At 41.2% G+C, this 121,896-nt stretch overlaps 6 protein-coding genes across 6 annotated transcripts; 4 read left to right on the forward strand and 2 right to left on the reverse strand.

Moving 5' to 3' along the window:
* Positions 1–2,640: 2,640 nt before the first annotated feature.
* On the reverse strand, positions 2,641–12,142 carry LOC146389492 (uncharacterized). The gene is made up of 11 exons (XM_084914644.1): positions 11,988–12,142; positions 10,754–10,997; positions 8,838–8,944; positions 7,971–8,029; positions 6,039–6,383; positions 5,851–5,958; positions 5,034–5,147; positions 3,800–3,871; positions 3,664–3,705; positions 3,539–3,580; positions 2,641–3,151 (listed from the first exon to the last, which is right to left on the reverse strand). Exons 1-11 carry the CDS (start codon positions 12,140–12,142, stop codon positions 2,928–2,930), a joined length of 1,512 nt encoding a protein of 503 aa, XP_084770770.1. The 3' UTR covers positions 2,641–2,927.
* Positions 12,143–19,007: 6,865 nt separating this feature from the next.
* Positions 19,008–42,461, forward strand: LOC146389493 (protein NLRC3-like). Its single transcript, XM_084912098.1, has 11 exons — positions 19,008–19,079; positions 25,494–25,625; positions 25,707–25,808; positions 28,203–28,319; positions 30,781–30,859; positions 31,687–31,912; positions 32,049–33,846; positions 34,228–34,401; positions 36,124–36,297; positions 40,774–40,820; positions 40,995–42,461. Exons 2-11 carry the CDS (start codon positions 25,537–25,539, stop codon positions 41,522–41,524), a joined length of 3,336 nt encoding a protein of 1,111 aa, XP_084768224.1. The 5' UTR covers positions 19,008–19,079; positions 25,494–25,536; the 3' UTR covers positions 41,525–42,461.
* A 9,195-nt stretch (positions 42,462–51,656) lies between these two features.
* On the reverse strand, positions 51,657–57,656 carry LOC146389494 (uncharacterized). The gene is made up of 4 exons (XM_084914658.1): positions 57,638–57,656; positions 57,163–57,330; positions 56,111–57,036; positions 51,657–51,683 (listed from the first exon to the last, which is right to left on the reverse strand). The coding sequence occupies exons 1-4, from the start codon at positions 57,654–57,656 to the stop codon at positions 51,657–51,659; spliced, it is 1,140 nt and encodes a 379-aa protein (XP_084770784.1).
* A 1,115-nt stretch (positions 57,657–58,771) lies between these two features.
* On the forward strand, positions 58,772–79,066 carry LOC146389495 (ribonuclease inhibitor-like). Its single transcript, XM_084911854.1, has 5 exons — positions 58,772–58,878; positions 60,221–60,361; positions 63,995–64,168; positions 76,830–77,003; positions 78,204–79,066. Exons 2-5 carry the CDS (start codon positions 60,243–60,245, stop codon positions 78,211–78,213), a joined length of 477 nt encoding a protein of 158 aa, XP_084767980.1. The 5' UTR covers positions 58,772–58,878; positions 60,221–60,242; the 3' UTR covers positions 78,214–79,066.
* An 8,159-nt stretch (positions 79,067–87,225) lies between these two features.
* On the forward strand, positions 87,226–88,105 carry LOC146389496 (uncharacterized). Its single transcript, XM_084911780.1, has one exon. It carries the CDS (start codon positions 87,497–87,499, stop codon positions 88,103–88,105), a length of 609 nt encoding a protein of 202 aa, XP_084767906.1. The 5' UTR covers positions 87,226–87,496.
* A 3,059-nt stretch (positions 88,106–91,164) lies between these two features.
* On the forward strand, positions 91,165–117,444 carry LOC146389497 (uncharacterized). Its single transcript, XM_084912083.1, has 12 exons — positions 91,165–91,565; positions 91,650–91,781; positions 92,286–92,393; positions 92,766–92,818; positions 98,233–98,517; positions 99,124–100,915; positions 108,103–108,276; positions 108,428–108,601; positions 108,814–108,987; positions 111,923–112,096; positions 116,190–116,236; positions 116,411–117,444. The coding sequence occupies exons 1-12, from the start codon at positions 91,510–91,512 to the stop codon at positions 116,938–116,940; spliced, it is 3,699 nt and encodes a 1,232-aa protein (XP_084768209.1). The 5' UTR covers positions 91,165–91,509; the 3' UTR covers positions 116,941–117,444.
* Positions 117,445–121,896: the final 4,452 nt, after the last annotated feature.

Below are 121,896 nucleotides of genomic sequence, written 5' to 3' on the forward strand. Positions count from 1 at the left end.
CCTCTCTGGGGACATCTCAGGCCCTCTAAGGTATGGAGGCCTATCTCCCCCCACCACCACTTCCCCTGCCAGTGGCAGACGCCCTCAGACATCAGTGCGTTGGTGGTTCTTTGTGTCTGGGGATGGGCGCCCAGGTACACACCGGCTCACTCCTTGGTGGCTGCTTGTCGGGGCCTGGAGCCCCGGGCCACTTTGGGGGTGGGGTGCCCTCGGCCTCTCGGCCTGGGGCTCGGTCACTCTGGCGCAGCTGGCTGCTGGCGGAGCTCACGGGCACGTCACTGCAACCCCACCTGGCTTCTGCTCCGCGGCTGCTGAGTGACCCCTCATCTGGGACTCTCCTCAGCTCTTTCTGGGACAGTGGCGCGGCTGCCCCTCTGTTGGTCTTCCTTGGTCTCTTGTGTTCTGGGGGCCTCTGGATGTCTGGAGTTTTGATCTCCTCCATACCTGCTTCATGCCCTGGTGGGCGGGGCTGTGGCTCCCCCACACCCTCTAGCACAGCGGTCCCCAACCCCCGGGCCTCGGACCGGTACCGGTCCGTGAGTCGCTTGGTACCGGGCCGTGAGAGTTGAGGCTCAGGTGTGAAATGTATGGTTTTCAGGGTTTTTATCGGTTTTCAGCGTTATTTTGTTATCGTTTTTATCGTTAACTCGGTTTTCCTGGGTCTTTTCACGTGTGTTATGAATAAATCTTCTTTTTTTTGGTACCGGTACTAGTTTTATTTTGTTGTATTTATCCGCGACACCTTAAAGGCCGGTCCGTGAAAATATTGTCGGGCATAAACCGGTCCGTGGCGCAAAAAAGGTTGGGGACCGCTGTTCTAGCAGATCATTACATGAAGGAACCTTTTAAAAAACAAGCGCGTCCATGCTCACAGGTGTACACACGAGTGATCACACACACAAACGACACCCTTTTTGGCTCCTACCTCAAAGCACACTGTGCGCTGTCGATCTTACGTGCTGCACAATAATGTTTAATATTTAGTATTTACTGTTATATTCCCATATATCATCGTGATGTTGTTTATTGTATTGCTCTTGTTTTCTTCTGCTTGTTTTCTTTTTTCTTTCTCAACAGGTGATCCAGGTGATTGATATATGTATTTTTGTCTGCTTATTTAGTTGGTTTTTGTTTTTTTGCCCTTTATCCCCGTCCCTCTTCTCCGCTGTTTTTTCCCCCTCTTCCTTTCTCCCTTTTCTTTTCCTCATTCAAGTCTGTCCCGTATCTAGCAAGTGAAAATAAAAAAATAAATAAATAAAATAAATAATAAAAGGTGAATCAAATAGACCATTACGGCAAGGCTGGGATGGTCAATTTGGTAAAGTAAATCCGTTGGGCATACTTGTCACATGACGTAGGACTCCAGTAGAGAACGTAATTTAATACTTTCTGCACCGCTGGGTGAATGAGACGTCGACAGATCGGTTTTTTCCTTTCTATCGGGTTTGTTTTTCTTTACTCGGAGAGATCAAATTATTGGTGGGGACAATTCAATAATCGCTGGATATTGGTGGGGACATGTCCCTTCCGTCCATGCCAAATCTACGCCCTTGCATTCACACAACAACATCTTCAGTCTGAATGAAGCTCAGCTGTTGATGCTGCTCACTGATTGGACTGTTGGTTTCAGCTCTGGTCTCTGTCTTTACTGCACAGGTGAAGGTAGGAAATGTGACTGGATCTATAGACTGAAAACAGGGAAACTCACTGTAACTATTTGCAGTGTAAAAAGTTTTCTTCCAAACACAGTGTGATGATATTAGATGTATCAGATGTCTGTTTACACTGGCAGAAACAGCAAGGCTTCATGCTACCATGGTCAACTTTACTCTGAACCAGCCTGAAGTCAAACACACCGATGAAGGTCAAAAGCTGCAGTCAGATCAACATCTAAGATCTCTTTCTACACATAAAAGTCTGTACATGTTCAGGATCCATTATCATATCTTATCCATTCATCTTTTAGTAATTGAATTTTAAAAAGTTAAGAGACATCAATGTCATTACTTCAATGTCATCAAGACACTGAAGTACTGACTATATGGAATATGAGCCTTTCTTCTTTAGAGGTACATAGATCTGACAGTGATCAGCATAAAAGTGAAATGCAATGCCGTGTTTTCTCAGTATAGAACCAGGAAGGAGCAGATACAAAGAAAAGAGGATGTGGTGAATTTTTGGATGATATGTATACCTATATACACACACTATATATCTCTTTTTGGTCAGATCTGCTGTGGATTATCATCATTCATTTTCCTATAATACACGTAGAGCTGCAGACACATCACAGCATTCAGTTCCAATAGAGGCAGTTTATGACTAAAGTAACAGACATATTCAAGCACAACATGAAGGTTGTTGTGATTTGGTGCTGTATAAATAAAATGAAATAAAAATAAATAAAAAATGACAATGACCCGAGCATGCTCTTGGAAATAATATAGTGTAGGTATAGTGTATAGAAGCACAACTGCAGCAGTGACTTCACAAATGTCGTGTTGACAGGACAGACACACACACACACACACACACACACACACTGAGGACTGGAATGTTGTAAGTTTTGTATGTAAAACTTTATTTTCAGCCATTATTAAAATTAATCACAAATGAACATTTACTGTGAAAAATACAGGCTTCTGCAATCAGATAATTCTTTCTGATATATTCCTCAGAGACCCTCAGAGGTCTGCCTGATATCAAATTAATACTAAAAATTCTGCTTCTTACAAGTACAGAGGACTGCTGTGAGTGCTGCTCCAGCATGTGCATCTGTGGCACAGTGGGAGGAAGAGTCAGTTCACAGATATGAACTCAGATCAGAAGCCGTGGGAAATATTTCTGGATGTTATCTGAAAGTTTTGGAGCAGACTGAGAAGTGAAAAATCATCTTCTGCAGCTGCAACACAAACACCCTTTGCAGCTCAGAAGGCATGTTCGGTGGTAACATAAGCAGTGATGTCATCGTAGTCTTCATCTAGTCCTTGACCTCTGTGATGCTGGGTCATCTCCATGGAGACGGCTGGCTTGTTCAGTGTCTTGCTGTAGATGGACAGCAGCAGACCAGTGGAGATGCAGTATGGACAGAAGACCACTAGATAGCAGAGGAGTCTGAGCACAGACTCAGAAAGAAGAAGAGGAGGAGCATCTGAAGAAGGAGGAAGCAGAGTAGGTGTGTTGGTCAGTTAAACACAGCACAGAGGTGCACTAATCAGCTCTCTCTCCTCACAGCAGGAAGGCTGGAAGTGCTGATCCTGGATCAGCCCTGGAGGTGAGGCAGGTATGAGTGTGAGCTGTAGTTTAAACACTCTGAGCAGTCAGTGAGACCAGAAAAGCTCTGAGAACTTTACACTGCATGAACCCCAACAGGCTGCTCAGGACCAAACATGAGGAGGATATAAAAGGTGACCCTGACTGACAACATCTGCCCAGCTGCATCATGTCAGAGCTCCTCTAAGCAGTGCAAAAGAAATGAAGGAGGACTCTGTCTGTGGCTCTTCCATTTATTAGTGTTTGTTCCTCATCATCAACTTACCCGCAGGAACAGCCAGCCCAGACAGCAGCAGCACACACACACCTGTAACAGGACAGAGGTCACTAAAGTTCACCAAAGGTCAGAGGTCATGATGAGGACAGACAGGTGTAGGAACATCAGCTCACCTGCAGCAGTCAGCAGAAACAGGCCTGAAACTGAAGAACACACTGATCAGAGATCAAATGGTCACATGACCGAAGAGAAACATCAACAGCGCCCTCCAGTGTTGGACAGACAGATAATAAATGTGGAGAAACTCACAGAAGGAGACTCGTCCGCTCCATCTCAGATAGCCATCACCTCCACACTTCCACAGGTCTGATCCCCAACCCCCTACATTACACAGAGCACACATCAGCACAGGAGGAGCTCCAACGACAGTCACCTCAATGTGCTTCATATTGTAAGACCCCACAATAACACAAAGAAACAATCAGATGACCCTCTTTCAGCAATCACTTTTGCCACAGTGGGAAGGAAAAACTCACTTTAACAGGAAGAAACTTAACTTATTAATGCAAAAACATAAATAATCTCGGGCGCAATCATGTACATTTCTACTGATTTGTGAAAACATACGTTCATTTTTATACTTTTAAATGTTAACACAGTTTAATTAACACAGTAGTAACACAGCCCCCGTTTAGACTCCCCCCTGCTTGCTGTTGGTGTTGCTTCCATGTAAAATAGGACGGCTGCTGTTAGCCTTCATTAAGCTGTATGACTTAAACAGAGTGAGTTCAGCTTTCTCTGTGTAAACAGACGTTGGTGGAGCAGCTGCAGAGTTTGTTGATCAGCTGCTTTGATGAATCCTGCAGCTTTGTCCCAGTAAAGCTTTTACAGGTGATCGCAGGAACATCGCTGTGTTCTTTCACTCCACCTGAGCTCAGCGCCACGGTAACGTTAACCTCAACGTTAAACTGTGACATCATTATCAATGCTGCTGTTGTGTTATCAGCAGTGTTGGTCAAGTTACTTGAAAAAAGTAGTCAGTAACCAATTACTGATTACTTAAGTAACTAATTACTGATTACTTCCCACAAAAAATAATCCTGTTACTTTACTGATTACTTATTTTCAAAATAAATTAATTACTTAGTTACTTTTTAAAAACACGACTTACAACCTGAATAGGTGATAAAGCGATAGATCTTTCAGCCCAATTCTTTTTCTGCATAATCCATCATACAAAATGTAATCAAATGGAAAAGTCTCTTTGTAAAACTTGTTTTACTAGTTTTAATATTTTAACTTTATGCATCAAGCAAAAATTAAATTATATGCAACATTCTCTGACTGGAAGAAATTTGATTAACATTTAAACCTATTTTCTGCACACTCCAGCTCATAAAATAAAATATTTTTTTGTGTTTACACTCAGTCTTTCAAATAGATGCAAGTAAAACACAGCAGAAAATAAATAAAAATCAAAGACTAGCGGTCCTGTTGCTCTATTTTCACCTGTAAAGCAGGAATGGGGTAGGCGGAGGTTTACCCTGGTGCAGGTGAGCCGCAGCGGTCAGTGGAAGAATCCGCGAGTTTCTCTGTGAGTTTCCCATTACGTGGTAGCGTACTGGGTGCTTGTTCGGAAGGTTAAGGGTTTTTTTCGCTGTAAAAAGAAAGTTTCTTCAGACCCAGTGAACAGCAGACGCTAATGTTTTCGTCACTTTATACAGAATCAAACTCAAAATAAGGTCAGTACTTCCACGCTTTAAACGCTGCACGCTCACACTCTCTCCGCACTCGATATATTATCCATTGTTGATCTGCACACAGCTGTTGCCATGAACGTCGCACTGGCTTACGTTATTGTCATGAGACACTCTCGCAAAAAAATCACGGTTTTAGTAATGCAGTAACGCAGCGTGCTTACGGGAAAGTAACAGTAATCCAATTACCTTTTTTGCAATAGTAATCCCTTACTTTACTCGTTACTTGAAAAAAGTAACCATCTCTGGTTATCAGTGTTTGTTTTTCAAACCCGGAGCTGTGTGGGCTTACTGCTGTCACACTCTTATTCATATGTTTGCACTGCAGGTCTGTTTTTAGTCACTAATGTGGCCTGTGTTTCCATGGTGACAGTGGAGCGCTACAGTGGAGCGCTACAGAGTCACGTGTCAAACGAATTATTGCATTTTTGCAATCCTAATCCAGATGTTGCAGACCTGTTGGAAACATCAACAGCTAGTTTCAGTGATATGTGAGGATTTGCTGGAGGATGGATTAATGCGTGGAGGTCAAAGGTCACAGACATCAGTCAGCATAACGGTAGAGCTCGCTCTGTTACTAAGTCACACACACACACTCTTCACCTTCTCTGTTCCTGATCCTTATGTAGCACACGTAGGCAGCAGCCAGAATGATCAGAGTACCCAGCAGCACAGCTGAGAGAACTGTGGGCCAGACTGCAGGAGGAGCTTCTGTAACACAAACACTCGAGACATAAACATCATCAACATGTTTGTATGAATTCACATCAATCTGACCTCTGTCAACTGACCCGTGACCTTCAACTGTACTTCAGTCCAGCTCAGCTCTTCTTCGCTCCTGAGGGTGATGCAGGTGTAGGTTCCACTGTCAAAGACTGTAGGGTTTCTCAGAGTGAGGCTGAGGTCTCCAGTCTGCAGAGCGTCGGCTCTCATTGATGTTCGACCGACGTAACGAACGTTTTGATCATGAAGATTGTCACCACTAAGCAAGCGCACGTGGACTCGCGGGTTCTTGAACTCATCACAGCGCCACAGAACTGCTGTGGAGCTCCTGGAATCATCAGCTTGTATCCGACAGGGAAGCAGGACAGACTCCACCCCCTCATAAACCTCCACCCCTGAGGCATGCTGGGAAACTGAAGACAGAAACATGAAACAGATAGACGCTGTGACTCACAGTCACCTGACCTTTCACTCACACACACACACACACACACACACACACACACACTCACACACACACAGTGATATTCTCAGAGTGTCACAGAGACTAAGAGTTTGACAAACTACTTCCACAGTTATTTAATTTTAAACCTTTTTGTTGTATGGACCCGCCCACCTGGCCGCATGAGCCAATCAGAGCTGTTCCCTGCACCACAAAGTCTCATGGACTGGTTTGCAGCACAGCGTAAAGGTGGAACCAACTCTACTGACTTTATTCTGTAAAGTTTTAGATGAACCTCTCATTTGTATTTTACTTTTTTTCTCAGAGCTGCTCTGAATTTAGGAGGAAGATGAGGACCAGTTTCATTTTGAAGCAAAGACGTGAACATTAGCAAGAAGAAAGCACAACATGGATGTGACAGCAGAGCTCAGTTCACCTGATGGAGCAATAGAAACATTTTTGTCATATTTGTCAATCATAAAGATGTTTTTATTTTCCCACTTTTTCTCTGTTCATGTTCAACTCAACAAATACAAGCTGAGTATCTTTATTAGAATTTAAATTCAAACTAAAATAAAATAAAGTTTGTTAGTTATTAAATCAATATTAAACAAATTTCATTTCACTTTGAACAAAAACAGCTGGTAGAAATGTCCTTCAGGAGCTACTTTTACTTTCTTACTCTGAGGCTACGTCCACACGTACCCGGATATTTTTGAAAACGCAGATTTTTCTATGCGTTTGCACCTTTCGTCCTCACGTAAACGGCGTTTTCGGTCACTGAAAACGGAGATTTTTAAAAACTCCGGCCAGGGTGGATATTTTTGAAAACTCTGTTTTTGCATTTATGTGTGGACGAGAAAAACGGAGAAAACGCAGCGTCAAAGGTGTGCGCCTTTTTTGACGTCACACTGTGCGCCACGTTATTGTTTCAGTGAAATGAATTTCTACAATACTGTTACTGTTAATTGTACTCTCTGCAGTGTTTAAATGCTTACATATACACACACAGTTACTGTCCCTCCACACATACGACTCGGTTCTGCTTCTATGCCCCATCCTTGTTTACATATTTCCCACCGAGGCTTCTAGACTTCTGATTGGCCAACATTTCTATGCGGTTAGGAATATATCGCCACCTGTTGCTTTGGCATGTTCCTAGCAGCGTTTTCCTTCATTTCTGCATTTACGTGTGGACGGGATTATTTTTAAAAACGAAAACGGAAAATCTCAGTTTTCAAAAATACCCGTGTACGTGTGGACGTACCCTGAGTAAGAAAGTAAAAGTGTGTATATATATATATATATGTGTGTGTGTGTATATACATATATATATATATATATATATATATACACACACACACATATATATATACACATACATATATGCGTGTCTTTGTGTGTGTATATATGTGTGTGTGTGTATATATATATATGTATATATATTTATTCAGTAATGCACATACACTCTTATATTGTACATATATTTAGTGTTATAATTCTCAGATTTACCCATCCTTTTGTTTTGCTTGTTCTTATGTTATTGTATTTTGCACACCTCTGTTGCTTGTGAAGCTTACACCCAGAATTTCACTTGCATGTGCTGAACCAGTGTACCTGCACATGTGATGTGACAATAAAAGTGATTTGATTTACTGTATGTACTGATACTGCATGTAGTGCAGATATTGATATGTAGTACTGATACGGATTGTTGTACTGATACTGCATGTGGGTACTGATGCTTATATGTAGTACTGATATCTTAGGGTGTGGGTGAATGTTCCACTGTGGTCAAGCTGAAGTTACAGCACTGAACGACCACGCTCCCCACACGGCTTCTTTTTTCTCTCTCTGGCTCCTCCCCCTGCTGGGGTGTGAGGTTAAATCTAAAAAAGGCTCAGTGGGCACTTCCTGTAGTACAGACTCCTCCCTGCAGTCTAAGGTTAAACACGTCAGATCATCATATAGACCATGTAGAGACATGAACACAGCTCAGTGTTCAGCGGGTGGAGCAGGTCCGTCTTGCATGGAGGCCATGGGAATGAGCTTCATCACCTGAACGAGCTTCATCACATAAAAGAACTTAATCAGTTAATAAATAATGTCAATGTGGAGGTTTTACTGAAGTGTTACGCACTCACTGTGAACACCCAGCTTCACATTTGGTCACATGACCACAGGGTAGTTCAGTGTGATCAAATAAAAACACACTTGACTGTAGAAATTCAGTTTGCACGAAGCACATTTACCTTAATGAATAAATAAACCTTTGTTTTAATGTAGTTCAGCTGCATTGAACTATTACTCCATGTTTCCTGATGGCTTAAGAATCATTTGTGTGTGTGTGTGTGTGTGTGTGCGTGCGTCCATGTGTGTGTTTGTTTGTGTGTGTGTGTTCAAAGGATCAGAGCAGCTTTCTTACCGAGTAAGAGGAGCAGGATCATCATCTTCATCCTCAGTAACTATCCCGTTACAGCTGATCCTCTCAGGCTCACCGACGGCTGTCAGAGCAGAGCTGTTACTCTGCAGCTGATGGCACAGAAAAAAGTTCTCTTTCACAGGAAGTCTCCTCCTCTGAGAACCTTCACAATAAAAGCTGTTTACAGTGTTGAACACAGAGCCAACTGGAGGATCAGAGGTTAGAGGGAAAGATAGAAAGAATAATGTGCAGGTCAGAAGCTGTAACACTGTGTGAAAGTCAAATGTGCACCAACAGCTTCATCACAGCTTTGAAATTATGTGGACTGCAGACAGGATCCTTCCACGATAAATTTCAATAACTCTGAAGACAGAAGGGCCAGAGAGCGTGAAACTGTAGCAATGCATGTAAAGCAGACACTCGTGCGTCGCAGCTTTGGGGCCACAACCTTGAAAGCACAGGCACTGACTTAGACAGGCAGTCAAAATCATCAGTGATCCCTTTGACATTATTCACCCGCATTTCAATGGCTCCCCTCTGGGCGACGCCTCCACTACATTTCCTGCAAGACTGAGAGAAGGAGAGCCACCTTTGTCCCCAAAGCCACCCTGCTTTTTAACTCCAGCCGATAAGAACATTTCCCAAACCAGAAACATAAACTACTCTGCACTACTTTTATAATGCCGACACTTTATTCACTTTTAGTCACTTACACTTATTTATTCACCTATTCAGTCACTTTAATTTTAAAACTGTGTAATTTTAAAAATGTGTATATACTGTATATTCTGTGTATTTATTATCTCACTCTTATTGCCTGTTTATGCCCTGTCCTTATCTTCAACATCATGTTGCTCTGTTGGATTTTAATTGCCCCTTGGGGATAAATCAAGTCTTTCTGATTCTGATTCTGTCACCTTTGGTCTTTAAGCTGGACTAATGTACAGACAACAAGCTTTGATCACAGAGGTCTCTGTATGACTAAAGTAGTTCACTGATATAGGGAAGTATCTGAGGGCTCTGAAATTGATCACCAAAAATGGTTCTCACATGGGACCTGTTAGAGAGCCTGGTGAGAACCCTCGCAGCAGCATTCTGAACCATCTGTAAGCGATGCAGGGATAATCTGCTCAAACAGGGGAATAATGAATTATAATAATTAAGGCGGGATAAATGAAAGCATGTGTAATCATTTCCATTTTACTTTGGGAGACAACATGACAGATTGTGGCAGCAAACACAGGCACAATCTTGCCTGGCCAAGTGAGCTCCAGTTAGCACAATAAAAATAGGGTCTTAGAGCAGGCCTGCTCTGATTGATAGAAAGCCTCAGCAGAAGACACAGAGGGAAACTCAGAAATTACAGACACAGAGAGCTCTGAATTTACTTTCACTCAGGTAGTGAAAACAGGTCCTCTGTCTACACAGAGTTAGCAAAAAGTTCCTTTTTACTGTTCTTATGGATATAACTAATATAACTAACAGGAATTGAATCATTATGATCTGTGACAGGGACTGAAAACAAGGTCTTGGGGGAGGCAAGCACAGAATTACTAGAACCAGAGTGAGCACGGGAGATAAACCCCTTTCAGACTGAGCTAATTGAGTTATATTGCCGATTGTTTCAGACTGAGCTGCTTCAGAAACTCTTCCTGACTGAGAAGCATGAAAATTAGTCTTTGACAGAGCACAAAAAGCCATCTTAGGAAACTCCGGCCATTAACCAGTCTTAGGAAGTTCTGGCTCATCGCCACAAACAGATGCAGGTTCATATACGAAATCCACACGCACAGTTTTATTTTCAGCCAGTTCAGGAGAACAAAAGGATATGTTATTTAGTTTTACTGACTCAGCAATGAGTTACGGGTTCAACACATTCAGACAGAGAAAAAGTCCAGAAGAAAAAAAAACCAAATTACTGTCATTGAGGTGTCAGATAGTCCAGAGTCACAATGTTCAAGGGGAGCTGCACAGTCAAGCTGTGGCTGTGCAGAGATCACAGCTTCAGCAGGCTGAGGCTGGGACAGGAGGCTGAACAAGGAGCGAGGAGGCTGGCTACAGGCACCCCTCAGCTGAGCCGGGTTGGATACCGGTGGGAGAGTAAAAGGAGGAGCAGGATGTCTGCAGAGAGCCCAGAGAGCCAAGCAAGTTCGGAACGCAAGACTGGGAAAAATAGAACAGGAAACACTGAGATGCAGATGATCGTATTTGTGAGACTGTCCATTCAGTTTGGTACTTATATTATTTTTCAGTCACTTTCCATAAAATAGGACATTAGCAGACTGCCCAAAAATATGTTCAGATTATGTGAATTTTATAAGTTTAAGGTTTGTTCATCTTCAGAGTTTTGAATGCAGAGCTAAAACTTTGGCTCCGTCCTAAAACTCTCCACTAAGTCCTCACACAAATTCCTGGTCCTCAGTAATGCTTCATTAGATTTCACTGAAAACAAAGCAGAACTGAACTGTCTTCAGTTCTGCCTTCAACTGTCTAACTGACCTGTTCTCACAGCATTTTAAAATAGAACCGAAAGTCCGGTTAAAATCAGCTCAGATCTGTGCAGTCATGAGCAGAGCTGCTGCTATTTTCAGAGGTTTGTCACAGTTGCACAATAACTGCTTCTGTAGATGAAAGAAGTTCTCTCTTGATAAAGTTTGACTGGGGACGTATTGGCTGACTCACATTTAAGATCAAGATTTAATCTTGCATATTCCAAACGGGAGCTGATATCCTTCTACATCCAGCCAAGCTTTTTAGCCGCTCACAGTTACTTCACATCTGCACCTCTGCAGCTCCTCCTCATGCTGTTTCTGACTGCAGATGAAAGAGTACTGACTATATCAAGCTCAAGTTTTATTTTCATATACAGGTAATGTGGCACATTACTACCGGCAATTAAATTCTTAAGCTCAGAGCCCCACAATTTTTCACCAAGAAAAATTACACACAAGTAGCAAATAGATAAGAGATTGAACTGTACAAATAAATTAAAATTAATATTAATTGAAAGAAATTAGAATAAATAAATGCAGATTATTAAAACTACTGTATATACATATACAATGTGATTGTGCAAAATAAACTGTCCTATATTTCAGTATGGAGTAGAAACTGTCCCTGAATCTGCTGGTTTGGGTATAGATCTTGCTGTACCATGGGAAGGGTGTATGGGTGGGGTGGCTGGGATCAGTGAGGGTCTTCTGAGCCTTCCTCTTACAGGGCTGTGAGTAGAGGTCCTGGATGGCTGGCAGTTCAGAGCTGCTGATACTCTGTGCTGATCTGACCACCCTCCATAGAACAGCTGCCATATCAGCTCATGATACAGCCAGACAGAATACTGTCGATGCTGCATTGATAGAAATTGGTGAGTATTTTGGGGTGAATGGCAAACCTGATGTTAATCCACAGGAACCTGAAGCATCTGACATCTCTGTCCCCTTGATATAAATGGGGGTTTGCCTCTGCCGTGCAGTCTGTTGTTATCCCGATACCATGATGTCAGGATTCTTACCTCTGCTCTGTAAGCAGACTCACTGATGGTGGCTGATTTAATGATTTATAGTGTTGAAAGCAGACTACAGATAAAAACAGTGAGAAGCTGAAAATGTCTGTGAAAACAGCTGCCAGTTAGTGAGCACATGCTTTGACAGTATGACCTGGGATGTTATCTGGTCCAGAAACCTTATATTCAATTCAATTTTAATTATAAAAACCACAACATCAATCAACTCAAGGCACTTTATAAGGTATATCCTACAATAATACATACAGAGAAAACGAACGATCATATTACCCTCTATGAGGAACTGCTTTGGCAACAGTGGAACCCACCCATGTTTTCATTCATGTTGTGGTTGAACTTGGAAGCTTTGTATTTACTGGTCCAAGTTAACGCTGAAAGTACAAACATCACTAATGTCACACAACTTTGCCGACATGTGGCCAACAGTAATGTTTTAATGTTCTTCGTTATTAAACATTCGCACATAAATAAGTGACATAATATTCAGTACTTACTTTTGACAGCTCACTCTTCGGCCGCTCCCTTCTGCCGTCTGCTGTATTTTGCGGCAAAATTATGATGATGTTGTGGTTGAACTTGGAAGCTTTGTATTTACTGGTCTCTGGAATATGTGTCACTCTGTATATTATCCTCCACTTTGCTCGATGCAGTGAGAAACTGTTACTGCTCGGTGCAAGCGATAGAAAAGAATAAGTTTCAGAGTGCAGCACACACAACATCATTAGTGAACTTATTTCTGTTTAAAATGAGCTCATTAGTCAAGAGATAACACGGATCCACCACTCTGTGTGCCCACTACCCAAGGAGACACTCCTGACCCTGAGTGCTGCAGGAATGTGGAATATCACTCCTCTGGTGGTGAAGGGACTGGAGGTAAAGAAGGAAATGAACCAGTACATCACTGAAGCTATTTGGGAGCTTTCACCAGAGTCACAGGGACCACATTTGAAACTCTTAGAAATATGGTATCTAACCAGATACTTACTCTGGATGGCAGGGTCTTGGCCTCCAGTAACACTTGGAGAGTTCTTCAATGTGGATATTAAATAAATATGTAGGACTGATTTCTTCCTTTGGTGCACTAGTCTGCTGATTATCTCTCGATAATGTCACCCTTTCAAATCCAAATCAGTCCCAATAGTCAATCCTATATTTATTAGCATAGAAAAGAGAAATTACAGAGTAATATTACAATCAAGAAACATGGAACCGATGTTTGATTATGTGCCTGCATAGGTTCCTTACCACGGTCCAGACATTTGCATGTTACCAATTCTAAATTGTCCATAGTCCTGAATGGTTGTATGTCTTTCTGGCAACCTGTCTATGGGGCTAGAACGATGTCGTCTTAAAATGAAACTGGAAAAAAAAAATTACAGGTTCAAACAGCGATGTCTTTTTCTCAAGTGAAACTGAATTTGTCCTGTCTGGGGAAAACACATGTTACCCGTGGAATGTCCTTTTATCAAAAAACATTTGTTGACTTTTCACCACTATTTGTCCCGCTAGAAGCTAAACATGTACAGACATGTTTGGACATGAGCGCATTCATGCTCCCCTCCAGACCCGTCACGTTTGCTAGTTCCTTGTTAATGAAACTGAATATTTTGTGGTGCTTAAGGTTTGAGACAATAGTGATATATTGAGTTTGATGTAATCTTTAAAACATAGTTGTTTAATTAACAGACAATTTATTATTTAATTCTGTTTTATCATGTGTGACAATTATTTTGGTCTTCAGTGTGAGTTTATACAAAGTGGAAATATTTTGTTAAAGATGATCTGGATGGATGATATTTAATGTTGCTTTATCCTGGCACTATAGAAAATAAAGCCTTATGGGAGTATAACTATTTAAATTAGAAAATGTTGCTGTTGTGGAGAGGAAGACCTATACAGTGGAGTTTTTCTGTCTGTATGGAAAAAAGGTGACAAGGACACTTGGAATGTATCCTTTACCAAAATAAAAATCTTATGGCCACCATTTCTTCTGTGAAAAGCTTGACATGCACGGACATTAATATGTGTACACTCCCCTCAGAACTGGCATGTTTGCTCGTTCGTGTCCTTAATAACTAAACTCAGAATTTTTTGAATCTAAATGTTTAGAGACACTAGTGAGGTACTGACCTATGTGTTTCTTTAAAATGTAGACGTTTAATTCTAGGCTACATCTTTTGTCATATGAATAAGAATCAGAATACTTTATTGATCCCTCGGGGAAATTATTTTGGTTACGGTGCTCCAGTATAAACAGTAACAAAGAAAGTAAGAAAAAGTAAGTAGGGCTGGGCAATATGGCCTAAAATCCATATTGCCGTATAATTTGAAGCATGTGCGGCAACGATATATATCGCAATATATTATTTTCTTCTGTATACCGTATTTTCTGCACTATAAAGCGCAATTAAAATCCTTTAATTTTCTCAAAAATCGCCTTATAATCCGGCGCACCTTATGTATGAATTCTGGTTGTGCTTACTGACCTCAAACAGATTTTATGTGGTACACGGCGCTCAAAAATCTGTCAAAAATGTTTTAGTATGACTTTGGTAAGCTACCAAGCCGCACTACTTGATGGACTGTCAGAGCGTTATAACTATCATAGTCAGGAGCCTCGCAGAGTAACCTGGGTACAAAACTCCGTCCCTTCAGGTCCCAAAGTCAAACGAACACTGCGGCACACTGAGAGTTAAAAACTGTCTAAATTCTTTCATCTTTAATAAGATTGCTGCTTTACCAGGTGTAACAATTAAGTTTACCATCCAGGCATCAATGAAAACACAATTTATTACATTTAACAGAGTTAAACTTGTACCATATAAGTTGTTTGTATCGAAACTGTGTGACGTGTGAAGTACCAAAATAACACCATATCAGACACATGTTGAGCTTCTAATGTTAGAGTTTCTGCCACTGGCTTTGGGCTGTGCAGGGCTCTCTCTTCCGGAAGATGATTGAATAAAAAATTATAAATGTTTTGACCACTCCTGGGTCAGGCTTTCTCTGTTCTATCATGGGGATCAAAGAACCGGGTTTAATAGCATATAAACAATTACAGCAATATGATGCAACAAACACAGCAGTGCTACTAATCCAAAATACTCAAAGCTTCATAGAACTGAAACAAACATTTATTTTTAGCTCCATTCTGCTGCTGATACATACTTTAGGTTTCTGAATATTAAACTTGTTGCTGCCTTTCATAGTGTGTAACTTGAGGGCCCTGAGTACTTTCTCCCACACTGAAAACACTGGGATGATAAAATTATTTGAACATTACCTAATAAGACTGATTCAGGACAGACAATTAGTTATGTTGAACTTTCCTAGCAGTCCTTCACAAACAGGGAACAGTCTGTCTATTCTCTCCATCTGTCAGCTGCTGCTGGCTCTTCCTCCTCATCTTCCTCACACACTGCTGAGTTTGTCCTGGTGGATCATCAGGGGTGCAAAGCCTCACAGATGATGTGCAGCAGTGGGTCCCTCAGTCTGTCCTCACTCTGGACACTTGCAGTTGTCACACATGGAAATCAAATGTGTGATAAGCTGCAGGATTCAAACACAAGTCTAACTTATAAATACATGTTCATACTTTTATTCCACAATCAGAGAGAAAGAAACAGAGAGAGAGAGTGCAGGACAGACAGACAGGTGACAGTCTCAGGTGTATACACTGCTACAAACAGGAGGATTTAGTGTTTGTGTTATTACGAGTGCTAAACAAGAAGAGTTCCCAGATGGTACAGTGGACACCGTGATATTCAGGACTGCAAACCGAGCAGCATCACTGACTTTCAGCTTGTTGTGTTTGTGGATATATGACTGACTTTAATTATCCACAAAATCATCACATTCTCTGTAAGATTAAGGTCGACTATATATGTATATATATATATATATATATATATTTTGAAGTAGAGGCTTTAAAACCAAGTTAACGCTGAAAGTACAAACATCACTAATGTCACACAACTTTGCCGACATGTGGCCAACAGTAATGTTTTAATGTTCTTCGTTATTAAACATTCGCACATAAATAAGTGACATAATATTCAGTACTTACTTTTGACAGCTCACTCTTCGGCCGCTCCCTTCTGCCGTCTGCTGTATTTTGCGGCAAAATTATCCACACCCACCGCCGCGCTATGAATTGTGGGATATATGGGACCACGAAGCGTGCACTGGACCACGATCGACGGCGCATTTGGAGTATGCATTTGAAGTACACTTCGAATTGGGACAGCCGTCGTCGCGTGGCGGTGACGTAATCGCACTCAAAATGCGTACTTCAAGCGTGCGGTCTCTTAATTGGGACACAGCCTGAGAGACAGCTTTATCCATCAGGTGTCAGGATGCTGAATTATCTCCCTGCCCTGTCCCTCTCAACTATCACACACATGAACTCCAGAACTTCATTCATCTCACCCCTCAAACCACCCATTACATGCATATGAACTCTTGCCAACAAACACTGTTGTGTATATCCATCCATCCATCCATTCGTTTCTGCTTATCCTTTCCAGGGCTGCGGGGGGAGCTGGAGAGACTGATCTCCTAAAGGTTTTAAATGATCTTAGATGTAACTGGGACGCCCAAAAGCTCTCAGTCCTGGTGCTACTGGATCTAAGCGCAGCCTTTGATACAGTAGACCACGCTATTCTTTTAAACAGACTGAAACACATGGTGGGCCTCTCTGGTGCTGTACACAACTGGTTCACTTCCTCAGACAGAACTTTTATGGTGAGTATGGATACATGCTCCTCTAAGATCCATAGAATGACATGTGGTGTGCCTCAAGGGTCAGTTTTAGGCCCTGTACTTTTTAATTTGTATATGCTCCCTCTTGGCGGTGTCAGTAGGAGGCATGGAGTGAACTTCCACAGTTACGCTGATGACACTCAGCTGTACATCTCCGTGTCTCCTGATGACACCAGACCAATGGATGCCCTTTTTAACTGTATTTTAGATATAAGATCTTGGATGGCAGAAAACTTTTTACAGCTTAACCAGGACAAAACTGAAGTTTTAATCGTCGGTCCAGAGGCTCAGAGAGAGAAACTCTTGTCTAAATTACAGGCATTTTCACTATGTCCTTCACTACAAGTGAAAAACCTGGGTGTTATTTTTGACTCTGAGCTTACCCCACATATTAAACATGTAACCAAAATTGGATTTTATCATCTAAAAAATATAGCCAGAGTCCGCCCTATTCTCTCTCGGGCCAACACGGGGATGCTGATGCATGCTTTTATTACCAGTCGCATTGATTACTGCCCTGCTCTCTGGTCTCCCCAAAAAGAATATTTCACCTTTACAACTTTTACAAAACTCTGCAGCTCGTGTGCTGACGAAGACCAGAGGGCAGGCCCACATTACACCGGTTTTAGAATCGCTGCATTGGCTCCCCGTGTGTTTCAGGATCGATTTTAAAGTTCTTTTATTGGTTTTTAAATGTCTTAATGGTCTCGGGCCTTCTTATCTCTCAGATCTGCTTTTACCATATGAACCCTCGCGGACCCTGAGGTCCTCTGGTACTGGCCTGTTGACTGTTCCCAAAGTCAGGACACATGCTCACAGAGAGGCAGCTTTTCAGTGGTATGGTCCTCGTCTGTGGAACAGCCTGCCGGAGGAGCTCAGGGCGGCAGAGAACGTACATGTTTTTAAGAACAGGCTCAACACCCACCTTTTTAATTTAGCTTTTACCTAACGTTTATGTATTTTATGCTTATTTATTCTATCCTGTTATTCTATTTACATTATTAATTTAGGTTTTACCTAATATTTATTGATTTTATTCTTATTCTTTTTTTTTTCTTTTTTTTTTAACTTCTTACACTATTTATATTTATATTGTATCCCATTCTTATTTATTTTATCTTTTTATCCTGTATATATTCTTATTGGGTCATATCTCCAGTGTTTCCTAGGAGGGGGCTCTCTGCACCGGGCTGTGATCGACCGTGGCTGCTGGGGCTCTGTGGGTCTTCTCAGCCTGGCTGGGGGGCTTCTTCCAGCCCAATTTTACTCTTTAAGTCCGTGTGTGTTTGTGTGTGTGTGTGTGTGTGTGTGTGTGTGTGTGTGTGTGTGTGGGGGGGGGGGTATGTATCCATGATCGTTTATGTTAATGACAGTGTGGGGAGTGAGTTGGAGGGCGGGGTGGGCTACTTTTAACCATGTAAAGCACTTTGTGCTACATTTTTGTATGAAAAGTGCTTTATGAATAAAGTTTGATTGATTGATTGATTGATTGGAGCCTATCCCAGCTGTCATAGGGCGAGAGGCGGGGTACACCCTGGACAGGTCGCCAATCTGTCGCAGGGCCAACACACAGGGACAGACAACCATTCGCACTCACATTCACTTGCGCATTCACACCTATGGGCAATTTGGATTAACCAATTAACCTATCCCCACAAGCTGTTGTGTATATAAGATTTTTAATTTTATTCTTTCTTTCTTTTCTTTCCTGTTTACAATCTGTGCATATGGTTTAGAACAAGGTTTCATGTCTTCACATGTCAACATTTGAACTTTACTTCTTCCTGAGCCAGTCTGAGCAGTCAAACTGCATAATTTTAAACCAGCACATGAAGGTGTGGCCCTCTCACACTCTTCAGGTAGAGTCCCTCCTCGTTCCAGGAAGCAGCTCACCTGTGTGTCTGTGATTAGTGTCCTGGTGTGGAGTGGAGCTTGTTGTTGTGTCTCTGTTTAAAGAAACTGTAAGTTTGCTTTGTTTCCTCCTTTAACAGTTTGTCTTTCGGAACTTTACTGTTTGTGTCTGCTCTGTGATGTTTGGACCAGATGTTCATCTCTTATTTCAGGAAATACTATGATCACTCTCGTGTTTGAAGAAAAATCCACATGATTATAGATTATTGATTGTGCAACTCTGCACTGGAATATTTGTTACTCTGATGAACAGTTTAAACTGATCTCCTGAGCCCCAATGCACCCAGTACCGGGGGCAAATGGGGTGAACTGCCGTTTAACAATCCACAACGTCAAGTCTTTTATGCAAATATCGACATGTGTGGTATCTACAGAAACTTCAGAATCTTAGCATAAAGCTCATAAAACCAATTTCTACAAGCGAAAACAAGCAACAATTAAAAGAGGAGTCATGCAATTGCGCAAAAGTTCTCTAAACACAAATGGAGCGACAAACTAACCCGTCTTCATGTAAACAGGTAAACAATGCCCGGTTAGCAAACAGACCTGTAATTTTCAACAGACTCAGATCAATATTCACTGAATGTTTAGAACCACTACCATCAAGAATTGCCATTTTAAGACCAGTGACAGACATGTGACTGGATTACGCAGCGTCGTAAATTTAGGGTCTAGTAAAATTTTCTCTTTGCAACTTCTGATTGGTTGAAGTTACGCTAACGCAGCATTCTTACCATGGTTATATTGGCTCATATGATCAAAAAGAGGTGTCAATCATGTAAATCAGCCAATAGAAGCTGAAGTTACAGCCCTCAAAGATTAAAACACCAGGGTCTATTTAAACTGGCTAAAATGCAGGGCAAAATAGCTTGGATGCGATTGTGTGTGTAATTCTTTAAAAATATATATATTTTTTAAAACCCAACATTGTTAGGAATGTAAATGAATTTAAATAAATTGTGCTGTTTAATACCTAAGACATCTCAAGTCTAACTGGTGTCCAAAGTGTGCCAAAAATGGACAAAATACACGATGTCTGGATATTTATTTAATAAAAGTGCTTTAATTTTTCACAGTTTCACCTCAGAAGCATAGATCTTTGCATATACAATGTTCTTGTGTTGGTTACTGCTTTTCTGGACTTAAATGCGAACTAAATCCTATTTTCAAAGTTGGATAGTGTAGTGGTAAGACTACACATCTTTGGAGAAGGAGTTGCAAGTTTGATTTCCACCCAGTATCCAGTATGGGTCCTGGCTAGACCACACACGATAACTCCCCCCCCCCCCCCCCCCAAAAAAAAAAGCCCTAGAGTGGCGTGGTGAGCAGCATTTTACGTTTCTATCGTAGCTAAATGAGCCCTCATTCATTTGACCATATTTGGTTCATGTCCTGGGATTCATCTACTCCCAGGTTAGATGACAGTGTGCAGGAATTCCCAAACCAGAGCGCATGACTTTGGGTAACTTGCATGAAACACAAAAAATGCTTTCAAGCAGTCATCAACAGACCTTAGACTTCTGCAAAAAGCAGAAACAAATCTACCTTCAAGTACCAGGCAAGATGGACATTTCCTTGGGGTTCCGTTGGTGCTGAATTCTGCTTCCTGATAAAAAGAAGCCTTTTTCTGACATTGCATAGAAAATCCAGAAATCCACTTGCTGGCCTATGAGTTCTGCAAGGGCTGAACCACACATCCTGTAATTTTTAAACAAATGAAAGAGGTCAGTAAAGTAAGATTTAAAGATTATTTGCAGTTGTTTGGTTAATGTCAAGTTGTCTGTAATCCTGGAGCGGTGAGCTCCAACACTATGCCTGACATTTGCTCAGAGAGGACAAAACAAGAATGAAGCAGACCAGTCATTGGTTGTGAATGCTTGCAATTAATTGTTAGGAGATGGACTAAGCCAAGATTAAGTATCATGTTTCACACACTTTATGCTGTCACAAGGTGTACAAACCTTTTTGCCAACTTCGCAATGGATTTAAACAAATGTTATTATTTATGCCTCTATAATGTGCATATGGCTGAAGAAGTCACTTAGATCAGCGGCTCCCAACCCCCGGGCCTCGGACCGGTACCGGTCCGTGAGTCGTTTGGTACCGGGCCGCGAGAGTTGAGGCTCATGTATGAAATGTATGGTTTTCAGGGTTTTTATCGGTTTTCAGCGTTAGTTTGTTATCGTTTTGATCGTTAACTTGGTTTTCCTGGGTCTTTTCACGTGTGTTATGAATAAATCTTCTTTTTTTTGGTACCGGTACTAGTTTTATTTTGTTGTATTTATCCACGACACATTAAAGGCCGGTCCGTGAAAATATTGTCGGGCATAAACCGGTCCGTGGCGCAAAAAAGGTTGGAGACCGCTGACTTAGATGACTGACATAATATGTATACATCTTTTAAAATTATGGAAATTGAGGACATACAAACTGTATATTTTTATAATCACAATGACATTCAGTATACTGATTGAAAAACTGACCAGCATTCAGGTTTAATTGAAGTGTAGATATTTACATATCCTGTACCATGGCAGTCCTTTAAACATAGACACTGATCTACTATTGATGATGCCAAAACTTTATTCTTGACTCTTATTGGCTTTATTCCTAAAGTTGGGCTGCAAGAAAAAACAGTTGCATCTAATAAAATTGGATAAACAAAAACTTTACTTTTCTATAGATTTCTTGTAAAATAAACAAATACAAAGAGCAGAAGCTTTGAAAAAAAAATAAACCAAACATTTTTGACAGGCCCCGTTTGTTTACATCACCCCAGCGCACACACTTTAGGAGCTGCCAATGGAGTTATCTTACTTGGGCCAGCACAGCGCAGTGTCCTTGATGTTCTGACCAAGAAGCCCAAATGTGTCTCACACACACACACAACACCACCAACAACAACAAAAAACCTTATAACTGATTCAGTTTATGTACAAGAAATACTCACTTTTCTCTATAGCGCTCCATTAAGTGTAAAATAAGTATCCAGATCCTCCATCTTTCATTTATGGATAAGTGCTGGTGTTCTTCAAGACTGGCAACCAAAGATATCCCCCTCAGGTGAACCTCACGGATGTTCTAAAGTTAAATAATTAAATTGAAAAAAAATTTAATGTTAATATTAGAATAATTGAATCTACTTGTGATGGCTGCAGTTCCAGCCACACAGTGCTAATATCTACGAAACATCAGTGTTACAATAGAGGCTTAACCATAACTCTACACTTACATTTTCCTTTCTTTAAATATAGAATTTAATTTACAGGCTAATAAAAAACTTGTTTTGGTTTAGTATTAATATACTCATACAGTCACATAATACTCTATCCTGAAACAAGTGCGCACATTTTAGTTTACACTGTTATGTATGTATGATTTAATCTTTCTTTGTTTTCCGTGTTACTTCAGTGGCAGCTGCTCCCAGTCCCTTGGTCGATTAGCCAAGAGGTAGAAAATGGGTGGAGAAAGCCTATATGGAGACCTGCAAATTGGGTCATACGACAATTCTGGATCATGGGGGGTGGAATTTGTTATGTTAGTTTTAGTTGGTTTTTGTGTGTTCTACACCTTTCTGTGTTTTTGTTTTTGTTGGCTGGTCAGCTAAGTTTCCCTTTTTCATTTAGGTAGGTTAGTTTGTTTGAGTTGGTAGTATTGTTTCTTGCCAGCTTTTCTAGCAACAAAGAGGTCTGTCACTTTGACCTCTTTTTATGGGCTCAAGTTTTTGAATTCTCTGTATAATTTTACAAAGATAGTTTTGGGGTAAAAAAAAAAAAAAAAAAAAGAAGAAACAAACTTTTTTTGCACTGCCTGACATTCCTTCACTGCTCGGTCCATCACAATACTCAAAAGTTAGCAAGGATAGCATTTCTCATTTTTAATGAGTAATTGTTATTTACTAGCTAGTCTTAAATGACTGTTCAGTACAGAAATGAAGCCCAACAATCATGTTTTACAGTCCTGTGGTCTCAGCCTCAGATACTTATTAAATCACACAAAGCTCATGTAGAAACAAATGAACAAAATATGTTCTCCTTCATTTCTGTCAAACAAAGCTGTATGAAACGTTTCCAGCTGTTAGTATCATGGTTGCTAGGCAACCTGGGCAGCACAACGGAGGCTAGACCGTCCCATTTCACAAGCCTACAAGCCTCGCACTTCCGGCCTTAGCGGTCTTTGAGTACGCGGCCCTTGAGGACCGTTGAGGCCGTCCGAGTGCAGCCAACATTCTCACCCCCTGCCAGGTTAACACTTTAACAACTTAGCCTTGTGTGTTGACAAAGAACCAAAAGGCTTAATACAAATGATATTTAGAAGGCATTAAATTTGTGTTTTTTATTTTACTTTGATTACATTTAAACTTTGGAGTAGCTGACCCTAAATATTGGGGGTGGCAGTATAAATACTCAACATGCTGTTGCCATCACTTTTTCATTAGTAGGAAGCAAGCTAAGTGCAGGGCTGATTTAATCAGTTTATTCTTAAGCAGCAGACATTCAGGTTTTCCTTGTCTTTATGTTGTGATGAACACTTTGGCTCCTGCTGCCAGACTCTTAAGGTTTTATGTTTATTTTGTACTTTGTCTTCTTAATCAGTGGAATTTTCTTATTTTACTGTTTGATGCTTTTAATCATTTTTAGTTGGTCAGTGTGTGGTTTATAGTGTTTCCCCCTGCATAGCCTTCCATTGACGTCTTTGGATTTTTTTATTAAACATTTTGAAACGTTTTCAGTCTCAATGAAGGCCCGCTTAAAGTCATTTGAGTTAGTTGTGCTGGATTTGGCCACAAACCTCTGCTGGCTAATGCCAGCAATATTGCGTTAAATATGTTTATATCTGTCCCTCAATAACTAAAGAATGTGTAAAGTGCAGAAACAAACCGTAATACTTGTGTTTAATCTATTTCAAAGAAGAAAAAAGTTGTTAGGAGTTTTCTGCCCCTTTGTGAATTCTATTTCATGGATAAGACCAGAGGCCCTCAGACTCTTGCACTCTCTGTCTATGCTAGGTAGGTAGTTCATTACTCTGCCAGTCTAATCTAGACTGTTCACCCTTTCCTTTTAAAATAGACTTCTTCATGAAACATATAAAAACACATTTAAAAACAGAACAAATTGATTGGAATGAAGTTTGAATTACTTGGTTAATGTTCGCAGACAGACACACACATACTGTAACATCTCAGACATGAGGAAATGTTCAGTTAAACATTCCTTTGTTCACAAATGATGATTTGAGGCATCACAGAAAGTGATGGAGCAGAACAGGACGTCAGACTGTTATTTAATATGTTCAAAACAACTCTGTGTGATTTGGATTAATACGTAAATCAAACAAACCACTGATCTGTGTTAATGTTTATACAGTCCTGTTAAATAACATAATGATGCTTTTCAATGCTCAGGTGTGCTTCAAACTAAAACTATGCTGCATGCAGTTACATTTTTTTTTCTAGTTTGGTGATCTATAATCACATCCACATGATTATAGATTATTACGTGACTGGAATCAAACAATTTGATGAACAAGTGATGTTTTATTAATTTATTTGTAAATCAAACTGTTTTGTGTTTTTATTTCTCAGAAGGAAATGGTCATCTCTCTATTTGAAGTGATACAAAGCTGTATGCTGCCATTTCCTGTTGGTTGTTTTAAAATAAAATGACTAATGTTGGTTTGGTTTAGCTGCAGGGCAGATGTGACAAATGATGCTGCACAGTCTCAGTGTTCATGTGTCAGCCAGACAGTGTGAGAGAGAAAATTGTTTTTTCATCAGTATACCACCAAACTGCTTCAAAATTTACATTCACAGTGAAGCTTGACACAAAAAGCCTTTCCACATAAATAGCTTGTTGAAATTTCACTCAAAGAGCAGTGTTTATTCCTATAAGTGTTTCTTTCCAGCATTTACTAGAATATTTTTAGCAAAAGTGTGTGTATTTCTACTGAAAGGTGATGTGTAGTTTTTCCACCTCTGGTCAGAGGTGGGTGTGTGTATGAAGCGTTGTCTGTCTCACACATGACCCAAGGACATTTTGATGAACTCAGAATGAACTGCCAGCCATGGGATATGTTTGAGAGCTTCACAAATGGTAAGATGTATATGTGACAGGACTGCAGTTGGTGACTTGAAATGTTTCTGTAACAGTGCCAGCTCAGGGCCAAGGCAAGAAGCCCAACTAGAAAGCCCGTCTTAAGTATTTCCAGATGTGGGCAGTTAGGCCACAGCGTGTGTAAACATAACTGTTGAGGAGTTTGTCCTTTGTCTTTATTCTGTTGCACGAACTGGACTAAATGTTCCTCATTGTCTCCCTCCTCAGCTAAACCTCCATTATAGCAGGTTGCAGCAACCTGTCCAGGGTGTACCCTACCTCTAGCCCTATGAATAGGCTCCAGCCCCCCATAACCCTTAAAAGGATAAGCGAGAGAATGTATGGATGAATAATTTGTGTTTTCTTCTGCAGGTGAAGGTAGAAAGTGTGTGTGAGCTGATGTGATTTCAGCAGCATGGATCAGTGTGAGGACAGAGAGGAGGGAGTCCCTCCCTCTAAAACCACTCTGTGTGAGGAACATGAGAGCCAGACCAAAGCTCAGAGGTAAGATGACCATCTCTAACTGTCCATGACTCTTCATGTCACAGCTCAGCACTCACATCACTGCTCCATCATTATTCACAGCAACCAACCTGGACCTACACCCAGCTATGTGTCCTTACAGAGTGACGTGTCTAAAGATCCATTCATTTCCTTTAAAGTCCAGCCTGTGTCTCCTGCAGAAAGGTGAGCTGTTAGTAACATGAACTCTTTTATATAACTGTTTGATGTTGCTGGATATAAACTGCAGTGCAAACACATCATTCCCTCAATCCCATTTAAACTGTATGTTAAAGAGCAACAGGACGTAGGTGCTCTTGCAGTTTTCCCCATTGCTTGTCTTGAATCTGGCTGATGGGGTTCAGACCTATGCAGAATCGCAGTGGGGACAGACAGTCTCTTTTGTTAATTCCCATTTGCTGGTGTTTTGCCCCTCAGGTATTTCTGCCAATTACTTTCTGTATGTATTATTGTAAGGTCTACCTTACAATATAAAGTGCCTTGAGGCGACTGTTGTTGTGATTTGGCACTGTATAACTAAAATTGAAATAGAATTGAAATTTCTTTCTCCCCGTTGTTACGGTCCAAGTTGTCAGTGTTTTGTTTTAGGCGTGACTGTTATGTGTTTCCTGTTTTACTTAGAAGGTCTGTCTTATCTCAGTGTGTTCAGTTTACGCTTCCTTGTCTCGTCAGGTCTGATTTGCCCCAGCTGTGTTTCCCTCCTGTTGTCCATTCCCTGATTGCTCCCTCTATGTATTTAAGCCCTGTGTTTCAGTTTGTCACTGTTGCGATCTCCCTGCCTACTTCCTGTTCCCAATGAACTGTGCATGTGGCTGCGTGTGAATTTGTGTTCTGGGAGCTTTTGCCGTGTTGTAAATAGTTTGTTGTATATAGATGTAAATAGTTGTCGATACTTTTTTACTCGGTAGCTGTACGGGTGAGAAGCCATTTTTCTTTGGGAACCTTTTGTCCTGTTTTTGGTTAGGGAGGCAGGTAAGACACCTGTAATTTTCTTTTGGGGTTTTCTGTGAAGGTAAGCCAGGTGCATTTCATTTCTAGAGTTTTTTTGTTTGTTGTTTTGGCCATGCTCACCCTGACGCCTGCTACCTTTTGGGACTTAATAAACTGACTGGCTGTTGTGAAATCCGTAGTAGCTGTTTTTTGTTGGTTCGTCTTCCTTGAGAGCAGGGAGTGTGGGGGCATTTCTCCTTATTTTTATTTTCCTTATGTTGCACGCCGGTTTTCCCTGGGCTGGGGTGTAACACCGTCATGTATTCAGAATCAGAATACTTTATTAATCCCGAAGGAAATTAGGGTTACAGCAGGCAGCATGCTAATGGCGCATGAGCACTTACAAAGGAACCTTCTGACCAACTTTACACAAACATCACATTGGGGAGACATGTCAGAAAGGTAGGCTGATAGGAAAAAAACAACGAAAATACATAACATGAGGTAAGAGGAGGAGTGTGTGTCCAGAGTTCAGCTGAGACAGTGTCCTTCGCCCCGCCAGGCTAAGTAAACAGTCTTCCAGCCAACCCAGGTGGCCTTAACATTGACCCATGTTTCGTTTCATCTTAGCCGCTGTGACACTTGGTTCAAGCCCAACAAGCTTACCGAAGCTTCCATGGTGTGCTGAGGCAGGTCATTGGTCAATAGTTGTGATTGGTCCCTTCTGGGTATCCTTGGCGATCGGAACTGTCCAGCCTTCATTTAGCCACTCTGCGTGGCTCTCATCAATTAGCATCAGGTTTGTTTGTGCAGCTCATGGAGTTTAGTCAGCTTCAGCCAGTAGGTGTGAATCATGTCAGGACCTGGTGCTGTCCAACTCTTCATACTGGATACTTTTTCATGGATTTCCGCCACTTTAATGGTTAATGGATCTTGTTCAGGAAAGTTGCTGTGTTTTGCTCTTAGATCCACTAGCAGCTGACCTTTTTTGTTATGGGTTGCATCCTTCTCTGATATGCTCCTCCAGTATCGTTCTGTCTCTAGCCTGAGTGGTGGAGCTATTTGCTAGAATTATATGCGCATTCCAGTATTCCGTAATCTCATCCTTTGTTATTCCAGTAGCCCACTTCCCATCAGTATTTCATGGTTCCTCAAGATGTGATGCAGATAGATATGTGAGCAGATGTCCATAGCATGTGATCATCCCAAATTTTATGCAACAAAACATCTTTTTACAAAGCACATCCAAGCAGTTTACAACATAAACGCACAAAGCTAACTCAGTTTTTCACCAAAGTACTAGTCCTGATATCTATCAGCATGTCTATAGAGGAAACATTTATTTCTTAAATCCAGCTTCACAGACAGTGTTAGGGCTCCATGGTCTAAATTGGCCTTTATGTATGCAGTGTTTCATGCCCAGTTTAATGCTGACATTTAGAAATATTCAAGTGTTGCAGAAGAATATGAACAAAATGGAAAACTAAAGTCAGGAAGAGAATGGCTGGATAATTTGGTTTGTTTGGGATTTTTTTTTTTTTTTACATTTATTTATAGATTTTATTAAACTATTTGGATTTTTAAATCAAGAAAATAAACTTAAAGTATTTTTTTCTTTTTTTCTATCAGGATCAATCTGATATCTGATCCCCATGAACCTGGCACCAGCTGTGTGTCCTTCAAGAGTGACCAATCAAAGGATTATATTAAAACATTTAAATCAGGCCTCTGTCCTCCTGCAGAGAGGTAATGTGTGTCTAAATGTTGTTGTGACTCAGTGTTTATGAATAAATCCTCCACCATGATCAATGTCAACTCAGATCTTTTTCACACACATTTCTATTTTCATATGTGAAGCAGTGTGTGTTGGAGTGTTTCCACGAACACAGCAGTTAGAGTTTAAAGAATGAATGTGGGAGGAGGCGTTTCTTTAGTGAAGAAAAAAAGATTTTTCTTGGAATTTTCCCACAACTCTTAGGTCATGGCACTTTCTCTAAATAGTGACTGTGGATAATAAGCTTTAAAAAAATGCCTTTCTTTATCTTTCACACCAAAATCTTTTGCTCTACATCACAGGTGTCGAACTCCCAGCGTAGACAGCTGGTGTCCTGCAGGTTTTACATGTGTCCTTGATCCAACACAGCAGATTTAAATGGCTAAATTACCTCCTCAACATGTCTTCAGGTTCTCCAGAAGCCTGTTAAGGAATTAATCATTTGATTAAGATTTGTTGACCCAGGGTGATTTTTTTAAAACCTGCAGGACACCGGCCCTCGGGGCCTGGTGTTCGACACCCCTGGTCTACATTGATCATTTATACATTAAAATGTAGTTGTTGTAGTCCTCTATCATCCAGTTTCATTCTCATTGAGACGGGATTTACAGTTCTCTCACAAATGGCATCAAAGCAAAACCTCTATCCAAGCCTCACATAAAGAACAATGTTAAAACGGCTGAAATTTCAAAAATGGGGGGTATCTTTACACTGTCAGCACATAATTATATCAAATTCTACAAAGATGAAAATTTTATAGTTTGTATTACTTTTGTATTACTCTGGATGTTGGTCCTGCGTTTTATTCCACCACCTAGCCAGGGTCTTTCTATGTGGAGTTTACATGTTCTCCCCATTCAATTCAATTCAATTTTATTTATATAGCGCCAAATCACGACAAAAGTCGTCTCAAGGCGCTTCAGATACAGAGAAAAACCCAACAATCATATGACCCCCTATGAGCAAGCACTTTGGCGACAGTGGGAAGGAAAAACTCCCTTTTAACAGGAAGAAACCTCCGGCAGAACCAGGCTCAGGGAGGGGCGGGGCCATCTGCTGCGACCGGTTGGGGTGAGAGAAGGAAGACAGGATAAAAGACATGCTGTGGGAGAGAGACAGAGGTTAATAACAGATATGATTCAATGCAGAGAGGTCTATTAATACATAGTGAGTGAGAAAGGTGACTGGAAAGGAAAAACTCAATGCATCATGGGAATCCCCCGGCAGCCTACGTCTATTGCAGCATAACTAAGGGAGGATTCAGGGTCACCTGGTCCAGCTATATGCTAACTATATGCTATAGCAAAAAGGAAAGTTTTAAGCCTAATATTAAAAGTAGAGATAGTTTCTGTCTCCCGAATCCAAACTGGAAGCTGGTTCCACAGAAGAGGGGCCTGAAAACTGAAGGCTCTGCCTCCCATTCTACTTTTAAATACTCTAGGAACAACAAGTAGGCCTGCAGAGCGAGAGCGAAGTGCTCTAATAGGGTGATATGGTACTACAAGGTCATTAAGATAAGATGGGGCCTGATTATTTAAGACCTTGTATGTGAGGAGCAGGATTTTGAATTCAATTCTGGACTTAACAGGAAGCCAATGAAGGGAAGCCAAAACAGGAGAAATATGCTCTCTCTTTCTAGTCCCTGTCAGTACTCTTGCTGCAGCATTTTGGATTAGCTGAAGGCTTTTCAGGGAGTTTTTAGGACATCCTGATAATAATGAATTACAGTAGTCCAGCCTGGAAGTAATAAATGCATGAACTAGTTTTTCAGCGTCACTCTGAGACAGGATATTTCTAATTTTAGAGATGTTGCGCAAATGGAAGAAAGCAGTCTTACATATTTGTTTAATATGTGCGTTGAAGGACATGTCCTGGTCAAAAATGACTCCAAGGTTCCTCACAGCGTTACTGGAGGCCAAGGTAATGCAATCCAGAGTATGAATCTGGTTAGATACTCAGTGTTGGGTGAGTTCTCTCCGGGTACTCCAGCAGTCCAAAGACTTGCAGTTAGTGGTGTTAGGTAAGTTGGTCAATCTAAATTGCCCATAGGTGTGAATGTTAATGGTTGTCTGTATTTCAGTGTTAGCCCAGCAACAAATTGGCGACCTGTCGAGGGTGCAGCCTGCCTCTATGGTAGCTGGAAAAGGCTACAGTCACACATGACCCCTAAGCAGAAGAAAATGGATGGATGGATAATCTGGACGTTTGTACAGATGGCTCTCCATTTAAAACTCAGCAGTTCTTTGCTCCAACGATATAGATTCTGATATCTTGTGAGAACTGCCCTAGCATTAGCATAGACACACTTTAGAAATTATTGCTTTTTTTTTTACTACTATTATTATTATTATTATTATTTTTATGTCAAGGACCAGCATCTTGACTAATTGGTTATGTTTATTATTCTTCTTGATCTTCATGATGCCTCCACAGAGTGGACCAGGAGAGCTCAGAGCTTCCCAGTGGTCAGGCTGCCCAGCAGCATCAAACACAGCTGGACTCCATATTTATGGTCTGTACATGTACAACAACTATTTTTGTTGGAGGAGGAGGCAAAGGTATTTGACAGACCTCTGCCTCCTCTAAACTGCATGACATAATTATATGTCATGCAAATACATGTCAAATGCTGGCTCTGTTGGTAGGGCCCAGTAAACTATTAGCTAACAATTAGCTTCTTTCTAGCTAATTATATTATTCCTTGGTCTTTCATGAAATTTCTTCATCAAGTTTTTAAAAGAAGTCAAGGTTTGGATTTCATTAGAACTCTGGATATTACACATAATTGAATTGCTTTCTATGAATTTAGCCTTTACTGTGAACAATTGGTTGTAAAACAGTGGTTGCAAAAATGTTCAACCCAGTGGTTGCATCAGGGTGTAATTAACATGTGGCAGAGGTGAGATGTCACATAACCTTGACATTAGCTGAATATCATATCTTTCATTTAAGAGCTCATATTTCCTTATTATATCAACCAATTACTTCACTCGCAAACTGCAAGTTTACTTGTGGTTCCTAAAGTTTCTAACAGTAGAATGAGATGAATAATTCTGAAGATTCTCGCCTGTTAAATCAGATACCCGTTTGGTTTCAATAGAAAGACGCCTGTCTTTTAAGGCTTCCAACTTTCATTTGTCCTTGTAGTTACGGTCAGTGGTGAGCTTAAGCTGGGAAACTTCTGATGATGCTTCTCTTTTCTAAGCTTCTCTCTGCACTCTCATTTATACAAATACTGCGTGTCTCTGTTCCACTTCTTGTCACTTGCATTTTGCTCTGTTGTTTCTCAGTATCTATGGCCCACCTCCCCACCCTCATTCATGAAGTATTCCATTGCAGGTCTTGGAAGACAAAATGATCACTTTTGTAAAAGAAGAACTTAAAAAGATACAGAAGGTTCTGAATCCAGATTATGCAGAGTGCTCACAGAGTCAAACGGAGAATAACCAGGCATTCAAGGGTGAGGAAGAATGCCATAAGGACAGTAGAGAATCATTAATAAAGATCATACTGAACTTCCTGAGGAGAATGAAGCAGGAGGAGTTGGCTGATGAAGTGCAGAGCAGTAAGAGGATTTCTCAAATGATTTAAGCTGCTAGATAAACTGGGGTTCTAGTATTGATTCAATAAATACACATATATATTCAAAATATGTGCATATAATAATTCCTATTGATATTTTTGTCTATTGACTCATTTAGGAACTTTAATTAGGAACGCTGAGTGGACTAAGCATCAACTTAAATCTACTTTGAAGGAGAAGTTCCAGTATGTGTTTGAGGGGATGGCTAAAGCAGGAAACCCAACCCTTCTGAATCAGATCTACACAGAGCTCTACATCACAGAGGGAGGGACTGCAGAGGTCAATGATGAACATGAAGTCAGACAGATTGAAACAGCATCTAAGAAGATAGACAATCTGGAGTCTACAATCAGACATGAAGACATATTTAAAGGCTCACATGAAAAAGATGAACCAATCAGAACAGTGCTGACAAAGGGAGTGGCTGGCATTGGGAAAACAGTCTTAACACAGAAATACACCCTCGACTGGGCTGAAGACAAAGCCAACCAGGACATCCAGTTCATATTTCCATTCACTTTCAGAGAGCTGAATGTGCTGAAAGAGGAAAAGTTCAGCTTGGTGGAACTTGTTCATCACTTCTTTACTGAAACCAAAGAAGCAGGAATCTGCAGCTTTGAAGACTTCCAGGTTGTGTTCATCTTTGATGGTCTGGATGAGTGTCGTCTTCCTCTGGACTTCCACAAAAGTACAATCCTAACTGACCCTAGAAAGTCCACCTCAGTGGATGTGCTGCTGATAAATCTCATCAGGGGGAAACTGCTTCCCTCTGCTCGCCTCTGGATAACCACACGACCTGCAGCAGCCAATCAGATCCCTCCTGGATGTTTTGACATGGTGACAGAGGTCAGAGGGTTCACTGACCCACAGAAGGAGGAGTACTTCAGGAAGAGATTTAGGGATAAAAAGCAAGCCCACAGAATCCTCTCCCACATCAAGACATCACGAAGCCTCCACATCATGTGCCACATCCCAGTCTTCTGCTGGATCACTGCTACAGTTCTGGAGGATGTGCTAAAAACCAGAGAGGGAGGACCACTGCCCAAGACCCTGACTGAGATGTACATCCACTTCCTGGTGGTTCAGGCCAAAGTGAAGAAGGTCAAGTATGACGGAGGAGCTGAGACAGATCCACACTGGAGTCCAGAGAGCAGGAAGATGATTGAGTCTCTGGGAAAACTGGCATTTGATCAGCTGCAGAAAGGAAACCTGATCTTCTATGAATCAGACCTGACAGAGTGTGGCATCGATATCAGAGCAGCCTCAGTGTACTCAGGAGTGTTCACACAGATCTTTAAAGAGGAGAGCGGATTGTACCAGGACAAGGTGTTCTGCTTCATCCATCTGAGTGTTCAGGAGTTTCTGGCTGCTCTCCATGTCCATCTGACCTTCAGTAACTCTGGACTCAATCTGCTGGAAGAACAAAAAACTTCCCAGAAATTTAAAACAATAGATCCTACATTCTTCTACCAGAGTGCTGTGAACAAAACCTTAGAGAGTCAAAATGGACACCTGGACTTGTTCCTCCGCTTCCTCCTTGGTCTTTCACTGCAGACCAATCAGGTTCTCCTACGAGGTCTGCTGACACAGACAAGAAGTAGCACACTGACCAATTCGGAAACAGTTCAGTACATCAAGAAGAAGCTCAGTGAGAATCTGTCTGCAGAGAAAAGCATCAATCTGTTCCACTGTCTCAATGAACTGAATGATCTTTCTCTAGTGGAGGAGATCCAACAGTACACAAGTTCAGGAAGTCTGTCCACAGATGAACTGTCTCCTGCTCAGTGGTCAGCTCTTGCCTTCATCTTACTGTCATCAGAAAAAGATCTGGAAGTGTTTGACCTGAAGAATTACTCAGCTTCAGAGGAGGCTTTTCTGAGGCTGCTGCCAGTGGTCAAAAACTCAAATACAGCACTGTAAGTAAATTTGTGCTCATCCCTTTATTTTCAAAATACTTAACGGAGAATCCATCCATTTTTTTTCTACTTATCGGGTCACGAGGTGTAGAGTTGGTGGAAGTGCTGGAGCCTATCCAATCACCCTTAACGGTGGGAGTCAGGGTATACCTTGGGCTTTTCACCAATCTAATGCAGGATTAACAAAGAGAAACAGACAAGTATCCACACTCAACTACTGAATTAATCTTAAAGTAAAGTTGATTCTGTTCATATGGACGTAATAGTCTCACTGGGAGGGACGTTTTGTCATTCAAGTGACATCTTCAGTCTCAGATGACGACAATAGGTTTTAGGTAAACCATAGTGGGGTTTTTTGTCACAAATGTTATTGTGTTTCAGACTTGGTGGCTGTAACCTCTCAGAGAGAAGCTGTGAAGCTCTGACCTCTGTTCTCAGCTCACAGTCCTCTAATCTGAGAGAGCTGGATCTGAGTAACAACAACTTGCACGACTCAGGAGTGAAGATGCTCTCTACAGGACTGCAGAGTCTGTGTTGTACACTGGAAACTCTCAGGTAAGCAAACTTTTCCACTTTAATTCAAAAAGTCAGAATTTCTGGATAATTATTATTGCATGTACAGCTAAACTTTAGAAAAATGTAAAATTACATTTTGACATTTTACATGCATGATCAGATTCTTATTTGCTATCTAAAAATGTTTGATATGCAAATTCTGTTTTAGATTTGTTTGTATAAATTACTTACGCAATGATCATTCAGAGATTTAGGGCCATTTGTGTTCAAAGCATTTTAGTTACCTTTTATTGTTATGAACCTTAAAGTCATGGCTGAGATAGGACTGTAGAAAAATAGGAGAAAGCAACATTTGGCATTTAACTAGATTGCCAAAAAAAGTATATTGTACATACATCCACAGAGATGCTGAGACACATTTGTCAGTGATTTTTCCTGAGGTCACCTAGTATTTTGGGCTCTAAAACACAAGTAGAGTCTTGATTGGTGATCCAGCCAAAAGAGTTAACTTGTCAAACAGTAATTCTGCAAATGTACTACTTATAAAGTTAGGGAGACTAAAAAACTTGGATGAGTGACATCGACTGAAAATGCTATGTCCAGATAAAAAAAGTCAACAAGACTGTGTCTACAAATTATGGAACAACTGAAGTTGGGAAGACTTTTTTTTTTTTTTTTTTTTTTAATTCTAGTGAAAAAATTTCCAAGAATCTGCAGAAATCTCAGGTGGCACTGTCCTGATGTGGTTGTGGACCCATGCAGTAATTTTCAAGAAGAAATCAAGTCTGTTGTTAATACAGTGCCAACTCAGACCCAAAGATAACAAGCATCCAGTATTAAATTAGTTTAGTCTGTTTACTCTGCGCACAGACAATCTGAAGAAATCATTGGCTTAAAACCTGGACTGGAGTAGAAAGTCTACTAGAAAATGTGAGTGCATCATAATGGACAATCTCTACTACGGCCAACACTAAAAACCAATCAACAGATCTACACCATATCAACAGTGATCCTTGAAATGTTTGGCTACAAGACAAACATCCACAAGGAGAATTACCCTCCATGAAGGGGTATAGAGGCCAAGATGAACCATAAAGGAAAGTTTGTCAACTATCAGAACTGCAGCAAAGACATCCCTGAAATACAAAGCAAAAAGGCCATACCTGATGATTAGCTAACTGCCTAAAGAAGCATATCAGAGAGTAAGAAGCCAGTAGAATAAATCAGCTGTTTTCACATGAAACCTCCAGGGTGTGTTGCTACCAGCACGTGAACAATATGAGCATGGCAGCCACTCCTGTTCTGCATTCTGCCATCAACAGCTGGCTACAGATGCCAGTCATGGAATGGAGCAATTAATGACCACGTTTTCCAAATCGATGACATCAAGCTGTATGCCAGGGAAACAACCAAATATATGTGTAGGTGTTCCTAATATTAGGCCAGATTGATCTATGAACTGCACTCATTAGTTAAAGGCATCTGTATTGTTATTGGTATGAATTTAGAAAAAACAAGCCCTTTGTTTCCTTGATATCAATTTGATACAGAAATGTACAGTTATGCACGAACTACATATAGTTCCTAGAGTTTTCAAAAGTAGATGTGGATTATTAAAAAAAAAAAAAAATGAGACAACGAATATTATCATTGTAGTTGTCTCACTATAAATAAAGCAAAAGAAAACTGAAGAAAATGAGAAAAAAATGAAGTACATAAGAGAGCTGTTTATTGATGAATTGTTGTTTGGTGTATTTTCAGTGTGTCAGGCTGTCTGATCACAGAGGAAGGCTGTACTTCTCTGGCTTTAGCTCTGAGTTCCAATCCCTCTCATCTGAAAGAGCTAGATCTGAGCTACAATCAACCTGGAGACTCAGGAATAAAACTGCTGTCGGCAGGATTGATGGATCCATCCTGGAGACTAGACACTCTCAGGTATGAGGAGAATGTCTAATAGAAGAGGAGGAGCTGGGAACATTTCTTTCCATTTTTCCTATGCTCACAAAAGAAACATTAGTCCACTTTGTCAAGAAAATTGAGAGATACTTAAAAATTGGGACACCAAGAACTTGCCCAGGAACAATAATTTTAACTGGCTATAGCTCTATGCTGTCCTCACTAAAGTTTGTTGCAGGCAACGCAATTTCAGCTATACAGCTAGCTTAACATTCTTTATTCCCAGCACTTCATCCTCCAAGAAACAGGCTGCTTGTTGTGTTTGGCAGGATTTAATGATTAAAATAAATTCTCTCTCTCTCTTTTTTGTAAAACTGTACAAAGAAAAGGAATACAAACTACACAATGAAGACATGTTCCATTACACTGGGAGAATAACATTGCTCTAATGAAAGATACATGACCACAAATGAAGCATCTGCTGAAAAAAATACAAGCATCTACCTGCCTCCATGTGATTTAACTCAAAATAGTGTCAAAACTTACTAATACACATTAAATGTATAGGAACTTACGGATGAAGCCGATATTGTGGACTTTAACAGCAGGATTGCAGAGATTGCCATCAGATTACAAATGTTTTTACTGCAGCAGCTAAAGAGCACACTACTTCCTGTAGACCACTTCCTCTACAAAAAAGACATTCTGCTTAGTTACCACTAGGTGGTAGTAACACTTCTTAAACAACAATAATATATCCGTTCCATGACACGCCCTGCCTGGCATATTAACCCTTTAAAGCCGGTCGGAGCGGGCACGCTCCTTTTTGCGTAACTGTACTAGGAGTTGTACTTACATCTTATGCCATCAGCTTTTCCTAGGTCACAGTTTCCTTCCACATATAGCTTTGCAAAAACTGCATAAAAAGCACTTGCAGCAACAAAAACATAATATTCCAGAAACACGCTTTGCCGATCCGATCAGCTGTTTGTAACACTTCCTACGTCCATCAGCGCGAACTATCGCATGTCCGCCATGACCTGCCTGAAACCGGAAGTGACGTCATTTTGGGGAAATGTAGTTTTTTACCATCAGGACCTTATGAGCCTATACTTGTGTTTTTAAAAGTTATGTTTGACTTTATGACTTTCTGTGTTGTTTCTGGGATGCTTAGGACTCATATTGCACTGCTGGAAATAGTTTATTTTGATGCATATGCTGGGGTTTTTTTTTTGCAAATTTGCATTATAATATTTATTTTCGTTTTTCCTGCAGTATATAAAAATTGGTGTATTTTAAAAATAAAACTATGAAGACACTTAAAATAAATTTCCTGTGGTGGGAAACTATTTTGTGCAACTTTTTTGTATTTACAGTTTTGAGGGACAAGCCTGTTAAATTTCTCTAAAAAACAGAAACGATTTTAAATTTTTTTGTAGTTTATTGCACTTTTTTGCAATTTATGTAATTACTATGCACTTAATGCATACATATTATTAAAATTTTGGCTATAATGGTTGTATTGATGTATATCAACTTGAAATGCTCCCAAAAATGGCACTACAACATGTAAAAATATAATATAAGCTCTGGCGGACTTGGTTCTATGGTAGGTCTTAAAGGGTTAAAGATATGCCACTTTATGCCACAGTCTCAATCCCCTAGCTTGCTGATGAGTCATTGTCCTGTGGTGAAAACAACAAGATTACTTCAGAAACTGGTCTAGAGAAGACCTTCGCTGTCTGGTTCTGTATCACCTTAACTTCGACTTTCCTGACAAGTCCATCTCTGCTGGGAACAACCTTGACAATAATTCCCAAAGGCCACTGATTCCTCTTGGTTTGATCGTCCTTGAGCAGAACAATATCTCCTTCTTTGAGATTAGGTTTCGGTGGTAGTAACACTTCTTAACCCTTTAAGACCTACCATAGAACCTAGTCCGCCAGAGCTATATTATATTTTTACATGCTGTAGTGCCATTTCTGGGAGCATTTCAAGTTGATGTACATCAATACAACCATTATAGCCCAAATTTTAATAATATGTATGCATTAAGTGCATAGTAATTACATAAATTGCAAAAAAGTGCAATAAACTACAAAAAAATTGAAAATCGTTTTTGTTTTTTTAACATATATTTCTAGTTAGAGAAATTTAAGAGGCTTATCCCTCAAAACTGTAAATACAAAAAAGTTGCACAAAATAGTTTCCCACCACAGGAAATTCATTTTGAGTTTCCTAAAGGGACACGTTTTCCACTCATGTCCCTTCCGCATCTGCATACGGTGATAGGCATTCCACAGAGCCAATTTGGTAAAAACCAAGGCCCCCTGAAGAGACTAAAGGCAGAGTTAATGAGTGTAGGTTGGTATTTTTCTTTTATAATGATGTGATTCAGACCCCCAAAATCTACACACAGCCGAAGCAACCGGTTTTTCTTAGCCAGAAAGAAAAATCCAGGCAAATGTGTAAAAGGACATGTTGTCACGGGGCAAACCGTGTGGGATTTAATAAAGGACCTAAGATGCAGGCAGCTTCTGATGCGAGTGAGCTTTATTGCACCCAAGGACAGAAACCAAGGAAAACCTATACTGGGAAAAACTAACCAAAGACAGACTTGAAACCTAGAAACCTGAAACCAAGATGCAGGGAGACGCAGGGAAATGATGCAGGAAAAAACACAGATGAACCTGCGATGAGCACGAGATGACACACACTATAAATACACAGGCAGGCACATGAGGGAACGAGGAACAGGTGGCAATACAGCTGGGACTAATTGGGGAAGATGAGACAAGGAAGCAAAATACAATACACTAACATATGACAGACCTTCAAAGTAAAACAGGAAATACACCGAGACTCAGACAGGAGGAGAAGAAAGAGAACACTGAGGGGCACGAGGGAGAGCATAGACATAACGGGCTGGGGAAACATGGAATAAAACACAAGGAGGGGAAACAAGGCACCAAAACACTAATACAGGGAGAAAGACAGAAGGGGTGTATCTCTCCTTCACTTTACTGACAAACGTATTCACTCCTTTATGTTCACACGCATATGAACTTGAGTGACATCCCATTTTTTTATCCACGAGTTGAATATGATGACAGCCCACCTTTGTCACTATGATAACTTGAACTCTTCTGGGATGGCTTTCCAAAAGTTTAGGAATATGTTTGTGAGAATTTCTCAGCATCCTTCCATTTGTTTATTTGTTAGGTCAAACATTAATGCTGAAGGGAAATGCCTGGCTCAATCTCTCCGATCTAATTCATCCAAAAGGTGTTTCCTTTTTTGGGGGTGGCTGTAGCTCAGGTGGTAGAGCAGGTCAGCTACTGATTGGAAGGTCGGTGGTTTGATCCCTGGATCCCCAGGTTGTGTGCCAAATATTTGTGTTATGTTGGTTGGTTAGAAAGCCATTAATTAAAGAGGAAAGCTTGACTGCTTTGGAAGGGTAGAAAATCGCTATTAAAGAATAGGTCCGTTTACCATTTACCATTCTTGGGTTGACTTCAGGACCCTGTGTAAGCCAGTCAAGTTCTTCGACACCAGACTCACTCATCCACGTCTCCTGGGCCTGCTGGAGGCATGGGTCTCTGGTGGTTTGGGTGTGGAAGGCTACTGGACTTCATTCTTGCATTGGAGCACAGTCATGTTGGAAAAGGAAGGAGGCTTCCCCTAACCTTTCCTACAATGTTGGCAGCATAAATTGTCCAAAATGTCTTAGCATACTGAAGCATAAAGTGCTAATTTTGGCGATACCAAGAGGTTGAGCCCAATCCTGAAAAACAACCTCACACAAATTCCCTAATGCTTCCATCTTTATTTTAAGCTTTTTTTTTTCCTGGACTTTTTGAACATCCTATAAAGATACCACGTTTACAATGATACTAGGTTTTTCAACTGAGATTGCGAGAGCAACCTATTCTAACATGCATGCTTCCCTTAGGTGCTTTATTTTAAACACCTGTGGCAATGAATGTTATTGGAACACCTGAATTCCATGATTTAGATGGGTGAATTTCATGGGTGTATACTCAATATTAAGTATGGAGTATTATGTTGAGAAACTGATATTATAAGAAAACTCTGTAATGTGATCTACGAAAATATGAATCAGTTGATTTTAAAGGAACCTCTCTCACAGAGCTCTGCAAATGTTTCCCGGAAGGACCAGTAAGTCCCACATTTATCTAAAAAGTGGTGCTCATACGTAATGTAGATTATTCCTTGCTGACTGAAGGAGTAACTTTCTGAAGGTAATCAGTAAAGTGAGACAAAGGATTGTGATGACCACGGAAGAGTTTGGCAAGTCCTTCAAAGGACTAACAGATCCAGGATCAGTCCAAATCATCAGCAGTTTGATCCATGTATGATTGAAGTTAATTTGTGAAAATGTTGGACTATTCCTTTATCAATGTCTAACGGTATGTGTATGAGAGCGACGTAATGTCCATGTGTGCATGCATGCTGAAAGAGACTGTGCTACTCTGACCACCCTCCTCCTTTCAGGGTGGAGCCTGCTGGAGTCCAATGGTTGAGACCAGGTCTGAGGAAGTGTAAGTGTGTTTTTAATGTGATTCATGAAAACAAAGCAGCACACATTCAACCATCTTCAAACTGTCACATCACTCATTCACATCTCTGATGTCAGGAGTCATCATTATAGTGTCAATCAATGAACAGATGATGGATCAATAACTGCAGCTGGATTGTGTTTGTTCTCTCATCAGATTCCTGCCAACTAACAATCGACACAGACACAGTGAACACAAAGCTCCAAATGTCTGACAACAACAGGAAGGTGATACATGTGGAGGAGGTTCAATCATATCCTGATCATCCAGACAGATTTGATCGACTTACTCAGCTGCTGTGTAGAAATGGTCTGACTGGTCGCTGTTACTGGGAGGTCGAGTGGAAAGGAACGGTTCTCATATCAGTCACTTACAGAAGAGTCAGAAGGAAAGGAAACAGTAAAGCGTGTATCTTTGGATGGAATGATCAGTCCTGGTGTCTGTACTGCACTAATGATGGTCCTGATTCTGTCAGGCACAACAACAAAGGAATATCCATCAACTCTTCTTCCTCTGTCTCTAACAGAGTAGCAGTGTATGTGGACTGTCCTGCTGGCACTCTGTCCTTCTACAAAGTCTCCTCTGACACTCTGATCCATCTGCACACCCTGAAAACCACATTCACTGAAACTCTTTATCCTGGATTTAACCTCTGGTTTCCTGGTGCCTCAGTGAGTCTGTGCTGAATTGAATGTAAAGAGTGTCCTCCTGTTAGATAAACACTCTGACTGTACATGTCTCTCTTTCACTCAAACATGTTTTCAGATTCATGGATTCAATCAGTTGATGTTTTAAACTGTTCTTGTAAACTTCTTCCTCTTCAGTCCTTTAAAGATGGAAGCTCCCATTATTCCAGGCTCCAGATGTTGTTTTTTTCTGTCTTTTTCCACTCAAAGCTTCACAGTGAATACCAGTATGTTGTGTTTCTCTGAAGCTCAGTTCACAACCAGCTCCTCTGCATTTTCAACAAGTCTGAGCTCATTAAAATGAATCCAAATGTTTGTTTTCTCTTTCTTAATGGGATTTTTCCAAACTCTTGTTGGGATGGAATTATTTGAAGTGCCGCAATTCTATGCTTTGAATTAACTAAAATGCCATATAAAACTGTATAGTGTAGTATTAAGTAGACACGGCCCTGGAAAATAAAGGCATTAGACTACGTGTCCTTGGGGGGTAGAATGCTGTAGACTCTTGCCCACGCTTGCCTGGGAAAAGCAGATAACAGGGGACCATCTAGTGGAAAGTTACTGAAACACTGTTGTTTAGGCTAGAATGAGAGAGCTGGTAATATAACCGTTAGGGGCACACCACCCTTTTGAGATCCGCGGCAATGTGTCATGTAGGATGCATCTTCCTTCTAGAAGTAATTGTGTAAGAGAATAAAGTGTGAAATGGTCTGCTGAGTAGTGTTTTGTCTTCCATCGGATGCCTATGAGGAATCAAAAAGTGTTGAAGTGTTGATATTTAACACTCTCCACGTGCTCTTACTGTTTCACTCATCGTTGGAAGCTCATTATTTGAAAATGTTTCAGCCAGCTGAAAATATTGGATTGTACGGAGGGATCATAATGCACGTGGCTTATCTAATAAATATTAAAGGTTACATTACCATTTAAAACTGAACATTTGGGAGCGTTTCCTGAAAACCCTCTTGTCTGATCATTTCAATTTACAATAATTGATACAGCAGCGGGGAGTAGACTCCATCACAGTAGATGTTGGGTCTGCGCTTGCAGGCCACGCTGGTTCAGAGCTTTTTCACCCGTCAACAAAGCAAGACAAACAGCTCAACCGGTTTTTCACTTGCGGCGCAAGGGAAGCCAATCGGAACCAGGCTCTTGGAGCTAAACGCTCCTCCACCGGTTTCCAGCCAACTCCAACCCCGGCCTCACAGTCCTTCTTTTGAATGCAGTTACAGTTTACACAAGCACCACCCACTGCAAAACCCATATGGTCATAAAAGGTTAAAGCTGTCTGTCTGTCTCTTCTTGCCACACAATACATGCTTGTTTAACCACATTTCTTAGTTATCCAAAGGTAATCTCTCCACACCCGTATGTGGCTAAACCTCTTTAATGGCTCACCATACACAAGCATCGGTGAGCCCCTAAATGCCTGGGAGTGAACATCCTTTGCCAGATAAGGAAACCAGAATCTAACATGGGATGTGCCTGAAAATAGTTTGTTGCTTTATAAGAAAGCCCTCCGTAAAGCCAGAACATTTTACTACTCAACACTGATTGAAGAAATAAGAACAACCCCAGGTTTCTCTTTAGCTCTGTAGCCAGGCTGTCAGAACGCTGTTGAGCCAACCATCCCTTTAACGTTAACTAGTAATGACTTCATGAACTTCTTCACAAATAAAATTTTAATCATTAGAAAAAAAAATTACCAATAATCATCCCACAGATGTAATATTATCTACAGCTACTTTTGGTACCATTGATGTTAAGTTAAACTCTTTTTCTCCAATTGATCTTTCTGCGTTAACTTGAGTAATTATTTCCTCCAAACCATCAACGTGTCTTTTAGACCCCATTCCTACACACCTGCTTAAAGAAATCCTGCCATGTGGGAAAATAGTGGCATCATATGAATAATAAAATCTAAGGGGCAGATTGTGATTGACTGAACATGTCTTAACACATGGAAACCTTTAGAAGTGAAAAGACAGTCAGCAAAGGGTGAGAAAGAATTGCACTTAATGGATTTTTCAGATGATGACAGTACTGGTATGTTTACGCTAGAAAATGGTTGAATCATATTCTATATAGTACTTTTTGAACATGAACACTTCAGGCTTCCAAAAATGACTGACAGCATTTGAAACGAAACAATGACAGATTAAGGCTGTAAGAAAACATGTTTAGAAATACGTAATACCCCAATCTCATATTTAATTTATTAAGATGGACAAATTCTAAGCATTTTCTGAGCACTTGACTTGTTTGACGTGAAGTTAAATACTAAACCTATTTACTTTACTTTAGCCAATTACAATAAAGTTGAATTTAATCTTAACTGATACATAATTAGGAATGTTTTGATCATTTTTATTTCACTTCACCGCGTTACAAAAGCAGCTTTCTCAGCAGAGCGTTGAGCTTTTTCTTTCACAGGCAACCTGAGTGAGGGAGATGGTCAGCAGATACTTGTATGCCAGCCCAAGGACACAATAGGCATCAGACAGCATGGTGAACCGCTCGAGTATGTTATAGCAGCACAGTGGGCAATTTTTGAAAGAATCACAGCTTTTGGTCACAACTTCACTTTCTTCGTCCCCTTCTTCCGACCCGTCCTTTGCTGTTCTGGTCCTGTAGTCATCTACATGTGATGTCTTAAGCCTTTCCCACTGTCCAGCAAAACTTTTCAGTTCTGACTGAAGGTTGTTTACTATAGACCTGCTGTCAAATTTGAGGAGACATGTGCTGAGGTTTTGAAGTGCATTACTAGAAAGAGAAACTGTTCTTACCTGGCTAAACCTCCTGGGGTCCAACCATGCCAAATCCACAAGAATAAGGCCATGTGTGACAAATCGTCTGTAGATTGCACAATACCACCAGGATGGTGTTGTGCACTTTCACCTCATATGATTTCTCAGCATTGATTTGCAACTCATCTTCAGTCATCTAATTTTCTTCTTGGCCGTCTTTTCAGGTAGTGCAGCCTCCACTTCCATGTCTGTGTTGTGCCCCCTTGAACAGCTGGCTTTTCTTTTCCCCTCTTCACAATGGCTTCCAGCGTGAGCACTACATCAGCAAAGAGGACATCCGGTTTGCCAAAATGTCCAAAGATTTTTTGGAGGGCATCATGCTTGGCCCACTACTGTGTCTCACCTACTGGACTGAGGCGTCTGTGTCTTATCTCTTCTTGAGTTTGTTTCTCCCACAGATTAGCCCTATGATAGGAGTCTTTGATGAACACAGCTATGTCATTAAGTAAATTAAATAGTGATCCACTTTCAGTGACAATTTGAGTTGTGTCAGCTAGCACAAGATTATGTATGTGTGCATAGAACCACACATGCACATGAGCTGGAGACTGGGCAGTCATAAGTGCTGAAAAGCCTTTGTACTGGCCCTGCATATTTGAAGTACCATCTGTTTCATTCCCAATGCACATGGCCTTGTCCAGATTCAGACACTCTAAAACTCAAGAAAGCAAATTTACAAACTACTACCTTGTGGATGCTTCGCACCCCACTATGGAGACAAGCATCTCCTGTGCAGCCTCAGTAACATACCTGATGATTACTAAACACTGATCATAACCTGTGATGTCTTGGGTTGTGTCTAGCTGAACAGAGAACATCCCAGCTTTCTGGACAACACTGGCCATGCTCTCTTGAATGAGATGGCCAAGTGGATCAATCACTGAGTTGAAAGTTGTTTTGGAAAGTAGGGTGATGAGAGACCCTCCTCTTGATCTACTAGACTGATGCAACTTCCTGCTTTTTCTCAATGCAGTCATTCAAATGTTCTCCAAGGCACATGTCATACTTTCCTAATAACACAATCAGTTCTAGAAAGTTACCTTGATCAGTTGTGTTATCACCCAGCTTCGATCTCCACATGCCTATAGCTGAGTCCCCTCTTCCCAAGTACTTTTACCACATCCACTATACACTCCAAAACCTGCCGTCTCTTTTACACTTGTGCTCTGTGAGCTGACATTTGACTGCCAGCAAACAAGCTGCTGATGTTACCTTTTGAGCACCTTAACAAAAAAGTTTCAGCACAGGTCTGGTGTGAAGTTCTCTTTTCATGCTCCTCCGTGCGCAGATGTACATGTCACCAATCACTCGTGCCTGTTATAAATGTGCTGGTGTCAGTCCACCTTGCAAATGGCAGACACACAAAGCAGAACAAAAAGGCATTCTTTGCAATAAGTAAGCCACTTCCTGTTGCACTGTAAAATCTAATTAGTTCACAGAAATCAAAAAAAGCTATGCAAACTCATTGCCTCAAAAAAATTGAGTAAAGTTTACTTAAGATGACTAAGTTAAGGCAACTTATTCACTTTGAGTGCGGAGTAAAAACCTATTTAGTTTCCAGAACTCAAAACGAATATGCAAACTCGTTGCCTCAAAAAAGTAAAGCTTACTTAAGATGACCGTTAGGACAACTTATTTATTGCAAGTATTAGGAATAACTTGATATTTCTGACTGTACAATACTAATTGTTTACCTACTGACAAACATTTCAAGTTCAACTAAATGAAAAAATAATTTGTGGTAACCTGAATATGATTAACAATAATTAACAACACCTTTTGTAATGATGTTCAAATACGCCGAACTTTTATTTTCAAATGTAAAAAAGTATAACAGCCAACATACTGGACAGGACTCCAATTTAGACAATCTCAGGCTCCCTCCCCACCGGAGAGGTGACATTCAATGTCCCAATTGTCAGTCTGGATAGCCCTGACCCCCACCCAACCCCACCCAACACACAATAATGTCATGAAAGCATCATTTTAAAAAGGGCTATGCAAACATGGCCAATAACTTTTCTAATGATGTGCAAAATGATTTGGGCACAAAACAAATTTTGCTGTTAGAAAACTTGCAGACTTAACTATATACAGTGTAGACCCTCTAAACTAAGTTTGGGGGTGTGATCTTTCAAGAAATGCAGACCAAACTGTTGTTGTTTGCTTACTTACACAGCGTGTCTTGTAGAATTAACTGGAGTCAACAGCAACAGCATAGTGCAGCCATATCTCAAGTCTAATAACAGAAGACAGGAAAAGAAACAACTTCCCTGAACCAAAGCACAAATAAAACAAGTAAAACAGGCTGATCTAAAGTATGATTAAAGTTCAGCTTAATTAATATAAATGTTACTGACAATTGCTAATATATTGGAAAACCAAAATACTTACCACTGAGTTGATGTCTTTCTGTCCAACAGCAGGAGTGCTGGTTCCGAGCCTCAAAGACAGTAAAAAAAACCAAATTTTTTTAGAAGCTGATTTGATCTGCAATGGCTGTGCAATCATAATAACTTACAACACAGGAGGTCAATTTAGACCCTGTCACGGCAGGGTGCGCCGGTGTGAAGAATGAGGTAGACCCAGATGCAGACACGGTGGAGACAAAACGTAGTTTCAAAAATAAAGCGAGCCTTTATTGTGGCTGATTACAGAAGAAAAACATGAAACTAGGGAAACTAAGGAGACTATGAACACTGTGTTAACAGAAGGCTGTGACACTCAGTGAAAGAACTATGACAAAACTATGAACACTGAGTAAACTAGGAAACACAGTGAAACAAAGAGGAAAACTGTGATGAGGTTAACAGACACTCTGACACTGACTGAGTGGAAACACACAGACTAAATACGCATAAGGAATGATCAAGGGAAGTAGAATCACATGGGGAAAACAGCTGACAACAATTAACATAATGACAGGACACGTGAAACTAAATACAATAAACACAAAACACAAAGCTCTTTCAAAATAAAACAGGAAACATAAGGAGACACAGACATGACTTGAACTTAACAAACAAAGAAAACCTGGACATGAAACATGGCTGAATGTAACTAGATAAACTGAAATGAAACTAGACTAAAAAGAATAACAAAAACACCAAGAAACTCAGAATACTGGGTCACATGACCCAGGACCATGACAGACCCCATACAACCAAATTAGACTAACACATATAGTATTAAAAACACCATCTACTGTGTCTGAATGTGTGGTATTGGCACTGTCAGTTTAGGCCTAAAGAGATATGTGTTTAAAAAAAAGACCATCTAATTTAAATATAATCATTACATGCTTGTTAAAAGTTAACTTCCAATATATAAAGTTTCTAATAAGCAAAATGAACAGATCTAATAAATGGGTTTATATGTAACATAATGTTTCTTATAATTCAACTGTGGAATTTAACTTAATTCTTTAGAAGGACAAGCTATATTACTTTATTCTCAACTATAAAGCGAACCTAGACTTTAACCATTTAACAGGCCACTAATCTGGATTATAGCTTTCACAACAAAACTTGTTTTTAAACACATTTTTTAACAAAACAAATACTATTGTTATTATTATTATTTAAAATGTCATTAAACAGAAAAGTGGTTAAATATAGAAGCAGTTTGCTTATGTTGTTAAAGAAAGACTAGATTTGACATTAATAGATGCCACAGATGTTCAAAAGCTGCCACAAAGCTTTAAAAAAAAATAGACGTATCCGAAAACGTCGTAGCATTTTTGCAAATATGTGATGTCTTGATAAATCGAGCAGATATTTGAACTTTACACAGCTACATTCTTGCCTGAAAATATCTTAAAAGTTTATTTTGTGACCCAGAAAAAGTAATATTTAAAGGTTTTTTAACTGCGCTCCTCAGCCATTGCCGCGTTTACAAGTACACACAAGTACGTACAGGCTCGGACAACCGTGATCCTCCTTTTCCCCAGATTACCCTTTCTGGGTCACAAAATAACCTTTTAAGATATTTTCAGGCGACAATGTATCTGTGTAATGCTCAAATATCTACTTAATTTATCAAAATATCACATATTTGAAAAAGTGCTTCCACGTTTTCGGAGAGCTCTGTTATCCTTTTTGGGGGTTTTTTGGCTTTTATTGTTTATTTTATTTTCATTTGCTGAACACGGGACAGACTTGACAGGGGAAAAGAAAAGGGAGAAAGAAAGAGGGAAAGAAAAAGAGCAGGGAAGAGGGACGGTCATGAAGGGAAAAAAAACAAATACCAACAAAACAAACAGACAAAAAATACATATATCAATCACCTGGATCACCTGTTGAGAAAGAAAAAAGAGAAAACAAGCAAAGAAAAAGAGAGCAATATAATAAACAACATCATCGCGATGATCTATGTGAATATAACAGTAAATACTAAATATTAAATATTATTGTGCAGCACATAAGATCGACAGCGCACAGTGTGCTTTGAGGTAGGAGCGAAAAAGGGTGTAGTTTGTGTCTGTGAGTGTGTAAACCTGGGAGCCTGAGCGCGCTTGTATTTAAAAGGTTCTTTCATGTAATGATTTGCTAGAGGGTGTGGGGGGGCCACAGCCCCGTCCTCCTGGACATGAAGCAGGTATGGAGGAGATCAAGGCTCCAGACATCCAGAGGCCCCAAGAGCAAAGGAGACCAAGGAAGACCAACAGAGGGGCAGCTGCGCCACTATCCCGGAAAGAGCTGAAGAGAGCCCCAGATGAGGGGTCGCTCCGCGGCCGCGGAGCAGAAGCCAGGGGGGATTGCAGTGACGTGCCCATGAGCTCCACCGGCAGCCAGCTGTGCCAGACTGACCGAGCCCCAGGCCGAAAGGCCGAGGGCACCCCACACCCCGAAGGAGCCCGAGCGAGCCCCAGGCTCCAGGCCCCAACAAGCAGCCACCAGGAATGAACCGGTGTGTACCTGGACGCCGATCCCCGGACACAAAGAACCACCAATGCACCGATGTCTGAGGGCGTCTGCCACCGGCAGAGGGAGTGGTGGGGGGAGATAGGCCTCCATACCATGGAGGGCCTGAGATGTCCCTAGAGAGGTGGCGTCTGATACCCAACCTGACATATAGACACAAACAAACAGGCACACACAGATACAAACATCCATTCCCACCCTCATGCTCTCATATGCAATTACTCAGCACTCACCCAACGTGGAGACAGACATAAATAGACACTGTACACACAATCACACTCCCCAAGCGTACTCTATACCCCAGGTCTAGGTACCCTTGCCCCTGGAGGGGGAAACTGCACCCAGAGCCAGGTTGTGTTACCCTTTTCCCTGGGGTGGAGAGAAGCAGACCGCCCCGACTCCACAGCAGCAGGGAGGCCCCACATTCCAGACCCCAATTGGATGGCCAACGCCTCCTCCCAGCCCCCCTGCCCCAACAGGCAACAGAGAACGGGGGTGTGAGAGCTCTGTTATCCACCAGCGGGACAGCTGACCGGGAGTTTAAGGCTCGATAGAGCCGGCGAGCACAGCTAACTCCTGGCGTATCGTTTTCAACCCCCTGCGGTCTTTTGCTACTCAGGTTAAACATGATATATATAGTCAGTTAGTTATGGCTATGGATTGAAAATACCCCCCACACCCCACCCCTAATGGCTGCACCTCCCAAAAATGTTTGTCTGGGGTCTTATCTTACTTTTTTATTTCAAACAATCAACAGAAAATTTCACAAACATATTTTTATATAAGGTTTTTAAGACTGTGGTTTTAATATTTCAGTAACATGAGCCCATCGGTAGGGATGGGTATCGTTTAGGTTTTATCCGATGCCGGTGCCAAATCGGTACTTTTGAAATGGTGCCAGTGCTTAAACGGTGCTCGAACCGGTGCTCGAACCGGTGCTCAAAGAATGGAGAACACAAACTTTGTCCAAAAACCTCTCATGTTTTTATTTTTAGCAGTCTCTTTTTTTCTGTAAAATGATAAGTACAATCCAGCCTCACGCACGGGGCGATCCGCGCTAACTCTCTAATAGAGATTTACCACAGCAGCAGTAGATGTGCTCGGTGTGAGGTCTTGCAGCAAGCTATCAAATACGGTGCATTTCTCGGCTTCGAAAAAAACGCTATGCGTCGCCAGGTGTTTCAACAGATTTGAGGTGTTACCTCCTTTGCACAATATCACCTTAACCTCTTTAGCCCCGAAGGGGTTTCTGAGCTTCCTGCTCGAAAATGCAATGCCCATATTTAATTGATTATTTCTCTGCAATTACAAACTCTGTGCTTACAATCTTGGTATCAAAATAAAGCTAACACTTGTGAGATTTCATCAGAGGTGTAAATATTGAAGCAGATATTATTGTGTCAAAGTTACTGAGACTGGAACACAGAAAAAGTAAGTAGATTCTATCCTTGCCTATTTTTTAAAATAATTTTTTAGCATATAACCCTTTTAAAAATATGCCTCAGTTCACATTTCATTACAGAAATCCAGTAACCAACATATAAACATCATCTGTGCAAAGATTTATGTTTTCAAAGTGAAACAGTGAAAAATTACAGCGCTGTCAATACACGAATATCCAGACATTGTACAAAAATGTCCAATTTTGGCACACAATTGGACACCATGCCAGTTGATTTTTTTTAGGTATTTAAAAGCAGAAATTAATTAATTTTATTAACATGCCTAAAAATGCTTTTTTTAAAAATACATTTTTGAAGAATTAACCACACACTTACATGGTAATGGGCCTTTTCTGCGCATGGAGCGCTTAATTGGCCTTTGGCCCTTTAAACTCTGAGGGGCTGTAACTTTGGTTTCTTTTGGTCAATTTGCATGATTGACACCTCTTTTTAATTGTTTGAGCCAATAGAGTCACAGTAATGATGCCATGTTCACGTTACTTCAACCAATCAGACGTTCCAAGGCCACAACCCACGTGGGCCCAAATTTACTGCATGTGACGTCTGTCCAGTCACTTGTCTATAGGTGGGTCTAAAATGGAGGTTGTTGACGGAAAACGGCTCTGATGTGGCTAGGTAGGCGTGGTAACTGCTGATAATCACGTGGCTACTGGCTACCTGTGAAAATCTGTACGGTAAGCCAGTTTCTGTGTTAGTGCATTTGCGCCACTGTGTGTTTTTGTGGTTTTCTTTTGCGGCTCATTCAGTGAATTTTGGTCAGAGTGTGGTGAAACTTGGTGTTTAGAATTGGTGATAGCTCTGGAAGATAACCAGCCTATCTTTAGCCGGTTACATGAAGTCTGGAGAATTTCTGGTTCGCCTTGTTTGTTTAGCGGACTTGTGCATATTTACATAACTGCTCGTTTAATCATGGCTTGTTTTCGTTGAATTTGGTTCTGGTTCACTGCAGGCACTTTATACCGATAACCTGAGGGAAGCAGCGGAAAATCATTAGAGAGAGGATGGTCTGAGCAGAACATGACAGAGGTCGCCTTCCTCAGCACCTAACTGTTATAAAAGTCAACAAGCTGGACCTGAGACCTCCCTGAAATCTGATCGGCCACTTTAACCAGATTACTAAGTCTGGTCTTATTAGTTAAATACATATTACCATACCAAGCAATGATATAGAACATAAAACAGATTCAATAAAACTTTTATAAAAAAAAAAGGGTCATGATTTTAGTTGAAACGTTAAAACTTCTCAATCTCCTTACAAAGTACATTCGTTGTTGAACCTTTTTCACAGTAGCAGCAAGATGTGACTCAAAGGACAGAGTCTTATCAAGAACAGCCCCCAAATACTTTTAACTGTCCACCATTTCAATGGCTGCACCATTTATTACTGTTAGTACAGGATGGGGGGCGGGGCTGGACTGGGGCAAAAAAATCGGCCCAGGCATTTTGACTAGGAAAAACCCACCCACCATTATAGGAAAAACCATAAAGCCTTTGAATGAAAACAAACACTGTTGTGACAGTGATGCACACTGTCTTGTTGGTATATATGTATCAGTCTAATAAACTTAAAACTACACAATCCTCCCTACTCTGGTATTCTAAACAGTACTTAGCTGAAACCCAAAGACTGCTTGATCGAGTTAACGTCCTGAACTATCTAAAAAACATAGTGGAAACCTGAAATTAAGACAGAGAAGACACGAGGTGAGACATGATCATTACTGAATATTAAAAACCAGCTGTCAGCTACTTCTGACTTCTGCTGGTGTTATTTGTCTCTCAGAAACAGTTCATAACATCCCTTCAACTCATCCATGTCACCTAAAAGGTAAACCTATGTTCAGCTCTGATGATTCAGTAAGGATATCTCCTGGCTTCATCTTCATGTTTCCCTCTCACCAGATATCCAAACTGATATCATGACCGACAGCTTTACGGCTGTGGCTCCAGCAAACACCAGCTGATACTAGAAAGTAATATTAAATACTTTCTAACAACAACTTATCAAGCTTAAACGTGCTTCTGTTGTTTATCCGCTGATCTCCTCTTTCTGGCACAAAGCGGGCGATAAACAAATAAGAGAGAAAATTGATCAGTTTCATGATTGAAGTAGCAAGGGGGGGGAGTAATATTAATATTTTCTCTGATTACATGACGATTCCGTTTTTTACGGGACGGTTGGCAACTCAACTGAAAATAAACTACAGCTAAACCTGGTTTATATCTGACCCAGATAGACTGCAGGTCATAACTTCTCACCTGACACTCGGACCAGCGGCCGTCTCGCAGTGATGTGTCAGTCACGAACGAAATGGCTCTCAGAGCTGGCTCATTGAAGTGAACAATGGGAGCCAGCTCTTTATTGGTAGTAATATAAGAGTAATATAAAAGTATTTTACTGTGTATTTTACAGTTTTGTACTGTTTTTCTAGAATATCATTAAATTTACATAAATAGACTGTGATTTTACATGTCAAATGTAAAATAACATAACATCACTGTAAATGTAATAAAACACAATTTACTTGTTTTTTAAATATTTTTTTGTACATATGCATATTTAGATTGTAAAAATACATTCACAAATGTATCATAATTTCACAAATGTAAATTCTCAAATGTAATACTATGGAAAAATATATAAAATGATCTAAAAATTAATGAGAACAATTAATAATTAAAGGAGTATTTGAATTATAATTTTGCTGAAAATTTTATGTCATCTAGTTCTGTTTCAATAAATCAGAGGTAAAAAGTGAAAATATAATTAATAGGAATAAAAACTAAAAAAACATATAAAACATTGCACGTTGTGCTTATTAAATATTTAAAAAAAATAAATGTAGAGGTAGGAATTGCAATTCATATAAATATCAAATTATTCACAATATTCCTGAACAGAAATAGGCCTCTGCACCTGGGGTGACGGCGTGGTCATGAAAACAATGTGACATGTTATTGGATGTTGCCGATGTTTACCGTCATCGCTAAACATCGGCCAACGAATTTGAACTAACCACCACAAGGTCACGAGTATGGCTGTGGAAAGCACCTTGGAAGAGATTTGTTGGTGAAAGATCATCCACGCAGTGCTGCAAGGCAAGTATATCAAACTCAGCTTAGTAGAATTCACTTTGCATTGCTTGACCACTATGGCACGTAGTTTACTGAGACAGTAAAAGGCATGGAATCCCTAGCTATGAAGGCATAGCACGTCATCTGTCAGTATAAGGTGTAGTTAGACCAGCCGCTATCTTACTGGCTAGCAGAGTAGTTGTTCGCTAACTTGTTAGCTGCCAGCTTTCTGTGACCGAGTAAACACAGCAGTTGCTACGCGGATAGTTTCTACACCGCAAATACCCGTTAGGGGGCCCACGATGACAGCTGCCACTGATGCATTTGTCTTAATGTGAAATTAAGTATGCAACTTAAGAGCTAATAGGCGACCTGTTCCACTCTAGCAACACACCTGCATGCCTGTAGAGAGCTCGTGCACGCCAAGATGAGCTGCGCGATGAAATGAAATAGAAGTAGCCCACTGTGCTAGCATTGCCCTGTAAAATATAATGGACATGTAAAGGATAAGCCAAGTATTTCCTTTTATTTTGTGGAACGGAAGTAGGGTAGGCTAGGCTAAAGCAGCTGAAGCGAATTATTTGACTACATATAAACGTACATTGCATACATGTATTTGGATTTTGGCAGGTTCCATGATTCATAAGGTTTTTTTTTCTTCCTCTGCAGATTAGTGGTGTGAGTTCTCAAATTTATTTAGTAAGGTGTAATGGTGAGTATTGTGCTGCATTTAACGATGTCAAAAGATTACACCTGTCGCAGTTGTGGTGCTTTAATGTAAATGTTTGGGCACCCATGGTCAAAATTTCAGGTAATGTGAACAGTTAAGCAAGTGGAAGATGAAATAATCTCCAAATGGCTTAAAGTTATAGATTACATTGAATTTTAAATAAAATCATTTTCATATTTTTAATTTTTTAAAAAACAGAAAAGGAAAGGACCCACAGCAAAAGTTTGGACACCTTGCAGTTGACCGGGGGGCCCAAACTGCATGCCAGTGTGTGTAATTGATATACATCAGTTGTAACATTGCAGTTAGTTGTTTGAGTCATGTGTGGACTTTTTTTTGTCCCCTTGTCTCTTGTTCATGTACACAACAGGAAACTCTACTTTGGCAGCCGAGCACTTCATGTTATCTGTGGACCAGACCACTGTGAATGGCTGTATCACTATCTTCAGCGACGCACTTATCCTGATGTTTGGCTCTTACTACTGCATGAACATTTCGTCCAGCAGCCCAAGCAGCAACCTTGGAATTCTTGCAACAATAAGGCGGCACCAGTCAATTTTATGCATTGAAACATAAGAATGATGAGACAGTAGGAACGCTGCGTTACTGAAACTGTGATTTTTTTGCAAGAATGTCTCATGACAGTGACGTAAGCAAGTGCGACGTTCGTGACAACAGCTGTGTGCAGATCAACAATGGATAATATATCGAGTGCGGGAGAGCGTATGAGCGTGCAGCGTTTAAAGCGTGGAAGTACTGACCTTATTTTGAGTTTGATTCCATAAAAAGTGACAAGAACATTAGTGTCCGTTGTGCGTGGGAAGAAAACTTCTTTTTACAGCAAAAAAACCCCTAAACTTCCAAGCAAGCACAGAGTGCGCTACCACGTATTTCCGTACCACAGAAATTCACAGAGAAACTCGTGGATTCTTCCACTCACCGTTCCGGCACAACTGCACCAGGGCAAACCTCCGCCTACCCCACTCCTGCTTTACAGGTGAAAATAGAGCAACAGGACCACTAGTCTTTGACTTTATTTAATTTCTGCTGTGTTTTATTTGCATCTATTTGAAAGAGTGAGTGTAAACACAAAAAATATTTTATTTTATGTGCTGGGATATGCAGAAAATAAGTTTAAATGTTAAACAAATTTCTTCCAGTCAGAAAATGTTGCATATAATTACATTTTTGCTTGATGCATGAAGTTAAAAGATTAAAACTGATAAAACAAGTTTAAAAAGAGACTTTTCCATTTGATTACATTTTGTATGATGGATTATGCAGAAAAAGTAGAATTGGGCTGAAGGTGTTATGTGACGGCTGTGTGCAGACAGGAATAGGACCCAAGGTGCAGACTCCGGAGACAAACGTGAACTCAAAACAGCTTTAATGTTAAACTCAAATATAACATAACTGGAAAAAAATCAAAATAAACTTAAACCGGAGGACTGACAGAACACACAGCTAGGTAAACGGTAGATCGCGACCCAGACACAAAGAAACACAAGGCTTAAATACACAGAGGGAGCAATCAGGGAATGGGTAACAGGAGGGAAACACAGCTGGGGCAAATCAGAACTGAAACAAACCAAACAAGGAGCCAGAAACAAAAAAAAAAAAAAAAAAAAGTGCAAACACCGGAGCCCGGAAAGCAACATAACAAAACACAGGCTCACAACAGGCGCAGGCGGCCAGGAAAAACAGTTCACACAAAGGTCAGGGGGCCGGCCCAGAGGCTGACGGCACGATAGTCCAAACCCGGGCAGTTCAGGGGGGCGGCCCGGAGGCTGACGGCCCAAGAGCCCAGAAAACAGTTCAGGGGGCCGGGCAGGCGGGAGGCACCGGCGGCAACGGAGCAGATCAGGAGGCCGGCCGGGCGGGAGGCACCGGCGGCGACCGAGCAGGTCAGGAGGCCGGCCGGGCGGGAGGCACCGGCGGCGACGTAGTTCAGGGGGCCGTCCATGACGGCAATGACGTCCAGTCATCGGCCTGGAAAGCGGCCAAACAGGACGTGCAGGATGAGCAGGCCGGACGGGACGAGCAGGACGTGCAGGCCGGACGGGACGAGCAGGACGTGCAGGACCAGACAGCATGGGGACCTCAGGTGCAAACAAAGCTAGACGGAGCGAGGCAGGACCAGGCGCAGCTGAAGACCCGGAGGCTGGACCAGGCGCAGCTGAAGACCCAGAGGCGGGACCAGGCGCAGCTGACGACCCGGAGGCGGGACCAGGCGAGGGAGCCGCAGGTGGTTGCTGGACGGGCTCCTCGGACCCTCCAGCGGGAACAGATGGCTGAAGCGGCCCCTTGGACCCTCCAGCGGAGGCAGGAGGCTGGACGGGCTCCTCGGACCCTCCAGCGGGAACAGACGGCTGAAGCAGTTCCTCGGACCCTCCAGCGGGAACAGACGGCTGAACGGGCCCCTCGGACCCTCCAGCGGAGACAGGTGGCTGAACGGGCCCCTCGGACCCTCCAGCGGAGACAGGTGGCTGAACTGATAGGTGAGCTAATGTTCGAGCTATGGATAGAAGTTTAAATTGTATTGACTGTTGTAACGATGGTAGTAATGGTGGGTGAGGTGGTGGATGAGCACTAAGCTGAGCTATGCCTTCCGAGCCTACGGAAAACTGCTGGACGGGCTCACCTGAGCCTCCAGCGAGGACAGAAACCGGTGCAGGGGCCTGCTGGGCAGTAGCCGCTCCCACACGCGGAATAGGCACGGGTGCAGAGACTAGCGGAGCCTCAGTTGGCCTGGAAACTGGAGCAGAGACAAACTGGGCCCTAGCCCCCCTCACCCGAGGAACTAATACAGCTGACAGGGGAGACAGAGCAACTAGAGAAGACAGAGACATAAACCATAAAACAGAACTCAAAGAAACCAAAGACTAGAAATTATAAATAATATAATAAACTCAAAAACCCTGGGTCAACGACCCAGGCATCCTAACAGAAGGATCTATTGCTTTATCACCTATTCAGGTTGTAAATTGTCATTTTAAAAAGTAACTAAGTAACTAAGTAATTAATTACTTTTGAAAATAAGTAATCAGTAATGTAACGGGATTACTTTTTTGGAGAAGTAATCAGTAATTAGTTATTGATTACTTTTTTTCAAGTACCTTGACCAACACTGCTCATGACACACCTTAAACATCATGTGATCCACTCTCAGTCTGCACTTTCATTCATGACTTCAACATGTTGAAATGAGCTTTGACAAAACATTCAGTGAAATAAAGTTTTCATCACATGATTCATGTGAGCACCAGATGAACTCTACAAAGACTCAATTGATTTATCTTTTGTTTTAGATCAACTTTTATCACTTAGAGCTATATTAAGTGCGTTTTTTTCTAACTTCTCACTCATTAACATTTCACATGATTTCAGATCACTGCTGTTCCCCACCTGCCCTGTAGGTGGCCTCAGTGTGCCTCAAACCATTTACAGATGATTATGTGTAGTTCACGGTTCATATTTAAATAGAAGATGTGGGACATTGAAGCAACACGTCCATCCATCCATGAACATGTAAGAAATAAAAATAAAGGTTTGCTTCATGTCTGTAATATGTAGACAATATTCTCAGTATAGCAGTTTGGGTCAAAGTGCAGATGTTCCAGATGTTCTGCAGTCTCTCTGGGTTTCATGTTAACATGTTGATTTTGTACCAAAGTGAAACTTTTTTTTTCATTCATAGCTGGTTTCACAGGAGGTCAAGGCGTCAAACAAACAGCTTTAACTGCACAATGACACACTTTAAATCATCTACAGACAAACTTGTGTGTTTGATTTATGAAGAAATAATAAAGAAGTGTTCTACAGCTGTCCATAAAGTAGCTTCTCACACAAACTTTGACACGTCATGACTTTAATTCATGAAAAGCTGAATAATAAAGAGCTGTGACTGCTATGAACTGCTTATGATGACTCCATTAAGCTCTCAGCTGAAGTTTCATTCATTTATTTTAACATTAATGTCGCCTTTTTAAGTCTGTGTGAGGATTTTAATGACAGACATTAAAGGAGCTTCTTTGATTAGAACCAAATTCATGTTGATTTTTAGCCTTATAATCATAAAACTGGAGACTAATGAAAAGTATAATAGTAAAAAAAAGCCTTTATTATTTGAGCAATGCCCGAATCTGCTCTGAGAAAGAAACAGCATAGAGTTGTTGATGGCATTTTGAGATTAACTGAATTTTTTCTAAGTGCTCTTATTGTGAAGATCTGCCTCACCCCCCTCCCACCTGTCCTGCTTCCGGTGGAGTCCCGCCTCCTGCCAGGAAGCAGCTCACCTGTTTTTTCGTGTTTGTTGTCCAGGTGTGGAGCTTGTTGTTGGTGTGTGTGTGAAGAAATTGTAAGTTTGCTTTGTTTCCTCCTTTAACAGTTTGTCTTTAGGACCTTTACTGTTTGTTCAGCTCGTTTGATTTCCGTTCTCTCCATCAAAGTCAGTGTGTAATGTTTTCCTGGCTAACATCAGCTGTGTGCAGCTTAGTTCCTGCACAAACAGCACAAATCTGCCGCTCCATAGTTCACGGTAACGGACTAACAGCTGGACCAATGAGGCCGAGTGTGTCCGCCACTTTGAGCTACGTTTGTGTTTGTGTACTTATAGTTTGTACTTTGTGAGTTCACTCAGAGTCCACAGACTCCGAGATCGCAGCCCACGTGATGACGTCACAGCTCAGCTGCAGTGTTTATGGCCTTTACCTCCTTTACTGTCACTGTGATTAATGTTTACACAGCAGAGACCTGCAGAGCGCTAACGCTAAGCTAATGATAAGAGCTCTTAAAGACACGAGGGAAATAAACATTATTAAAAGGAAACATAGATTTTGAGCACTTCAACAAAAAAAAATCTGTCAATAAAAAAAGAGCCGTAATGACCATCAGTCTCCTGTTTAGCTCTAGCTAGCTTTATGATTTTTAATAGTTTTTCCTGATATCTGGAGGTCTGTATGATCTGTTTCACAGAAAGTAGAACACATTTCTACATCAGGAAATATAAACTTTAGAAAGTTCAGAGTTTCCCACAGTCAGAGAAACAAAGTTCTCCAATTCAGCAGAGAAGAGTTTGAGCTGCAGACTGTGAATGAGTCTCAGAGTCAAACACTGTGAGCTCTGACAGCTGATTGGTGCTGAATACAGCTGTGAGCTGATGTTTTAGTTCCACTCATAATTAAAATCTCTTCAGCTCAAACTGAGGAGACAAAATAGTCCAAATGTGGATTAAACATTTGATTCATACGTCTCCAGCAATAAACTCAGAGCTTTAAGTTCATCCTTGTTTCCTCAGACTGTTTGAATTCATTGTGTCAGAGAAACTTTAGACTATTCAGCAGAGCTGATGTGGAGCTGAGATCTGCATCAACATGAATGTTACATGTACGGAGTTAACATGTTAAACTACGACAGTCACAGAAATCATGTGTGAACATCATGTGATCCTAAATTGTCTGCATGGCCATAAAAGAGCTTTTAATATAGTTTTATACTGAGGTTGGAGTTTGCAGAGAGCTGACTGCATCTGACTCAGAGCTGTTCCTAATGTTCTGCAGGTAAGATCAGGTTTCTCTGATCCCTGATGTGGACCATGTGACCTGGTTTTTAAGGTTACATGACAGGTCAGAGGTCAGCAACTGTAACTCAGTTACTTGTGTTAATGTGAACTCACTGAGTGTTTGTGGTTTACCTCTCAGACTGACTGAAGTTCGCAAGAAGATGATGATGGAGGAAGAGGAGGACAGAGCAGAGTCTGCAGGAGCCAGCTGTCCATCTATGAGGAGTGACAGGTCCAAACCTCAACCTCCAGACTTCAGTGCTGAACCTGGACCAACTAGGTCAGAGACCTGTCATGAGCTCCTTTAGATGTTTGTGTTTTCCTGGATAAATATGACCTGAAACATCCTTAGATTTTTACAAAGATTCATTAAAAAGAAAACAATGAAACAACAAAGGTAAAAATATTAGACTCAGTCGTTTGCTGTTTGAGGACAGTGATGCTCATATCTGTGGGGAAAGTGTGTACTGAGTGGGTTCATGTTTGTCTTTAAAGAACAGAGCTGCTCTGTCTCTGATTCTCATGTCTTTGTGTCTGATCTGTTAAACAGTCTGAGAGGTCACAAAGAGACCCAGCAGCTAAAGCCTGGATCATACTGGCTACTGTTAATGAGACTCCATCAGGACAACACTGTACTGATGCTCAGATTTAATCACAGGGAACAAAACCATATTTTATCTTCAGATTGTGACCTTTGGAGTGGAGGATGCAGATTTCCATAGAGAATAAATGTTATTGTTTTTCAGCTGTGAAAAAATAATCTAATTTTGTGAACTTAAGAATTTATCATCCTGGAAAAAATATGGTGACAGTAACACAACATTTCCACTGTATTCATAGAATGAATGTAAAACTTTCAAATATTCATTAAATATGCAAAGTGTTTCCAAACAATCAGAGAGGGCAGATGTGAAGCACTCTGTGAATTTTGATAAAATTACACATCAGTTATTAATCTGTACTACACTAATCTACCAAGGGTTAGGGTTTCTATTTGTTTCGCATATTTCTCATAATTGCATGTTATAGATCATCAAACAAATTTTAATATTAGAGAAAGAGATGCTGATTAAATACAAAAAGAGGTTTGTAAGTGATGATTTCCTTTTTTTAAGGGGGAAAAAAGCTAACCAAACCTACCCTGCGCCTTTACATAATTGGCTGTGTCACACATGGCAACAAGAACTACATTTGCAATAAATTTCAATGAGTCTTTCACATCAGCGTGAGGACTTTTGCCCCTATATGAAAAATTAATTGCCCTGAATCGCGGTTTTGGAAAGCTTGAGTCAGTATTACTACCCACACACAAACAAAAAACAACATGTAGCAAATGATCAAAAAGAAATTAGGAGGGGGCAAATTCTGTTTCACAGCACTTCTGATGTTTTAGTCGTGACTTGGTTTGAAACTAATCTTGAGTCGAGTGCCTCTTCTTTTCTTTTATTTGTTATGGCTGCCATAATTGTATCCAATTCAAAGGTAAAGCTTGGACTTCATATCTTATGATACACTCAATCTTAGTGCATTATTTCAGTTACAACCTCTTTTCTCAGTTTGTGTAAACAGACTTCGTTTCCAAGTTAAACTGTACCAGCGTTATCATCACTGCTACTGTTGTGATCAGTGTTTTTGTTTACAACTGGGGGACTTTTTATTCACACACTGCTCCAAAATACGTTTGTACTGCAGGTCTGTTTTTAGTCACAGTTAAGCCCCTGTGTTAAATGTCCAGTAGGCTGCCTTTTTCTGTTTTAACAACTGGGACAAAAGATGTCAGAAACTGCAGCAGAGCAGTATAAGTCATGTTTTACTTGAAACAACACATTTTAACTGGGACTGTGTTTCATAAGATCACTGTTTGAAAGACTGTTCCACACTAAACAGATAAAGATTTATATTAAAACTAATTCCTCACTCGCCTTTGCGGACCTTCTCCCTCCACGTCTTCTCAAGCTCTTCTCTGAGCCCTTGCTACTTCTGCAGCTTCTCGTGTTCCGTCTTTCTGCCACAGCAAAGAAGATGGTACTCTCAACAACAGACTGATAAAACAAAGAGCAGCCTGCTGCATACATTGATGAATCTGAGCCTGCATAGAAAGTAAAGTGGGCTCAGACTTTTTTTGTAGGCATTGTCTGTGTTGGCAGACCACTCCAGCTTGTGATTCAGTTGAACTCCCAGATATTTGTAGGATGTGACTATTTCAACGTCAGTCCCACCAATGCAGACAGAGGAGGGTCGGGATCTGTTTCTGCTGAAGTCCACCACCAGCTCCTTTATTTGGCCACATTCTGCTGCAGGTGTTTCTCCTCACACCACGAAGCGACCAATCAGTCCACTGTACTCCTCTTCTCGTCCCATCTCCATGGTTTCAATAATGGCCGTGTCATCAGAGAATTTCTGGAGGAGACGATTTTCTGTGATGTACTTGAAGTTGGCCGTATAGATGGTGAAGAGGAAAGGGCACAGCGCAGTTCTATGGAGTGATCCTATGTTGTTGTTCAGGCTCTCTGACCACAGCTCTGCAGTCTCAGAAACTGTGGTCATCCCGTCAGGCAGTCGCAGATCCACTCGACCAGTGGAACCTCCGCCTGCATGTCCTCCAACTTCTCCCTCAGCAGCCTGGGCTGGATCATATTAAAAGGGCTAAGTGTTAGTCACAACCGATTGTCTTCTTTTAACCATAAGAATGACTACTATTCTAAAAGCAAGCACACAAAGAACCAATGAGAGTGAAGAACAGGATAAAGAGCTCCTGTGGCTCAGTCCCATATCTTTAAATAGAAAGCAACAACACCAGCAATATACTGCTGCTCAAGCAGATTCAAGCAGTGCGCTCACATTAGAGCAGCTGATGAGAGAATCTGTGTATATGATAAAACGGCTCATCACTTGCTCCTGCACTGATGGATCTCCAGATGTTCATTTGGCTGAAGTCGGTGAAGAAACTGTGGCCCACGTAGTTCACACGGTACAGCCTCAAATTGGAATGAGCTCCCCGAATCACTGCAGCACCTTCAGCTGGTACTCAGTCTGATGTCTCTGTTCCTCAGTCTTGGAGCACCTACCGGTCTTTCTACACCACCATGGTCTTCTCACTCGCCTTTTCTTTGTCCTCATTGTTCATCGGGCGTGTGGTGTTGTTCCAACGATACAGCGCTGATGTTCCTGCCATTAATGCACAAGAAGTACAGCGTTGGTCTTTCTTTGGCTGGAAACCATCCCTTGCTGATCCAGAACAGAGTTTGATCACTCCTAGTAGGACAGGAAACACACTGATAAAAGCCTCAAAGTGTCTTTGTAAACAGACATGATTCAAATAAGCCAGTATGAGTTTGGTTCCTGCAGTTTGTGCATCATAAACAGTGCTGAAGCAGAGGCAGTGTGTGCCTGCAGATTAATGTACACTGCTGTTATAAGAGCTGTGGAAATTCAGGAAAAAAGGATGTAACAATACTGGTGACAGTCCCAGGACAGTCACAGAGTTACAGCATCATTCATGAACATAAAGACAGAAAGGTCATCCAAAGATTTGCCGAACAGAAGATGATCATCAGTGACGCTGTCTTTAAAATACTCTTCAAGGTTCTTTATTTGTCACATGCATAGTTATACAAGTATAACACACAGTGAAATGTAGCCTGACACGCTCCTCGACATGTGAAAAAATGGGTGGGGGTGGGGGTGGGGGGGTAGAGGAAGAAGTTTCTTGTTAGAAAAGTAAAACTTTAATGGTTTTTCTCTTGTTGTGTTTGTTTGAAGCTGCTTCCCGTTGGCTTCAGCTGTTTGAAGTTACCGTTTTCTAAACTTTTACATTCTGAAACTTCTTCAGCTCTTAACAGATTATGAAGCACTGAATGATTTCAAGCACACACTTTGTCTAATAAACTTACATCTTTTATTCTTTATACAGGTTGAGGATCTGTGGTTTGTCAGAGATGAGCTGTGATTATCTGGCAGCAGCAATGAAGTCCAACCTCTCCCATCTGAGAGAGCTGGACCTGAGCCTGAACAACCTGCAGGATTCAGGAGTGAAGCAGCTTTGTGGTTTTCTGGAGAGTCCAGGATGTGGACTTGAAATTCTGAGGTCAGTCTCCATGTTTTAGTTGTGCTGAGATGTATAGGATGTGAAAGTTGTGCTGACACTAAACTGCAGACATCAGGCTGATATTATACTAGCAGGAGTATATACTGGAGGATCTTCATGGTAAAGTCTGTTTTCTTCTTCTCTGATTTAGTCTATTGACTGTAGCAGAACAATGTTCACATTTAAACAGTGATACTCAACGTATGGCCCGTGGCCCACACATGGCCTGCCGACCTTTCCTAATTCAGAGAGAGGGGACCCTGATTAACTGTGTAGCGTTCTTATTCACAGGTCTAAGTATCAGACACAAAAATGAATAATCCACAGCTGACTCTCTTTAGCAGGTCAAAGTTCACAGCACAAAGCACCTGTGAAATAATTCCTGGAGCAGGAATTATTGCACATTTACAAACTGACACCGCTGCATGGCATGATGGGTAATGCTACCCGGTCAGGTAGTCAGATGCTTTCATGTATGCTGGAGGCTGAGACATTTCCTAATGACATCACACTGCGTTTTGGTGAATATGAAGTTTACTTGTGAATGATTTCCAGCTTTGACTGCAACAGTGTGAAATCAGTGATCCAGCAACAGTTAAAAAACACAAGCATTTATTTTCAAAGCTTTTTATTAGAAACACTTTTAAACTTCTATTTTTTAATATCCCAGGAAGCACAAGTAAGCCTGCAGTCTGAAAGTGCAGTGCTCTGTGACGAGAATAAGGCATTAATAACAATAATCAGCTCATATTAGATAATAAGCTATTTTCCAGGAAGTACCTTCCTGTTGCAGATGAGCTGATCAGAGTCAGGTCAATCAGCTCTGAGCATGCTCAGTCTGAGTCACGGAGTCCGACACTATGATTCACAATGGCAACGGGTAAATAAATAGCAAAAGCTCTGTGTGAATCCAGAGGAGCAGGAATATGAAGACGTGTCAGTGCTGAGCGTGATATAAAAACAGGAGGAAGAAGAGTTTGAATCAGTGTGGGACACTCTGTCATCATCATAGACTCAATAAAGTTTATACAAAATCCATCATTTATTATAATGTCTATGCTTATCATCGAGCAGCTTGAACTTTGATCAGATGAATCGATCAGTGTGATTGATTCTAATCAAACAATGACTGATCACTGATCAGTGTGCAACACAGTCAATGTTTGCAGTGCAGGAAACTTCCAATCTGATATCAACACTATCCAAAGAGTCTCAGAGTTACAAAGATGGAGGTCATAGATTTTATTCTGATCTGATGGTAAATCTGTGATGTCATTGCCGTCCCCATCCTGATATATTGATGACTGATTGGCTGTAAAAGCTTTATGTTTAGCAAACCAATGTTTAACTGGGATTTCTGCTTTTGTAACAAGGTAAATTTGTGCAGATGTACACTCTCCTCTGAGCTTTGACTTTATGAATGAGGAAATGACTCAGAGTGTCAGTCAACTCTAGATCAGTGTACAAGCTTAACCATGAAAGAAAGAACAGCTAACAGATGTGTGCTCCTCAAATCTGCATGAATCATGATCATGTGTTTGAGTGAATCTGTGACTGAACTGTAATAATGTTAAAAAGTAAATATGAGGAGGACATGAATGAAAACAAAGTGTGATGAATGAGAAGAAGAAGCTGACACTCAGCTGTCATATTGCTAATGTTTCTCAGGACCTGCTGTACATGTTGCATTAACAGTAAACAAACTGGAAATCTTTGTGGAGCTGAGCCCAAGGATTTCTGTTGATCAACAATAATCTGATGCAGTTTGATTACAACCATGTTTAAATATGTGTTGATGTAGCTTGCCATCACCAGTGTGTGAATGTATGTGTGAATGGGTGGATGACTGAATGTAGTGTAAAGCGCTATACAAATACAGACCATTTACCATTTATATGTAGAAGTGATTCAATTCAATTCAATTTTATTTATATAGCGGCAAATCACAACAAATGTCGCCTCAAGGCGCTTTATATTGTACAGAAGATCGCACAATAATAGATACAGAGAAAAACCCAACAATCATATGACCCCCTATGAGCAAGCACTTTGGCGACAGTGGGAAGGAAAAACTCCCTTTTAACAGGAAGAAACCTCAGGGAGGGGCGGGGCCATCTGCTGCGACCGGTTGGGGTGACAGAAGGAAAACAGGATAAAGACATGCTGTGGAAGAGAGACCGAGATTAATAACAGATATGATTCGATGCAGAGAGGTCTATTAACACATAGTGAGTGAAAAAGGTGACTGGAAAGGAAAAGCTCAATGCATCATGGGAATCCCCGGCAGCCTACGTCTATTGCAGCATAACTAAGGGAGGATTCAGGGTCACCTGGTCCAGCCCTAACTATATGCTTTAGCAAAAAGGAAAGTTTGAAGCCTAATCTTGAAAGTAGAGATAGTGTCTGTCTCCTGAATCCAAACTGGAAGCTGGTTCCACAGAAGAGGGGCCTGAAAACTGAAGGCTCTCCCTCCCATTCTACTTTTAAATACTCTAGGAACAACAAGTAAGCCTGCAGTGTGAGAGCGAAGTGCTCTAATAGGGTGATATGGTACTACAAGGTCATTAAGATAAGATGGGGCCTGATTATTTAAGACATTGTATGTGAGGAGCAGGATTTTAAATTCAATTCTGGTTTAAACAGGAAGCCAATGAAGGGAAGCCAATACAGGAGAAATCTGCTCTCTCTTTCTAGTCCCTGTCAGGACTCTTGCTGCAGCATTTTGGATTAATTGAAAGCATTTCAGAGAGTGTTTAGAACGTCCTGATAATAATGAATTACAGTAGTCCTGTCTGGAAGTAATAAATGTATAAACTATTCAATTCAATTCAATTCAATTTTATTTATATAGCGCCAAATCACAACAAAAGTCGCCTCAAGGCGCTTCATAGATACAGAGAAAAACCCAACAATCATATGACCCCCTATGAGCAAGCACTTTGGCGACAGTGGGAAGGAAAAACTCCCTTTTAACAGGAAGAAACCTCCGGCAGAACCAGGCTCAGGGAGGGGCGGCCATCTGCTGCGACCGGTTGGGGTGAGAGAAGGAAGACAGGATAAAAGACATGCTGTGGAAGAGAGACAGAGGTTAATAACAGATATGATTCAATGCAGAGAGGTCTATTAATACATAGTGAGTGAGAAAGCTGACTGAAAAAGAAAAACTCAATGCATCATGGGAATCCCCCGGCAGGCTATGTCTATTGCAGAATAACTAAGGGAGGATTCAGGGTCACCTGGTCCAGCCCTAACTATATGCTTTAGCAAAAAGGAAAGTTTTAAGCCTAATCTTAAAAGTAGAGATAGTTTCTGTCTCCCGAATCCAAACTGGAAGCTGGTTCCACAGAAGAGGGGCCTGAAAACTGAAGGCTCTGCCTCCCATTCTACTTTTAAATACTCTAGGAACAACAAGTAGGCCTGCAGAGCGAGAGCGAAGTGCTCTAATAGGGTGATATGGTACTACAAGGTCATTAAGATAAGATGGGGCCTGATTATTTAAGACCTTGTATGTGAGGAGCAGGATTTTGAATTCAATTCTGGATTTAACAGGAAGCCAATGAAGGGAAGCCAGAACAGGAGAAATATGCTCTCTCCTTCTAGTCCCTGTCAGTACTCTTGCTGCAGCATTTTGGATTAGCTGAAGGCTTTTCAGTGAGTTTTTTGGACATCCTGATAATAATGAATTACAGTCGTCCAGCCTGGAAGTAATAAATGCATGAACTAGTTTTTCAGCGTCACTCTGAGACAGGATATTTCTAATTTTAGAGATGTTGCGCAAATGGAAGAAAGCAGTTTTACATATTTGTTTAATATGTGCGTTGAAGGACATGTCCTGGTCAAAAATGACTCCAAGGTTCCTCACAACGTTACTGGAGGCCAAGGTAATGCCATCCAGAGTATGAATCTGGTTAGATACCATATTTCTAAGATTTTCAGGGCCGAGTACAATAACCTCAGTTTTATCTGAATTAAGAAGCAGAAAGTTAGCGGCCATCCAGGTCTTTATGTCTTTAAGACATTCCTGCAGTTGAACTAATTGGTGTGTGTTATCTGGCTTCATGGACAGATAGAGCTGGGTGTCATCTGCATAGCAGTGAAAATGTATGCTATGTCTTCTAATGATGCTGCCTAAGGGAAGCATGTATAATGTAAACAGAATTGGTCCTAGCACTGAACCCTGTGGAACTCCATAATTAACCTCAGTGTGTGAAGAGGACTCTCCATTTACATGCACAAATTGGAGTCTATTAGATAGATATGATACAAACCACTGCAGTGCAGTACCTGTAATACCTACAGCATGTTCTAATCGCTCTAATAGGATATTATGGTCAACAGTATCGAACGCTGCACTGAGGTCTAGCAGGACAAGCACAGAGATGAGTCCACTGTCAGAGGCCATAAGAAGATCATTTGTAACCTTCACTAAAGCTGTTTCTGTGCTGTGATGAGCTCTGAAACCTGACTGAAACTCTTCAAATAAACCATTCCTCTGCAGATGATCTGTTAGCTGTTTGACAACTACTCTTTCAAGGATTTTTGATATGAAAGGAAGGTTGGAGATTGGCCTATAATTAGCTAAGACTGCTGGGTCTAGAGATGGCTTTTTGAGTAAAGGTTTAACCACAGCCAGCTTGAAGGCCTGTGGTACATAGCCGACCATTAGAGATAGGTTGATCATATTTAAGATCGAAGAATTAATCAATGGCAGGACTTCTTTGAGCAGTTTTGTAGGAATGGGGTCTAAAAGACACGTTGATGGTTTGGAGGAAGTAATTATTGAAGTTAACTCAGAAAGATCAATTGGAGAAAAAGAGTCTAACTTAACATCAATGGTACTAAGAGTAGCTGTAGATAATATTACATCTGTGGGATGATTACTGGTAATTTTTTCTCTAATGATAAAAATTTTATTTGTGAAGAAGTTCATGAAGTCATTACTAGTTAACGTTAAAGGGATGGTTGGCTCAACAGAGCTCTGACTCTTTGTCAGCCTGGCTACAGTGCTGAAGAGAAACCTGGGGTTGTTCTTATTTTCTTCAATCAGTGATGAATAGTAAGATGTTCTGGCTTTGCGGAGGGCTTTCTTATAAAGCAGCAAACTATTTCTCCAGGCTAAATGATGATCCTCTAAATTTGTGACACGCCATTTCCTCTCCAGATTACGAGTCATCTGCTTTAGGGTACGTGTTTGAGAATTATACCACGGAGTCAGGTACTTCTGATTAGAGACCTTAGTTTTCACTGGAGCTACAGTATCCAGAGTCGTACGTAGTGAGGAGGTGAAATTATTAACAAGATAATCGACCTCTGTTGGGGTAGCGTTCAGATAGCTGCTCTGCTCTGTGTTGGTACAGGGCATTGAAGATGATAACAGTGGGTGGATTATATTCTTAAACTTAGTTACAGCGCTTTCAGAAAGACATCTACTTTGATAAAATCTACTCTCCACCGCTGTGTAATCAATTATTGTAAATGTAAATGTTATCAGGAAATGATCAGACAGGAGAGGGTTTTCAGGAAACACTGTTAAATGTTCAGTTTCTATGCCATATGTTAAAACAAGATCTAGAGTGTGATTAAAGTGGTGGGTGGGTTCTTTTACATTTCGAGAGAAGCCAATTGAGTCTAATAACAGACTAAATGCCATGTTGAGGCTGTCATTTTTAGCATCTACATGGATGTTAAAATCACCCACAATAATTATTTTATTTGAGCTCAGAACTAAATTAGATAAAAAGTCTGAGAAATCAGACAGAAACTCTGTGTAAGGCCCAGGTGGACGATAGATGATAACAAGTAAGACTGGTTTCTGAGTTTCACAGCTGGGGTGGACAATGTTAAGCATCAGGCTTTCAAATGAATTAAAAGTCTGTCTTGGTCTTTCATTAATTAATAGGCTGGTGTGAAAAATTGTTGCCACACCGCCCCCTCGGCCTGTGCTTCGAGGTTTCTGGTAGTTAGAATGACTCGGGGGTGTTGATTCATTTAAACTAACATAATCATCCTGCTGCAACCAGGTTTCTGTAAGGCAGAGTAAATCAATTTGTTGATCAATTATTAAGTCATGTACTAACAGAGACTTGGAGGAGAGAGACCTAATATTTAATAATCCACATTTCACTGTTTTACTCTTTGGTTCAGATGTGGATACTGTATTGTTCTTTCTTTTTGATTGTTTATGTTTAAGTTGTTTGTTGCTGGTTTTTAGTTTGTTTTTTGTCTTTTTGGAAGCTAACACAGTCTCTATGGAGATGGGTTTTTGGGGGGGTAGCAGGAGGAGAGAAGCTGCAGAGAGGTGTGTAAGACTGCAACTCTGCTAGTTTTTCAGCATCACTCTGAGACAGAATATTTCCAATTTTAGAGATATTAGCGAATGGAAGAAAGCAGTCTTATATATTTGTTTAATATGTGCGTTTGTAACGCGGTTAAAGGACCAGGGTGCCTGACTGCAGCTTCATAGACAATGAGCTATCAGAAATAGTTTCGACTATGGAGCCTGAGTGTGTGAATAAAACACAGGAAACCAAAGTAGAGCTCAAAATATATATATTGTGTTTGTTATGAGAAATGTATAGACGGATGTACAAAATAATAAAAAAAATATGTATATATATCACAAACAATAATAATGTTGACAATACAAAACAGCTTATTAGGTTCCAAAAGGAGGTGGGATGAGGTGTAGTCCAGTATGAGATTTAGTTTAGTTCCATGGACCTGTGATAGGTCATGTGTCAACAGTTTAATTCAGTCCATAGGTTTACGATTCCTACTGCAACGTAGCGGTGGTCGGGTGGCTCGCCATCCCGCGCTGATCAGGGCTGATCGCGGGAGAAAAAAAAAACCTGACCTAGACAAGGTCAAAAACATAAATTATCATTCACCGAAGAAAATGAAACCGCATTCTACTGCTGTGACAAAATAAATCCATAAATAACAAAGACAAGTAATTAATGCCATGTTTCATACAACAATCATCTCTTATAATGAATTTCATTCAACATACTATTATAGAAAAACATTCTCATGGGTCCCATCAAAGTATATCAGCAATAAAGCTAATAAACATTATCCAAAGTTAACCAAATATATTTACAAAACTCATTTAATCACAGGTGTTGCGCAACAGATTCAATAATCTCAATGCAAAATCTCATAGGCCGTTTTGGCATTTCATCAGAGAAGTAACAAAAAACATCCAAAACGGACAAAACTACAAAAACCAAATCACTCGTTCAACTCTAGATACGTTAAGTCAACATTCGGCCATAATGGAATAAACAAAAACAACAATATTCAATAAATAAAACTAGTAATTGCACTTACTGTCGCTAGCCTAGCATTAGCTTACCGGCGTTTTAGGATGTGCAATCGCGGCTCCGCATTTTCATTAATTGTGACAAAACAAAACAAACAAATAACTCACCGTTGAGTCGATTGTGAGGTGGTGTAAAGATGAATGAATCGGCCGGGTTATTGCACGCTGTCAACTGGTCTGTAGTGTAAAATTTGTCATTATCTGACAAGTACGCCAACCACAGGGACAACAGCAGCCAGAGGAGCAGGGAACATGGAGCTGATTGACCCGGAACTTATGCAGGGTTCATTCCCGCCACAATAAAGGGACTGGCGGAAGTGGGGTCAGAAGTTACCGTGGTTACACGTTGAAGGACATATCCTGGTCAAAAATGATTCCAAGGTTCCTCACAGTGTTACTGGAGGCCAAGGTAATGCCATCCAGAGTAAGAATCTGGTTAGATACCATATTTCTAAGATTTTCAGGGCCAAGTACAATAACCTCAGCTTTATCTGAATTAAGAAGCAGAAAGTTAGCGGCCATCCAGGTCTTTATGTCTTTAAGACATTCCTGCAGTTTAACTAATTGGTGTGTGATATCTGGCTTCATGGATAGATAGAGCTGGGTGTCATCTGCATAGCAGTGAAAATGTATGCTATGTCTTCTAATGATGCTGCCTAAGGGAAGCATGTATAATGTAAATAGAATTGGTCCTAGCACTGAACCCTGTGTAACACCGTAGTTGACCTTAATATTTGAAGAGGACTCTCCATTTACATGTACAAATTGGAGTCTATTACATAGATATGATACAAACCACTGCAACGTAGTACCTGTAATACCTACAGCATGTTCTAATCGCTCTCATAGGATATTATGGTCAACAGTATCGAACGCTGCACTGAGGTCTAGCAGGACAAGCACAGAGATGAGTCCACTGTCAGAGGCCATAAGAAGATCATTTGTAACCTTCACTAAAGCTGTTTCTGTGCTGTGATCAACTCTGAAACCTGACTGAAACTCTTCAAATAAGCCATTCCTCTGCAAATGATCTGTTAGCTGTTTGACAACTAGTCTTTCAAGGATTTTTGAAATGAAAGGAAGGTTGGAGATTGGCCTATAATTAGCTAAGACAGCTGGGTCTAGAGATGGCTTTTTGAGTAAAGGTTTAACTACAGCCAGCTTGAAGGCCTGTGGTACATAGCCGATTATTAAAGATAGGTTGATCATATTTAATATTGAAGCATTAATTAACGGCAGGACTTCTTTGAGCAGTTTTGTAGGAATGGGGTCTAAAAGACACATTGATGGTTTGGTATCAATGGTAGTAAAAGTAGTTGTAGATAATGTTACATCTGTGCGATGATTATGGGTAATTTTTTCTCTAATAATTAAAATTTTATTTGTGAAGAATAGGGATGGGTATCATTTTGGGTGTCATTTTAGCCTTTTTGGCCAGGGTGAGGGGAGTGTCTGCCATGAAAACAAGAAGACAGCCGCATGTAACTACGACGGTGTTTGCTAGTTCACCTTACATGCATTAATGTAATAACGTGGTTAGCGTACTCAACGTAAATTACACACGAACAACATTAAGCTACTCACGCAGAGAAGAACGGCTGCTCCTGCCATCATCATCCGTCATCATTTCTGCTACAATGGCAGGGCTAGGGGCCAGGACTCTCCTCTTCGGGTTTTGGGGGGATGTTGCTAACTCCGCGTCCGATAACAGGCACCACACCTGCAGTAGATGTGCTCGATGTGATGTCTCACAGAAGGCTACCAAATACGGCGCATTTCTCGGCTTTTAAAAAAATGCTATGCGTCGCCAGGTGTTTCATCAGATTTGAGGTGTTACCTCCTTTGCACAGTATCAGCTTAAAGCACTTGTTGCAGGCTGCTGAGTTTGTATCTTTTGCTGTGAAGTACAGCCAGACTTTTGAACGCTTCCCCTTGGGCTTTTTTAATGTGTAGCTCTGCTCTAAAAGAACGTACGTACCTGGGCCCGCCTACTACGCTTGCAAAGGTAAAATGATTGGCTAGAATCCAAAGTGTATGACATCTCAGGAAAAAAAAGCACCGAAATGTGCGCTGGTTTTCGGTCTGGTTACTACCGTTTATGTCAAAACCGGTGCCATCATGGCACCGAATACCGGTACCGATCCCTAGTGAAGAAGTTAATGAAGTCATTACTAATTAACGTTAAAGGGATAGTTGGCTCAACAGTGCTGTGACTTTTTGTCAGCCTGGCTACAGTGCTGAAGAGAAACCTGGGGTTGTTCTTATTTTCTTCAATCAGTGACGAATAGTAAGATGTTCTGGTTTTGCGGAGGGCTTTCTTATACAGCAACAAACTATTTCTCCAGGCTAAATGATGACCTTCTAAATTTGTGACACGCCATTTCCTCTCCAGCTTACGAGTTATCTGCTTTAGGCTACATGTTTGAGAATTATACCACAGAGTCAGGTACTTCTGATTTGAGGCCTTTGTTTACACCGGAGCTACAGTATCCAGAGTCGTACGTAGTGAGGAGGTAAAATTATTAACAAGACGATCGACCTCTGTTGGAGTAGTGTTCAGATAGCTGCTCTGCTCTATGTTGGTACAGGGCGTTGAAGATGATAACAGTGGGTGGATTATATTCTTAAACTTAGTTACAGCCCTTTCAGAAAGACATCTACTTTGATAAAGTCTACTCTCCACTGCTGTGTAATCAATTATTGTAAATGTAAATGTTATCAGGAAATGATCAGACAGGAGAGGGTTTTCAGGAAACACTGTTACATGTTCAGTTTCTATTCCATATGTTAAAACAAGATCTAGAGTGTGATTAAAGATTAAAGTTTTGAGAGAAGCCAATTGGGTCTAATAACAGATTAAATGCCATGTTGAGGCTGTCATTTTTAGCATCTATATGGATGTTAAAATTACCCACAATAATTATTTTATCTGAGCTGAGCACTAAATCAGATATAAAGTCTGAGAAATCAGATAGAAACTCTGTGTAAGGCCCAGGTGGACGATAGATGATAACAAGTAAGACTGGTTTCTGAGTTTCACAGCTGGGGTGGACAAGGCTAAGCATCAGGCTTTCAAATGAATTAAAAGTCTGTCTTGGTCTTTCGTTGATTAATAGGCTGGTGTAGGGCTGTCCGACATAACGATATATATCGGATGACGATATAAAAACATCTATCGTTTCCTTTTACGCTATCGTTTGTTTCGTGGTGTTGCAAAATAAACTGTTTACGGCAATATTTTTTCATCGTTTTGATGGTCACTGTAGTGGCTATATTAATTTCTTAAAGTACTCTCCTTCTCTTTTATTTAATATAATCACACGATGGACGGACAAGCGACTGTTTTTATACATTTTCGTTAGCAACAACGACGGTAAAAACATCGCGTGTTCGCTTGTTTATTTTCCACATAAACCTTTCACAGTAAAGCTCAAGATCCTGTTGAGTCTTTTCAAAATAAACTGAATCACGTGAAAGAGTATGCAGTCTTTACGGATGAGAAGCAAAAAAGAGCTGCCAGGTGCTAAAAAATAAACCTTAGATTCAAACGTTAGAACAGGCTTTTCCCCGCAGCACGCTGTGTAATAAATAATCACAAAGAAAACAGCGGCCGTTACAACTTATGTCTAAAAATGTATAATTTCATGCATCGGTTTAAACACTCGACTCCAGGTACACGACGCCCAGCTGGAAACATTTCACGCAAGTCGAGCTGCCCGAGATTCACAGAATTTACAAAAAATTTTACATTTTTGTGATTTATATCGTTATCGGGACGATAGATGTCTTATATCGGGATATGAGATTTTGGTCATATCGCACAGCCCTAGGCTGGTGTGAAAAATTGCTGCCACACCGCCCCCTCGGTCTGTGCTTCGTAGTTAGAATGACTCGGGGGTGTTGATGCATTTAAACTAGCATAATCATCCTGCTGCAACCAGGTTTCTGTAAGGCAGCGTAAATTGATTTGTTGATCAATTATTAAGTCATGTACTAACAGAGACTTGGAGGAGAGAGACCTAATGTTTAACACAATCCAGCCCTCAGTGCTAAGGGGAAGCTGCAGGGAGTGGGAGTGGACCATCCACATGGATTGTAGACTACCTCACCACTAGACCCCAGTATATGAGGCTGGGGGACTGTGTGTCTGAGGTGGTAGTCTGTAGCACGGGGGCCCCATCAGGAACAGTACTTGCCCCTTTCCTCTTCACCCTGTACACCGCGGACTTCAGATATGACACAGACACTTGCCATCTCCAGAAGTTCTCAGGCCATTGTGAGTCGGTTGTCGGAGGGAAACAAACTGGAATACAGGGGGGTCATCAGTGACTTTGTCAGCTGGTGTGAACAGAACCATCTTGGCGTCAGTGCTAGCAAGATGAAGGAACTGGTGATTGACTTTAGCAAGAAGTCACTCCTATTACACCAGTGAACATCCAGGGTTTGGACATTGAAACGCTGGAGGAGTACAAATACCTGGGTGTTTACCTCAGTAACAAACTGGATTACTCCATGAATGCAAATGCACTTTATAAAAAGGGTCTAAGTCGTCTTCACCTGCTACAGTGGCTGAGATCCTTTGGGGTGAACAGGACTCTTCTAAGGACGTTTAATGACACTGGCGGCATCTGCTGTCTTTTATGCTGCTGGAGTGGTGGAATGGCAGAGAGGGACGGGGAAATTAACAGCTGAACGGTCGTCTTTTACACTACCGCAGGTCATTCTTACCAGCAGCTGTCAGACTCTAGAACACAGTTTAACATGGTTATCTTACTCATCACCTGTCTAATTGACATATCTTGTGTTTTTTAATTGCTTTTTATTTGCAGCTTGTGTGTACAGTGTATATTTCATTAGGATCATTCACGCCCCACCCCCACACACTTATGTACATATCTCTGTACACTTTTTTATCTGTTCGAATTGAAGTTTATGTATGTAGGACTACTTTGTGTCTTTTTTTATATTCCTCTTGCTATAAGAGCCATGTAACACCCAAATTTCTCATTCATGGGATAAAAAAGGTTTATTCTATTCTGTTCTATGGTATTCTATTCTATCTATTCTATGTAGAAGCTCCCCTAATGGAGCCACAACACGTCCAATACTTTGTCTGTATGGAACAAATGATTCAAGGAACAGAGATTTAAATCATCAAAATCAAACTGGCTGCATCGTGGCATATAGTCTGAAAAATCTGTACAGTTTCCTGTTTGAAGTTTCCATATTCTAAACTTCTACATTCTGAACCTTCTTCAGCTCTGAACAGATTATGAAACACTGAATGATTTCAAGCACACACTTTGTCTAATAAACTTACATCTTTCATTCTTTATACAGATTGTTGAGCTGTGGTTTGTCAAAGATCAGCTGTGATTATCTGGCAGCAGCACTGAAGTCCAACCCCTCCCATCTGAGAATGATGGACCTGGCTGGAAATAACATGCAGAATCCAGATGTTAAGCAGCTGTGTGATCTTGAGGAGAGTCCAGACTACAGACTGGAGACTCTGAGGTCAGTACAGTGTTGGAGTGAGTGGGTGGTGCTGTCAGCAGTGTTGTACTAAAACACAATCAATACGAAACAAAGATCAAGTTGTTTCCTGTAAAGCTGTAGCTTCTCAGTGAAGCTGTTAGAAGAGAATGGTAACAGGCTTCAGAATTGGACACAAACACTTCCTGTTTCTACCTTTTTGCGAGCTGTATGGTTACCATAGTAACAGCTCACATGCTCTTATCAAACACGGTCAGCAGCCAATCAGCTCTCTCAACAAAGTAGCGTGCAGACCAATGACTGCAATTATTTCCAAGTTTCAAGCAGTCTCCATCAAAAGGACAAAGGTCACTCATTTGAGGATGACAATGTTCACATTTTGGACAGAGAAGACAGATGGTTTTAAAGAGGAGTGAAAGAAACCATCTATGTCCGCTGTGAACGATCTTTGAACGGATGAGGTGACTTACGACACCAACTGTAATCCGGTTTTGAGATCCCTTCCCAGACTCCTTAACCCCCACTCACACCCTGGGCCTTTTGACCTCAATAAATCACTTGATGGGGTGGGGCTAGGTTGCACAATTAGTTCACCCAAAACCCACACCTGTTTTCACACCTTGTCTCGTGTGATTAGGAAGAGGATCAATATGGAGTCCATGTCCCCTTTGGGGACACTCGCATAGGGCTTAAATCTGGGACTCTCCACCATTTGACCCTAGAACTGAAAAAGCTTCTCGGATGAGAGGTGAAACATCTTCAAGCAACTTAAAGAAGTCCAGACACTTTTCTTTCCAAGCTCTTTAGACTATGATGACCTGGATGACTGAGAACCTTCACAGACAACACAGTCTGTAGGTGAGGAAGAATTTAGTGAGACCAGATGTTTTGATGGAATTCCTCCAGTTAACAGCTGGAACCATTCCATCTGGATTGTTGGGTTGTTGTTGGGGTTCCTAAAGAGCTCAGAGTGGACAGACCAAGGCTATTCTAATTAATGAAAGTCCAAAATAAACTAGGAGTGAAAAACATTTTCATCAACTTCAATAAAAATCCAAAGTACAGATTAGAAAAAGTGAAACAACGAGTACTAGTACAGTCTCAGCACTGAAGGCCCTGCTGCTCTTTATACTGGATGTGCTGCATCACTGACTGACAGCTGATGAAGAGTCTCTGGAAACACTCGTTTATCTCCTCTGCTCTTCCTTCTTCTCTCTGCAGGTGGAGGTGATGAGGGTAAACAGGACAATGTGCGTGCTGAGAGAGGATGAGCTGTGTCCTGATGATCCAGAGAGGTTGAAGCAGGAGCAGCTTGTGTGTAGAGACGCTCTGAGTGTGCCATGTTACTGTGAGATGGAGTGGAGAGGAGAGCTTCATCCAGCAGTGACTGACAGATGCATGAAAAGATGACTGTCAGTGCTGCAGAGTGAACTGCTCTGAGAACAGCTCCACTGTCAGACACAATGTAGAGTCCAGCATCATCCGTGTGTGTCCCTCTGGATCTGACAGAGGATCATCAGTGTATCTGGACTGCTCTGCTGCTCTGTCATTCTATAGTCTCTTCACAGTCTCTGTCTGACACTGGCTTCAGACCCTCCTGGATCAAATTCACCTGGAAAGGCTTTCCATTATGAATAATAAACATAATGTTTTTATAAGATAAATATCATGTTTTCATGTATGTGTGCAGTTTGAGCCTCAGTGGATGAATCCGTGCTTAATCATCATCATCATCATCATCATTTATTTATATAGCACTTTAAAAACAAAACTGGCAGACCAAAGTGCTGTACAATACAAATATGCATAAAGTAATAAGATAGCAGAAACCAGACATAGCAATCAAATTAATAAAAAAAAATGTTAGTTATCCACAGAGTTAAAAGCCAGGGAATAAAAATAGGTCTTTAATAAAGACTAAAAAACTGGCACTGATGTAGCCTGTCTAACGTGGAGAGGAAGGTTATTCCAAAGCATCGGCGCTGCAACAGAGAGTCTCCTGTAAGTTTCAGCCGTGACTTTGGAACCGAAAGCAGCAACAGCTCAGCTGACCGAAGGGAACGAGTGGGGACATGGGGCTTAAACAAGTCAGACAAATAAACAGGTGCCAGACCATTTAGAGATTTAAAAACCAATAAAAGGACTTTAAAGCGGATTCTAAATTCAATTGGAAGCCAGTGTAGAGAGGCCAAAATCGGAGTGATGTGATCAAATTTCCTTCTCCCAGTTAAAAATCGTGCCGCAGCATTTTGCACTAGTTGCAAGCGTGACAAAGTGCCCTGCCCAACCCCTATTAAAAGAGAACTGCAATAATCGAAATGTGATTTGGGCCAAATAAAATCGCTTCTGTCTTCCAATCATTAAAATTTAAAAAGTGTTTTGCCATCTATGCTTTAACATCAGTAAGGCAGTCAAGCAGAGGTTGACCTGGGAGACTATCAGAATGACGTTTGGATACCTCCCCATGTCAATCACTGCTTGACTGTCTTAGCGATATTAAATTATGGATGGCAAATAATTTTCTGAATTTTAATGATCGCAAAACGAAAGCAATTTTATATGGCCCGCATCGCTCTACTGATTCTCCAGATGTTGATTTTGGTGATTTGACCTCCCAACTGAAAAGTTCAATCACTAATCTTGGTGTTAAACTTGATTCCGCGCTTACTTTTGAAGGTCATGTAAATGGAGTGATAAAATTAGCTTTTTATCACCTCAGACGCCTGTCGAAGGTTAAGCCTTTCCTTTCCAAACCCAATTTGGAAACTCTTATTCATGCTTTTATCACCTCACGTCTGGACTATTGTAATTCCCTTTTAATAGGGGTCGGGTCGGGCACCTTGTCACGCGTGCAGTTAGTGCAAAATGCGGCGGCACGATTTTTAACCGGTAGTAGGAAATTCGATCACATCACTCCGGTTCTGGCTTCCTTGCATTGGCTTACCATTGAAATTTAAAGTCCTTTTATTGGTTTTTAAATCTTTAAATGGTCTGGCTCCTGTCTACTTATCTGATTTGCTGAAGCCACATGTTCCTCCTCGCTCGCTCCGTTCAGCTGAACAGCTGTTGCTGTTGGTCCCTAAGTTGCAGCTGAAATGCAGAGGAGACCGAGCGTTTTCAATTGCGGCTCCGATGCTCTGGAATAACCTTCCCCTCCAAATTAGACAAGCGTCATCAATGCAGGTTATTAAGTCCAGATTGAAAACCTATTTTTATTCCCTGGCTTTTAACTCTGTAGGAAACTGACACCTTTCTTATTTATTTTATTTTTTTAGGATTTTATGGTATTTTTAATTTGTTAGTTGTTTTGATCTGTGTTGTTCAGCACTCGCCCAGGGAACCAAACAGGCTAGGACCGCCACTGGTCACAAGTTGATGTGGCTGTAGGCTACGGCACATGGCCAGAGGTGGCGCTGGTTGATACGAGTCCATGTTTGTGCACACAAAGTAAACTGCACACTTTAGTTGTGAAGCAAAAACGCTGAAATCGGACACATAAAACCTACAAGGGGAACAATAACGATGACAAGATTCTCCCAATCGTTTACTCTTGCTGTCCTGTGAACAGCATCGGCGGGGTGTTAACTGTTTGCTGTTTTCGCGATCGCGTCACGCATGAGCATATCACCAGGTAAACTTGCGACATTTTAAAACATTTTGTTGTTCAACACCAGCATGATTGACGGAGTTTTTTTGAGAAAACCTCACAAGTGTCACAGATAACACATTTTTTTTGCTGGTTTCTCAGTAGCAGCTCCTGAAAAGCAAGTCTGCCACACATCTGTTCGACCAAATCCAGTTAATCTGTGACGCCAGTTAACCTAGAACACCAGCTGCTAGCCCCACAAACAGTCAATTAAAAGTTCAAACTCACCAATTCCGTTGTGTTCAGTGCACGACAACACTACGGCTCAGGCTCAAAGTAATCGGTGTCTAAGTCGCATAAGGTTATAATTGGTATTAAAAATTCATTAAAACGAGGAAAGCAAGTGTTTGCCAATACAAACCTGTAACAGCTCTGTCACCTGGCTTGCCTCCACGCATCTGACATAGTGATGTGTCGGTCGCGAACGAAATGGCTCTTAGAGCCGACTCTTTGGAGTGAACGACGCGATCCGGTGCCGTGTTTTTCTTTCCTTTCTCTCACCCTCTCTCTCGCACTTTTTTCCGCTTCACTCCGCACGCGAGCCTTGTGCTTTGCACTGGGCAGAGGGGGGAGGGGCGGTAGTTACACTTGCAGTAACACAGAAACAGAGCCAGACGAAAGAGCCAGGGACAACAAGAAGAGACAACATTGTCACATTAGAAAGGTATAGTAATCATCCACAACTACACTGTAAGACCGAATAGTAATAGTTTGATTAAAAAAAATGAGTTCCAACTACTTAAAAACCTGTTATAAGTTCATACACCTTTTTTTTTTTTTGAGTAGTTTGAACAAGTTTTTTTTTTTTTAAGTTATCAGTACTTGAATATATTGATTAGTTTCTGACATTGCCCTCAAATAGTTTGAGTTTCAACACTGACGTCACTTACATGCCTACGTACGTGCGCCACCTGTTTCTTTATGCAGTGCTGGGAACCATCTTGGATTCCTCGCTTCGAGTGTGAATGCCCGCTCGTTACTTCGAAAGAAACTTGTGGAACGTTAATATCCAAACAGAAATAAAAACATTTGTGAAGGGTTTTTTTGCTGCATTGCCTTTGACGCTGGATAAAGGAGGACGTGCTGTGGTATGTTACAGACTTTTAAACTGGAACAGCTAATGCTCTGCACTTGGCTAGCTGCATTTACCGCCTTTGCAGCAATTTTGTCTTCAGGAGCGCTTTTGTGGTAATTTTTATTTTTTCTGAAACTATAGTTCTACGTTGTAATATGGGTTTTTATCGTCATAAATGTACAACTGTAGCAGGCATGAGTCATTTTATCTATGTCGTCTTGGCCCCAAAGCGTTTTCAATGAATTATGCTAATAAGCTCACATTTAGTATAACACATTATTAGTCCCAGCAGAGGCGCTGCTCATACTTCTCCAATCTCTTACTATTTTAAAAGAAGTCTTTAGAAGGCGTTTCTGGATTTGCAGATTATAAACTGCCTTGTGGTTAAATTGTTGAATTAATATGCACTACTGAGCTGCTTCACACTTAGCGCATACATGGATATTGACTTTGGCTAACCCATTTGCTAACTGGTGGAACTTGAAGCGTACGTTTAGTTCCCTGGAGTTGTACATATTAAAACTGGGGCAGCAAAATTGTAGGCACAGGACATACAAAAGCAGTGATTAGTCATCACATAATTAGGCGGTAGAACTTGGTTTGCATTGCAAATAGTTGTGTATACTAAGTTGAAATGTAGAAGCTTCTGAACTATAAAATTGTTGTGTCGGGTCTATTTTAGGTTAACTTACGGGTGAATCCATCAATAATATATTTACCAAACAGTTATTTTTTCGTTTTATTTTATTCTGATCCCCAGTGTTCATTAGTGAAAGACTAAGTTGTTTTTTTTTTTCTGTCATGGGCTGGGTCTGTAACCCAGCATTTTGAGTTTTTGTATTTTTGCTTTCTTATGTTATATTGAAATGAGGTTAAGTTCTTGTATTGCTGTTATTATTAGTTAAGGTTTAGTTGAGTTCTGGGCTAGTTATGTTTCATCTGTGTCTCCTTGGTTATGTGTCTTTTCTGTTCTCTGTGTAGTCTGTCTTGTCTTCTGTGTTTTACTGTTATGTTCATGCCATTTTGTTCATGTATTTTATATCAACTTCTGTTATCTGGCCTGTCTGAACAAATTATGCATTTGGAGTGTAAGGATTTTGATGTATTTTGCAAAGATTCATAGACTAATTGAAACTTGTAAACATAAATTTATCGTGTGTGTTCAGATCTGTGCAGAATTCCACAGGATTACAAATAGGGTTGCCAACCGTCCCTTAAAAAACGGAATCGTCCCGTATCTAGAAACAAAAGTACACGTCCCATATTGAGCTAATAAGGGACGCACGTTGTCCTGTAATACAGTGAGAATCAAAAGTAGTCTGTAACGTTTAATGGAATTAACGCTTTGTTTGAAAACATAATTCCCAGTCCCTCTCCTGCTTTGTGACCAATGAGCTGACAGTACACTTATGACAATTCGAGTATGACCATTCAGATTACCGCTTATCTCATTGGTCGAGGAAAGGTCGCTTACAGAGAAAATACCAGAAGACAGATGACCACAACAAGAAGCATGGCCAACAGGGAAACACACTGCGGTGCAAGTCTCGGACGACAGTACACCTAAAGCTGGGCTTACACTGTGCAATTTGTTTCAGTCACGTTATTCAGCTCCTGCTCAAACTGCACAATTGACTCGCAGGGGTTATAAGTTGGTAGGTCACGATGCAGGGTCTCACACTATACCGCCCGATGCTCTGATGCGACCTGAGTGCCCACAGTGTGCGTCCATAACATGAAGGTTATAACAGAAAATCTGTCGCTTGCTCTCCCTCTCTGTCTTTCACTCACACAGACACACCACCACCATCAACTTTGCTAAATTGCTAATGAAAAACATTGATCAGGCAGCTGTGATTGAGCAGCAATGTAAATCCAACTATTTTCACGGTTGTTGTGGTCGTGATAATTTTGTGATGCCACATCGAAAAGGCTCGGATGAACTTTCCAAAGTTCTACAAGTTGTGCCTACATCGCTTGTGTCCAGATCACACACTGCACAGCCGTGCTGCTCCGTCTTTTTCACCGACGTTTACGTGTTTGCGCGTGAGCAGTGTGAGCGGCTGCGGTGACACCCTCACGAACGATCGATGATCGGGAGCTGGTGCTAATTGCTTCTCGTTACCCCACGTATACTACACGATGCACGATGAAGGCCAAAATCGGGCCGATCACCAAATCGGTCGCACGACTCAGAAATCGGCTCAAAATGGGCCAAAAATCGCACAGTGTAAGCCCAGCATTAGACCAGCAATGTTTGTTCCCCTCAGAGAAAGAAAAAAGGCTGCAAAAGTACTGGTAGGAATGGGAAAAGGAAAACACCTGGCTGGAAAAGTGCACGATAACACCTTTAAAGCGGACTGCGCTGTGTGCCGGCGCACTTTTTCCATAGGCATGCTTCTAATGGTGGGCACATGAAGAACATGAGGGGCGTGAAAGCTCGTGCAACCCTTAACCAATTTTTTGTCCACCAGGCCACAGCAGAAGCAGATATGGTTAAGGTTAATATGGGCATGTGCAGTGAATATCAGCGCTATGTGGCCAGAAGTGTGATAATATAATTTATTTTGTGTAATAAACAACTGCAAGGATAGATGATTACAACAAATAGATGACTAATACATAAAAGTAATACATAGATGAATAATGATGATGAGTTATGATGCGTAATCATGGGAACAAGTGGGTTTACAAACGGGAGCAGCTGATTAGCATTAGAAAAGCTGAAATAATACCTCAACTGAAGCCAATTGTACTAAAAGCACTATATGTGCACTGTTACAAGAATGTTTTTCTTTCTATTGTTTTCTATTAATTTATATAATTTTAAGTTAAGCAGGACAGAGTTCTTTTAAAGAAAGATTTACTTATATTCTCAAAAGTTAAGCATGACAGGCTTCTGTTTAAGAAAGAGACCTGTTTTATTGTGTTAATGTGGTCATTTTGAGCTAAAAATAAATGGCTAAATGATCATTTGTTTCCCATGTGTTCATATCACAAAGAATATGCATCTACTTAAATCAAATTCAAGTCAAATGGTTGAAAAAATAATTTCACACACAAAAAAGAGCTACAAAATTCACCACACTGGGAACGGTGAAGACAACTGGGTCGTCCGGCCCTGGCCACGAGGTGTCCCTTATTTATTTTTTAGGGAGTTGGCAACCCTAATTACAAACCTCCACCTGAAGAACCACTTTTATGCTGTGTTGGACCAACATGCTCCCAGGCTCCAGAGCTTATTCAGAAGAAAAGCTGCTTGCACAGGGAACCTGTCTGATGTTCTGTCTCGGCTCTTCAGAAGCTATAATCTCCAGGTTAGTGGGTTTTTGTCTTGTTTTTTGAGCTTTATTTAATTTGATCAATTTTTAAATTTTGGTAAATGGCCTGCATTTGTATAGCGCTTTACTCAGTCCCTAAGGACCCCAAAGCGCTTTACACTACATTCAGTCATCCACCCATTCACACACACATTCACACACTGGCGATGGCAAGCTACGTTGTAGCCACAGCTGCCCTGGGGCGCACTGACAGAGGCGAGGCTGCCGGACACTGGCACCACAGGGCCCTCTGACCACCAGCAGTAGGCAAACATGGGGTTAGTATCTTGCCCAAGGATATTTGGCATGCAGCCAGGAGACAGCCTGGGATCGAATCACCGACCTTCTGATTAGTGGCTGACCTGCTCTGCCACCTGAGCTACAGCCACCCCTGTTTTAACCACCATTCTTGGCTAGGTGAGCCAATAATTTAAAATAAAAATTTTCTTGTGATGTAGCATCAAGCTGATATCCATGCCCAACATGCTGGTGTGCAAAACAAATCAAAGTGTCCAAAACATTAGGACACTTTGACAGTGTGAGAAGTATCTCCATGCTTGGGATTTGTCTACAACAGTGTCCATATCACATAATGGGAAACACTACATGTTTTTAATGTGTGTAGACCTTCTATAATGTTCCTAGCCCAACCGTACATCACTGTACAAATGAAAAAAAAATATAACTCCTATTGACTTTCTGTTGTTATTGCTACGAAGAGGTATGACTTTGCTTTACCGAAAGTACTATTTTTGTCAGTTTTTTTTTTTCTCAAATCTTTGGTGTGTTGTGGCTTTTTGTTGTTCAAACAAGTGATTTCTGAGCTAGTAATAATCCAGAAATGTGACTTGTATAGATGAAACTAAAAGAAATAGGAAGGCACTAACATGTAGTAATTTTGTTTTCTGTAGATGATGCATACTGATAGACCAGATATTAGTGAACTGCCACTTGGACTCCTGATCAGAGCCAATTCCAGCAATGCAACATTCTTCTGCCCTGAGAAGACTGCAGTTTTGGTCGAGGGTAACATGATCATTGATTTCACCACCCTGGCTGATGCATTTCTAGTAATATTTGGACTGCACCTAAGCTACCCAAAATGTTTGGCCAACATTTTTGACTTTATTCAGAAAGTTTTGATGGGTCTGGAGGGGGGAAGTTGAAGCCCAAAGTGCTGAGTCTTAAAAATGATCTTTTGGCAGCAGAATAATGTCCAGGGTTCCTACACAGCCCTCAAGTGCCTGTTACAGCAAGTAATTCAGTTTATCATGTTTCCAAGTCTGGATAAGTTTTTTTTTTTTTTTTAAAAAAAAAGAGAGAATAGAATAAAGAAATCTTTGCAGACTCTGTTTCATACTTCATTATCTAAAAGCCACATAAAAGAGGTGATTTTTTAAAAAAAAATTCCCATCATCACTTGTGTTTTAGTTTATTTTGATTGTGTTTTTAGTCAGATAACTGTAAATCCATACAGAAAATGAAGGGCAATCTCACTACATTTCTGGCTTCTAGGTGGGATCTTGAATGTCACTTAAGGAACGTTCCTCCTGAACTACTCATAACTGACATAAGGTACTAAGGACGTTTATAACACTTTGTTTTATGTTTCTAAAGAAGTATTTTTCCATTTAAAGTTTTGTTGCTCTGTTGTTGACACTGTGATTGCAGTCTACAAATGTGCATTTTGCATAACCACAGTATTGGCAGTATGCTTCGGAGTTTGTACATGCTTTGTCTCTAGGGCCACTGTATATATTTATATGTAAACATATAAATAAAACCACATTTTTTTACATTAGTAATTTCTTTTGTGCATAATTTTATATTGTTGTTGATAATAAATTAATTAAAGCAACAAAACAACCTGAAGAGCCAGTTGGGAGCCGAAAGACCCGGCTCTTTTTACTGAGCCGAGCCGAAAAAGCTGGTTCTCTAAAAAGAGCTGGAATTCCCATCACTACAGTAGATGTCTTCTGAAAGCGCTGTAACTAAGTTTAAGAATATAATCCACCCACTGTTATCATCTTCAATGCCCTGAACGCTACTCCAACAGAAGTCGATTATCTTGTTAATAATTTTACCTCCTCTCTATGTACGGCTCTGGATACTGTAGCTCCTGTGAAAACTAAGACCTCAAATCAGAAGTACCTGACTCCGTGGTATAATTCTCAAACACGTAGCCTAAAGCAGATAACTCGTAAGCTGGAGAGGAAATGGCGTGTCACAAATTTAGAAGGTCATCATTTAGCCTGGAGAAATAGTTTTCTGCTTATAAGAAATCCCTCTGCAAAGCTAGAACATCTTACTATTCATCTGGGCTCACTTGGCTCTTGGCGAAGGCGGTCGCACTTTTTCTCCTCTCCTCCTTCCCCTTATCTTCCCTGCTTAGCCTCTTGTGTCCTTGTCTTGTCTCTATTACTTTCCCTCGAACAGTCTCTCGCTGTCGTTCTCTAAAACCTAAAAGAGAATTATGGATTTGATCAACTGGTCTCTGAATGCTATTGACACCCTTTTCTCAACGAGAAGTCTGGGCTCGGGAGAGCCCGAGTGCCCTGGAGGGACTTTCCCTGCCGGATACACGATGGACGGGTGGCAGAACTGGAGGGTCATGTGCCTGGCGGGACTGTCGATCGAGGACGCTGAGGATATCTACCTATTCGGAACCATGATAACAGGGTTCTTGCTGATCGGAGCTGGCTTGGCCCTGACTTATCGGAGAAATAAGAGAGCGGAACCAGCTGTTCAAACCCCCCCAAGGCTGACCGCTGGAATTGAAGCGATGGGACGAGGCGCGACCTCTCACAACGAACGCAGCATGGTTAACACCTTGGAGACGCTTACGGCTGCCGTGAAAACTCAAAATAACAACATTGAGCGTATGATGGGATACATCAGAGAGGGGCCTGCTCAAAATGACACCCTTGAGCGAAAGTTGGATCACATCGCAGAACGGCTCACTGCAGTTGTGGGGTCTCAGAATCAAAAGAATGACAACACCACGGAACAGAAGTTTGATACCATCATGGGGAGGCTCGCGGTTCTTCAACGGGAGATCGAGAGGCCAGTGTCAGAGTGCTAAATTCGGAGCTGCTCGCATAAAGGAGAAATCAACAATATTCAACAATATTCAACATATGGACACCACGGCGCCAGCTGCTCAGGCCCAAGGCTGGAGCCGACCAAAACAACTCCCTGATAACAACTGTGTTTAGACTGTTCCCCCCATTCCATGCAAGGCCACCTGGGTTGGCTGGAAGACTGTTTACTTAGCCTGGCAGGGCGAAGGACACTGTCTCAGCTGAACTCTGGACACACACACACACACATACACTGATATGCACACACTGATCCCCCCTCCCTTTCCAAATGCCTTCGATGCTTGTGCCCTACCGGTGAAGATGGCAGTCAACTGGACCAGCGCAGACATGCTGCAGGACCGGATGCGCTGTCTACACCAGCTCTCTCTTACCCTTTACCCGCCCCTGTTGCTTGTCTTGTGTTTCTATGGTGTATTGATAGTCATGTGTTTTTTGTGCTGAGGTGTTTTTTCTGTTATCAAACTGTTCTCCCACTAGGAGCTCAGTCTGAGTGGAGTTTTTTTCTCCTCCTCTTACCTCATGTTATGTACTTTCGTTGTTTTTTTTTTCCTATCAGCCTACTTTTCTGACATGTCTCCCCAATGTGATGTTTGTGTAAAGTTGGTCAGAAAGTTCCTTTGTAAGTGCGCACGCGCCATTAGCGTGCTGCCTGCTGTAACCCTAATTTCCTTCGGGATTAATAAAGTATTCTGATTCTGATCACTGATTGAAGAAAATAAGAACAACCCCAGGTTTCTCTTCAGCACTGTAGCCAGGCTGACAAACAGTCAGAGCTCTTTTGAGCCAACCATCCCTTTAACGTTAACTAGTAATGACTTCGTGAACTTCTTCACAAATAAAATTTTTATCATTAGAGAAAAAAATACCAATAATCATCCCACAGATGTAATATTATCTACAGCTACTCTTAGTACCATTGATGTTAAGTTAGACTCTTTTTCTTCAATTGATCTTTCTGAGTTAACTTCAGTAATTACTTCCTCCAAACCATCAACGTGTCTTTTAGACCCCATTCCTACAAAACTGCTCAAAGAAGTCCTGCCATTAATTAATGCTTCAATCTTAAATATGATCAACCTATCTCTAATAATCGGCTATTTACCACAGGCCTTCAAGGTGGCTGTAGTTAAACCTTTACTCAAAAAGCCATCTCTAGACCCAGCAGTCTTAGCTCATTATAGGCCAATCTCCAACCTTCCTTTCATACCAAAAATCCTTGAAAGAGTAGTCAACCTTTTGCTAACCTTTTGCTTCTTAATTCAGATAAAGCTGAGGTTATTGTATTGGGCCCTGAAAACCGTATGGATATGTCCTTCAGTGCTAATATTAAACAAATATGTAAGACCGTTTTCTTCCATTTGCGCAACTTCTCTAAAATTTGAGACATCATGTCTCAAAGTGATGCTGAAAAACTAGTTCATGCATTTATCACTTCTAGGCTGGACTACCGTAAGTCATTATTATTTATATATTATTATTTATATACCTAAAACCTCCCTGAAAGTTAGATAGTTAGATAGTTAGTTTTTGTTAATTTATGTTGTAATTTATGTTAGGTCAGTCTGTCTTGTCTCTGCTAGCCAGCTAACTAGGCCTCTTAGTTAGCTAGTTTAGTGTTTTCTGTTAATTTAGGTTGTAAATTTATGTTGCATGTAGCACCTTGGTCCTGGAGGAACGTTGTTTCGCTTCACTGTGTACTAACTGTATATGGTTGAAGTGACAATAAAGCCAACTTGACTTGACTTGACTTGAAAAGCCTTCAGCTAATCCAAAATGCTGCAGCAAGAGTACTGACAGGGACTAGAAAGAGAGAGCATATTTCTCCTGTTTTGGCTTCATTGGCTTCCTGTTAAATCCGGAATTGAATTCAAAATCTTGCTCCTCACATACAATGTCTTAAATAATCAGTCCTTATCTTATCTTAATGACCTTGTAGTACCATATCACCCTATTAGAGCGCTTCTCTCTCGCTCTGCAGGCCTACTTGTTGTTCCTAGAGTATTTAAAAGTAGAATGGGAGGCAGAGCCTTCAGTTTTCAGGCCCCTCTTCTGTGGAACCAGCTTCCAGTTTGGATTCGGGAGACAGACACTATCTCTACTTTTAAGATTAGGCTTAAAACTTTCCTTTTTGCTAAAGCATATAGTTAGGGCTGGACCAGGTGACCCTGAATCCTCCCTTAGTTATTCTGCAATAGACATAGCCTGCCGGGGGATTCCCATGATGCATTGAGTTTTTCTTTTTCAGTCAGCTTTCTCACTCACTATGTGTTAACAGACCTCTCTGCATCGAACCATACCTGTTATTAATCTCTGTCTCTCTTCCACAGCATGTCTTTATCATGTTTTCCTTCTCTCACCCCAACCGGTCGCAGCAGATGGCCCCGCCCCTCCCTGAGCCTGGTTCTGCCAGAGGTTTCTTCCTGTTAAAAGGGAGTTTTTCCTTCCCACTGTCGCCAAAGTACTTGCTCAAAAGGGGTCATGTTTTTTTTTCTCTTTTTCTCTGTATGTATTATTGTAGGGTCTACCTTACAATATAAATCACCTTGAGGGGACTGTTGTGATTTGGCTCTGTATAACTAAAATTGAATTCAACTGAATTGAATTGAATGTTTGTGTTTCAAACAGGAAAACCAGCAGAAATAAATGACAACCTGCCAGAGATCAGAGAGTTTCTGAGGTGCTCCAGAATCACCTCACCACCTCTCTGCGTGTTTCCTTCCTGCTTAGAGTTTACTTTCACTTCCTGAACTTCATGGAGTGGAACTTATTGCTGGTGTATGTCTTTGAAGATACTGTAAGTTTGCTTTTTTTCCTTGTTTAACAGTTTGTCTTTAGGAACTTTATTGTTTGTTCAGCTCATGTTTGATTTATTCACACAACAATATGTGTCTTTTTATTTCCCGTCTCCTTAACCAAATTCAACAACCCAGGCAAGCAGAACCCAGCAGCCACTCGCACAAAGACGCCCCCACACCCACCAGAGTTTCCCCTATGCTCACGCTGCAGCAGCTTTGCGCTCACGCAGTTTATCTGCATGAGCAAACTTAATTTTGCTCATTCAGATCACTTTGGCTTTTGATGAAAGAAGCTTGTCAGTAACAGCAGTCAGTGTGTATCAGTGAATGTATCATGCGTGCTTCATGGCTTCTTCTAGTGGACTGATAGTAGAAGTAGAGCAGCTGATTGCAGCTTCCTCTGCCTCACACTGCTGTCTGACTGCATTCAGCTGACACTGAGATGAAGCAGGAAAGAAGCAGCTGATATTTGGACAGCACACATGATGGAAATGATGATTTTAGTTGATGTGCACGCGAATTATTTGTGTTTCCTCTGCAGGTGAAGGTAGAAAGTGTGTGTGAGCTGATGTGGATGTGAATTCAGCAGCATGGATCTGTGTGAGGACAGAGAGGAGGGAGTCCCTCCCTCTAAAACCACTCAGAGGTGAGATGACCATCTCTAACTGTCCATGACTCTTCTCCATGTCACAGCTCAGCACTCACATCACTGCTCCATCATTATTCACAGGAACCAACCTGGGCTTGAACTTGGACCTGAACCCGAGCTTGAGCCTGAAACCAGCTGTGTGTGCTTACAGTGCAACTGCATGAAGTTTTTTATTTGTAGATTCACAAAAAGAAGACAGTTATCTAAGAAAAGGTAAGTTTGTGTCACTATTAAATTATCACTACACTTATTGGCAGTTTATATGCAGTGATATGGCTGTTCGATATGACCAAAATCTCATATCCCGATAACGATATATTCTGTGAATCTCGGGCAACTCGACTTGGGTGAAGTGTTTTCAGCTGGGTGTCATATATCTGGAGTCGAGTTTTTTGAAACTATTTATTTTTATACATAAGTTTTAACGGCTGCTATTTTCTTGCTGTGGGGAAAAGCCTGTTCTAATGTTTGAGTCTAAGGTTTACTTTCAGCACTTGACGGCTCTTTTTTGCTTCTCATCTCTAAATTCTCTCCATACTCTTTCATGTGATTGTTGTGTAGGCGGTAGAAGAAAAAAAAACAACAATATTTCGCAACACTATGAAACAAACGATAGACATGAAACGATAGATGTTTTAATTCATCATCCGATATATTTCATCATCGCGCATAGCTCCATGCAGTGAGGAGTTTTATGGGTTTTTTTCTTCTTTTTAGCATCCATCAGGGACTTAGCACTGAACCCAGCTTTGTGTCCTTAAAGAGCGACTGGTGTGAAAGGTGCTCTAGTGGTTTTCAAAGACAAGAACTGTCTTCTGCAGAGAGGTAAGATGTTAGTAACATGTACTTTTTAACTGATTAACTTTTTAATGCTACCCTAAATATCCTATTTAAATTACAAACACATCAGTCTTATTTAGACATTCTGTTAAAATCCAGACTTTGTTTTCGAAAGAACTGAAATTCCTCTTCTGCTACTTAATTAAAAAAAATCCGTCCAAGGTGTTCTAAATGTGCTTCAAAAAATAAAACCTTGAATTGGACTTTATTTTAAATACTGTACTGCCAACACCAGTTTGGGGTGTATATGGCTCATGCACTAAATGTTTGTCACAGTGTCTTCCAACATATTCATTAATTTAGGACAGTAACTTTATTTCTTGTGTAAAAAATGATCAACTCATGTTTTTTTTGTAGAAATATGATAAAAGAGAAGCAGAGGGAACCATCAGCCAAAACAGCATCAGCAGGTAGGATATTGCAAAACTATATAGTCAAAATGAAGTTCAATTTTGTATCCAGTAAAGGTCCTAGATAACCCCCCTAGATAATTAAGCCTACCACAGACATGATCAAGAGAGAGAAATATGAAGTCATACCGTGTGCTCCGGCATGGAAGGACAGGCGCCTGCATGGTATGATTTGTACCACCGGCAGATAGAGAAACTGGCCGTCCTACCAGTGGCTGGACAAAGCTGGACTGAAAGACAGCACAGAGGCACTAATCATGGCAGCACAAGAACAAGCTCTGAGTACAAGTCCCATAGAGGCTTGGGTCTATCACCCGGCAAGACCCCAGGTGTAGGTTGTGTCAAGATGACCCTGAGAGAATCCAGAACATAACAGCAGGGCACAAGATGGTACCGGGCAGGGCATACATGGAACGCCATAAACAAGTGGCCAGCAGAGTATACAGAAACATCCGTGCCAAATATGGCCTGGAAGGCCAGAGATCAAAATGGGAGATGCTCCCTAGGGTGGTGGAGAATGTCTGAGCTAAGATCCTGTGGGACTTCCCGATATACACGAACAAAATGATGATGGCTAATGTGGTCGCAAATTTTAAATCCAACATGATAACCTTATTCCACCTACGATGTGGAGCTCCAAGTTTTTTTTTTTTTGTTTTTTTTTTATAGATCCAATTTCAATCAGTTAAATCAGTAAAAAAGAACTTCTGGAAAAGAGCAGAATTCTTGGAACACTGTTTAATACACCAAATCGTATGGACAGCAATAAAATAAATACAGAAAACAGCAAGACAACACATAGCAAAGCAAGCAAAGCAAACCCCGGGGTGTAGAGTCTTAGGCAAAGACAGCAGAGCCACACAGAGACAGACAGAAAAAAGCAGAGCCCTGGAGTGTCCTCTGGCTCATTATTATACGGACCAGTAACCCGACCCGCTGGTGCTGAGCATCTTTCCACTTGTCTTCCAGCCAAAAACAGCAGGTGCAGGCTCAGGTACGGCCAGGGACAGAATCAAGACTATGGCTAAGGGTCATCCGCAGATGGGTAACCTTGATTAACCCTTTACTTTGGCTTATCAAAATAGGTCACGGCACATTCAAAAGTTAACACAGCAAGGGGCATAATCTTATGATATACATGTGAATACTTGAACTAAATATCAAATATATTGGGTAAATGCTTTAACATACTGATAAATACCCCAGTGTAGTTTTATAGTGTGTGTGTATACATGATTATATAATCCTTAAGGAGATTTTATTGTATTGTGTTCATTACTGACTGTAGACAGATGATAGTTTTGCTACATCAGAGCAAAATATCTTATGTTTATTGCAGATATGTGGTACAGACATCACTCAAAAATTCCACTACACTAACCAACCGGATATAGTGGTGGTAGACAAGCAGAACAAGAGGGCCGTAGTCATAGATGTAGCGATACCGAATGACAGCAACATCAGGAATAAGGAACATTAGAAGCTGGAGGAGTACTAAGGGCTCAGAGAAGAGCTCCTGGAGATGTGGAGGGTGAGGGTAACAGTGGTCCCAGTGGTAATTTGAGCACTAGGTGCAGTGACTCCCCAGCTAGGAGAGTGGCTCCAGCAGATCACAGGAAAAAACTTGGAGATGTCTTTCGAGAAGAGCGCAGTCCTAGGAACAGTTAAGATACTGCACAGGACCCTCAAGCTCCCCGCCCTCTGGTAGAGGACCTGAGCTTCAAGGTCTAGACCACCCACATGGGCACAAGATGGCGCCGGTGAGGTCGGCTGCCGTCACGACTGCTCCGACCACTTTTTCTTTGTCTTTGTTTTTTAAGTTAGTTTTCAGCGTTTCTAAATCGGCAAAATCATCACCATTGGGTACATTAGGTATGACAGTGACACTCTTGTTTCTATTGGTATACAATGTACTCACAATTCGAAGTTTTTAACTCCGGATCCGAGCTGGCCGAGTGAGATCTTGAGGGAGAACAAAGGGAAGCGGCGGCGGCCTAGAGGTAAGCGAGCCGGCGTCAGGAACAGGCTGAGAGCTCGTGCACACCGCACACCTCTGCCTAGCATCCTGCTCGCCAACGTCCAGTCACTGGAGAACAAGCTTGATGACCTCAGGGCCAGGATAAAGTTCCAGAGAGACATTCGGGGCTGCAATCTCCTCTGCTTCACCGAGACATGGCTGAACCCAGCGGTGCCGGACCACGCCATCCAGCCGGCCGAGTTCTTCTCGGTTCACCGCATGGACAGGACACGGGACTCGGGGAAGTCAAGGGGAGGTGGCGTGTGTTTAATGGTGAACAACAATTGGTGCAACAGTGCGAACGTTGTTCCTCTCACACGCTCCTGCACACCAAATCTGGAACTACTGTCCATCATGTGTCGTCCTTTTTATCTACCTCGGGAATTTACATCGGTCATTATAAGTGCCGTTTATATTCCACCACAAGCGGATACGGTCACCGCCTTATGCGAGCTGCATGAGGCACTCACACAACACCAGACACAACACCGGGACGCTGCGCTTATCGTGACGGGGGACTTTAATAGTGCCAACCTCAAACGCGCAGCGCCAAACTTTTATCAACACATCACCTGCCCCACCAGAGGTGAAAGGACACTGGACCACTGCTACACTACGGTCAAGGACGGCTACAAGGCACAATCTCGCCCTCCGTTTGGCAAATCTGATCACGCCGCCATCTTCCTCATGCCAAAATACAAACAAAGGCTGAAACAGGAAGTTCCGGTTCAGAGGAAGGTCGCGCGCTGGACGGATCAATCGGTGGCCGCGTTACAGGACGCACTCGATGACGCAGACTGGGGCATGTTCAGAAACAGCTCCGATGATGATGTCAACGTGTTTACGGAAGCGGTTGTGGGATTCCTCGGGAAACTAGCGGATGATACCGTGGAGACAAAGACTATCACAACGTTTCCCAACCAGAAGCCGTGGGTGGATAAAACCATCCGCGACGCTCTGAGATCCCGCACCGCTGCCTACAACACGGGACTCAGGATGGGGGACATGGACCCGTACAAAGCCGCGTCATATAACGTGCGGAGGGCGGTGAAAGAGGCGAAGCAGCGCTACGGGAGGAAACTAGAGTCACAACTCCAACAGAGTGACTCTAGGAGCCTATGGCGGGGACTAAGGACAATAACGGACTATAAAGCGACAACAACCGGTATGATGAACGCGGCCGTGACTCTGGCAGACGAGCTGAACACTTTCTATGCTCGCTTCGAGGCTGCAGCTAAGGACTCCAACGATGCTAGTGCTAGCGGCGCTAACGGCTGCAGACAGGAAGATACTGCCAGCACCGGAAACGTGCTCGTCATCTCCGAGCATGAAGTAAGGAGAGCCTTCAAGAGAGTGAACACCAGGAAAGCAGCAGGACCAGACGGCATCCCAGGTCGTATCCTCAGAGACTGCGCATACCAGCTAGCTCCTGTGTTCACTGAGATATTCAACATCTCTTTATCTCAGTCGGTGATCCCCACATGCTTCAAAGAGTCCATCATTGTTCCTGTCCCGAAGAAACCCCACCCTGCTTCTCTCAATGACTATCGCCCTGTAGCCCTCACCTCAGTAGTGATGAAGTGTTTTGAACGCCTGGTCAGAGACTTCATCATTTCTTCACTACCAGACACACTGGACCCACTACAGTTCGCTTACCGTCCAAATCGTTCCACAGACGATGCCATCTCTCATCTCCTCCACACATCACTTACTCACTTGGACACTAGAAGGGGGAATTATGTTAAAATGCTCTTCATAGACTACAGCTCTGCATTTAATACCATAATTCCCTCCACACTCACCACCAAGCTGGAGCATCTGGGACTCAGCTCATCTATGTGTCAGTGGATCTCCAACTTCCTAACTGGCAGACCACAGGCAGTAAGGATGGGCGGACATGTCTCAGCCTCCACCACTCTCAGCACTGGAGCCCCCCAGGGGTGTGTTCTGAGCCCCCTGCTGTACTCTCTGTACACATATGACTGTGTGGCCACTACCAGCTCCACCACCATCATCAAGTTTGCTGACGACACCGTCGTGGTGGGCCTGATCTCTGATAACAACGAGACGGCCTACCTGAAGAAGATTAGGAATCTGGAGAACTGGTGCCAGAGGAACAACCTCCTTCTAAACGTCAGTAAGACAAAGGAGCTGATAGTGGACTTCAGCACTAAGCAGGAGAGGAACTACCAGACCCCCGTCATCAACGAGTGCCCAGTGGAGAGAGTGGACAGCTTCAAATACCTCGGAGTTCACATCATGCAGGACCTGTCATGGTACTGTCACATCAACACCGTGGTGAAAAAGGCCCGTCAGCGTCTCTACCACCTCAGACGCTTGAGAGACTTCCAACTGCCCTCCAAGGTGCTCAGGAACTTTTACTCGTGCACCATAGAGAGCATCCTGACGGGAAACATCTTAACCTGGTTCGGGAACAGCACCATGCAGGACAGACAAGCTCTACAGAGGGTTGTGCGTTCAGCTGAGCGCACCATCCGCTCCGAGCTCCCTGACCTGCACTCAATCTACAACAGGCGGTGCTGGACCAAGGCCAGGAAGATCGTGAAGGACCTCAGCCATCCCAACAACAGACTGTTCTCTCTGTTGAGGTCAGGAAAGCGATTCTGCTCCCTGAAGACCAACACAGAGAGACTGAGGAGGAGCTTCTTCCCGCAGGCGATACGGTCTCTCAATCACACCACCACACAGTACTGACCCACACATATAGTTCTTACACACACACTGGACATTCTGGACATTGTTTTCACTTCATCACTTAAATCACTTTAAGCATATTTGCACTGCACAAGACAATGTGGCTTGCACAACACTGGTCACTATATTCTTCATTTCCAGTTAATACTTGTACAGCTGCTGTTATTGTGTGTATATATATATTTATTTATTTATATTTCTTCATACATTCTTATATAGTTCTATACTGTGTATTGTGTATTTTGTTGTACAGTTATTTTATTTTCAACTTTAATTTATATATTTTATCTTATTCTTTCCCAGTTAAATTTACCCTTCATTCTAATTTGTTTTGTACAGTTATTTAATTTTTAACCTTAATTTTTTTTTTTTTTTTTTTTTTTTTTTTTATATTTTGTTCCTTTCTAGTTAAATTTACCCTTTTTAATTTTTCATATTTATTTCCTATCTTATTCATAGCCTTTTCCTTTTTTTTTCTTTAGGTCACGAGCAGTTGTCTAAGCATTTCACTGCATATCGTACTGTGTATGACTGTGTACGTGACAAATAAAATTTGAATTTGAATTTGGGCAAAAGGGGAATTTTTTATGTCTCTGTTGCATCATGTCTTAATTATTCTTTGGCACTGATTATTAAAAGAGTGAGTGAGATGCACATTTATAGCTCTTTCTTGTTCCTGTAGAGGAGGAGCTTGCCAGGGTACGGACAACCTTTGTGTGGAGGGTCTCACCAGAAATTCTTATACAGCTGCTTGAGGCCCTTGTAACAGAAAGTGTCTTCAATGATTTGGAGAAAGAATCGATATTGGAGGGGAACCCTGTTAGAGCTGATAAAGCACGTTGCTTTATTGACACAGTGAGGAAAAAAGGAGACAAAGCATGCAAGATAATGATCAGACACCTTCAGACCATAGATCCTTCTCTCTTCTTTCAACTGCATTTATACTCTGATCCATCTGCTCTGCAAGGTAAGTTCATTTATCTCTATATGAATGGTCACCTTTCAGCTTGTTGAGGTATAAAAGTGTGAAACCTCAGAATTAATTGTAAGAAACCTAATTCTATAACATATGTTTGGATTTGTTGAAAGGCTGCAAAATATTTTCCAAAGGACATGGAGGTATTTTGATGATTATTATAAACCTATGAAACTACTTAGAAGATCAAATGTGAGCAGCATTTAAATAAACGCCAGTCTTCTTCACTTGGTAAAACCATGGAAACTGATTGCTTTAAAAAAATGAACAGCGTCACTCATTTGACTCAAGTGCTTCATGAAAGAAAAAAAATGCAAAATTTACATATATTAAGTAAAGTATGTTAGGATTGGGTACATATGAAAAGCTGTAAAGTAATTCAGTATTTTGTGGGTTTGAAGCATTTAATGTGACTGTTTTCAGGAATTACATTTAGGAAATCCCGGAGCCCTTTTTGATGAATTTTGGGTAGAATGAGCATAAAAAAATATAATGAATATAATAGGCTGAACAGCAGGCAAAGTTCTTCACATAGCACCCTCAGACCAGGTTTGACTGGATATGTATTTTTCCTTTTTTAATGTTTTTTTTATTCAGATGCTCTTCAGAATTGTCAGCCTAAACTTAAGTCCAACCTGAAGAAGAAGTTCCAGTGTGTGTTTGAGGGGATCGCTAAAGCAGGAAACCCAACCCTTCTGAATCAGATCTACACAGAGCTCTACATCACAGAGGGAGGGACTGCAGAGGTCAATAATGAACATGAGGTCAGACAGATTGAAACAGCAAACAGGACACCAGACAAACCAGAAACAACAATCAGACAAGAGGACATCTTTAAAGACTCACTTGAAAAACAGGAACTAATCAGAACAGTGCTGACAAAGGGAGTGGCTGGCATTGGGAAAGCAGTCCTAACACAGAAGTTCAGTCTCAACTGGGCTGATGACAAAGCCAACCAGGACATCCAGTTCATATTTCCATTCAATTTTAGAGAGCTGAATGTGTTAAAACAGAAAAAGTTCAGCTTGGTGGAACTTGTTCATCACTTCTTTACTGAAACCAAAAAAGCAGGGATCTGCGGCTTTGAAGACTTCCAGGTTATGTTCATCTTTGATGGTCTTGATGAGTGTCGCCCTCCCCTGGACTTCCACAACACTGAGAGTGTGACTGATGTTACAGTGCCCACTGCAGTTAATGTACTTCTCACAAACCTGATCAGGGGGAAACTGCTTCCCTATGCTCATATCTGGATAACCACACGACCTGCAGCAGCTGATCAGATCCCCCCTGAGTATGTTCACAGAGTGACAGAGGTCAGAGAGTTTACTGATCCACAGAAGGAGGAGTACTTCAAGAAGAGATTCAAAGATGAGGATCAGGCCAGCAGGATCATCTCCCACATCAAGACATCACGAAGCCTCCACATCATGTGCCACATCCCAGTCTTCTCCTGGATCACTGCTACAGTTCTGGAGGATGTGCTGAAAACCAGAGAGGGAGGACAGCTGCCCAAGACTCTGACTGAGATGTACATCCACTTCCTCGTGGTTCAGGCCAAAGTGAATAAGGTGAAGTATGATGGAGGAGCTGAGACAGACCCACACTGGAGTCCAGAGACCAGGAACATGATTGAATCTCTGGGAAAACTGGCTTTTGATCCGCTGCAGAAAGGAAACCTGATCTTCTATGAATCAGACCTGACAGAGTGTGGCATCGATATCAGAGCAGCCTCAGTGTACTCAGGAGTGTTCACACAGATCTTTAAAGAGGAGAGAGGACTGTACCAGGACAAGGTGTTCTGCTTCATCCATCTGAGTGTTCAGGAGTTTCTGGCTGCTCTTCATGTCCATCTGACCTTCATCAAGTCTGGACTCAATCTGCTGGAAGAACAACAAATAATCTTCAAGTCTCAAATAACAGAATCTGCAGAGAAACACTTCTACCAGAGTGCTGTTAATGAGGCCTTACAGAGTCCTAATGGACACCTGGACTTGTTGCTCCGCTTCCTCCTGGGATTTTCACTGCAGCCCAATCAGACTCTGCTACGAGGCCTGCTGAAACAGAAAGGAAGTAGCTTACAGACTAATCAGGACACTGCACTGTACATCAAGGAGAAAATCAGTGAGAATCTGTCTGTAGAGAAAAGCATCAATCTGTTCCACTGTCTGAATGAACTGAATGATCGTTCTCTAGTGGAGGAGATCCAACAATCCCTGAGATCAGGAAGTCTCTCCACAGATAAACTTTCTCCTGCTCAGTGGTCAGCTCTGGTCTTCATCTTACTGTCATCAGAAAAAGATCTGAATGTGTTTGACCTGAAGAAATACTCTGCTTCAGAGGAGGCTCTTCTGAGGCTGCTGCCAGTGGTCAAAGCCTCCAACAAAGCTCTGTAAGTACATTTGTACTCATTTCTATTTTTACATAAACATTGTAATGATTTTGGCCCCTTTAAAAAAATATTGGATATAAACCGCAGCACTGTGGCGGGACGTTATCTGTGATGCCACTGCAGGTGTTATGGATGCACCTGCGCAGCATCTACAACATCTCGGTGGCTTAAAAAGCTGTTCCTCCCTTTGATTGCGTTCTTGTTGTTGTGTACGTGTGGCTGGCAGGAAGAGAGCTGCAGCCGAGAAGTCATCCAAGCAAGCATCCTTGTGTGTAAATAGCTTGTGTAAATAAAGCATGGTGCAAAGCATGGAAATGTCAGTGGGTCTGTTGTGGTATACGACAGACCCACTGATATACTCAGTCAGGTATATCATACCTTTAATGTGTCACAGCAGCAGAAAGTATTAGGATTTCTGAGACATTTGTATATGCAGTTGTTATCAAAGTACAGATCCACATTGGGTAGGTGTTAAACTATGACACATCATTTACATTGCTGAAATCAACACTGAACTGTATAGACCTGTGTCTGTGAAGGTTCTCAGTCATCCAGGTCATCGTAGACTAAGGAGCTTGGAAAGAAAAGCGTCTGGACTTCTTTGAGTTGGTTGAAGACTTTTCACCTCTCATCCGAGAAGCTTCCTCAGTTCTAAGGGTCAATTGGTGGGGAGTCCCAGATTTAAACCCAGTGGGAGTTTCCCCCCAAAGGGGGACAAAGGACCCCCTGATGATCCTCTACCTAATCACATGAGCCAAAAAACAAAGGGTCCAACCAGTGATTGAAATTGCGTTCATCCTCATGAATGAACTTACAAATCAAACTTACAATCAACTTTAAAGTTTTTTTTTAAGCTGCCCCACCAGTCTGGGGGTGGTAGACGCTGGTCTGAACAGATTAATGCCCAGCCATTTGTAAGACACACACCATTGGCGCTCAGCTATACAGATGTCCAATCATTCACTAGCTGGGCCAGCATCCTCATTTTAGGTTTTGATAGCGTTTTAGTAGGTAAAGCTCAGACAGAATTGAGCTGCGGCTTGGGGAAAGCCTCGAAGGAGACTGGTGGCTGCTCCCGGTCCTGGCAGATCCCCAAAGAAGGCATTCCCTAGGGCAGTAAAAACTCTGCATTATGAAGGTTAAAGACCTTTGAAGTAATTCAGTTTTCAGTGACAGATGCTTTAAGACCCTACGATAATATCTAGAGGAAAAACCCAACAATCGTATAACCACCTATAAGCAAGCACTTTGGCGACAATTTACTTTGGGTAAGGTAGCGATAACTACCGTGCCGATTTCTGAAATGAACAGAAGTGATGGTAAGCAGCTTTGGAAGAAGCTGGCATCCCGGTGCCAAAGCTTGCAGCTGCATTTGCATGGGACAGATAGAGGAAGAGAAACTGGCATCCTGGTTCCAAAAGCATGCTGCTGCATTTTGCCAGTGGGGGATACAGGAAAGGGAAACTGGCGACTCATTCATAGAAAAGTTTGCTGCTATGATTGGAAATGAGGGAAGAGGACCTAGCATCCTGGTGCCACGAAAGCATGTTGCTGCATTTTGTGAAAAAGGGATAGAAGGAAGGGAAACTGGCAATGCGTTCGTAGAAAAGCATTTTGCTGCATTTGCTTATGAGGGGTAATGATAAATGCAGAGAAACTGACAATTCGATAATAGGGAACTCGCTGCTGTGTTTACAAATGAGGGACGAAGAAAGAACAAGCAAGCGGTGCCATAAGTGTGCTGCTGCATTTTGCAAAAGAGGGACAAGGAATGAGAACCTAGCATCCCAGTGCTAGAAGGATTGGCTGCTGCTTTTTTGATAGTAAATGCAGAGAGACTGGCAACTCATTGATAGAGGCTTGCTGCTGCATTTGCGAATGAGAGATAAAGAAAGAACCTGGTGTCCCGGTGCCAGCGGGGTTTTTTTGTTTTACTATTTTGCAATGATGGGTGCAGAGAAACTGGCGACGTGGTGGTAGAAGCTTGCTTCCGCATTTTTGTGACTGACAGTCATGGAAAAAACTAGCATCCAAGTGCTAGTAGAACTCTTTGCTGCTTTGCAATGATGAATGCAGATGTAACCAGTGTTGGGGAGTAACGGAATACATGTACCGCCGTTACGTATTTAAAATACAAAATATGAGTAACTGTATTCTGTTACAGTTACCGTTTAAAAAGGTGGTATTTAGAATACAGTTACTTTGTTGAAATAAATGGATTACACAGCTGTACTTCCCTGTTTCATATTGTCGCGGGTCAGGACTATTTGGGTTTTGTTTGACAGCTATGTTCTGTTACAGGCGGCAGCGTTACGGTTGCCATGGTTACAGGGTGACGCTCTCTCTCTCTGCGTGTTTCCTGGGTGAGAGAGCGCTTTTTTGTTGTTGTTGTACTAAGCTAAAAGGCAGAATGCTACAGGCATAGCTCTAAAGAATGTAGCTTCATAGGCAGTGTAGTCCGTGCTGCAGGGAAAATGGACTACCATACCTGTTATGTGTCTGTGAGCGAGGGAGGGAGAAAAAGGAAAAGTACGAGTTGTCACCGAGCAAAAACGGGAGCTGGAAGCATCTAAATATAATAATAACCACAGCAGCCAAGTAGAGTGCCTGACGAGCCCAGTTGTAAGTAAGCTATTAAGACTCGACTGTACACTGTGTTCGTGTTTTCCTCCGAAACAATAAGTTCCATTGGAGTAGCCTTTCAACGCCTCTCTCTGTCTCTCGCAAGCAGAGTTCACCCAGACAACAAAGTAAAGCTATTTTTCGGCTACCAGCCCGACACGGAACACACCGTATTAGCCAGAGGTCCCTTTACTACGGTTCGGAGCTGCGGGCCTTCAGTAACAGTAATAAATCACAGCAACAGTACATTCACGTAGTTGTAAACAGCATGATAATATATTAAGTAATCCAAAGTATTCAGAATACGTTACTCTCATTGAGTAACTTAACGGAATACGTTACAGAATACATTTTGGGGCATGTATTCAGTATTCTGTAATGGAATACATTTTAAAAGTAACCTTCCCAACACTGGATGTAACCCGTTTGTGTATTACACCTGTTGATGGATTGTGTTCTGGCGTGTAAATAAGAGGTAGGAGACAACAATGGATCCCTGGGTTCTTTACTGCAACATCTGCAACACATAGAAATACAGGTCTGTGGACTATGTGTGTCACACACCTGCTAGGGTACCTCTCCTCCAGCCATGGTGAAAGGAGCTGTTCCCTGCAGCCTAATCAATTCCACAATAATATAATAAATCAAATGCAATAAATTGTTTTAAAATATTAACTTAAGCTCTCAAAAAAACAACAAAAGCTCAAAATAATAAATATATCACTGTTAAATAGCCAAAAACAACTTGAAAGAAAAAATACACGAAACAATACATCAATCAGACAAGCAAATATAACCCAACAACCAGGACCCAACATTTTGGTGCTTATAATTCAATCGTTAAACTCAAATACAATCATATTAATAAACGCCATTCAACAGGCAATACAACACTGTACCACAAACACAATCAATGAAAAACCACATTCCCGGAACAAAAAATCATCTCGATACCTGCAACACATAGAAATTCAGGTCTGTGATCTGTGTGTGTCACGCGCCTGCTAGGACACCTCTCCTGACAGAACACAGTGCATGCCGTTAACAAAATACGGCAGCGAGTCCTTTCAGCTCCTGCTAGTGATCAGGCTAACTTAGCATGCAAGTACTACAGCTGCATCCTTGGTCTAAAACTTATTAAAAACTTGTATTAGTGAACTCAGCCTCCTACCAAAATTACACCAAATGAGTCTGTTAACAACTGACCAAAACGCAACAGTTCGGGTATATTCAAATTGCAGCTTGAGGCCTTAGGGAACTTTTGTTAGCTCAGAGCAACGTGACAATGACTTACCTCTGGCAATGCTGAAAGGAGCTGTGACCGGGGCACACATGCACGTGCCTACGTTATCACGCAGCACACAACCACACAACACACACAGACATAGGCAGGATGTTTTGGTGAAATTCAGAAGTATTTAACACATATGCTACATTCACCCCCCGAATTTCACCGAAATCACTACACATCTGAATGTTACTACAGAAGAACCTGGCACCTCAATGCCAGAAGGTTTGCTGCTGCTTTTGTGATGATAAATGCAGTGAAACTGGCCACTCATTGACAGGACGCTTGCTGCTTCATTGCAAATCAGGGATACAGAAAGAGGCAGACATCTCGGTGCCGGAAGTTTGGTACTAGAAAATCTTGATGCTGCGTAGCGAATGGGGGATGAAGGAAAACCTGACAACCCAGTGCAATCGCCCCCCCCCCCCTCTGGCAAATACGTCGGGTTCATAGCCGAAAACTAGCTTTACTTTGTTGTCTGGGTCAAGTTTGAGACAGAGAGAGGCATTCCAATGGAACTTATTGTTTCGGAGAAAAACACGAAAAAAGTGTTAATAGCTTACTTACAACTGGGCTCGTCAGGCACTCTTTTTGGCTGCAGTGGTTATTATATTTGCATGCTTCCAGCTCCCGTTTCTGCTCGGTGACAGCTCATACTTTTCCTTTTTCTCCCTCCTCGTGCTCACAGACACATAACGGGTATGGCAGTCCATTCTCCCTGCAGCACGGACTACACTGCCCATGAAGCTACATTATTTAGGGCTATGCCTGTAACACTCTGCCTATTGCCTTCATATTAAATCATTTTTGTGAATAATTTTTTAAAATATTTCTTCACGTCCTTATGCAGGCTGCAAGTAGAAGTGACATGGGCCGTGAGATTGAGACATAGCTATTAGAGCCTCTTAATGCGTGTTTTGTTTGGGGCGTGGAAACCAAAAATAGAGAGGGCATAGCTGAACATATGAAACAGGAAAATACCACAGTGTAATCCCTTTATTTCAGCAAAGTAACTGTATTCTGAATACCACCTTACCACCTGTAATGGAATACAGTTACTCATATTTTGTATTTTAAATACGTAACGGCAGTACATGTATTCCGTTACTCCCCAACACTGATGGTGTTTAAAGGCAGGTGCGCGAAGATGAGCTTGTCCCTCCTACCTGGCGTTGACAGGTGTGTGGAGCTACGAAGTACGCTGTAGCTTTGCTGTTGGAGTTGCAATTTGCTTCTGCACATAAAACTTTGGCTTGACATTTGGATGTGTGGGGACAAGAAGCAGTTGACCCAGGCTACGGTCCAGTCTGAATCTTTAGCGAAAGAATATTCTTGGGATATTGGGTACGGTTCTTCAGACATCTTTAGGAGGTTTAGTTGTCTTAAGTTGTTCACTCACAATCTTGTCTTAATTCCTGGAGTCTTGTTCTTCCTTTCTAAAGCATTCTATTTTAGCCAGGAGAATGTTAGTACATCTTCTTATGTTGGTAATCCAAGCTCATACCTTATATCTCATCTTCAGTGCAGAGATCTGATTTTTAAATTTATGACGTGGCTCCTGTAATTGTAGAGAAAAAATAAGCCATCAGAAAAACCATCGAGTATGGAGAAAAAACTCAACTGAAATTGTTTCTTCTCAGAAGTAATGTATTATTATAACTGGATTCAGCGGTACTGGAAGGCTACTGTAACAATCTTTCCCACAGAAATACATTTTACTTCTTGCTTTTCCTTTGGTGTTTTCTGACAGCAATCATTGTTAAATTAATTTGGCATTTCAGATCATCTTCTTCAAATGCACCTTTTAACTGGGGGCCTCTTTTATATCATTAATGTTTGTAATCCAGCATTATATATTATGTTAAATAGGTAATGAGTAGAGCAGGGCGATATGACCAAAAATATTTATCACGATATACATTTGAAAATTTGCGATAATGATATAACTGACGATATAATTGACACTAGACAAATACTTTACAACTCCACAACTTCATTAGTGCAAAAAAAAAATCAATGTATTTTCACTTAAACAAGCAGCTGTTTATTATGTACATTAAAGTTATATAAAAATTTAACAGTGCAAATGTAAATTCCTTGCTGACAGTTTAACAAAAAGGCATTTCTAATGGAAAATGGCTATATCCTCTACATAACCATGTATAATATCCACAAAACTTATATACACACAATACGGTAGTGGTGGGCGGATCGATCCAAATATCGATAGTACCGATACCAAGTCGGCATTGGTATTGGATTGATACTAGCCTAGTGAGATTGATTATTTACTTTGAGTTCTGCTCGTTTTCGGCAAAGATGAAACAGCCAGGTTGCTGGACTTGCCGCTCCTGTGAATTTGTTTACATATTCATTATATTTTTACCAGTTTTTGTTGTTGAGAATTTTAATTGTAATTTTTGTATTATAGTTTATCAACAGTATGTGTTTTAATTTATTTTACTGGTTTGCGTGCACTTAGGATTTTTCAAAAAAAAAAAAAAAAAGATCGCCACCACGCCAGACCCAATGGCATTTGGCTTCGCAGCATCATTTATTCTTAAAATAATCGTTTCTGTTACAGTAAATTCAATGGCTGCAGCTGTCCCGCTGCCAGCCATACACATCACCACCACCAAAACTGCAGCGGCATCGCAGCATCTGCCATGTGCGTATGAAAACAAAGGCACTGCGCATGCGTGTTTTACCCATATTCTATCGCGATATTTCATTTTCTTATCGTTGCCCATCATTATACCGGTATTACCGTGAACGGTATGATATTTCCCAGCCCTAGTAATGAGTGTAATAATGTGAAAACAAAGATGCATCTTGCTGTAATTTTTGATGGTGTAGATGTCCACTATCATATTCCAGAACCGGGTTCTGTAATTTATGCATCAGCATGAGACGACTTTATTTTCAATCATGATCAAAGTTTGTTTTCAGAAGTAGAAGCTAAAGGGGTGCCGTTCTTAAGGACCGAGTGCTGCCCTTCAGCAGATGTCCTGAAACTGGCCAGTCAAGAGTGGGCTTTTAAGGCTAGTGACATTAAAAGGAAAGAAGCTCAAGTTGCTTGCTTCAGATAGAGAATTAAATGAGAGAAATGGTCCAAGACGGGACAAATAGGACTTATTTTGGCCTGAATAAACACAGATATTAAAATCTTCCCTGTTTTCCTTTTAGATATGTTGGTATAATTGTGTTATTTTATAATGTTTTTATTTTTTCCAGACACAATTTTTAAGTTTATTTATTTTTGTTTGTTTGCTTTTAGATTGAGCAGCTGTAACCTGTCAGGTAGAGTCTGTGAAGATTTGTTGTCAGTTCTCAGCTCCCAGTCATCTAGTCTGAGAGAGATGGACCTGAGTACCAACAGCCTGAAAGATTCAGGAGTAATAAAGCTGTCTGCTGCAGTGGATAGTCGACACTCTAAACTCGAAATTCTCAGGTCAGATCAAGTGCTTGTTGTAGTTTCTTATTATTTTTCATTATTTATAAAATTTCAAGACAACCCGTTAAACAAAAGGCAATAAAAATTATTTAAAATGTTGGATTAATCATTACTAATTATTGATTTTTCATGTTTTTTTTATTTCCAGACTGAGTGTGTGTAACCTCCCCAAGAAATGCTGTGAATCTCTGTCTTCAGTTCTCAGCTCTCAATCTTCAAGTCTGAAAGAGCTGGACCTGAGAATCAACCACCTGCAGGATTCAGGACTGCAACTTCTATCTACTGGACTGCAAAGTCTAAATTGTAAACTGAATACGCTGAGGTCAGGTTGAGGTCAAATTATATTTGTTTGTTTAATTAACAAATCAAATATCTAGCCAATAAATGTCAAGCCCATCTATATGTTGTTTTATCAAAGTAGGGCATTAAAGAATTCTGAAAAAAACAATATTGCTTAATCTAATAGTTCCTCACTGCACCCTGGTTACAATTTAACACCAGCATTTCTTTTATTGGTCATATTATTTTTTTCAGACTAAGTCAATGCACCTTCTCAGAGAGAAGCTGTGAAGCTCTTTCCTTGGTTATCAGCTCCCAATCCTCTAGCCTGAGAGAGTTGGACCTGAGTAACTCTGACCTGCAGGATTCAGGAGTGAAGCATTTATTTGTTGGACTGGAAAGTCCAAACTGTAAACTGGAAATTCTCAGGTCAGTTTAAAAATTTTCCATCAAAGATCACTGAACACATTATGTTTATAACTGAATCAATAGATCATCTTTATAGAAGATGGATCGTCAGCTTTGCCTTTGGATGGATTATTACCTTCTAAATTACTGTCTTATATTTTTTCATAGTGGAACTTTTTCATAATTTCTTCTGCTCTTTTTGAAATTTAGTGCAGTTTTGCTTCCATAACATACCAAATTCCTAAGAAAATGTCCAAATTATATGTTTAAGTTTTGGTTACTGTCCATGTTTCTTTATATTATTGAGACTATGTGGAGTGTAAATGAAATAAGGACCTAGTTTTAGTAAAACTAAAAGTGACTCATTTATTTGGCTGGAAGAAGGTGTGATAGAGGGACCCAACTGCACACAGTGTTGCAATGCAAGTCAATGTTTTGTTCAGAGATTTTCAGTGTTCATCTTTTCAACTGTCATCTCAACCCAGCACCACACACTCTTCTTCCTCTGGAACAGCAGCAACTGGAATAGGGAAGACATGTTTACTGTGATGGATATCCGCTGTGCCAGCCAGCTTTCCCTGGCACTGTCCCCTGAACCCGCTGCTTCACCACTCCCATGCAGCCACAGCAGGCGATTTAAAACATAAACTACAAAGAGAGAAACTGAAAACTACAAACTTATTGAAAACTGAAAACATGCTAGGCCTGAAAACACTGCCTATGGGAAACACTGGGGCAGGGAGAACAGAACTCCCACAAAATACAGGAGGGCACTGTAACTATATATTTTTAAAAAAAATCCCCTCTTGCTCCTGCAGGCCGTCTATCCTTCAAGCCCAGTCCTCTACCAGAGGCCTGGGAGCTTGCGGGTTCTACACAGTATCTTAGCTGTTCCTAGGACTGTGTTCTTCTCAACAGATATCTCCAATTTTGTTGTTGGGATCTGCACTTCCTAGTGCTCCGATTACTACTGGCCTGCTAGAATCTTGGACCCTTGTCTCAGGGGCATCTTTACACAGCCTGCACCTGGGATCTTGCCTAGTGTGACAGACCCCAGCCTCTATGGATCTTGTACTCAGAGCTTGTTCCTGTGCTGCCATGATTAGGGCCTCTGTGCTGTCTTTCAGTCCAGCTTTATCCAGCCACTGTTAGGATTTCTGGATGTCGGTCAGTTCCTCAATCTGCCCGTGGTAAATACCATATCATACAGGCGCCTGTAGTTCCATGATGGTTCTTCCTCTTCCTCCTCTTTCTTGGGTTTCTGATGCCCGAGGTATTCACTGAGCATTCAGCTGGGATAATCTTCCTGATGTATTCGTGAATGGTCATTGTCTCATCCTGGATGGTAATACTGACACTCACCAATCCCTAACCTCTTTCCTTCTGCTTAGCGTACAGCCTCAGGGTGCTGGATTTGAGGTGAAACCCTCCATGCATGCAGTTGTTTCTATTATTTCCTTTGGCTAGCTTATTATCCTAGCAGGGTACCTGATCATGCGTAGGTGTTGATAGCCCGTATATTGTTCTTAACGTTCACCTGACTCCTCAGGACTTGCCTTACTCTCTGCAGGTACTTGTTGGTAGCAGCCTCTTCATAGTTCCCATTTGCCTGTGGGATCCCCAGGTACTTGCAACTGTCCTCTTTATCTGCAATTTTGCCTTCTGGTAGTTCAATCCCCTCAGTTCTGACTACCTTCCCTCTCTTTGTTATCATCGGACTACATTTCTCCAGTCCGAACGACATTCCAATGTCATTGCTGTATATCCTTTTTAATGTGGATCAGTGAATTGATGTCTCATTCACTCTTGGCATACATGTTGATGTCATCCATGTACAGGAGGTGGCTGACAACTGCTCCATTCTGTAGTCAGTATCCGTAGCCAGTCTTGTCAATGATCTTACTGAGGGGGTTCAGGCCTATGCAGAACAGCAGCAGGGATGGAACATCTCCTTGGTAGATCCAACGCTTGATGGTGAGTTGTGCTATGGGCTTCAAGTTGGCCTCTAGTGTTGTCTGCCACATTCCCATTGAGTTCCTGATGAAGGCTCTTAGGTCCTGTTGGTCTTGTATAGGTCTAGGCATTATAGGATCCAGGTATGAAGCATTGAGTCATAGGCCTTCTTGTAATCAAATCATGCAGTTCACAGTTTGGTCAGCCTGGTCTTGCAGTCTCGTTTGATTGCACGGTCTACCAGTAGCTGGTGTTTTCCACGTCTGTTATTAGTCTTAGTCTACAGTCTCCTTCTCCATGGAGGGTACTGCTTTGTGGATGATGATATATTCTCACACTGATCCTGCATGGTGATGCTACCATCCACCCACTCCTCCTGGATTCACATCTTCATCATCATCTTTATCAACCCTCACAATATTCCACCTTCATCTGCTTCATGTTCAGGTGCCTAATTTTCTCCATGGGTTATGGTGGGACGTTGAGTGCTGAAGTCAAACAGATCTCAGAAATTAAAGACTGATTCATTTATATTTTGTCTTATGAGAAGCAGCTAGCTCATCCATTATTCTCCTTATAGGCTCGGGCTATTCATAGATTTGCTATGATACTCTGAGCATTTCTTCTGTTTTCACTCCTAATGCTTTTTATATGCATATCCTTAACGTTTGTCCTCTCTGTCCACAGTTTGTCTTTTGTTCTTTTCTCTTCGTGCACATCCCCCTGTGCCCACCTCCCACCCAAACAGCCATGTTAAATGGCTAGTCTTGATCCCCAATGCTACAAAGTGCTCCTCACACTGATGGTCTTATTGATGGGGCTTTCTTGCTTATATTTCATAGCAAGTTATATTGTACAGTAAGTTAACTTGCGCTGCCAAATTCGTTTTTCTTTTTAGTTGTAAGTACAGTTAAATTAAATCAAACAGATTGTTAGATGTTATTGTTTCTAACAAACAGAAAGTCATTGGTTACAGATGGATTGTTGTTTTGTGTGTCTGCAGTCTGTCAGGCTGTCTGATCACAGAGGAAGGCTGTACTTCTCTGGCCTCAGCTCTGAGCTCCAACCCTTCCCATCTGAGAGAGTTGGACCTGAGCTACAATCATCCAGGAGACTCAGGAATGAAGCTGCTGTTGGCTGGACTGAAGGATCCACGCTGGAGACTGGACACTCTTAGGTATGGAGAGAATGTCTGTTAGAGAAGGAAGAGCTGGATACATTTCAAGTGCAAAGGGAAAGCCCTTCTCTGAATTGAGGAGGGGACCTAAGGGGACATCTTTCACCATCTTAGAAAGCTGTGATTGCAGCCATTCCCCAACTCTCTGGGAATGGTACTCATGGCCATTGATCACTGATCAATGGTTGTTGATCAATAGTCATGATAATTTGCATAATAATGATAATGGAACTGACCTTATAGCCCATTGTTCATTCAATGGTGCTAGTTTCAGTTATTGTGCAAATGTACTGTTTATAAGTTTGGGGAAACCTGCAGTTACTGAAGAAGTTACTTGAATGAGTGACAAACATTTTCTCCCACTAACAACACTACGTTCAGATGTACAGAATCAACTTTTTGGGATTTCCTACATTCTTCATTCACTTCCTGTTTGTTTCATGCAGATGTAACATGAACAATCACACATGTAGGAACAGTTTTTCTTTGTTCACAGCATAAACTGTAGTCTAGTTGAACAATGAAGAGATAAATATGTAGCAATTTCCGAGGAGAACTTTTCCAGGAACAATAATAAATGTCTTTTGCTCATATTTTTTTCACCATTTGGATAGATTGCTTTATGTTTAACAATGCACTGCTAAATTATTTTTCTCTGTCTCACCCTGATTCATATCAAATTAATCTCTGCATAAAAATGTACTAAAGACACATTCATGCGGGCCTCATTCTCTGACTGCCCGGGCTCTTGCCACCTCACCGCTGCATCATGCAGCTTCCGGCCTAGAAGATCTTACTTAGAACTCAGCAGCAGACACGGTGGCAGATTCAGGGCCGCCATCTGGGGCTTCCCTGACAGCAGTGGCAACAGTCGTGGTGCCCACTCTGCCGCTGACACACCTCAGCAGTGGCCTTAAAGGTCTCCAGGAAGACCTGGGAGTCATCTCCCTCCCCTATCCTGTGCAGCGACACCGACAGTGGATGGGGGATGGTGATGCTGTAGCCCCGACCTGCCACTTCTGCTACTGCCAATCACATGTGCCTGCAGTTTTGCCAGGTGCTTCTGCTGCACTACAGCCTGATTATTGTTCATTGCCACCATGTAATATGCAGCAGCCACGTCATCAAGTGGAAACACTGTCCATGTTTATTTTCCACTTTGATTGCCATGACACACACTACTGGCAGCCTCTTCATTGTTTTCTGGCTTGGCACCCAAGCATGCAGCTTTCCAGCTGCACTCTGACACTCTCCAGTCTCAACTCCAGCTTAACTAAAAATCACAATGTATTGTCATGGTTTGCCCTGTGGCTGACAAACATATCCCACATAGCAAAATTGGTATGGCCCACACACCGCAAAGAATGACGGCCCTTTGGTGGCCCAGATCTGGTTTTCCAGAGGTGGCCCACACATGAGCCAGCACAAGGCCAGTTGCAGACACACTGGTGGTCATGTGCTGGCCCATGTGTGGATTAACTCTGGCAAAGGAAACTCTGTTCAGACAGTGAATGGACTGATTCTTATATAGCGCTCCTCTACTCTCCCGGATTACTCAAAATGCTCTATACAACATGCCACATTCATGCAATCAAACACTTTCTTTGAACTGAGTGCCACATAAACCAAAACCACAATCGGGACAGATATGGCATGCCATCGCATAAACAGATCTGGCCCACATCTGGCTGCCATACAGTCTGCCATGACACTAGTCAGTCAGTCAGTCAGTCAGAAGTGACAGCTTAATGCCACATCTGGCCAGACATCTTTTCTATGAGCCTGGGCAACATAACCCAAAACATATGCCATCACATAGACAGTGCCATCTATGCCAGGCCTGGCCCATATCTGGATGACATACCACTTACCGTGCCAGAAGTCAGTCAGCAGTGCCGGCTTGATACCAGATCCGGGCCAGACCTGCTTGCTATGTAGGGATTGTTCTTCAGCATATTGCATAACCAAAGATAAATGAGGCCCTGTTTCTCTAAAATGATGTCACTGCCTTATTTTGTTATTTGAGCTCTCTTAGCCTGGTGAGACTCAGGCTAAAATATGTGGGTTGACGCTGACAGTGGGGATAACCTTTCAAGTAACCTTCGAAAGCTCCAAATTACCACGAAATTCATGCTTATAATAAATGCATGTAAGCTTCTGACCACAAATTTAAGAACAGCTGAAATTTTTTGAATTTTTGTAATATTATTCATGTTCAAACAGATGAGCTCACATGTAACCCACCCTCAAATATCTCAAATATGATCTAATCTCCTGAACTGTAAAAACGTAATTAAATAAAACTATTATTGAACAAACTTGTTCAACACACTTGAGTAACATGGATTTTGCTTTGAAGATGAATTCCATTACTTTAGTATACAACAAATCATTAAATTTCATAATAAATTGTTGTTTCAGATTTGGTTCATACTTATGTGAAGTATAAATGCCTAGAAATGTATCATACTTCTTAAAATATTTTGAATTGAAACTACATTTGAAAATATTAAAATCCAAGTACAAAAATGAGAAGCTTTTCAATGGGAGCAAAAATTGATAGGCGAACATTTTACTATCTCACACATTGTTTTGGGGTTCTATGTAGAGAAAATGTTGGACTGTTCCTTTTAGAGATGGCACGATACCACTTTGTTATGATACCGATACCTATATCATGAATTTGGATATCTGCCGATACCGATATGAATCCGATATAGTGTGTTTTTTAATAAATAAAACTGTTTTTTTATATCTTGCTGCATTTTGTATAAGTTCATACTCAAGTTTAAATAAACAAGAACAGTAAAGCTATTCTATTATACCTGTATGTAAAAAAATGCACTGTGCACAAAATATTTCATAGTTCAGCAACACTGATCAATCTAATAAACTTAAACCTGCACCATCCTCCCTATTTTGGTATTTTAAAGAGTACTTAGCAGAAATATTAAGCAACATAACTAATAGGGTTGCAAACTCCCAGCAAAAGAAAAAATAGGGAACCACCCTCCACCTCATGATTCTTAATTGACGTAATCAACTTTAATTTGATGCAGGGTGAAAAAAAAATGCACAGAAATAAATTATTTTTCAAGAATAATTAAATAGATTCAACATCTTTCTTCAACAGAATTGCAGAATTCACAGATGGTACTTTCCCAAAGGAAAAAGTACTATAGCTTACTAGGGTATATTAGACTTAACAGTTACTATACACAGTAATGGACTTCTATACATTTTACATCAGATTAAAACTTTGGGTGTAAGATTCAGATAATTATTTATTAAAAGCTAGACATTTTAAATGAGAATAAGAAAGACAAGTATGTCTTTGTGCCCCCTTTCCCTGTTCATGCCCTATCAGCCCCCCTGGCTAAACTTTGCTAGATCCGCCCCTGCACAGTTACCAGCCGTCAGCTACGTAGAAAAAGATCCTGGTGTAGAAAGTAATATTAAATAAATTCTAACAACAGCTTATCAAGCTTAAACGTGCTGCTGTTGTTTATCCACTGGTTTCCTCTTTCTGGTGCAAAGTGGGCAAAAAACAAAGAAGAGAGACGGACTCGAGACAGAAAAGCCGATCAGCTGATCATTAAGCAATTTCACGATTGAAGTAGCAGCAGGAAGGAAGAGAGGGGCAGTCGCTCCATATATCGGTTGTTAAGCTTAACATGGGAACGCTTTACAAACATTCAGAGATGAACTTACACACTTGCTTTACTTCTCTCTGGGATAACTTTCTCGGAGATGAACTACTGGTTTGGTAGCGAAGCTCCAAATGCATGCAGCCGCTCTATCACGTGACGCATACTGCTCCGACGTGCTACGGTTATGAGCCGAGTTACGCTGTGTTGCAAGTTTTATGAGGTGTTTTCATGATATTCAATGGATCGGATTACATTTTTTATTTCTCGCCGATATCTGATCCAGTAATTTAGGTCAGTATCCGACCGATACTGATACGTGATATCGGATCGGTCCATCTCTAGTTCCTTTATCAGTGTCTAACAGTACGTGTATGAGAGCCATGTAAAGTCCATGTGTGCATGCTGAAAGAGACTGTGCTTGTCTGACGCCCTCCTCCTTTCAGGTTGGAGCCTGCTGGAGTCCGATGGTTGAGACCAGGTCTGAGGAAGTGTAAGTGTGTTTTTAATGTGGTTCATGAAAACAAAGCAGCACACATTCAAACATCTTCAAACTGTCACATCACTCATTCATATCTCTGATGTCAGGAGTCATCATCAAAGTGTCAATCAATGAACAGATGATGGATCAATAACTGCAGCTAGATTGTGTTTGTTCTCTCATCAGATTCCTGTCAACTCACAATCGACACAAACACAGTACACTCGAACCTCAAACTGTCTGACCACAACAGGAAGGTGACATATGTGGAGGAGGTTCAGTCATATCCTGATCATCCAGAAAGATTTGATGTTCATCCTCAGCTGCTGTGTAGAAATGGTCTGACTGGTCGCTGTTACTGGGAGGTCAAGTGGAGAGGAAGGGTTGATATATCAGTGAGTTACAAAGGAATCGGGGGAAAAGGAGACACTTATGACTGTAGGTTTGGACAGAATGATCAATCCTGGAGACTACGCTGCTCTAATGATGGTCCTCATTCTGTCTGTCACAATAAGAGAGAAACACCCATCTCCTCCTCCTCCTCCTCTGTCTCTAACAGAGCAGCAGTGTATGTGGACTGTCCTGCTGGCTCTCTGTCCTTCTACAGAGTCTCCTCTGACACTCTGATCCACCTCCACACCTTCAAAACCACAATCACTGAAATGCTTTATCCTGGATTTTGGATCTGTTCTAGTTCCTCAGTGAGTCTGTGCTAAGTTGAGTGTAAAGAGTGACCTCCTGTTAGAGAACACTCTGACTCTTGAAGAGATAATTCAATCTGTATATGTCTGTCTCTTTCGCTCAAAGAAATTCAATCAGTTTATGTTTTAAACTGTTAAATGATTCCTTGTAAACTTTAGCAATCATTTTTGCAAACTAATAAGTTGAAAATGCTTCAGCCATATAAGATGAATGTATTGGCTCAATAGTTTATAAAGCAACATTTAATGTCTGTCTGATCAACACGTTTTGGAGAAAAACAAGGGAAGAAAAACATTGAGACTGTTAAAGACAGCAAACTGTGTCTTCGTAGTAAAGGGCCCAGTGCGCTCTCACTGCTGCTGTTTATTTCTAAGGTGACGGCTGCACATTGGAGTTGTGAAACTTTAAACTCCATTGAGACATTAAAACTTACTGTCCCACAGCCTGATAAAGGGGATGTGGAAATCGCTGCTGTTTGTGGCAGATCAAAGTGAAATAAATGTAATTGGTTGAACGGGTATTTGTGGTCTGTGCTTTGTGTTTCCAGCAGTGTGAAAGAGACTCAGCGGCAGATTAGAATCAAGTTATATAAACATTTCCACTTTCTCTATTGAAAGTAGAAACTAGAGAACAGGAGGGAGTCAGAGCTGAACATTTCTGCCTGTTTGACATTCTCCTTGAAAGTAGACTTTGTAAAAAAAAAACATCGATAGCTATGACGAAACTGTCTCACGTAAAGACCATCCCAGAAAAGGAAGACCAAGAGTCACCTCTGCTGCTGAGGATAAATTCATCCAAGTCATCAGCCTCAGAAATTGCAGGTTAACAGCACCTCAGATTAGAGCCCAGATAAATGCCACACAGAGTTCCAGTAGCAGACACATCTTTACATCAACCGTTCATAGGAGTGTGTGTGTGAATCAGGCCTTTCTGGTCAAATAGCTGCTACAAAACCACAACTAAGGAAAAGCAAAATGCAGAAGAGATTTGTTTGCGCCAAGAAACACAAAGAATGGACATTAGACCAGTGGAAATCTGTGCTTCGGTCTGATGAAATCTTTGGTTCCACCTGACGTGTCTTTGTGTGATGCAGAAAAGGAGAACGGATGGTTTCTACATGCATGGTTCCCACCATGAAGCATGGAGAAGGAGGTGTGATGGTGCTTTGCTGGTGATACCGTTGGGAATTTATTGTCACAGTCTGGCTGCGAAGCTGACTTTATAAATTTGGGGATCGGATCTGAAATGCAGACACGAAGGAACGAGAAGAAAACTTGAATATAACAAAATGCAAGCCGTTTAATATGACTGATAAGAAAGGTACAAAAACAAAAAGCATATACACTAGGAAGAAACTAACTAGAACCGAACTGGGAGAAAATAAATGTGAAACACAAAAGATGAAGAACAAAACCTTGAACGTGGCAAAAACCTGTACTTGGAAAACCCTGGAGACACAGAAGCATGGAAACATGACAAGAACAACAGACAACCTGACAATGAACGAACAGAAACACACAGACTAAATACACACAAGGGTGGTTAGGGGAAGTGGATAAACATGGGGAAACAGCTGACACTAATCTGACATAACGAGACAAAGGAAGCGACGCCAACTGCTCTGACATAGGACACAAACCTTCAAAATAAAACAGGAAACATGAGACGAAGACATGATAATACACACCTGACAACCTGAAATCAAAGACAAGAAATACATGAGACTAACCAGAAGATGTAAGTGAAACATAAATAGATTAAACTTGAGGCAACTAAATAATGAACCTAGAACTTAACATTATGTTCAAAATATAACAAAGAAGATCAGAAAACAAATGAAAACGCAGGGTCACAGACCCAGCCCCTGACATTTATTTTTTATAATTATTTTACTAGTGCAAAGCAGTAATCAAAGCAAAAGGCAGCTATTTTCAAGAATATAAAATATAAAACATTTTTTAAGTTATTTCACACTATTTTGTCCATCCATCCTCTCCTGCTTATCCTAGTCAGAAGATCTGGAGCCTATCCCAGCTGTCTTAGGGTGAGGGGCAGGGTACACCCTGGACAGGTTGCCAGTCTGACACATAGACAGACAACCATTCTTATTCATGTGAAAATATAGAATTACTAATTAACCTAACCTCACTAACTTTTTGACTCTTGGAAATGTGGGAGGAAGCAGGAATACCCGGAGAGAACATAGAAACCACACAGAAAGTCCCTGGCCTGATAGTGGAACTATGCTAACCAACATGCTTCTGTGCTGTCTTTAGTACATACTTCCATATGTGTTTATTTGTAGTTTTGATGCCTTCAGTAAGAATCTTCAATGTAAACGTCGTGGAAATAAAGAAAACAACATTAAATAAAAAAAGGTGTGTCCAAACCTTTTACAGGTATTATATACGACAGTAATGCTTCCAAAAAGATAACGTTTTTTTCATCACACTTTGGATCTGACTGTTTAAGTGAATGGACAACCTTTATTGGTCTTCACAGTCTAGAGATAAAAAAATAATGACACATTCAGGTCATGTCATAGCCGTCAAACAGGGGGTTTTGGAGATTTAATGTCTTCCTCAGCTCCCTGTACTTGTGGTGTTCCTCGGGGATCTATATTGGGGCCAATTTTATTCTGCGTTTACATGCTTGTTTCCATTCATACACCGATGAAATTCAGATTTCTCTTCAACTGAAGAGAAGCTGTTCTGCTCCACTTTTAACTTTCCTTCAGTCTGTTGATGAAGTTAAAGTCTGGATGGCCTCTAACTTCCTTAATGTTTATGAGAACAAAACCGAAGTGATGGTGTTTGAACCAAGTGGTAATCTCATCACATCTTATTTTAATCTACACAGTCTTGAGCCTTTTATTAAGTCGAATGGCAAAAATTTGTGGGCTATATTTGACAGCAATTTCACCTCTGAAAAACAGATTAGCTCAGATGCTTTTTCAAACTGAGGCTTTTATCCAAGGTGAAATCATTTTTATATTCTAAAAACTTTGAACATGTGATACATGCTTCCATTACATCCCAGCTGGACTATTGTAACTCCGTATATGTTGGAGGTAGTCAGACCTACCTTGCAAGGCTGCAGTTGGTCCAAAGGCAGTAGGTCCAAAGTGCTGCAACTCGTTTTCTGACACGAAATAAAGATGTCAACTTAGTTCCCTGGTGCTTGCCTCTCTTTACTGGCTTCCTTTTTTCACATCCGAATTGATTTCAAAATGTTATTATTGACTTAAACAGCCCTGAATGGACAGGCTTTTGGGTCAGTATTTGACCTCTTGCAGCCTTATCCACCCTCTAGATCTCTTAGATCAAATGATAATGATTCTTTGCTTTTAGCCATAGCAGGGTCTAGGCTGGTTTACAGAGGCGATCAAGGATTTCAACCCCTTACTCATCAGACAGGCTTCTACTGTCAATATTTTCAAATTTCATCTACAAAAAAACCATTTGCATTCACTGACTTTTTAATAGATTATGAGAGTTATTTGGTATTTGGTACTATTATTATAAATTATTTGGTATGAGTTATTTTGTATTTCCGTACAACACTTTGTTCAGTGTTGCTGTTGTAATTAAATGTGCTATATAAATAAAAATGATAACAATAACATTGGCTGTTTTCTTTTATAAGTGCATGTGTGCTCGTTTGGAATAAAAGAAGCCACATTATAATGGTTGGATGCTGCTTTTTAATCATGTGTCATGTCATGATCACGTGTGCTGTTCTCAAGCATGTGTTGTGCCTTCATTCAGTCTCATTGAGGAATGTATTTACTGATCTTTGGCTCTAAAACTGAAAAAAATCTACTATTAATCTAATAATTGCACACACATAGATTTAAAGATAAACCTTTTTCAGAGGTGTGGAGATGCCCCGCCCACACACATATTAGCTGGACTCAGCCCCCACACTGTAGAGCTGGCAGAGAAAAGCCCTGTGGTTTAAAGCTCCTTTTAGTGCCTCTGAGAGTTAATGTGATAGAAACAGTGAATCCTGGTCTGCTTTAATCCAGCTGTTTCACACTGAACATCAGCTTGGATGAAAATGGAAGTTACTGTGGAGCCTTATTGAGGGGAGGCTTATGAAATGTGAAGAAACATGTTGTGGTGGGCAGGTGAAGCCTCATTAAGCTTGGAGGCTTTACTTCTATTTACACCCAAAAACATTCAAAGCTTCGAGTCTTTGATCAACTTTCATTAATCAGTCATTTGGGGAATAATGTGGTACATTAGGAATGTTTATTGACAGAAGCAGGTGCAAGATTGATTTTTTTCACAGGTTTTTCATCCAAAATCATTTTGTCTCTCCTGTGGCAGCCTCAGTGGACTCCTCCTCTGGCTCAGCAGTCCAGCAGCTTTAGAAAATCTAATTTCACCTGGCACTGGTGATGCAGGAATAAACAGATATCTGCCAGTTTCCACACTGTTGGATTTGTTGGAAGTGTCTGATGTGCTGCCAAGTGTTTGAGGGGGTCTACTGATCTTCCAAGTGTGGCTCTCTCATATACCTGTGACAGAAAGAAAGATGAAGCATCAGCTCAAACAGAAAAGTAGGATATAAAAAGGGGACATATTCCCAGTGGTCAGTCTGCCCAGCAGCATCAAACACGCCTGGACTCCATATTTATGGTCTGCACATGTACAACAACTACTTTTACATCTATTCTGTTCACAGTCATCTCCATGTTGCTCTTTGCAGACCAGTGGATTGTCAGTGTGTCCAACATGGATCTGATGTTTGGCTCCATGATTTCAGTCTGATTGGGTCATTCATAAAGTATTTTGTCCCAGCTGCTGGAGGACAACATCATCACTTTTCTGAAAAAAAAGCTGAAGAAGATCCAGAAGGTTCTTAGTCCAGATCACCCAGAATCCTTAGAGAGCCAGTGGGGAGATCATGGACCAAAGAGGAGCAGCAGAGAGGCAATTGTGAAGATCACACTAGACTTCCTGAGG

This window comes from Perissodus microlepis, chromosome 3, assembly GCF_051167445.1.
Source record: "Perissodus microlepis isolate ML-2025 ecotype Zambia chromosome 3, ASM5116744v1, whole genome shotgun sequence".
Lineage (NCBI taxonomy): Eukaryota > Metazoa > Chordata > Actinopteri > Cichliformes > Cichlidae > Perissodus > Perissodus microlepis.

Bases quoted from the DNA above. Each gene is read 5' to 3' on its own strand.
- LOC146389495 (XM_084911854.1), top strand. From the start codon at position 60,243: ATGATGATGGAGGAAGAGGAGGACAGAGCAGAGTCTGCAGGAGCCAGC. The intron at 60,362-63,994 runs GTCAGAGACCTG...TTCTTTATACAG, and splicing joins GCTGAACCTGGACCAACTAG to GTTGAGGATCTGTGGTTTGT. The intron at 64,169-76,829 runs GTCAGTCTCCAT...TTCTTTATACAG, and splicing joins TGTGGACTTGAAATTCTGAG to ATTGTTGAGCTGTGGTTTGT.
- LOC146389493 (XM_084912098.1), top strand. From the start codon at position 25,537: ATGGATCAGTGTGAGGACAGAGAGGAGGGAGTCCCTCCCTCTAAAACC. The intron at 25,626-25,706 runs GTAAGATGACCA...CATTATTCACAG, and splicing joins AGCCAGACCAAAGCTCAGAG to CAACCAACCTGGACCTACAC. The intron at 33,847-34,227 runs GTAAGTAAATTT...ATTGTGTTTCAG, and splicing joins AAAAACTCAAATACAGCACT to ACTTGGTGGCTGTAACCTCT.
- LOC146389497 (XM_084912083.1), top strand. From the start codon at position 91,510: ATGGATCTGTGTGAGGACAGAGAGGAGGGAGTCCCTCCCTCTAAAACC. The intron at 92,394-92,765 runs GTAAGATGTTAG...TTTTTTTTGTAG, and splicing joins GAACTGTCTTCTGCAGAGAG to AAATATGATAAAAGAGAAGC. The intron at 112,097-116,189 runs GTATGGAGAGAA...TCCTCCTTTCAG, and splicing joins TGGAGACTGGACACTCTTAG to GTTGGAGCCTGCTGGAGTCC.
- LOC146389496 (XM_084911780.1), top strand. From the start codon at position 87,497: ATGGATTTGATCAACTGGTCTCTGAATGCTATTGACACCCTTTTCTCA.
- LOC146389494 (XM_084914658.1), bottom strand. The intron at 57,037-57,162 runs GTGAGCCCGTCC...TTCTATCCATAG, and splicing joins TGTCCTCGCTGGAGGCTCAG to CTCGAACATTAGCTCACCTA. The intron at 51,684-56,110 runs GTTTGTTTCAGT...TGCTTCCCTCAG, and splicing joins TGTTTCTGGCTCCTTGTTTG to GTTATCGGTATAAAGTGCCT.
- LOC146389492 (XM_084914644.1), bottom strand. From the start codon at position 12,142: ATGGCAGCTGTTCTATGGAGGGTGGTCAGATCAGCACAGAGTATCAGC. The intron at 10,998-11,987 runs GTACAGCAAGAT...TATTTTTCCCAG, and splicing joins ACCCATACACCCTTCCCATG to TCTTGCGTTCCGAACTTGCT. The intron at 3,706-3,799 runs GTGAGTTTCTCC...ATCTCTGATCAG, and splicing joins GAGCGGACGAGTCTCCTTCT to TGTGTTCTTCAGTTTCAGGC.